Raw genomic sequence first — 142,270 nt, 5'->3', positions numbered from 1 at the left:
TGGACAAGCACCCCTGGGGTCCCTGCCCCTGCTTTGAGAAAGCCTGGGCTAGCCTGTGTACCAAAAACTAGTTTGTTGTATGACCTTACAAAAACCACTTATTTCTCTCTCTCTTAGTTGCTGAAACTTTACTACCTCAGTGGAGGTCATAGGCCACAGGGTCCAACTTGACAAGCTAGTATGGGATGGGTGTGAAAAGGAACCCAGCTCTGTTCGGGTGGGTCGGGGAGGCAAGGCTTGCTTCCGTCAGCTTCTGCGCCCCTTCACAGGGGCAGGAACTCAGCCTCACCTGCCCGCTGGCATTCAAGTGCTGGCCTTGCATCATCAGAGGCTGCTGTTTTGATTGGATTTGAAAACTACAGATTCCTGTAGGGTCGAGGACCCCAAAAGTGGATTTCCAGCCAGTTTCATGATGGCCATTTAAATACAGTTGTGTATGGGGGTGTGGAGATATAAGGAGTCACCCAGAAGCCCCGGGTGGGGACAATGGTGCTGCAAGCAATGTCCCTCCAGGATGACATTCGAAGGGGCCCTCCCTCTCAGGTGCTGACCCTGCACATGCACGATTCTGAGAGCGAGGGCTTCCTTCACGTTGCCCCCTGCCTGCCCTGTTTGTCACTTAGGACTGCAACTTATCCCATTAAAAAGACTCATTTCCCCAGACTCCTTTGCAGCTATAGTGATCATGTGGCCTGGTTCTAAGTAAGGAGAAATAAGCTACGGGATAGGGCTCCAGGAAGACTTCAAGGAAGAGTCAGCTGACACAAGCCTTTCTCCTTTGCTCTTCCCTCATTCTTCACGCCTGAAGCATGGGAGGGAAATCTGGAGATGCAGCAGCCAGCTTACAACCATGAGGCTGGTGGTCGCGTGTTATCGGAGTTAGAAAGGGCCTTGGTTTTGACAACTTCCTCAAGTGGTTGTGCGAGTCAGGGGCTACACTCCTCTGGACCTCTTGTTACAAGAGGAAAATAAAGCCCTGATTGGGTAACTGCATTTGGGCTTCTGTTATATGCAGGCAGTTGTCACGCCTAATAAACAAAAAGGCTCACGTGTCCTTAAAGGCGTGCCTTTGTGGTCAGCCCCAATAGTTCACAATGACCCACTGCAGTGTCCCCAAACTTGACCAGAATCACCATAAGAGCTTGTAAAAACACGCTGTTGAGCCCCACCCTGATTCAGCAGGACTGGCGGGGCCTGGGATTTGTATTTGCATGTCTAAGAGGTTCCCAGGTGAGGCTGATGCTGCCAGTGCAGGTGCAGCACTTTGAGAACCACCGCCCTGCAGAGCTGGGCTGCAACTACTGCTTCAGGGCCCTTGACGGTCTGGCCCTAACTGGTCCTCCGGCCCTGTCCCTGGCTCCCCACCTCCCGGTCCCCCAACCACCCTAGTCTCCAGCCGCACAAAACTGGAGAATTTCCCAAACACCCCCCAGGCTCACACCTCCGAGCCTTTGCCCAGGTTGGTCCTTCCTGTTACAATGCCTCTTCTTTTCGTTTTTCTGTAACCCAACTCTCACTCCTCTTTTAAAGCTCAGCCTTCCTCTCCATACCCTGTTCTCCAACTCCTCCTGAGAGTAAACATTCTTTCCACTGAGTCACCAGCACTTAGCTTTCAGCCGTGCCTGCCTTTCTTTCCGTCTGCCTGGAATCACAGGCAGTTGCTGGCTTGGCTGTCTCCCACCAGGACAGAGTTCCATGGAGGGCGGACCATGTAAGTGGATTCAGCTCTGTAACCAACCCCTCTTCAAACTGCCTTGATGCTACAGACGTAAAAGTTGCTTAGAAAATAATGAATTAGCCCTGGCTGGTGTAGCTCAGTGGATTGAGTGCAGGCTGCGAACCAAAGGGTCACGGGTTCGATTCCTTGTCAGGGTACATGCCAGGGTTGTGGGTCAGGTCCCCAGCGGTTGCCACATGAGGGGCAACCACACACTGATGTTTCTCTCCCTCTCTTTCTCTCTTCCTTTCCCTTTCTAAAAATAAGTAAATAAAGCCTTAAAAAAAGAAAATACTTCTGGAAAGAGCCTCTCCCCCAAAGCACAGTGTCTGCTGTATGCCAGCACCCAGGCTACTTGCACTGTCTCGCTGAGTCTCCCCAGGAGGTATCAGAGGATGCTGCATCATCTTCCTTCCACAGATAAGGAAACCGAGGCACAAGGAGCCACAGTAACATCGTGCAGCTAAGAAGCGTTGGAGGCAGGACTTGAACCAGAGCCCCTGCCTTTCCCCAGGCATTTGCCTGCCTGTCAAGCGCCACCGCCAGGCCTGTCAGGTCAGGGACGAAGAAATATTAGGGAGAAAGGCGACCCGTTCCTGAGTGACTAGCAGGGGAGCGAAATTGATCAGGGTCCTTAAGTGGCTGAGAAATAAACTGCCTATTAAAACCTGTCTTTAATAAGAAAAATAAAGTTAGGAAATGGGTGCAATTAGTAAGTCATAATAAACAAACAGGTAGAGGGTCACTTAGAAAAATTAAACGCTGGGGAGATACATAAATCAGGGGGCCCTGTGGCCTGCACACTGAAGGGTCTGGCCAGAATTAGCTAATGAACTTGAGGAACTCTTGACTTCTTTCAGCAAGTGAGAGTGAGCCACAAGAGATGGCGCAGGGAGGAAAATCCTGGGACTAGACTTGAAAAGCAAGAAGCAGTCCAACCCAGCAAATCCTTCCCCAGGGAGGCCATAAGTTCCGTCTGCAGGCAAGCCATAGAACAAATTTTATGATGAAAAATTTACGATAAATTTTACGAGCAAAAAATCCAGTAAGCAGCTGGAGGGCAATGGAGGCCTGAGCCATAAACTGAACTGGCAGGTTTACGCAGAAGTCATGCCGGGAAACCGTAACGCTTTTCTATTCCGACTAATTTTCGAGATTAGTGGGAAGAGGGTCCGCTGGAGATTTAGTGCTTTTTGATTTTTAGAAAAGCCTTTGATTCAGTGTCTCATGAAATCTGACTGGCAAAATTAATTTAAATTGGCATGGACAGGGGCCACCTCGGGGATCGGGCTCGGCAGCAAGGCTGTAAACCAAGGTGTGATGAACGAGAGTCACAAACTGGAGGGGCGGGGGGGCGGCCTGGGGCGCTGCTCTGAGGGTGGACTGAGCGGAAGCAGGGGCCTGACCACACCGACGCGCTCCGTGAAGGTGAGGCTAATGACTGATCCGTGAAATCCGCATGTATAACTCAGCCAGAGGGACACGAACAGGAGTGCAGCCTACCTGGGCGACATGGAAAGGACTGAATCATTCCCAGGAAACAGTGTGGGCCTTGCAGCAGGAACCTGAGAGCTGAAGAACCAAGGTTCAGCTGGCAGGAGAAACCGGAGTCCAGGTAGGTGGCTAGCAAGATCCCCAAAGGGTGGGAGCACACGGGTTGTCAAAGCCGGAAAGGGGTGCAAGCCACGGAAAACCCGCCTTAAGCAACAAAGAAACATCTCACAGACGGGCTTGGCAGAGGTAGGGTTAGCCTTGGGGACAGAATGATCAGTGGCCTGGCTTAGTGGCTCTGCCGTTGTTGGCCCTGCTGTCTCCCACATGGGAATGCTGTCCTCAGGCTGGCTTTTTTCAGGATTGCAAGATGGCTATGGCAGGGTGAATGGCTGCTGCAAAAACAGATATCTATGCCCTGAAACAGACCTTATTTGGAAAAAGTGTCTTTTCAGATGTAACTAAGTTAAGGATCTTGAAAAGAGATCGTCCTGGACTGGCTGGGGGGACCCTGAAGCCAATGACAAGTATCTTCATAAAAAGCAGAAGAAGAGAAAATACGGGTGTGGAGGGGAAGGCCACGTGAGGGCAGAAGCAGAGAGCGGAGTCGCGAAGCCTCTGGCCAAGCAGTGCCCAGAGCCGCCGGGAGCCGGAAGAAGCAGGGAAGGTTCTCCCCTAGGGCCTGCAGAGACTGCAGAGCCCTGCCGGCACCTCGAGTCTGGACTGTTGGCCTCCAAACTGTAATAGAATAAATACCTGTTCTTTGAAGCAGCCAGTGTGTGGTAATTTGTTACAGAAGTCTCAGGAAGCTAATGCAACGCCTATTAGGAAGCTGGGCGCTTTCTTGCTCTTAAGCAGATTAGCTGTGTGGGCTAAGCCTGAACCAGTCCTGGGCAAGGCAGCTGGGACCATATTGCATGGCTTCTACTCATGACCTGGTGGAACAGGTGACAGCTACTGGCTACCTGTGAGGGTGAAGTGGAGCAGAGATGACCAGCCTCCATGACGGACACACAACGTGAGTGAGGAAGGACCCCTTCCTCTGCACCACTGAGATCTGGGGTCTGTTTGTTACTGAGGCCTCCCTGACTAATACAGAGGGAAGGTCACTGACGTCTGTTGGAAGGACTGGCAGGCTTTGGACAGGAAGATGCAGTCCAGACGGGCAGAATGCATGAGCCAGGGACGCAGGGTCGGTGTGTTCGGGGAATGGCGGTGGCTGGGAAAACCAACCCCAGAAAGGAAGAGTGGCACCCAGCTGGTGGGGGGGGGGGGTGCGGGGGGGAGCAAAGGCTCCGCCGCACTGAGCTGGGGTGTGAGGAAGAGGGATACAGGGGACACGCCAAATTTAGGAAGCTGCTGCCAAAATCCAAGTAAGCGTGATGAGGACCTTACCCAAAGAATAATGGTGAAAACAATGATCATAGTAACAGCAATGGTAACTAACTGTGTTGCGACCATTCACCAAAGCATCCTGTGTGCTGGGCCTGGGCTGAGGGCTCTGTCTTCATAGCCTGGTGGAAAGGGGGCTAGGGATAAGACAGAGGGGTGAATGAAGATGCCACTCGGGTTAGCACCGAAAGGCCAGCCCCAAGCCCTGGTCTGGAGCACCTCCACTTTGCCTCCCTAGAGCTCCCCTTGCAAGCCCTGGCCTGTGGAAGAGATTTGCCTTGGACTCTGGTGAGTGTGTTCTCTCAGCCGGTGACCCAGTGGGGAGGAGGTGGGCCCAGGGAGCAGCATGCCCATGGTCACAGGGTCACAGTCCAGGGAGGTCAGCCCTCCTCTGTCCCGATCAGAGATGGACTGCTTAGAAGTGACGATGAAGATTACGCTTCCCTCTCAGGGGGGCTGATGAGTAGTCGTGGTTTTCGTGCTGAGGTACCTTGGAAGTGGCAGGCCTGGGGAGATGGCATGGGAGGCTCCTGGGTATCCTTCAAAGAACATTCTTTTCCTTGGGGAGAGAATGGGCAGTTCCTATGCGAGGCATAAAGTTATAAGCAAACCAAGGGCTTGATGGGTTCATGTTATTGAAAGGTCCATGGGTAGGTGAGGCTTTGGGCTGGATGAGGTAGGATCTGGGTGCTTTCAGGGTGTCAGGAATCCAGCTCTCCTGCCCTCTCTCAGCCCCCTGGGCTTCAGTCTCTCCCTATTTGGTGGCAAGGCTGACCTTGGTTGCTTCAGGCCTTCATGGTCTTTGCGGCCAAGGATCCTGGCGAAAAAGACTGCACCCCTTCCCCAGTGGTTTCAGCAAAAACCCCAGAGAGACCCTCACTAGCACAGCCTGGGTCAGGTGCCCAGCTCAGGGCCATTGGTGGGACCAGCTGCATCTAAAGCACAGGAACTAAGGATGGCGTTCGGGTGGTATCTTAGCTGGGTGGCCCCAAAGACAGACCCTGAGACAAAGGCTTGCATGCAAGTAGTTTATTTGGAAGGTGGTCCCAAAAAGCATCATTAGGGACAAAGGGAAGTGAGATGGGGAAGGGGAGAAACAATAGAAGGTACATTTACTAGCAGGTTATATTATGGGCAGCTGGGGCTCAGCTCCACGCAGGCCCCCTGGGCGACCGTGCAGAGGCAGCCTTGGAGTTGTTTCGCCACCAGTGCACAATTCACCTTTGGTTGAGGACTGCTTCTGGGGATGTGAACTCTCCTGCACCTCCCGCCTGCTCCAGGCATGGGGACGGGGCATGCTTCTGTGGCCAGAGAGAGCCCTCTGGCAGGTGCTCCCAGCAGCTACGCGCCAATGTGTCTGGAAGCTGTGATTGCTCAGGGAACATGGGAAGGCCATTGACACTGTGCTGTAGACTGTCCCCAAGGGAAAAGAAGGGGCTATTCCCAAAAGCAGGGGACAGGAACACAGGGCAAGCACAAATCATTGATGTCTTTTGCAGCTGAGCTCCTGACAGAATGCACCCTAGACACGACAGGGGAGCTGATTTTCGACCCCCCCCACCCGCCACCCCCAGGTTTGTGTGTGTCTCTGGACAGACCGTCTACAGATCCCATCGACTCTCAAACAGGGTCTGTTCTTAATTCCAGAAGTACGAAGAATCATTCGTCTAAGGATCACCCGTTAAAACTGAAGGTCTCATCCCTCCCGAAGGGTTCAGACTAACAAAGGATGATGACAGACCCAAGCAAGTGCACCACTAACGGTAGAGTTCGGCCCCACAAGAGCCGTTCTCAGGGAGAGGTTCTTGGGAAGAGGGACCTTCCCTTGCACTGATGCCCCACAGGGAGTCATCGCTGTCACTAAGTAGATATAAGATGATAGGACTATAGCTGATAATAGTCATTGCTAATCTTGTTTGATCTTTTATTAATCTGTGAGGCAGGAAGAATAAGCATCATCCCACTTTAGAGAAGAGGAAACAAAGGCTCAGGGGTCACATAGCGGATAAGACTCTAACGTGCTTATCTAACTCCGATCAGACGCCCCCATTGCTGCCCCACCTGGGACAAAAGGCACTGGTAGGAAAGCTCTTGCTTGTGTGACATCATCTCCCCAACGAGGAGCACATTCCTGGAACATTTCCCCACGGCTCTAAGCCCTCCCCCAAATCCAGACCCTCCCTGGGGGCTGCCGTCAGAACAGCAAGGGGCAGAGTGGAAGGACGACACAGACACCCCGGGGGCCTAGTGCAGGGGACTCAAAGAACACTGTAGAATAATCGTAGCAACTAGTCATGAGGGAGACAGGAGGACAAATGTCTCACAGAGTCTCCGAAGTGTCCAATTACTGATTTTGTAGTCACTTGATCAAACACTTCTGCCCTGTCCGTGCCCTCTCAGACACGCAGCAGGCAGAGCGCCCACCAGCCCCAGGAAACAGGGTCTGCCTGGGTAACAGCTGCACCTCTGGGCGTTCACGGAAGAAGACTGTGCCCCACCGGGAACCACCCCACAGAGACAGCCCCCTCGGTTCTCTGGCGCCGGCATTCAGCGTGCAGGTGCACCTCAGGGGAACAACCGGCCTCCAGCCGTCTCGTGTGCCTCTGGGTGTTGAGCAGGGACCCCAGTGCACGGGAATCCTGACCCGGTGCTTCCAACTTCTGTGATCTTGGGAAAGATTCTTCAGCTCCCTCATGCCTTTGTCTTCTCATCTGTAAGAGCAGACCATGATAGTGCCTCCTCTTGGATTGTTTTGAGGAGGAAATGAATGAATGTGTACAAAGTGCTTAAAACTGGCCATAGGAAGTATTCAGTAGATGCTGGCTATTTGGATTACTGACGAGTATGTGAAAGATGCCTCGTTCTACAAGGGAGCTGCTCGTTGCAGGAAGAGCGTCCCATGCGGGTTTCTTAAGACTTCTCGGTTGTTTTCATTCCTGCACCATCAACATTTGGTCAATGGACTGCAATGAAACATCATTCTATTGCTGTTTTCTGGCCCAGCTGCGGCTAAGAGATGCCAGGCTGTGGAGCAAGTGTCTTGCATAGAGAAGCTGTAGATCTGCTTAAATCTCGCTCATAGAAGGCAAGAGGGTGGGCCGCCTCCTTTAGCTCAGCTGGGCTCATTTGGCAGAAAACGGGGGCCAGCTGCTCCCTGACTGCCAAGAACTCAGTAAGAGGAAACTGCCTTGGGCTGCGGTCAGGACTCGGGTCAGCTCTCGGGTCAGGCCTGTTCTGAGGTCTCCTTCCCTGAGAGTCTAGAAGAGACTAGAAGAGACTAGAAGAGGAGTGAGGAGGCAGCCCCACTGTGCAGGGAGACAGCCGGAGATGTTTCCCAGATCACCACCCTTCCCAGCTCCGCCCCTCCTCCTGAACCTCGCTCAGCGGGTCTCCCTTCAGAAGAAGGACCTCGCTGTTCTATTTGATCTTCCACGGACGCCCATGAGCTAGGTACTACTTTATCTCTTTTCTAGAGTTGAAGAAACAAAAGCACAAAGAAGTTAAGTAACTTGCTCCAGGTCACACAGGTATTACATAGAAAAGTAAGGCCGCAAACCCCGGTGGGTGCATCCAACTCCAGAGTCCCCGCCCTGAACTGCCGCTAACCAGCAGCCAAAGAACAGCTGCAGCTCCCTTGCAGCCTTCAGGGGTGCAGTCCTGGGCAGTCAGGACTCGAGCAGCCTTATTGGGACCCCTGGCTCTCAGCTGTTCTGGCTCTGCCCTCGCATGGATTGCTAAGATGTACAATGCCCCATGGATGGTGGAGGCTCCAGGGGTGCTGAGTTTTGTTAATGAGAGAAGAGATCAAAGAGGCCACCCAAAACATTAGCGGTCAGTCGGGTGACCCAGAGACAGCCAGTGATGCCACAGAGGAGGGAATCAGATGCGGAAAGGGGAAGCCAGAGCAGGGAAAGCAAACTTCCCACAGCTTCTCGGTTTGCCAAGGACTGGCCCTGCCTGCCTGGCACCTTCCTTCCCAGGTGCCCCTCCCCGGCCGCCCCAGCCCCAGCCCCAGCCCCTGATCAGGATGCAGCATCACAATGGGCTGTTTTTAATCCTTGCTAGATCTCTTTTATTTTTTTCCCCCTTTGCTGGGCTTCCTGGGCTGTAATTTTTCCCTCTGTGTCATCCATCACAGACACAACGTCGCTTGTGCAAATTAAAATGCACCTCAGAATAATAAAAAAGGGGGCTTCTTTCCCCCCTCCCTTTCCTTCCCAGCAGCAACTCCTCAACACAAAACATTTGTCTCTGGGCAAGAGCAGGAGCGTTAACCCTGCGTGTGCCATTGTCAGCCCCCGGTAGTCCCAGCAGCCACAGGCAGCCAGGGAGTAGGGGGTGGGCAACTGGGGAGCCGCAGAGACGTGAGCCTGGCCAGACCTGTCGACTTGGCTTCGTGCTGACAGGTGCCAGACACTGTTCGGACGGGGGCCCTTCAGTCCTCTCTGCCCCCTGTTACCGCCCTCATTTCACAAATGCAGAACCTGAATCAGGGAGGTTAAGTGACTCGCCCAGTTAGTTGGTGCCTGAGCTGGTGTTAGAACACTGTCTGGCTTTAAAGTCCATGCTCTACCTTTGCTACTTAAACTGTGTGGTCCACGGACCAGTGGCATCATGGGCATTAGCTGGGAGCTTGTTGGAAATGCAGGATCTTGGGCTCTTTCTCAGACCTACTGAATCAGCATCTGCATTTTGCCCCAGCTGCCGTGGCTCCATGGGTTGGGTGTCGTCCTGCATACTGAAAGGTCAGCAGTTCAATGCGAGGTCTGGGCACAGGCCTGGGTTGTGCAGGTTTGGTCCTCAGTTGGCGCACGCATAGGAGGGAACCTATTGATGTTTCTCTCTCACAGTGATGATTCTTTCCCTCTCTTTCTCACTTCCTCCCCCATCCCCGAACCAATAAAAGAAAATTTTTAAAAAAAAATCTGCATTTTGACAAGATCGCCAGCTGATTTATGTGCACATCACATCAGTAGTTTAAGAGTCGCTGCCCTAAACCACCACACTATAGCCTCTCTCTTCTGCTCCCCACCTTGGTATCCCTGCCTTGACCTGCCAAAAAGGGACCTTTTCTGGGGATGGATCAGCAGCTGCAGTGGACTTAGCTCAAGTACCTCCTTTGCGAAGCCAGGACCCAGGAGCATCTGACCAGGCCTTACCTGGACCTATTTCCATCACAGCAGGTGCAACAAGTAAGATAAGTCTAATTGCACTCACTTACCCATGTGCCTGCTTCACCTCTGCAGGCTCCTCGAGGCTAGAGTTGTGCTGTATTTTGTTCTGCCCCAGCAGGGCCAGTGCAGTGCCTAGCATCTCACCAAAGGCCGACAATGAGACACAATGTGCCTATGTCTAGTGCTCCCAAACACACAGACAACCATATATGTACATAATTTCTTCTAATTATAAAAGTTACATAGTAGGTGCCTTGGCCAGTATGGCTCAGTGGACTGAGTGCCTGCCTGCGAACCAAAGGGTTGCTGGTTCGATTCCCAGTCAGGGCACATGCCTGGGCTGCAGGCCAGGTCCCCAGTAGGGGGCTTGCAAGAGGCAACCACACATTGATGTTTCTCTCTCTCTCTTTCTCCTTCTTTTTCTTTTGCTCTAAAAATAAATACATGAAATCATTTTTTAAAAAGTTACATAGTAGGACTTCTGCTTCTGGGAAGATGGAATTGACATACATTTCTCTGTTACTTCCACTAAGTATAACTAAAAACCCTGGTTATTATACCCGAAACATAAAAAGACTGAAGGGTGGAGAGAAGAAGGCGGGCCAGTCAGGGATGGTGAAGCCTGAAGAACGACATGATGACGAGTTCAGCCTGTTTCCTTTTTGTTCCCTGTGACCCCGACTTGAAGCTGAAGCAGGTGACCTAGAAACACCAATAAGCACAGACTGTAGAAAGCCTGTATGAATTTGGGGGCGGGGCGACACAAACATTTAATCTATAACAGCAACTATATACCATCCATAAGAAATTCACTTATATACTATGACAATGTCAGTAGTTTGAAAGTAAAAGGATGGAAAAATATGTCTTGCAAATAATAATCTGTAGAAAACAGAAGTGTCTATATTAATATGAAATAATTTCAGAGCAAAGACAATTGCCAGGCACAAAGAGGTCCATTATGTCATGATAAAAAGGTCCATCCACCAAGAAGACATGACAATCCTGAATGTGTAAGCACCAAACAACAAAGCTATGACACATAAAGGCAAAAGCTGATAAAACTGAAGGAAGAATAGGGGAATCCATAATTATGGCTGGAGACTTCAATACCCCTCTCTCAACAATTAGTACAGCTAAACAGAAAACCCACAAGGATGCAGAAGAACTCAACAACAGCATATACTAACAGAATCCAATCAGTATTTATAGAACATTCCACTCCACAAAGCAGAATACACATTCCTTTCAAGTGCTGATGGGACATGTGCCCAGACAGATCCTGTTCTGGGCCATAAAATAAATCCCAGCACATTGGAAAGAGCTGGAACCTTCCAGAGGGTGTTATCTGACAGAAGTGGAATCAAACTAGATCAATAACAGGAGCATCTCCAACTCGCTGGAAACAAAATAATAAATTTCTACATAATCCATGGATCGAAGCAGAAAGTCTTAAGGGAAACAAAAAAATAAATAAGACCGAATGAAAATGAATATACAGCACATTAAAATTTGTGGGTTTGTAGCTAAAGCCATGCCGAGAGGGAAATGTGCAGCATCAAATGCTTATACCAGAAAAGGGAAAAATCTTAAAACAATATTCTAAGCTTTTACCTCAGGATCTCTAAATAAATAAATAAATAGAAGTGAAAAGCAAAGAGAAGCAAGGAAATAAGAAAGATAAGAACAGAAATCAGTGAAATTAAAAACAGAAAAATTGAAGTCAATGGGAAAGAGAGTTGGTACTTTGAAAAATATCCATAAAATAGACAGCCCTCTAGCAAGACTTACAAAGTAAAACAGAGAAAAGGCAAATAAGCAATATCAGGAATGAAACAATGGATATTACTATAGATGCTAGAAATATCAAAAGAATCAAAAGAAAATACTGCAAACAATTCTACACACATAATTTGACAACTTCCATGAAATGAACCCATTCCTCAAAAAACACACCAATTACCACAACTCACCCAATAACAAATAGGTAATCTGAATAGCCTTGTATCTTTTGAGAAAATTAAATTTGTAACTTTAAAACTTCCACAATAGACATCTCCAGGCCCAAATAGTTTCACTGGAGAATTCTATCAATTGTTTACAGAAGAATTAGCACCAATTCTATAGTAATTCTATAGTATCAAACTGTGGAGTTGGCAAATGAATAGACACTTAAATCAATAGAACAGAATTAAAAAAAAAAACAGAAAAAGATCTCCCACAAATATGCCCAACCTTGATTCCCCATTTTTATGTAACCTAGCATTTTCCAGGCTCTGGGGACTGGGCCCTGGACAGGGCCTACCACAAATATATTCTGCCTACCACAAATATATCTAAAAAAATAAAATTTTGAAACAAGAGTGAGGAACATGAGTATAAAGGACAACAAAAAGGTGGAAGTAAAACAAATGGAACTTATAGAAATGGGAAACATAGTAAAGTCTCATGGAAGGATTAAACAGAAGATTAGGCACAAACAAAGAGAAAAATACTAATAAAAATAAATTGAAACATTTTCCAGAATTTAGTTCAAAGAGACAAAGACATGGGAAATATGAAAGAGACATTCAAGAGGCATGAAGGGTTAGAGCGAGAAGGTCTCACAAAAGGTCCAACTGCAGCCCCAGAAGGAGAGAAGGAGAATGGAAAGGAGCCAGTATTTGCAGAGGTCGTGCCTGAGGATTTCCAAGAGTTGTTGAAAGGTATCAATACTAATGTCCTGGATGTCCAACAAACACTAAGTATAATACATTAAAAGAAATTCGTTCCAAATACATCACAGTAAAATTATAAAACATTAAAGAAAAAACAGAGTTTTAAACAGCTCAAGTAAAAGACAGATCACTTAGAACAACAACAACAACAGAACCCTCCCCGAAAACAAAAGAGCAATTAGGCGATGGCTCACTAATCAATAGTAATGATGGAAACTAGATGACAGAGATAGTGTTATCTTCAATATGCCAACCTAAAATTTATACCCAGCAGAGTATCTTTTAGGGTCTAAAGATTAGTAATACATTTTCATATGAATAAAGACTGAGTTTACCTCACATTAATATTTTATTAACTGCCTACTATGTGCCAGGCACTCTGTAAGAACCACTACAGTCTGATGAAGTAAGCATGGTCATTCCTATGCTATATGTGGAAAACTGAGTTCCAAAGAGGCTAAGAGATTTGTCCAGGCCCTTCTGATCCCAGAGTCCATACACCAAGGAGATACGTCTTAGATTGACAGTGGACTTTCCAGGATTCTTCTATTTCAAAGCTGGATTCAGGGTGGATATTTTGAGTGCAGGAGGCTACCTGTTTGAAGAGAGGGAGCTCCAAAGTCCCAGATCTCCAGAGTTTATCATTTCCACTCAGCAAGTCTGTGCAAACAGGTGATCAGAGCTTGGGAGGAAGAACTTCCTACATGTGGTGATGTTCCATCGGATGCCTTGCGGGGAGGGTTCTGAGAAGTACAGTCAGTTGTCATTCTTCTCCTTTTCTCTCCTTTGCTTCGCCTCACCTTGCAGTCCAATATTCTCTAGCTGGGACAGTCCCTCCTGGATAGTTATAATATCATCTATCTTGCATGGTTGTCTTAAATGCTCCCCACTTTGTGTACATCCCATCAGAGTTGTTCTCTACTTCTCTGTCTTGTCCCCATTCCCATCAGCAACACTTGATACCATGTTCTGTAACTGGCATTGAGAATCCAGTGACAAAGTACCAGAGGGATGACCATGATGGTCATTACCCAGCCAGCATCTTTTAAGTTCCAAGTGGAAGGAATAAAATTAAAGAAAAAAAACCCATAAGAAAGCAAATGTGTAGCTTTTCTGTAACAGCGGAGAAAAAGAAGGCAGTGGGGGAGGGGAAGAGAAGTGGAAATCCCCATTATTCTTAATCATTACATGGTGCATTATAATAATATGATTATTGAGTGGCGTTCTAATTAGGCTTAATGAAGAGTAATGGGCGTGAGAGAGGCCTGGAACATATATAGTTTTATATAGTGTCTGTACCCTCTCCCCTTGCAAGGAAGCACAGGACCCCATTCAGGGCCCCAAAGCTTGGAGGCTAGCGTATGATGCAATGTGGGCTAGCTGGTGTCCAACCAAACTCCTGGCATATATGGTTGATAGTATTAGTGTCTGGGAGCCATGTTTATTCAGTGTGTGAAGAACGGATAACACTTGGCAGGTAAGGGATGGGGACAGGCAGAGGGACATTTTGTGAGCTGTGAGTGACGTGGACTTTTATTGTGGAAAGCAAGCTGGTAGGTGGCACGGGTGTGACATTATGAGTTGTGAGTCCCTCCCGCATGGGCATGTATACCTACCTATAAAGGGTATCTCAGGATACATAGGAGCTAGGAAAGGGACAAGGCCAGACTTAGGGGGTAAATTTCCTTTGAGTTTTAAGCATCCCTAAGTCATTAACTACATAGAACACTAAAAGGAAAACTACTCATCTCTCTCCTTGCTGTCTGAGGGAGGGCTCATCTGCCTTCATGGTGGTGAACTCACCATGGGCTTTACAGCTCTTGAGGCCACGTCTCTCTCGTGGTTGCTCAGCTGTGTTCCTGGTTACTGGCATGATGGCCCTCCTTCCTCCCTTCCTCTCTTCCTCTCCTTCTTTCTTCCTCTCTTTTTTTCTCTTTTGTTCTTCCTCTCTTTTTTCTTCACTTTCTTTCCTTCCTCCCTTCCTCTCTTCCTCTCTTTTTTCTTCTCTTTCATTCTTCCTTTCTTTTTTCTTCATTTTCCTTTCTTCCTTCCTTCCTTCTTTCCTTTTCTTCCTCCCTCCTCCCTCCTTTCCTCCCTCCCTCCTTGTTTCTGGGTGAGAGGGGTTGGGTGGACTGGGGTCAGCACGGGCAGTAAAGTGGACGAGAATGATGATGGAAGGATAGAATATTATTTCAATTAAGTCCTCCGAGCCCTATGGGATCTGTGGGTGGGTTAGTTGGGACAGTCTAGGTCATGCTGGTTAAAAAAGGTCAGAGATTTGCTGTAGCAAAGGCTTCTTCCCATTTATCCTTGGGACTGTACTCAGTGTTGTCATCACTCCAAGACCCTGACTGATGGAGAAGCCACCATCTGGATTATTGCAGGTTTTCAAAGCAAAGGGAAGGAGAGCTCTAGCAATTAAATCCTCCAGCTTAAACATAACACTTGGTAATTCCACACATAACTCATTGACCAGAATGATACCATGGCCCCCACCCAACCACAAGCAGGCCAGGGAATGCAATCCTACTGTGTGCCAAACAGGTATAAATACTTGGTTAATAGCACTAATGAGTTTAAATGGCTCCATGGTCCCAAGCTTACTTATCATGAACTTTCCCAGGCTCATGGCCATCAGCTACGCAATTGTCAAATATTTGCTGATGGCCTGTTCTCAGTGGATCCTTGGGCTGCGTTTTTGGGGTACAAAGATGAACATGCCATGGCCCCTGCCTTCAAAGACCTTAAGGACTTATGTGGCAGGCAGACAAGTAAATAAGCAATCAGGGCTCATCATTGTAAGTGATCTGATAAATAATCGCAGGTGCTGCGGGAACATATGACTCGGACCGAGAAGTCTGGGCTGTGGTAAAGGAGGTGCCACTTGTGGAGCCTAAGGATTAAGGAGGGAGGGAGAAGAAAGGGAAGGGCATTTCAAGTAGAGGGAATGGGATACACCAAGTCCCAGAAACAAGGTGCTTTCAGAGAAAAATAAAATATGCCCCAGTGTGTGTGGTGTGGAACACAATTGGTAAGAGATGATGTTGGAGAGATAGGCAGAGGCCCCGTCACAAAAGGCCTTGTCTGCCATTCTAAAGACTGTGAACTTGATTCTATGGGCAAAAACAGACCATCAGGGGCTTGGCTACATTTTCAAAACAACCTATTGGCTGTTAAGTGAAAAAAAAATCACTAAGATGGAGTCACGAGACTAAAGTCAAGGATAGCAGTGAGGAGAGATATCTGTGGCCTAACCCGGATAGTAGCAATGGGATGAATGACAGTAGGCAGAAGTGGATCGTTTCAAGCTAATACTTATGTCATTGGAATGATTGACCAGTTGGACAGGCTGAGCATGGTGTGGAAGAAGGGCTAGAATTTGTGTTATGCTTTGTTTTTGTGCAAGTCTGCTCTATGATGTCTGCTTTAATTGTTTTCTAGAAGAAGGCAGGGCACAAAACTATCTGTCAGTACTTCTATCCGATGGCCATGCACTAGACACAGAGGATTCAACGTGAGCGAAGCCCAGCCCGTGCATGGGAGAGCTCACAGTCTCAAGATAGGTTTTTCATCCAGGCTTGCTGGGGCTGAGGGCCAGCTGGAGGCAGGAGAGCGTGGGGCTCCAGACTCCTCTTACACAGTGCTCCCCAACTTCACTCATTCCTGCTCCATGTTCACAAAATCCACCAAATCCGCACCTCACTCCTAATATCTTTATTTAAACCAACTCACTTTAAGTCTTATGTACCTACTTTAGCTTCTTCCTAAGCAAAATATATAGAGACCATATATTTGGATATGTTAGTGATATTTCTCTAATACACATTAAAATAGAACAAAGGAAAATGAAATGTAAAAGATGTCCAAGTGCCACCAGAAAACATCTTGCAACCACACTTTGAGAAACACTGTCCTATAAGGAAGGACTAGGCAAGTCCAAAATTGTGTTTTTTTTTTTTCAGGTCTGCTCCCTAGGTGGCCGAGTGACCTGCCCTCATGATTTTTTATATTCAGATCCTTTTAGCAGATGTAGCCCCTGACCTCTGTTTTTGTTCATGTTCTTTTCTTTCCAGCTACGCAAGGGTTCAGACATTCAACGATACATTTCTTAAGGGTTTCTTGCAGGCAAGGCTCTCTTTAGAAGCCCGTGGAGGGCACTCGTGACTACTTCCTTGCTGATTTGTTAAATGCTGCTAGACAGTGTTGGGTCAAGGGTAGTTGCTGAGGTTATGTGAACTGCTAATTATGTGACCCCCTCCACCTGCTCAGGCTGGGAGGCATCATTCAGGACACAGATGTACCTGTGCCTGGGCACAGGATGGAGGAACTCAACTGGTGTAAAATGCAAAGGATCATTGATGTATATGGCATCTCGCAGGGGGATCTCCACCTGCTGGACATATACCTTTTTCTCTCAGAAAGCAGGCAGCAAAGCTCACTCTGTGTTACCTATTAAGTCTCCCCAGCTGGGCAGCAACTTCAGCAAGTCAATTTGTGTCACCTGTAGTCACTTTCTGATCCTAGATTCAGGATTCTAACAGGATCACCAAGGTCTCTGATGGCAAGCATCAGACCCTGGAAAAAAGGGTTTTATTAGAACAACAGTGGAGAGTTTGCAGAATGAAGGAGGAGATGGACAATCCAACGTCAGGAAGAGCAGGAATCTGGGCAGCTGTGTAGCCTGAACCACAGCAGGTGCCTTAGGGAACTACCATCATGTGACCTGTCCCAGAGTCTGAGTGGCCGAACTCAGACCCTGGCCCCGCCCCACGCTGGGGAGGGCAGTATAACTGAAGCCACACCAGTACCACACGGAAAGGGAACAGAGAAGGGGGTTACTGTTATCACAAAGAGAGAAAGGGATCGTAGGCTTGAGAGAACCCCGAGTTCACTGCTGAGCTGCACAAGGAATAACAGCATGAGTAAATGGGAAGGTAATGGAGTTCATTTACTCAACCCAACAACTTAGGGGTTAGGAAATCAAGACTCAGAGAGTTTAGTTAACTTGCTTGGGGTCACTGGCTCTTCTGTGGCAAAGCTGTGTCCCCAGTCCAGGCAGGTTCCCCAGCCCTCAAAGCCAGGCTTCTACGCTTCACAGCCATCCATGGACACAGGGACAAAATGAGCAACAGTTAAGTCTGCAGGATCTTCCCATCACCCCAGTGTTTCCATTGGCTTATTCTTAGAGCACATTTACTTCAATATTTTATGGAGCAGGATGAAGATCCACACAAGAGAGAGGGAAAAAACCCACAACATAAATGGAAGCCAACACTATCTGGCTGACCCCGGGCATGGAAGTGACCACAAGGTCAAAGGAGACCACTGCTGCCCCAGAAAGGGGGTGGTGAGAAGGGCGGTTGGCTCAGCTGACTTCCCTCCCTTTCACCAACCCCAGAACACCCGTCTCTCCCCAGTGTCAGGAGGTACCCCAAGGAAGATGGATTGGGCTGTTGACTCTGAGCAGAAGGGGTCTGAGAGCCCATGGCTCTTCAGAGAGCGAGGCACTGCCTGGTGCCCGGGCCTTCGCGTGTGCTGGCTGCACTGCTCTGACAGCATGAAGGATGTTTGGTTTTGTTCCCAGCGCTGTTATCATTCATCATCCTCTTGTAGAGGCTGGCACCCTCCTCCTGTTCCCCTTCCTTCTCACTCTCTCCCAACCCCCACCTCCGCCCCAGCCTCCACGTCCTGCCTGTCCCCACCCCTGCCACTGAGGGGAGCCCTCTCGTATTTACCCCAGGGGAGACTCTCCCATATTGGTTCCCAGGACCCCAAGGGACGCCCCAGTTGAATGAAGCATTTGCTCAAAAAGTCCTCAATGAGGTAATGTGCTTGGGGCTTTGGGTGTTAAAACATAAGACAAGTTCCTTGTATTCTAGCAAGGAAATAGCCGTGAAGTCTTAGATAGCCAGACACAGGCATGCTCAGAGGGTGAGGCAGAAGAACCACACATTCTGAGAGTCTGGGAAAGGCAGCACTGGCCGGGGAGCAGAGGGTGGGAGACCGAGGACAGGGCTAAACAGCAGGTGGTGAGGGTGACAATGAGAACAGCGAACATCTGGAGACAAAAAGTGGCTGAGAACACAGAGAAAGAGATGAAGTCATCGCTGGAAGAGAAGCCATCACCTCTGAGCTGGCTTGAAGGGGGAAGGGGAGGAGCCAATGAGATGGAAGGCTGAAGGTACGGGAGAGAGGAAATGGTTCCTGAAGCAAAGGCCCAAGGGGGGCTGGTGGGGCAGTCAGGACGGGGAACGGGGAACGTCTGGCAGGGGAGGGAAGTCAGAGCACGGCTAGTTGCAAGGACAGTGGAAAGGAAGGCACGACTGAGCAGCTATGTGGGGAGACTTGGTGAAAAAGGGAAGCTGGTTGGCTCCATCTTCTTAGAGAATCAGGAGGTAAGGTCACCTGCTACAGGCTGGAACTGGCTCAGGACCTTAAGAATACTGGACTGTGGACTCTCCACCAAGGGTGAAAGAAAGGCATACATTAAAATATAAAATTTCTGAGGAATAAAGAGCCGTCTAGCATTAAGGCCCCTGCTGAGAGTCGGCCTCACCCCAGGACCTTTGCACATGCTGGTTCCTCTATTTGCACAGTTAGCACTTTCTCATCTTTTAGACCGTGGCTTACATGCCACTTCTTCAGGGTGGCTCTCCCCAGCAATCCCAGCTGGAGTAGGTTCCCTCCCCATCTCATGAGTCCCCATCTCAGCTTCCTTACTCCTCACATTTGCAATTACTTTATTAGCTGCTTCTTTAAAAAAAAATCTGTCTAACCCAACCAGTGTGTAAGCCCCAGGGGACCAGGGACCACACCTGTCTTGCCAGACACATAGCAGGAGGTCGACAGACACCTGCTGAGTACAGGAACGAGTGCGGAAGAAGGTGCGTCTGTAGTGCAGTGAACAGCCAGGCTGAGCCGTCGTCCCCAGGGTCGAGGATCGCAGACTGGGGCTAAGACGGAGCTGGCAGTGCAAGAGGTTTCTGGGTGGTGGGCGGTAGGGAGTAACCTGGGAAAGATAAAGGGAAGGCAGCAAAACCTCCACGTGCGGCCCAGAGGCAGAGCTAGGATGAGGCGGGGTGGGTGAAACTGAGAGGAAGGCAGAGGCGGCTCCACCCCCAGTGCAGTGACAGGATGCTCCCCGAAAAATGCAGTGGACTGTCCAGGCCATCGGGTTGCCAGATTTGGCAAATGGAAATGAGGACACCCAGTTAGGTTTGAATTTCAGATAAACAAGGAATAACCCCAAGCAATATTGGGGACACACTTATACTAAACATTATTCCTCGTTTACCTGAAATTCAAATTTAACTGGGCATCTTGGATTTTATCTGGAAATCCTACCAGGACGTTAAGTTTTTGTCACTCAAGGTACACCGGCCCAGTCTGGGACACCGGGTGGAGGGCTACGGCTTGGTGATTGGCTGAAGTGTCTGATGGAAGGCTTGAGTTTAAGCATCCCAGCCCATCCCAACCAGGTATTCAACTCCCCCAGTTCCCCGGGGTGGCGTTGGGGCAAGGGGCATCCTGCCACTCCCCAGAAGGATTTAATTCACGGTCCCCAAGCCAAACAGCCGCAAGCCCTTGTTTATAGAGCTCCGTCCTTCAGTGGTCGGAGCCCGCACCCCACAGCCCCATCCATCTGAGAGCAGCTAGCCTGGGCAGGGTGGTGGTACAGGGGGCTGGGCTCATCCCTGCCGCTGGCACAGATGTGGACCCAACGCCCCAACCCCCAGGGCTGGGCTCCCTCCCCCACCTCCCCTTGTCAAGCCCCTCTGTGGGGTGGGGAGCTGTCACCACCCCTGCCCGGTCCCTTGGCCTGCCATCACCACACACACTCGATTAGGGGGATCCGAGTGACTTACAGGGGCTGCTCTTCCCCAGGGTCGGCATTTGCATAGGGTGATGGATGCTGAGATGTCATCTAAACACATCTGCACTTTGCATTTTAAACAAAGCAATTTCCAGAGGAAGCTGGGGGAGCTTTGTCTCCTTCCAGGGACATTTCCTCTGAGTTGAATTCTCTTTCTTTTTGGCACTTCCCACCACACCTGTCCCAGACCCCTCTCCTCTAGTGGCCTCCTGCTCACTCCCCACCCCACCCCACCTCCGTGGTAGTAACCCCAGTTTGCCCAGGGCCAGGCAGGGGTCACTCAGCCCCATCTTCTGTGCCTGACATGGGTGCCCCTCCCCACTCGCACCCGGCAGGAGACCTGTGACTAGGAGAGCAGCGTTAGCCAAAACCAGCCACCCATGAGACGTGGTTGGAGGGACCCAAAACACCTGCTTTGGACATCCTTGTCCCCTCCCCCTCCCAAGACACAAGCCCAGGATACCCCTTAGATCCTCCATGCTTTGTCTGGGGACATAGGATTTTCTTCTAACCTCTGACCTCTGATAACATACAGCGGAGAATTTCCTCTTAATGAGTCTAAGACTTCCCCGCCAGGGACCTCAGGAATATGATAAAAATGTCACCAGAACATCGACCCATAATGTTAGGATGATTTATTTTCTGCAAAGACAAGCAGGAAGGAATAAAGTAGGCAGTCCCTGGGATTTTGCTCCCACTAATGTGGCCCCCACTAAAGTAGCTGCTGGCTCCTGAGGGCCCGAAGTGTCGTCCCAGCTCAGGTCCCGACGAGGGGCATGACTTTGGTTCAAGTCGCTTAGCCGCCAAACTGCATCACAGCACGCCCTCCCGAGGCTCCTCTGCAACAGCACACGTCCACGACGGGACACCGCAGCGTTTGTTCACGCTCCCTTCTTCTCCCCCGTCCGGCCAGATGCACCACGAGCTGGCCCCTGGCCGGGCGGGAGCAGACATCTGAGGCTGGGGGTGGCTGCTGTGAGGCCATGTGGTTCTGTGCACTGGGAGGCGGGTGCGGAAAGGACTGGACTTTGTTGAGTGCCTACTATGTGTCTGGCCCTTTAGATGGCCAGTCTGGAACATGGCATGGGAGTTAAAAGACTGGAATCGGACGCCTACAGACGCGGACGCCAACCTGGGCTCTGTGACCTAAGGCAGTAGAGTTTCCATCGAACACTCAGTGTGCGGAATGAATGGGACAGCGTGTGAACTGTCTCAGAGGTGGCTGGCAGCCGCCTGTTATGACCTGTTAGCACCTTTTCAGGGTGTGCTCGGCTGCCTTGTGCCGGTGGGGAGGGAGGAGCCTGGCCCTGGGCTGCAGCGCCAGTGAGGGCAGAGCGGGGGTTTCTGAGCCCAGGCCAGTCTGAATCCACAGCTCATGCCGCTGCCTAGCAGCAGAGCCACGGGGGACAGAGAGCCTGACCCACTGTCTCCAGGTGGGAGAGACAGATCTGACCCTGTCCCTCCCCTGCTTGAAACTCTGCCAGGGCTTCCCACTTGTTCTGGGATAGAGAGCAATGTCCTCATCGAGGCCGACCAAGCCCTGTGCCATTGGACCCCTCTGGCTTCCAGCCTCCTCTTCCTCCCCTCTGCCGTCAACCAACCAATCAGCAGTCTTTTTCCAGTTTCTGGAGCAAGCCCGAGAACACCAGCCTCCCCGTCTCTCCTTCTCTCTGCTCCCCAAAAGCTCTCTCTCTCCCTGCACTGCCTGCCTTCCTCCACCCCTACAGGTCTCAGCCTCCACCTGCATCCACAGGACGGTTTTCTCCCACAGCCCGGTCCCACCTAAAGGCCAGGTTGGTTCCTTTGTTACACACCTCCATATGCTGCTGAAAGTCTCCTATTTAAGACACACTCATAAATCGCCAGTTTGATGTCTACTCCGCTCAGCTGGGAGTGCCCACTGTGCCCCCAAACCTAGCCCCATGCCGGGCAAAGAATGAGAGAGTAAGGAGTGGGCCAGAGTGACTGGGGTCGGGCAGGAAAGCGAGGGCTAAGGAGACAGAGCACACCCTGGATCGGAAAAGATTTGCCTTTCTGGGCGTTGGCTGAAATATGGCTTAAAACAAGGGCCGGCCTTTGAGGCTGGAGGTGAACCCCTGGAAGGGTACGTCCTGGCTCTGTGGAACTGTGGTCCTTTTGCACGATGAAGCCTCAGGCCAGGGGAGGGGCAGCTGTCTGGGGTTCCAGGTGGTGTCTGTGCTTTGGGGGCCAAGTGAATTTGTGACAGAGGCAACAGGAAATAAATACATGGGTGGCAAGGGCTCGTCCACCCACACCGCAGCCTTCGCTAGAGGAGAGACTTGGCCTACGGGATCAGCTGCTGACTCTTCAGCTTGTGCAGAAAAACGGAAAGAGGCTGAGAGGCTGAGCTGCGCTGGATAACCACGAGCTGGGTCCTGGCGAGGAGGTCCGAGAAGGGGTGCCCGTGGAGGCTGAGTTAGGGAGAGTTGGGGGCGTTGCGGGGATGCCCGAGAGAGGGGTTTCCAAGAGCCGAGGCCACGTGGGAGAGAGGGACGAAGAAAGAGGTTTCCGATGAAGCCTGGCTGTGCATTAATAATGCAACAGCCTGCTGGTGATATCGACAGTGCGCAGGGTGAGGGCTTGGGTCGCTTTTAGTCCTTTTGTGCTTTGCCGGACTGTTGTGTCTTTGGAAGTGAGTGTCTGGGCATCGAATGTGAAATTGGGGCTTTCTTGGGGACATGTATTTAATGAGGGGCCTTGTGAACAGGGGCAGGCTGGCCCCTCCTTTACGTTGGCCCCCGTCTTAGCCTTGTTCCCAGCTCGATCACGGGGGATTGTCCCGTCTGTCGGTGGGAGGAGGGGATGGGAAGCTCTGGTTGTCCCTTTTCTCCACAGGGGAGGTGGGGGAGACTCTGCAGTACCCAAGCGAGAGCCCCAGTGCCTTAGCTTTGCCTTGTGACAGCTGCCGAAGGGATCTTTGCACAGATGGACTGGGCATTTGGGCTGGCGAGGGAGGGATGTCTGAAATGAGACCGATTTCCTGGAAAAAGTAAGTAGGAAAAAAGGCCTCCACAGACCACTCCCCCTCCCCCCATTGCCTGTAAAAAAGAAGGCAGGCTTCCGACTGCCAGGCGCTGGAGCTGGAATGGCTAATGAAGTGCTTCAGGTCCTCATGCAATTGATGTCCGGTGTCCCTGACGGCCATGAAGAGAACAGAGGGCCTCACCATTCCTCTTCCACGTAGAAAAGGCAGGACAGGGTTTCTCAGATGGGGATTCTTCTTCTCGAGTCGCATGCCTGAGTTTTGCTGCTGAGCACGCTTCAATGCCCAGAGAACAGGGGCCGAACTGGCTCTCCCCATGGCCTCTCCTAGCATGGGCCCGAGACCAGGGGGCAGCCAGCCTGAGAGAGCATGTGCGAAGAAATTCTCCAACGGGCCTTTCCTTATTTATTGGATTCCAGATACACGGGACCAGGACTGGAGAATCCTCGGGTGGTGCATTTACATGGGGGTCTCTGGGAGACACAGACAGAGGAGGAAATCCGTACAGGTGGGTGATGCAATGAGGGGCTGCCATTTTTAAAAATATATACATTTAAGAAGCCATTCCAGCCACATTATCATTATTAGAAAATAAGACAATCTTTCCACATAGTGCTTTTCTTTGGTGCTGTTCCGTGGGCAGGGCCCCCTGTCTTCCTGCTCCAGGGGGGCCGCCACTCCCCCAGGCCGCCCCTGACTCCCTGGCACTTCTCCCATCTGCACAGGGGAGGGGAGGGGAGGGCGCCCCTGACACAGGGGTGCGTGCAGATTCCAGCTCCTCCGAGTCCTCCCCATGGCCTCCCACCCCGCACCCCACCCCGGCTGTGAGAGCCTCCTACGGGGCTCTGCCCCCGTGCCCTGGGAGGCAGCCGAGGTTTCCTGTGCACAAAACCTGGGCGCCTCTTTTCGAGGTTCCAGTGGGACAAAACCAGTCCGGAAGCTTTAGCAAGGGTGGGGACACGGGGGCCAAACAAAACCCAGCCACAACCACCTTCTCCACCGTTGGATTTGTACACTTTATTTCTTGGTTCGTTTCAATGGCCTGTGTCATGAGGATACAACTGCGAAGGGCTATTTCCGCTTTACAGGTTTTCCAGGGACAGCAGAATTGGGGTAAAACTTGAGTTCTGTCCTGTTTGTGTGTGTGCATGGGGGTATCCTAACCTCTCCTCACTTCCCCGTCTCCCCACTAAGCCAGGGCCCCCCTCCTCCCAGGGAGGCCCCAGAGCTGGAGGGGCCTCCAACCAAGGAGTTGGCCCCTACAGGGGCTCCCCGAACATCGGGGCTCCATCACCGTGGGCCCAGACCTCTCCCTCCGAGTGGCGTTCCTATTCCCGTTGTTACCAATGTACTTCCTGTTGCTCTAAGAGATTTTTTTAGAGTAAAAGCATCAGCAGCATCCACCTCATCGGCACCAAGGCCTCAGGCCCTCTGCTAGAAAGGGACTCTGCTGCCAGGTACATGAGGCGAAGCTGCACCACCTACGGAGCACCCGCCCGCTCCAGGCCGGTTGTTGCACCGGTAGCCAGAGAGGCTGTTCTTGGCAAAGATGGACTGCAAATGCCAGCGGACACGAGCCCCGCCATGTGGTCCTCATGCTTGAGCAGAAAGTGCCGCTGCACCGAGCAGGGCACCCAGGTATGAGATGCCCCCAACTGCCCCACGGCCCGGCAGCACGCAGCCCAGGGAGAGGCAGGCCCCCGTTCTCTCACTGAGAGTTCTCCAGTTCAGACCCCGGGCACGGCCACTCATGGTTAGGTTGCATTTGGGCTTTGCCCCAGTTCCTGGATGCTGAGGAGGTGCCCTCCCAGATGAAGGACAATGGGGACCCACACGGAGCTAGGGATAGAGCATTCTGGATCGGTTGTAATTCCAGTGCTGACTGTCAAGTGACTGTGGGCTTGGTTTCCCCAGAGCCAACGGGGAATGGAGGGGGGCACATGTCACTGGGACCCTTAATATTGCTATGTGGGGACGTCAGCCGGCCACTCTGCAGCTGCTGGGTCTTAGCCAGCCCTGCTGCCTGGAGAGCTGGTGTCTGTCCAGAGAGACGGGGAGGCGGAGCCAGCAACAGCCGCCAGCCTTGGAAAGCCCAGGAGGCTGTGGACGATGGCCCCTGGCCTCCTGGTGTCCTAGCGAGGGGTGGTGGGGATCCGCCTGCCTCTCCAGGTGACGGGAGGTTGGGTTAGAAAGGGTGTGCTTATGCCCCAGGTGAAAAGTGTCCCAGATGGGGTGGCCCTGACGCGTGCTTTAGAAGTTGGCTGCTGGGAAAGGTATCTTCCATTCTTGGGAGAGCCTCCAAGCCGCCCTCGGCCACCCGTGCACACCACGCGGGGAGGGGGCGTCCAGGCGTCCACTGCGCATGGAAGCAGGGTGGGTCAGAGAGGCCGGCGGCCCCCACTGAGCTCCCTGTCTTCAGGTGTCCCCCGTCTGCTTATCTACTCCTGGGCTTTTCCGCGCTCAGCAGAGATTGGTTTGGGCCTCCCCGCATTCTGCCCAGATCCTCCCAGCCTGGAATCTTAGTGTCCAGGTGCCCCAGATGGGGTCAGGGCCCTCCGCTTCTCCACTTCCCGCAGACTGCATGCTCTGGACCTGCCCCGAAGGCTGACAGAGGGCGGGGGAGGGCAAGGATAAAGGGGAACTCTGGGGAGCTCTTCTGTGGGCCGGCACTATTCCCGCTACAGCCTCTGGCCGTGGTGGCTGGCGGAAGAGCGAGCTCTGAAGGAGGGCCAGGAAGTAGCAGGGGGGCTCCTGGGGGTGAAGAGGAGGAGGAGGACAGGCAGATGGGGGGCACTGAGCGCTGGAGTGCCCATGAAAATGTGCCAGTTCTTGCAGCTACTCTCCCGATGGTGAGTCCCCCAGGAGCTGGGCGTGTGCGGAGCTGAGGCAAAGTGTGGAAGGAGGGGCCGGCTGGACTGTCGAAGGCACGGGGCCTCTTGAGGGACCGCGGGACCCACAGAGTAGGCAGGGCTTCTGGGAGGGAGCACCTGCCCTCTGAGAAGGAACGCCGCCAGGTGGTATCCAACCTGAGTGTGCCTGAGTTCTGGGCCCTAGCGCTGCCCACCAGGCCTGGGGTGGGGGTGGGTAGGTGGGGGTGGGACCAGGGACTGTTCAAGCTACCTCTTGGTGGTCCAGTGGGGAGAGGGGGCCCTTCCTCAGTGGTCTCCAGTGTCAGGGAAGTCAGCCCTGGGCCAGGCGTCAGCACTGCCCATGGAGAAGGAAAAACATACCCAAGAAAAAGCCAGTTTCAGATGAGCCCCACGCCCCGCCCCCCACCCCCATTCCCCTGTCTCACAGCACCCAGGACTCTGCACACAGCCTGGGGGCAAGAAGCCCCTTCTTCTGGGACTGCCCCAGGCCATGACACAGGGCTGGAAGGGCGAGGCTGGTGGCTGTGGAGGTCTCTGCATTGGGCCATCCATTTGTCTGTCCACAGGTGGGAGTCTGTCTGTGTCCTAGGCCGTCAGACCTTGGCCTCCAGCATCTCCAGGAAGAGTTTGTGCATGGGCACCTTGCCCTGCAGTTTGATGCTGTAGAAGTGCTGCACAGCCTTGGCGGCCGTCTGCCTCAGCAGGGGCAGCGTCAGCAGCAGCTGGCCCGTCCTCCGCGGCTCCGCGTGGCGCTGGCTGAGCTCATAGTCCTGCAGTGCCTCATGCAGCAGGTCCTGCAGCTTCTGGACCGCCTCCAGGTCTTCGATGTACATGGAATCTGTGGGCACAAGGGGGAGCATCAGGGGCCCTGGGCGGAGAGCAATGCCATGGGGCTGGGGGGCCGCCAGGGTCCTTGGCTCTGCTTTGGGGCTGTCCAAGTCCTCACTTCAGAGAGAGGGAAACCAAGGCTCAGAGAGCCTGGGCCACTAGTCTGAGGTCACAGAGGCCAATGACACAGCTGGGGGTTGGACCCAGGGAGTGAGAGGTCTCTATCTGCGGAGGATGTTTCTTGAGGAACCACCAAGAGACGGAAGTGGAAACCCTGAAGGGTTTGAACATGAGGAGTCCTGTAAGTGCCCTGCAGGACTGGGGGGGGGGGGGGGGGGGGGGGGGCGGCTCCGGGGCCAGACTGGTGGAAGCGGCATCCCACATCCCTCATTTGCTGTTAGGCAAGTTATTTAGCTTCCCTGAGCCCCAGGTTCCTCATTTGTGAAATGAGATAATAGCTGTACCTACCTCAAGAGTTTAAATGAATTAATACAGATCAAGGGCTTAAACCAGCACAAAGTAAAGGCCCAGCTAGTGGTATCACCACCACCACCATCACCATCAGCAGCATCAGCAGCATCACTACTATTGCTGCTGCTGCCAGGCACCAGCTCAGGCCTTCACTGCAAGCGCTAACCCTACAACATGCTGGCCAGAGAGTACAGACGCAGATCCAGAGTCAGGCTCTGGGTCTGGGTGCCCCGTGGTGGGGAACACGGGGGTACTGAGACAGCATGGCTGGACACATGGGGCACGGTGACGAAGGCAGCTGTTGGCAGGGACCCTTGTGATCTAAAATCCTGGGGAGGGCTTTGGACTCAGGCCACAAATTAGGGGTTCAAACGAAATTTACCAAAATCTCAGCAGGGCGGGAGGCGCTGACGGCTGGGTTACAGTTGGGTCTGAGCTGAAGCAAAGGGAATCTCCCGGACCCCATTCCCTGGCCTGGAGGAGGGTAACCAGCCCTCTCCTGACATTCCCTAAAGTGCCACCCTGGACTGCAGCGTCCAGCGCCTGCCAAAGGTGAGAGGGGAGGGCGCAGGTGAGTCACGTCAGCTTGAAGCTCTGAGTGGGTCTCCAAGGAAGGCTGGGCACGTTTCCTGAATCACTCAAAAGAGCAGAGCAGTCGGGTGGTTTAGATACCGGACTGCTAAGGGCAGCTGCACCGATGACCGCCCCCTGACCTCCTGGGTCGACTCTCAGCCTGTGCCTTCAGGAGCCCTGCCTCTCTCTCTTAGGAGGACAGCAGTGGGATGAGGTAGATGAGGTAGCTGGGGTCTCAGCTGCGGAGCACCTTTGGCCATGTGACTTGGGCTCTAGGTCTTCAAGATGGAGCAAATATGAGTGCAGGTGAGGGTTGGACGAAAGAGCACAGCACCAGGCAGTAAGTAGGCACCGAATGAGCGTTACCATGACCATTGCTGAGAGGACTCCCACTGGGGGCGGGAGCCCTTGCAGGGCTGGGATGTTGCTGCCCCCATACACAGGACCCCTCCCCGAGTTTCGGCTCCTGGTTGCCGAGGCAGCGAGGACTCCTTCTTTGCCAGTTGCAGGGGAGCCTGGCTCCATTCCTGCTCTTCCGACTGTTCCCAGAGTGTGAATCTAAGGTGTGGGGGTGCCTGTAAGGTGGGGGGCCTGGCTACCCAGACTCCCTGCCTCCTGCCAGCGTCCTTTCCCCAGCCCCCCACCCTCCTCCCCAAGGAGGCTGAAATTGGCAGCTGCTTTCGACCAAAAATGAAATAAAATAACATTGCAAGATTAATTTCTTTGCAATCCATCAGCGCGTCTGTATCGATGGCATTGATAAACTGTTAATTACAAAATCAATGGCTATGATTTTTTCCCCTGCTGTCAGGGAGCCTTGGAGAGGGACAAGGGGTGAAAGTCGGCCGCAGACTCCCCAGGGGGCAGGCTCTGGGGCCACGGCCTGTCGCTGACGGGCTTCACCCGTCTGCCCATTGTTAGCCCCCTGAACCGCACTCGGGTGAGCCTGTCCCATCCACTCGGCCTCAGCAGTGGTACTCACAGGGGCCGCTAGGGCAGCCACCAGGACCACGGCAATGATCCCCTGGCCCCTGACGCACTCTGTCTGCCTGGGTGACTCTCCCACCTTACCGCTGGGGACCGGTCACCACCCCGCCCCCGCCCTATCCTTCATGGTTCCCTATACCGACCCTGTGACAAGCCAATACCTTCACAGCCTGGGAGCCTCTAGGACCCCACACTGCTTTCCTAGCCTAACCCCCGAACAGGCCTGTCCTTTCCCCGCCTCTGCCCGCAGCCGGCCGCTCCACTGTGCAGCCCGGGCCTCGAGGACCATGAACTCCTTCTCCATCCGCCCTGAGCCGCCTGAACCTGCACACGAGAGGCAGGACGGCTTGGAAGAAGCCAGTGGGGCAAAAGTCCGGGCTCCTAGCACTTGTCTCACACAACCAAGCACGTTTTTTAGGCAAAGCTTGGTGATAGCAGAAGGTCCTGATGGGCTCGTGTCACCAAGCCACTGTCGGTCTCCAGGTGGCGTGTGCACCTATCTGTGAGCACGTGTGTGCATGTGTGAGTATCTGTGTGCATGCGTGCTTGTCTGTACGTGTCCGTACGTGCTGAGACCAAGGCAAGAGCAGCCGGCCTGGCTGAAGAGCCTTCTGAAAGGTGTTGAGGGTGGGATGGAGGTGGCAGTGGAGTGGCTTCCCTTCCGTCACTCTCTCCTCCCGGGGGGTGAGCGCAAGCTCAGGGTCTGGTGCGGAGAGGCCGGGAGAAGCCAGCATCGAGCACGGGCCCGCCAAGGCTGCCAGCCTCACAGTCTCACCTGGCCGCCCAGGGCCCTCTGCTTTCGCTGCACCCCCTGTCCTGTCGTGCCCCTCCAAACTCCCAGCCCCTCTGCCATGCCGCTTCAGGTGCTGCCATCTGATGAGGCGAGCGGAGGGGCCCGTGAGGGCGGTGCAGCTGCTCCGTGTGGCGTGTCATGATGGAGCGCTGCCGTCACACATTTGTCAAAACCTCTAGATGTGTACACCACACAGGGTAAAAGCCCTGATGGCAACTGTGGACTTTTGTTAATAATAACATATCAATATTGGCTCATTAATTGTAGCGAATTACCACACGAATGCAAGACGTTCATCACAGGTGAAGCCACACAGGGGTGGAGCAGTACATGGAGCTCTATGTGCCACTGGCTTATTGCATCCCCCTCAAACTGCACTTGAAGCCCCAACAGCACGAGCATTCTCCGACAAAACACGCATCACACTGCAGGCGTCTCAGGGTATAGATACAACACTGCAACATGTTAGTTATCATGTTGCCGTAGTTCATTACTAACTGCTTCTCTAGAAGCAGGGGCTGAGACAGGGGTTGGGCCCACAGGGTTTGCAAGGGCACGCTTTCGGGGGAACAGAAGAGAGGTGGATGGGGTGGGGCAAGGGGGGGCGCCTGCGAGGTAAGGATGCAGCCTTGCCTTCCAGCCAACCGCTCCCTGCAGGGAATCCTGCCCTTTGTTCCCCTGTGCGGGTCCCCCACGGGCTGAAGGTGCCAGGGGCTGGGGCAGATGACCCTTCAGGCCAGGCAGGTGGGGGGGGGGGGGTCTCTGGTGAAGGGGCCAACTGTGAGCTGTCAGCCGAAAAACTTAGCAGCTGGCCCAGGAAGGGGGTCTGATGGGCATCAGCAGCACCTCTGCGAGCTCTACAAAGCCCTCTGTTAGAGGGACCGACCGACCTGGTAAGCCGGGGTGTCCTGGGGTACGGGACTGTCAGGAAAGGTACAGCAGTGTCAAGCACACCAGCTGGCCACTCCATTTGTACGGCCTCCGTCTGGGAGCCAGCCCTCCCTCTTGCTCGTGCTGGTAACACTTTGTTTCCCCCCACACTACTAATAATGATAATAACGGATATTTATGGGACATTTTCCCTAGGCCAGGCACTGGCTCAGCGCCTTATCTTAGGTTGATCATTTGATACAAAAGTGCTCAGAGGAAGTACAGGGATGGCCCCATGTCACACACAAGGACAGAGCTACGGAAGACGGCCACACTGTCCACGGTCACCCTGCCACCATGGATCAGAGCTGGAATTTGAACTTGGGTCGATCTGACTCAGACTTGAACTGTTAGGTCAATGTGCCGTCTTGTAGCAGAACCCGTGTGCGCGGGCTGACACTGTCTTTGGGACAAGGACGATGCCTGTCTCTTCCTTCTGCATCCCCGCAGGGAACCCTGCACAAGGCAGCCGCCAAGTGCAGACACAGATTAGATCAGATTTAAGCTCATTCCCCTGTGCCAGCCCCTCCCCCAGAAGCCTCTGAGAGCTCAAGAAATGGAGGCCTCTTTTTAAATGCCAGTGTCTAAACAACTCAGTGGGGAAGGTTTTCTGTCTTGGGCCCACGCAATTTGGTTGTGAGATGCAAGGAATGGGCATAAACTCAGGGCGATTTTGGAATCACATAACCTTGGTTTCACTCCTAGCTCTGTACGGCCCTGGACAATTTGCTTCATCGTTCTAAGCCTCGGTTTCCACATCTGTAACATGGGTTTAAAATGATAAGAACTTTGCTCCTAGGGTAGCTGTGAGAACGAAATAACTTCACAGCTAAATTTATTCGACAGGTTGAGTACTTGTTATGGGCCAGGAATGTTGTCAGCACAATATAATTCTATACCAATAAACCCCTTCCGCAGTCTTGTGGGGCAGAGAACTACTTATTGTTCCCATTTAACTGATGAAGAAACTGAGGCACAGGGTGAAGCATCCCGCCCAAGAGAAAGCAGCAGGATCTGACTCTCAGGAACCCGGATCTGAAATCTGGGTCCTTAACCAGTGTGCTGGCCTGGAGCTCAAGGGCCTGGCAGGGCGCCCTGCAAGTCGGGGCTTAGGAAATGCTCAACTTGTGCTGGCCTTCATCACTGTCCTTCTAACCCCAGGCCCCCTCTTGCACAATCTCTGGTGACAAGGAGCCCCGGCATCTTCACACCATCCCTCTGACAGGCTGAGAAGATGTCTCAAAGCACCACCCCCCTGCCGACAGGTCCCACGCGCCCGTTACCTGAGTTGGCCAGGGCCAGGGCCTTGAGCGTCACAAACTCCTCCTTCTCCACCTTGAGCTTCTTGTACCTGCGCACCAGCTGCAGGATGGCCCTGTAGAGCTCCAGGAGCCCCGTGAGGCGGGAGTGCTCCTCATCCATGATGTAGTCCTCCGCGTACACCAGCTTGTCGTCGTAGGGCAGCGAGCGGTACACGATGCCCAGGATGAGGATCTCCATCCAGGCGCTCTGCAGCAGGCTCATCTGGTCCCCCAGCGAGAGGTTCGAGAAGCCTGTGGGAAGAGGGGGCGAGGAGGGCAGCCAGGGCCACGTGGTGGGCCAGGGCCCCCCGGGGACCAGGTGGAGGGTGGGATGAGGGTGGGGGGTGTCCAGGCCCCTCCGGACCCTGACCGTCACCCCCATATTTTTGGGACTCATCGTCCTTCCCTTGGAGAATGAGTCAGGTGTGGATTCCATGGAAGAGACTGACATAACGAAAGCTCAGTCGATGCTGACACTTGTTATTACCCTTATGACTGTTAGTGCTCTGGTGTTTTTCAAAGTTCTGCAGAGGCTGTTTGACTTGTTATGATCATTATCACTGTTCTGTGGCGTTTTTCAAAGGTCGGGAGAGGCTTTGTGATTAGTTAGATGCATTCGTAATTTAAGGAGTTACTGAGTTCATAGCAGAATTAGGAGGTGGCAGCCCAGGGTCCCCTCCAGCCTGGGGAGTTTCCAGGCTCCCCACCCTGCTCGAGCCAGGGCAGGCTTGGGTGTTGTGGACTGGTGCTCAATCCTCGGTGCAGAGTCTCAGCTGTGCGGAAACCCAGGGGCCCAGCCGGGAACAAGGACTCAGCTGTTCCTGGCCAGTGACCTCCTGTGGCCACAGCCTGGGGCTCCAAAATGCTCAGGAGACCCTAGGGTCAGGGGGCGCTTTGTCACCAGGCAGCCTGTCCTCCCTGGGGTCAGACCCCTGCTGCCCGGGCCATTACTCTCCATTTAACGATGACCCAGCAGTCCTGCATCCCATGAGCCTGGACTCCAGGAGTGAACGGAGGCTGGGTGCAGGGATGGCCCCAGGATTGTGACACTATCTTGTCCAGTGCGTTCTAAGGGTAGCCGGGCTTGCATCCTGACTGCCCTTGCACTAGCTGTGGGCCAACCTTGGGAAAGCTGCACAGCTTCTCCAAACCTCAGCTTCCTCGTCTGTGAAACCGCTGTAACCGGGACCATTGTTACAGTGGCGTCAGAGCGTCGCTTTGAGGTCTAAATGAGCCAGTGGCGATAGAACATGCAACCCAGTTATGGAGCTCTTACTGTGATTGTTAGGGACGAGATGAGAGCCTACATCTGCAAAATGAGGATGATCTATTAGAGCTGCACTCTGTGCAAAGTCAATTAACATCTTGATAAACAAGAAAAAGGGAGAGAGGGAGAAAGGAGGCAAGGAAAGAGAGAGGGAGGGAGGGAGGGAGGGAGAAAACCTCTTTCAAACAGCTGGTCACTAAACGCAGGTGGCGACTTCAGTGCTCAGTTCCAGCACTGACCGTGCCGGATGTGTAGAAAGAAGGAAAAGTGTTTGCAAAGCCATGTGCACCGTGTGTCATGGCAATGGGAATTCAGGGCCTTCCTGAAAGAAGGAAAAGCCGTTTTGCTTATGTAGGACTCATCGCTCATTGCCGACCTGGCCCCAACCCCTCCTGGGTGCAGCGGGCGGGGTGAGGACGCAGACGAGGGTGAGTGGAAGCACTGAGCGCTGATCCCCGCTCACAGCGGGAACTCAGCAAAGCTGGGCCAGACGGTGGTGGTGGTGGTGGTGGTTGCTGCCATTACTGATGTGGTTGGCATATCACTGGTATGGCTCTCTTCGCCCCTTTGGACTGGAGGCCTGGGGTGGTCCCGAGCTTCGGGACTGGCCCATTGTTCTGGGCTTCCATGGAGACAGACTCTCTCCCACCCTTGTCCGCTGTCCTCCATCTCTAACAACCGCCGTCCCTCCCTGTCTTCCAACCAGTAGTTGAGTGTCCGTCTGCAGGGGCCACCCCTGGGGCTGGAGCCCCCTTTTCTGGCAGGCTGTCCTTTCCCTGTCCGTCCAATCACTGCTGTTCCCGGGCCCAACCTGCACAGCCCGGGCCTTGGAGAGATACCTGGCCGCCAGCATCTGGTGGGGACGGACGAAAGAGCTGGATCGATGACACGGACAACAGGGGCGAGCCTGGACTGACGCACCTTCTGAGGGGACAGACCGTGGCACAGAGGGCCAGGTACACGCGTGCTGTCCAGACCCCAGAGTGGGAGACCGTGTGTGGCTGTCCGTGGTGGCGGGGAGAGCCGGGAGGTAATAAAAGATAGATAGAAATGGACATCCAATTTCCCTTATCGGGCTTTTGAGCACAAGAGGCCTTGGGCGACATTAATTAACAGATACCAATCAGCCAGCCCGTGTGTGTGTGTGTGTGTGTGTGTGTGTGTGTGTGTGTGTAGGGGAGTGTGGGACGGCACTGTGGGAGGGGGGCGGTCTGAGAGCAGATGGAGTGGGGGGGAAGATGACGGGGGTGGACGGGAGAAATTAGTAGACAGTTGAATTGGAGTGGCAGAGAGCGGGGGTGAGGTAAGATCCAGGCTTCTGCAAACGGAGGAGAAAAGGCACTGTGAGGCTAACCACGCAGGCGCGGTCCCTGGAAGAAGGTGAATAGCGTGCTTCGGCCCCTTCATTCATTCAACAACGATTTACTGAGCACCGACTAAGTGCCAGGCCCTGGGCAAGGCACAGGGGACAGGTGGTGAGCTCAAACCAGAACTGAGGCCTGCCTGCAGGGGCTCACAGGCAGGAGGGAAAGACACACCAGGTACCACGTGTCGCCGTGAAGTTACGACCTGAGAAAGGTGGAGGGCCCTGAAAAGACACGGGTGGGGGGATGTGGCCCAGAGGAGAGTCTGGGGCAGCTGCACAGAGGAGGGGACTTTGGGGCTGAGCTCTGAAGGGGGACGAGGCGCCTCTGACAGCCTGAGCCTGAGTGTCTCCTGCTCTGTGTGCCAAGCTCCCTGTCCTCCTCCCGCCCCCACTGCCGAGTCCCCGTCCTGGTGCAAAGGAGATGGCGCACACACAGGGCACACACAGGTCACAGAGGAGAGAAAGGACAATTGCCACCAGGCCTTGACTCCTAGGTGATGAGAAAATGTGTCAAAAGAACTTGGTTAGTCCCTCCTGATCCTTTAGATAAGACTGTGGACTCAGCTGCCTTTGGGTCAGAGACAGGCCTGCCCTCTGGGGGGAGGGGCAGGCTGGTGGGAGGAGGGAGACGGCTCCTCGGAGAGCTTTGCGCCACCACTGGGGGCTATACCCCTGAGGTCCCCGTCCAGGCCTCCCTGCCTGGCTGGTCTGAGCAGCGGATCCCGCCCCTGCCCTCTGTCTTCCTCCTAGAGCATCTTCCAGGGGAGCTGGAAATGGCTTTGGAAATCCAAACGTGCATTGCATCATGCTGGACAGCGCTCCCAGGCAGCTTCCACTGGTGCGAGGAAGGGGGAACCGTCTGACCTTTTCTAATGTTTGACACAGGAAACACTAGGAGGAAAAATGAGAACTAAAAACTGTTGCCTCTGGGAGGAGGAAGGGGGAGGGGGAGGGAGATGAGACTTCTATGTATATACATTTATGTCTATTTTCGGCTTTTGAACCTGACTGTGTTGAAGGTGTCCAAAGATAAAATTAAATCAGGCCCAAAATGAAAGTTATGCTCCCTTTAACCCAGCAATTCCACAGCTGAGAATTTCTCCTAGAAAGAAAAGTATGCTTAAATATGCAAAGATAAATGTGCAAAGGTGTGTGCTGGGTCCTTTGAAATGCCCCAAAGCAGGAAACAACCAAAATGTAACGAGAGTAATGCATGCCATTGTTATACAAATGCGATTGTTAGACAAATGGACAGCAAGGCACCGTGAAAGGGAGGCAGCTGGGAAGGATGGGGTGGAATGAGTGTGGACGCGGAAGGTGCTCGGGAGCACGGGGGAGGGGCGGGTCTGAAGCCCACAGAGGCCGGAGCCCACTGCCTGTTAGAGGCCCAGCTCAGCCCGCTGCTGGCTGCCCAGCTCTCAGTGCCTCAGTTTCTTCACCAGTAAATGAGGAGCAGGAACAGTACTGGCCTCACGGGGTCATTTGAATTAAATGAGCTGAGGTGTGGAACACTCAGAACACTGCTCCGCACGTGGTAAGTGCTACTGTTGTGTCTGGGGAGACTCCCAGAGGGGTGCACGAGGAGCACGAGAGGTTTGGAACTCATAACTTCTACCCCTCTGCCACATCCGCGGACTTTACCGGAAGCTCGCATTCCTTCTCTAATTAAAACCTAACAAAGGGGCTGAGCCGTTCCTCCCTGCCCTTCACAAAGCTCCCTTCACTCCTTTTTTGTGCTGGGATCTTCTCCTCCTCCATCAAGTAATTAGCAACTCTGGGACTCAGCGGGCTGCTGGGACAGGCTGAGTGTGGCCTGAGCCCCGGGAGCACAGCGCTGTCCCTGTCCCTGTGCTGGCTGAGCCCCCAAGGCACCAGCCCCTTCAGGTGCTGCGAAAGCTGGCTGCCCCCTGGGCCTCTCCCCCCAGGTCTCCCACCCTGAGCTCCGCTGCTCCCAGAAAGTTGCTTTATCTGCACTTACTGATCTAATACCATTCAGGCTCTTCCCCAGCTCCCCCTCCCCCAGTGACTTGACAGCAGAAGCTCCTAGAGTTAAAAAAAAAAAAAAAAAAAAAGAGCACATAATTTGTGGCAAGTGGAGTTCATAATCTGTTAATTTATTATCGTTTCTGTCGACCTGGAGGGCCATTAGCAGAGGTAATAAAGGGAGATGTAATTATAGGATCTGAGGCCACTCCAGACACAGCTGCTGTCACTCGGCAGCCCATAATTCATCGGCCGCTGGCATCCTTCTCTCCCCGGTGTGAGCCCGCCGGTGGCTACCTGGGCGCAGGGCCACTGAGGGCCCCTGCATGAGGAGGCCCCTGGGGGTCCTCTGCAGAGGCCATGTACCTGTCAGCTGGAGCAGGCAGGGGCGCTGGCCACTCCCCACGGGCCTGCAGGAGAAGGTGCCTCTGGCTGGGGCAGCCTCGAGATGGCTCGGGCTAAGGATGATGGGCTGATGACATCTGGAGGGGAGGCTGCAATTCATCAGGTGACACCCACTGTCTACAAAAGGCGGAGGGCTCCTGGTCTAAGCTCTCACTCTCCGGAAACAAGAGCAGAAACAAGAGGTGGACCATCTAAAGACGTGGGTTTGTTCTCCAGGCAGCCCAACACTTGGGAAATCAACAACTGGGCGAGCGGGACTTCCGACTGACAGAAGCAAAAGAGGGGCTATTGTTCTGAGCAAACCCCAGTCAGGCCCAGCTCCCCACGGGACTCACCCCCTGTGTTCAACACTGTGGGAAAAGGGAGCAGAGTGCGGGGAGTGGGTTTGTGCTGCAAGGGTCCTTCCTCTGGCTGAGCGGGCCGCCGGGTGCCTGCATGAGTACTCCAGTTTCTGTGCGTGTGTGAAAGCGTGTGTTCACAGCATCCACTGCCCTTCTGGGCTTCCCTCCATGGCCTCTGCCCTCCAACCCTGAAGGCCCAGCTCAGGTTCTGCTCCCCCCCCGGCAGCCAGCCCAGGGCATCGCTCCTGCCTCCACACTCTGTCCCAGGGCTCCTCTCGCTGTGTGCCAAGTGTCTGTCTCACGGATGAGAGACGGGAGGGACATGGGTGTAGGGCTGAAACAGTCATCACCTGTTGACTCGGGGGATGGATACACACAGGTGCATTATGCTCACTGACCTACCTTTGTTCAAAGTTTTCTATGACCAAGTTTTTTTTTTAAATTATCCATCTTATTCCCAAACAGGATTCTTGGGAGAAAAATCAATCTAATTCTTTGTATCAGCTGCAACTAGCAAGAGATCCTACATACAGTTAATGCTCAATAAATGCATGCACAGGCAACTGTGAAGCCCCCTCTGTGTGCCAGGGGCTCTGGGATACCGCGCCTGAGGTGTGGTTTCCTTTGCTGAAGGACAGAGGCCTGGGCTCCCTTCAAAGCTCTACTCTTGGGCAGTCGTAGGGAGCCCGACCTTCTGTCTGCCCAGGAGCCAGGACAGACGGGAAACAGCACAAGTCCCAGGGTGGGACCCAGGCGTGCATCCTTCCGACTCAACCTGCTCTCTTCCTTGTACTCTCCTCTTTCTAAGGGCTGGAGAGCGGCCTTCGGGTGAGTCTTCCATCCAGTCTAAGATGGGATTAAGTCGATTAGTTTAAATATATCAGGCCCTTGATGTGCCATCGTCCTTCATAGGAGGTTTACAGGCAGTGGCAGGAGACCCTATTAATTAATTTTACCTTAAACACTAGAAGGTCAGGCCCAAATAATTCGGCATGCACATTTATGTGAAATAGGCAAATTAGCGTTTGAGGCAGACGGGTGAGCTCCTATGTTTACTTTATTTTTTAATAGAGAAGAATTCTGCTTGGGACAAGGAGAGACGGTAATGCGAAAGGAGGCTTTTACCACTGTTGGCAACAGTGACAACAGTCACTCGGTCCCTGACTCAGGCGGGGCCTGGGCTAAGTGTACCAGGTGAGGGGGCTCTACTCTGAGTCCCATTTCACAAGAGAGGACACTGAAGCTCAGAGAAATGGGATGTCTCGTAATACCGGAAAGGACAGCTGGGCTCAGAACCCAGGGCTGCGCGAACCCAGGGTCTGTGTCTCCAGGAACCATTTTGCTCTGCCCTCTGAGTTGGAGCTGGGAAGTCAGACAGGAGAGGGATGGGTGGCAGGGGAGACGGTGCCTCCTGGGTCTACTCTGTCCCCTTGGAGGTATGGCAGGGGTGGGGTGGCAGAAGGGGAAAGCAGTGACCTGGGGAGACCACCAGGAGCCACTCCTGAGCCATTGCTTGGACACGGTATCTGCTAACCCTGAAGAAGAACATGTGATGAGGGGCGGGGGTGCAGGGGAGCTGTGCCTAATTTGGCCCTGGGTTAGTGGAGCAATCCAGGCTGAGGTGTCTTAAGCAGTGGCCTGACCCCACATCTGTGCTGAACCAGCACAGGACAGATTCGGAAACTACTGAGTGTGTAATCCCAAGAGGCTGAGCTCCTTAGTAAGGGCTCTGCAGCCCAGATCCCCGGGAGCCCAGCCCTGTGTCGACACGCCTTGGGGCCACTAGGGGTTCCCCAGTGTGGGAATTTTAGGCACCCCACCAGCTGAGCCACACCGCCACCACCTCTGAGACAAGCAGGCTCTCTCTACAAGCCTGTCGGTGGGAAGGCTCCTCCCCGTGAGCTGTGCACACGTCCTACATACGGGCTTTCTCCTCATCGTGGGTCTTAGCATTTAAGTCTAGGACACTCTCGGCACGTAACCATGGATGCTGTGCTTATCGTTCGGAGCTCGTGACAAACACACACACAAACCAAAAGATGATCTGCAGACAAGAAGATAGAGTGCCCCATGCCACACAGCTAGTAAGAATCCAAGTCCACGGTCAATCATTGCCAGAGGACTACAGGATGTCTCCACCACGCTACAAGCCAAGTTCATTAGAACCTTACAGGAATAAACGGCACAGACTTTAGAAAGGTCCCCAACATGTATGTAATATAAAATATGTGGGTATCGGTGTCTACAAAAACAAAATAAAATATCGGCTCCCACCATTTATCCAGAACAACAAAAGCTAAAAGAGAGTTGGAGGCCGCACACAATGCAGAAAAGTCCTATCACCTGAAACATGTTCACTACACACACTTTGCATGCCAGAAACAATCGTAACATCACAGAATCCACGTAAGGAGACAGGCCTCCCCTAGAGATCGGGCACATGGCAACAGTGAGCGTGCAACCAATGTCAGACGTGCCTACTGCTCACGTGTGTGCCCGCATCTCATCCTCCTGGCGCAGCCCGCCAGAAGTGGGCAGACCTGCCCAGGGTTACACAGCTAGCAAGTTGCAGGCCCAGAACACAGCTAGCAAGTTGCAAGTGCTGAATCCCAATCTGATTCCCAAGCCATGTTCTTGACCGTTCCACTCCACCTGCCTCTAACAGGGAGCTAGAGGAGAAGGCCCCACCTCCTGTGTCGCTTTCCAGTGTATTTCCATTAAGGTCGACATGAAAAACTCTACTGCTTGGTCTTCAGGGATTCAAAGAACATGCTGTTTGAATATCACCTATTGCAGGTGCAGCTGTGACCCCTTAGAATGACAACCAGTTCTGGAGGCCCCAGCAGTTGAGGAACATCACCGGACCTTCCAAACACCTGCTCACCTCCAACCCCACAGGGAGAGAAAAGGAAACCACAGGGAAACGGGTTTGCCAAGATTTTGTGGGATTCCTGAGCCCCAGGCTCCCCTGCATCAGAGCGGCAGCTGGCTGTGGGGACAGCGGCTAGGAGTCCCTGGCTACGCTTTCTCCCTGGCCCTGTGCGACTCACCTGGGATGTGCTTGGCCCAGCCGATGATGACCACAAGCTCTCTGTCCGCCAGGTCACAGAGAGTGGCCAGGGACTTGATGTCGCCCTCAGGCATGCCGGCGGGAGGCATGGCATACAGCTTGTCTGGCTCAGCCACCAGCAGGTAGGAGACAATCTTGGTCACTGCGAAGGCCAAAGTGGGAAAGTAAATGCCGGGAAAGAGGGAGGGGCCGGGGCAGAGCCTGGGGTGGGTCAGGAAGCGGAGTTGGGTACGGAGGAACCCAGGAAGGTCAAACCTAGCTGTCATCTCCCCTCCCTGGTGAATTCTCCCAAGAGGAACCTGCTTTGAGTGGGTGGCTAGAGGGCATGTTCCAGGTGCTGGGGCCCAGGCCCTCTTAGGACCGTGCTTCATTTGGAACCACACACTGCAGTGTCCCACATGGAAAGGTATCATTCTGAAGTACCCGACCGCAACACCAGGCACTGATGCCACCTCCCCAGGATCCACATTGTCCCGTAACCCAGCACTGGGAAGATGGCATTTCCCCAAGGGGTGCCAGCCGTTCTGGTACAAGTGCTGGTGACAGGGGCCAGGACTGCCCTGGCACTCACATGGCTTTTTAGCAGGTGGGGAAATCTGTAAGCTCAGGTAGGGGCTGTTCTCCGAGTCCAGCCGTCGCTTGTATTTCTGGCGGCCTCCACGCACTCGGTCAAGGCGCACACCTGTTGGGGAGGAAAGGGAGGAGGTCTCAAGAGTTGTTCAACATCGTCAGGGATATTAGCAATGACTTTGGGACTTCAGCACCAGCCGAGTCCTTCCAGGCCACACCCGGATGGCCTTTTACAGCTGCCCCATGGCCAGCCTCAGGCCAGGTGGTTGGACATTCCTAAAACAACTGTCTACAATAATGGCCCATCTCAGTGGCCCCGGGCCTGGTCCTGCCTCTCTGGATTCAGCATCCCCCTGAAATCCATCCTGAGCAACCTTCAGCTCCTGAGTCCTTCTGTCTCTCAAAGGGAAGGGGCAACAAAAACACTCAAAAGCACTCCTCCTCATGCTGGGGAAAGGAGGCACGTTATTTCCGATCTGCTGTGACTCCACCGGGGAGAGCTGCGTCAGCAGGCCAAGAGAGCGAAGGAACACCTGCTACTGGCAGGTGCCCAGAAGACTTAAAACAAGGATTTCCAAACCTTTCACCTGAGAAGCACCTGGGTGGGCGCTCATTACAAATGTCAGTTCCCGGGTCCTACCCTCTGAGACTCTAGGACAGAGATCTAGAGTCAGCCAGGCACACGACGTCCCTGGAGGATGGGGACACAGGGGGCCCCGGCTGTATCTGGAAAACCAGTGCCTGGAGGTATCTCAGCAGCAGGTGCAAAAGCACTGTGGCCGCTCCACAGCAACACCCATTTCCAGGAGTGAGGCCCAGTCCTTGAGATCTGTATTGTTCCTGGGTCCTTGCCACCTTCAAGCAACTGGCCCCAACCCCAGCTCCTGCTCTCTATACAGGTGTGTTGTACCATCTGACACCCCCGCCAGCAAGCAGAATGGACAGGACCTGGGCTGCTGGACTCCTCACCCGAGGGCATGCAAGCTCATGCTGGCCACTGACCTGTGTGGCCTGACCGGAAGAGATGGCCAGAACCCATCAGATCAGCTCCACAGTGGAAACTAACACAGAAGACAGAATGGCTCTCCTTCCCCTGCCATGGAGTGGGCCTTGACTGAAACGCAGGACGAGTCAGGAGCCAGTGTCCTGACAGGAACACAGCTCAGTGGCCTCCTCAGCCTCTGCCCTGACCAGCTAACTTCAACCTCCAGTCCTTTCCCAAAGGCCACATTTCCTGTTTCCCAGTCAGTGGATGATCTCAGGGCCCCCGTCTTCCCCCAGCACCTCCTCCTGCTGCTTTAGCTTCTTCCCCACTCCTGGCAGGCAGGACTGGCAAGGCCCATCAGCCCCGGCCTCCCTTGGAGAGGGGGAAGAGGGAGGCAGGAATAGCGTAGCAGGAGGAGGAATTAGACCCCGTTCCTGCCAGGGGTGATTGTCTGGCTGCTTCTCAGGGTGTACACCTCCTCAATTCAAGTCCAGGATAGGAAGAGAAGTGTCCTGGGGCTGGAGTACAACTGAAAGTAAAACTGCTGTTTAGGGAATGGGCGGGATGGCTCTTCAAATGCTAATGACCCTAAAGGAACTTCCAGGGGGAGGTGCCCATCCCCGGGCTTCCAGGCAAGGGCTCCGCCCACAGCCTCCTCCCGGAGGGGAAGGAGGACGCTCTGAGTAGCAGACTGCTCAGGGGATTTGTCTATTTGGGGAGCTAGTCACTGCTCAGCATTTTCGTCTGCAGCCTCCTTTCCCACCCTGCTTCCTAAGTAAAGGGAACTCTCCTGTTGTGGGTCATCCCACTGGAGGGCCTGGCCCACACCGTACTATGGATACCACAGTGTGCAGGTCCTCCTTCTCTCCACCCCCTGGAGATGGAAGCATGGACTGGTGACACGGGCAGAGCCAAGTGGCTTTGAGTCAGGATCAAATGGCACAAAGACAGAGGGAGGGTGAAGATGGGTGAGGGCAGCAGTGGCGGCCTCGGGAGCAGGGGCGTGGGCAGCCCTGGGTCAGACTCTCCTGGTTCCTGTAGGTCCTGTGCCTGGGCAGTCCAGGCCTCCCCCAGTCCTCCTCTGGCTTCTGAGGGTGGTCCCTGGCCTCCTGATAGGCTTCCAGTGAACTCCCCTCTTGCTTCAAGGGTCAGAGCCGGTTGCAAGTGACCACCTCTGTAGTGGGTTCTCCAAGAGCAGACCCTGAGACAAGGGTGCAAGGCAGGCAGCTGATTTGGGCGGGGGGAGGGGGAGCCTCTCAGGAAGACAGGCTGTGATGTGTGCTCCTGAACAGGCTACTGCTGTCGGGCAACTGAGGACCCTAGGACACAGTGCAGAACAGGCCTCAGCTACACAGATGAAGGCCTTGGGGCATCTGGCCACCTCTGCCCCAGTCACTGGCACTTCCTAGGTCCTCGCTGAGCTGGCTCTGGTGGCCAGAGAAGCCCCGGGCAGAGGTGCAGTCACAGGGTGGCAGGGCGGCAGGAGAGCACGCCTTGAGGGCCTGAGTAGATGGGGGTGGGGCCCCGAGGGCTGCCTTCCTTCTCCAAGCATGGTCCAGGGCCAGCAGCATCAGCAGCACCTAGGAGCTTGCTAGAAACGCAAAAATCTCAGGCCTGGCCCCCGAGGAATCAGAGTCAGCACTTTAACAAGGTGATGCACAGGCACGCAAGAGTTTGAGAAGTGCTGCCCTCCAGCACCCTAGCAGATGCGGCTGTCAATCAACTCCCATCACTCCCTGGAAGGACCTTGAAGGGGACCGCTGAATCCTACCTGGCACAAAACCTAAACACACGAGCTGGTACACCTTCAGCTCACACTTGCCCCCTCACCCCTCCCAGCCCTTCAGAGAGGCCAGAAGGAGCAAGCGCACGAAGGCAGGCAGGTAGCATGAGTCCTCCCTTGAAGGTTTCTGGGGAAAAGTTCTGTTTGGCAGAGTGTTCCAGCCCCCATCCTGCGACATGGCCCCAGAGCAGCTCTCACCTCCCCTGCGCCCAAGGGAAGCCAGGCCTCCACCCCGCTCTGCTTCCTCTTGGAGAGCTAGTGAGACCAAGAGTGCAAATGCCAAGCTCCACTCACGAAGGACATGAGGATCCCATTTCTGGAGCACCTACTACGTGCTCGGGCCTGCCATGGAGTCCAGGAGGGGGCCCTTCCCCACTGCACCGACTCTCTCTCCTAGAAGGGCTGACTCACGAGCTCTCCCCCCGCACCCAGCCTGCCCGGCCCAGGCAGCTGTCTGCAAGAGTGGAAACTTCTCAACAAGGAGTGAAAAGAGGCACGTATCCCTTAGCCAGACAAGGCGATGGGCAGTTGCCACATCTTGTTGCTGCCTCCATCTGGAATGTTCCCTGTCCTGATACAAGACCTTGCCCTTAGTGGGTGTTCAAGAAAGTCTTGACGGATTCAGCAATGGGTGTGCCTCCTTCCTCCCCTGACACTGGCCGGGTTCCTCTTCCAGGGCCCGGATAACGCACTGGGCTTCCCCTACCAACGAGGCGCCCTTACACCCAGGGACTCGGTTCTACTCCAGCGTCTGCCATGGCACCCGACATGCAGTGGATGCTCAAGAAATTGTACCTGTTCCTATCGTCTCATCACCACCATCATCATCATCATCATCATCATCATCATCATCACTTTTCTTCCCCAGCACTGGGTACATCTCTCCAGAAAATCACATTAATAATGATAGTGGGGACAGCCTAATTTACAAAGGACTTTCTCTCTGTATTCCCTATTTAATCCACAGCATGTAAAGCAGGTGCTGTCATCCCTATTTTAGCTCTATTATCCCTACTTTTTTCAGAGAGATTTAGTGATTTGCCCAAGGAAAGAGCCAGCATCCACGCGCGCTGCCGTCCGGGTCTGACCTCCCAGGGCACAGCAAGCGTAAACTCTGCTCTGAATGTCCTCCCCCAGATCTTTACGGTGCAGTGGTCGATGGCTCCAGTCAATAAATGGATCAATTACCAGAATATTTTGTTTAAAAAAACAAACCGCGGGCTTTGATTGTGTGCAAACTGACACCTGGTGTGAGATGTACTTGCTCCCCTCGCTTCCTGTCTGCTTCTCCCTCCGCAGGAGCTGGAACCGCCCATTGAAGGGTGGGGTGGGGGGGGATCCAGTGATCAAGGGCCCTGAATGTGTGCTTCCCAACCCGGGGACCCCCATTCTCCTGTGCTGAGGTTGGGGCAGATGGGCCCCCACCTAAGGGACGTGACCACATCCCTCCTGCCCACACTGTCCCCAAAGGCAATTCACAGCCCAAGTGTCCAAAGGCCCAGTTCAAGTACTGTCTCTGCTGAGAAGTCATTCCAGACTGCGGCTGGCAGAGCCGGCCACGCCCTCCCTGGGCTCCTTTTGCTCATTGTGCCAGTACAGGAACTACAGTCAAAACAGCAGCTCTTCACAGCACCCTGAATGCATCTCCCTGGCAGACATTGGGAACCTCCTGGGCGAGGGCTTTCATTCATTTTGCAGCCCAAGCGAGCGTCCGAGAATGATGGGCCAGCTGGAGTGAAGCCCCACGGACTCAGGAAACAGAGGGACCTCAGGGTCTGGTCTTTTCTCTGGTTTCCATGTGTCCCTCCAGCCTCCAGACACTTCCTCCCTCAAGGCAGCCTGTTTCTCGTGAAATTCCCCCCTCAGATCAAGCTAAACTCTGTCCCCAGATCACTTTTTACCCTTCACCGCACCCACGAAGACTATATCCTTCCACGAGACAACCCTGTATGGACTTGAACCTTCTTGGGCACCCTCCTTGCACGGCCAAGCACCCTTACTTTCTACATTTGTAGAGTGTTTTCAAGCCAGTCACCTCCCGGCCTTCCAAGCCTTTGCCTTTACTGATGTGATCTGCTCAGAACCGAGAAGGGTCAGCCCCTCAAGGGCAGAGACAGTGGACAGGGGTCTGAGTTCCTCTGCTCTCTACCCAAACAGACATTGCTCAACCAGGTTTATCCTTATTGTCAATGTGTTTTTATACTTTCTTGAGTATGCTGCTCATAATTTTAGTGCATAAGCCCCTCCCCACCTGGTTTCTTATCACGAGAGCAAGATGTTGGACCGTGAATCTTCTAGAAGTGGAGCACCGAATTCTAACAGTCAGGTCTGGCAGACCTTAGCTGTCGCTCCAGTTTTTATTCCAAACCCCCTCTTCCATGCTAACAGAACCAGGATTTTGTAGTGGAGACAAGGTATCCCAGCAAGTCCCAGCAATCCTGCTCCCCGCTTTCCCAGTTTCCCTGATAACTGGAGCTGGTCATATGACCTGCTTCTGGCCAACAGGATGTAAGGGGAAGTCCATGGTGAGGGTTTCTGGGGATGGCTTTGCTTCTCTGATGAGAGACAAATACAGTGATGTGGCTATTTTTGTCTTTCTCCTACTCTGACCTGGAAGGTAAAGCCGAGAGCTATGGCAACCACCTTGCAACGATGAGGCAGCCTTGTGAGGACAGTGAAGAACACCTGAAGAGCAAGCCTGAGCCTCTAATGCTGTGTCTGAGAAGCCTGTGCAATGCCAGCAATCTCCCGTCTCTGAACTCCTTGTGAGGGGGGAATCTATCTCATTCATCGGTGCTTAAGCCACCAGCACTGTAGTGCTCTATAATTCTCAGCAGAGGGCCATTTCCACCGATACAATGGGCGATTCTTTTGAAGTTAGGATGTTTATGTCTTACAAATACCAAATTGAAAGAAAAGGGGAACTTGAACTTGAAATGACTTGCCTTATTGTTTGTATTCTTATATTAGCCAAATACCTAAAAAGTAGGCTCATGGAGCATGTCAAAGTACTAATTAATTTACAATTACTGCCTGGGATTATTGGATTGTATCATCTCATCGATAGATACTTTCTGAATTTAAACAAGCATTAATAATACCCATCTCTAAAGTGTACCAGATCTCCAAATGCTGTAATAAACAAAGCCTTTGTTATAACCACAGTTCCTCATGGTTTAATCTCCTCGCATGTGCAGGCCAGAACTGAAGCATCCGTAAGGGTTCCGTGAACACGAAAAAGAATGATAACCACTGGACCCGTGCCCCTTTGCAGACCGGGTCCTTTACTGGAGCCCAAGGCTGGATAAGGAGTTGTCCCCCTCTGGGCAACAGGATAGCCCCCTAAGTCTTGTAGACATGGTATAGGCACACACTCACTTCTACTGACCAGTGGCTGCCGGGTGCCGGCCTCTGCTCTGAGTGCTGTATTGGCATCATTTCACTTAGGGACCGCAACAACCCTGTGAGGGAGCTTCCATTATCATCCCACTTTACATCTGGGGAAGGGGGGCTAAGAGAGGCTGAGGAACACACCAGGGCCGCACAGGTAGGGGTGCAGTCTGGCTCCGGAGCCCAGGCTCTCAACCACCCCGGCAGTCTGCACCTCTCAACGCGCCGAGAGTCTTCACGTTGGAAGACAAGCAGCAGAGAGATCCGGGCCAGGACCGCAACACACACCTCCCGGGGCACCATTCACTAGAATTCGGTCTAAGTACGGCCCCCCGAGATGCCCCTGACGACACGTGGAAGCCAGCGTGGCCTCAGCTGAGAGCCGCCTCCTCCCTGCTGGTGGCTGACCCTGCCCAGAGGCCACTTGCCAACCGCACGTGTATAATCCGCAGAGGACCCTGCTGCGGCATGCACGCAGGTAGAGCCAGTGACCACTCCCTGTGAGCAGCGGTCCGTGCTGGGGGGTGGGCCGTGCCTCCTTCGCTCTGCCAGTTCCACACTCTACTCTTACCTGCCCTGTTCTGTCACCTGGGGTCCCTCGTCCTCCAGCTGCCAACGAGGCATGCTTCCTTGAGGCACCACAGAAGGTGAGGGAGGAGGGAACTTGGGGTATTTACTCCCAACTCTCACCATTTCCCTCCCTTCCCCTTGGGCCACAGTGTGGCCAAGACTTTGACCTCTAAATGCAGCCACAGTTCTCACACCTGTTTCTGCCCAGCCCTGACCAAGAGAGCAGGGGGGTGGGATGAGCTTGATCACCCTCACAAAGAACAGGGGGAAAGACAAGGCGAACAGAGGGAGCGTCACGTCCACACTGAGGTGCTCCGTCATCACACCTGGATGCGAGCGTGCCCAGCGGCCCGACTGTGGCTTCCTATGCTCACCCGGTAGCTGTGCTTATTTCGGGAGCAGCCACTGTGTGGAGGCCCAGAGGCGTCTGCACCTCTAAGGCAGAAGAACCAAGCACTAGGCTCGGGGTCTACCCCTTACTAGGTGTTCACTTCTCTGTGCCTCAGTTTCTGTGCCCGTAAAATGGGGATCATAATAGCACTTACCCTATAGGATTGTTGCGAGGATTAAATGAGTTAATACATGTAAAGCACTTAAAAGAGTATGGATGGCACATCCATACCATTTCCTTCAGTGCTAAGGAAATGTTAGTGAATGTTATTAACATTAAAAATACTTCGCCCTTGAAACTGTTCTGTAGCCTGATCGGTAGTCAAGTCAACAGTCTGCTGTGATACTGTCCTAGCGTTTTACAAGATGTTACCATTGGGAGAAGCTGGGGAAAGGGCACATGAAACCTCTCTGTGTGTGTTCTTATGACTTCATGTGAACCTACAATAAAAAGGTTAATTAAAATTGTTTAAGCACTAAGCTGTTATATAGGCTCAGTGGTTCCCCAAAAAGCTAAACTGAATTATCATAGGACCTAGGAATTCCCCTTCTAGGTGTCTACCCCCAAGAATTGAAATCAGGAGCTCAGACGGATACTTCGCTGCAGCATTGTTCACACAACGTCCAAAGGTGAGGCGGCTCACATACCTACTGACAGATGAACAGATAAAAAAAAAAATGCAGTGCTATACATGCGATGGAATATTATTCACTGGCTAAAAGGAATCCAGTTCTGATACATGGATGGACTTCGGAAACGTTATACTAAGTGAAATAAGCCAGACACAAAATAAGAGACGTTGTAGGATTTCCCTTATAAGGACTATCCAGAACGGGCAGAGAGCAGACGGGCGGCGGCCAGTGGTTGGAGGAGCAGGAGGACGGGGAGTCACTGTTTAATGAGCAGGGTTTCTGCTCGGGACGGTGAAAACGTTTGGGAAGCAGATGGTGCTGAGAGCTGCAAAACGTCACGGATGTACTTACTGCCACCAAACTGCGCACTTACAATCGGTTTTGCAATGGGAATTGTGTCCTATACGTTTTGCCACAATTAAAAAACATTAAAATATACTATACCTAAACCCACTGATCTGTTCACTTTAAATGGGTGAATTTTGTCTCAATAAAGCTGTTAAGACATTTTAAAAAATATTCTCCCTTGCCCGGGTTGGTGTAATTAAACACTGTAAGTGTGTGAAACAGACCAAAGTGGTTGGTACGTAGGAGGCAACTGATAGTCATGTCTTTCCTTCCGCCTGCTTCCTGAGGGTGATGGGGTCTGGCTTGAAAGGCCAGTTTTTTTCCTGGGAGGAGAGAGAGTGCAGCCTCCCTGGTTATAGCCGCCACGGGTCAGACTTGTTCAATGAAACCCGCGGGAAACGGAGGGTCAGAGAGGGTGCGCCCGGAGAGGTCGCACGGAGCTCCCCCACAGGCACTCTGCTGAGCTGCCCACCGGGCAGAGGGGCTGCCTCTGTCCAACCTGAGGGCAGGGCTCTGCCCTCGCTTCAGTCCTAAGGCCCCCAGGCCCTCCACCAGCGTCCCCACCGGGCTGCTGTCCCCATGTCCCATCCCACATAGAGCGCCGGAGAAAGTTGCAGGCCCCCTGTGGGGCAGAAACTCCTTGGGAGGAGGGGGCGGGGCTCCCTGCACCTCTCCGCACAGCGTGCCGCATCAGCTGACCCCTCCAACCCAGGGCGGGAGCATCAGAGCGCAACCGGAGTAGGTGGCTGCCAAGCACGTCCTGGGTCAGATGTCCGCTTGCTGACTTGATAAGGTCGGGCTTCTGACTTTTTTCTTAATGGAAGTAAAAGAATTCCGATTCTCCCCCACCCCCACCCCCACCATCTTCTCGGTGTCCCTTCCTAAGCTGGAGAAGAGCCCAGTCTTTGGGAGGTAAAAATAGCCGAGTGTGCAGGGGAGGCAGCAACAGGGGGCAGTTTAAATTTCTTTTCATTTTACCCAGGCGCTAAAAATAACTGGCGGGAGCTCTGAAGTGCATGGCCTCGCCGCTGGCCCAGAGCCCGGTCTAGGCGCTGCCCCTGTCACGGCTCTCCTCCCTCAGGAAAGTTTTCGACAAGACCTCGGAGCCCTTGTCCTCATCCCGCCACCTCTACCGAGCTGCCATCCATGTCGAAGGGCAGGGTCTCTCTCCTGACATTGCCAAGTTTTCGTGGTCAAGGCCCTTTCCTTCCCCTTCCCCTTCCCCCGAGATCCCACTCCCCTCCCTCCAAGTCAACGTCCTTGGCATTTTAATGATGAAGCAGGTTCCCGAGAATGCATTGCTTCCCAGTTTACAAAGTGATTCTGTATCTCCTTTTATCTGCACAGCAGTGTTCACAGGGACGCAGACCACGTGATTACTATTTTCCCTTGTGGAAATCGAGGCTCAGCAAGGTCAGGTGATCACCCCAGGTCACACAGCCAGGAAATGTCAGAGGGGGGAATCTGAACCTTGATCTCCCAGTCCCACCTCCCTTGCCCTGAACTTGAGAGCACCGTCCTGTAGGATCATAGAATGCCCTGGAAAGCCTTTGAGCGAAACGGGCCTGGAGGATTTCCCCTGTGTCAGCAGCTCTGGGGTGATGTCCAGGAACGGATAACTTTTCAAAGCTCCTCTAATGGTTCTGATTATCTATTGGGTTTGGGCAGCATCGTGCCAAACCTTTTTTCTTTTTTAAAAAAATTTTATCTGACCCATGTTCTTCCCAGGGGTCTTGGCAGTAGACTTTTTGCCTCTATCTTCTACCAAACAACAGATGACCTATCTCCAGGCAGAGGACAAAACCACCCAGGTGTGGTGTGGGTGCCTTGGGCCCCCAAGGGCGCAGAGGCCGGGGGTCAGGTGGGCAGGCTGATGGGCACCCCTGTGTATGTGAGACAACCCTCAGCCACCTGTCCTGCAAGGCTTTCTGCGTGACAGGTGAGCTCACCTGGTAGCCCTGGGCAGGACAGTTATTTGGGGCTGCCTTTTACCCCAGCGCCCTATCATCATGGTGAACAGGGCCTCATGCCGGACTCCGGAAAGCCGAGAGGTGGAGAAGCACACGTGCCCCCTGCTGCTCCGGGCTCATGCCAGCTGCTCCAGGCTGGGAGAAATGTCACCGAGGGGCAGGCCCCTGGCCTCCTGCCTGTTAGCCAAGTGTCCATCTTGTGCTGCTCTCTCCTGGGGATGCTCCTCACTCAGGGAACCTTACCCCAGGGACACTTTGGCAAGCCTGTGCTACGGCTGCATTCCCAGGGCCAGGAAGTCCCCAAAACGACACACCCTCCTCGTCCCGAGAGAAAATTATCTCAGCCCAGCCCCTCCTTTGTTTCCCTTCCTCTTTTTCCCCTTTTGAGGAAGGACTGTGTGCTCTGCTACTGGCCAAGTCATCTACATTGAGTAGAAAAAGACTTCTTAGAAGGACCTTTGCATAACCCAGGAGACTAGATTCCACCCAGCTTTGGTATTTACTAACTGTGTGGCCCTGGGCAAATTGCTTAAACTCAGATGCACCAGATCAGACCGGGCAAATAGCTGTGGGCACTGCCACCGCCCTCTGTTTTCCAGTCTGTGGCAGACATACCTAATCAATCACGACACTCTTGCCTACTGATCCCGGACACTGCCTAAGGGGCTTTTCAATCATGCGCTCTAGGCAGCCACTCTCTACCCTAGAGCTGACAGTCCAACTCATGGCACTTTGCCATCCTGGAGTCTGGAACATTCCTCAGGTTCTTTCCACCTCTAATGGTCTGAACTTGCAACAATAGGTCTCAATCTGGCTCCAGGAAACTCTTAGGTGGGCTTCAGGGGTTCTGTGACGCTTTCAAGTTGTCAGCAAAATTTTATGTGTCAGTACTTGCGTATGTTTTATGATAGAGTTTCACTGGATTTTCAGTAGACTGTGAGTTCCTAAATCAAGAGCAATTGTGTAAGAGGCTGTCAGAGTGATCAAGTACACAAACAAACAAGAGACTAAATAAGATCATTTCAGACTGGGAGAAATTCAGAGAAAGTACACAACGAGATACAATGCAAAGTCATGAAGTGGGAAGGAAGGCCTTTGTGAGACGACATGTGAGCTGAGTCTGGAGCAGGAGGAGTCAGCCACGGGAGAACATTCCACGCAGAGGAGGCAGCCTGAAGAGCCTAAGATGTGTCATCCTTGAGAATCAGAAGGAAGCTGGCGCGGCTTCAGCAGGGCCTGTAGGAGCGAGGAGCAGGAAAGGGACCGTGCGAGACGATACGGAAGAGGCAGGGAGGGGCTAGACCATGCAGGGTCTTGAAGACCGGGGTAAAGTAGTTTTTATTCTGGGTGCAGTAGGATGTCCCTGGGTAATGGAAAGCAAAGCAGCAGAGTCATATTAGTGTTTTCAAAGACCACCCTGGTGCTGGGGGAGTCAGATTAACAGGACCAACAGTAAAACCAGAAGTCTGGTTTGGAAACTGTTGCTTCCCAGGACCAGGGTCATGGCCACAGAGAGGAAGATAAGTAGGCAGATCTGAAACAGATTTTGGACATCGATTCAGGAGGAGTCCAGGATGGCTTCTAAGCTTTTCTTGTGCAATGGTCATAAAGGTGTGCCATTCCAGAAATGGGGAAGTCAGAGAGCGGTGGGGGGAGGGGTAGGAAAAACCTAGAGTTCTTCTCTAGACGTGTTGAATCCATGATGCCTTGTAAGGGACCCAAGTGGAGATGCAATTAAGATTCTGGAGTCTTAAGAGCAGGGAAGGAGTTGGGATTGGAGGTCTACGATGGAGGGTCATCTGGTATCTAGTCTTGGATTTAGGAGAGATCACCCGCAGGGTGGAGGAGAAGAGTGCTGGTTCCTCACCCGGAACAACACCAAACAGGTCTGCAGGAAAGAGCAGGAGTTTGCAAAGAGGACTGAAAAGCACGGTCAGAGAGGTAAGGCCAGCAGGGTGCCAGCGAGGCAAAGAGAAAAGGGGCACAAGGAGAGCTGGCCAACTGGATGGACTACCGCCCAGAGGCTGAGTCAGTGGAAGCCAGAGAAGCCCCAGGTTGGCAAACGGGGGCTGTGGAGGGCAGGCTCAGGGTGCGGTCAGAGGTCAACACTCAGCTCCAGCGGGATCAAAGACCCAAGCGGATAAGGCAGATAAAGGGAACGTCTTTAGAGTAGCAGGTTAGAAAAAGATTTTTTTTAGTGACATAAAAGTCCAAGCCATAAAGAAAAAGATGGATAAATTCAATTCATTAAAATTACTAACTTCTGTTATCAAAGGGCTTCATAAAGAGAAGGAAGTGACAAATGAGATTTTTACAAGACCAACCACTGGAAAATGACTAACAAAATGACCAGAATATATCAAGATTTCTATAACCAATGATCAAAAAAGCCCTGGAAAAGTAGGGAAAGACTCAGAAAAGCGCCTCACAGAAAAGGAATCCCAAGTGGCTAATAAATATGTAAAACAGGCTTTTCTCATAGTTGAGAAAATACATATCAAAGCAGTGGGAAGACACCACTTGCACACACCAGCAAGAATTTAAAAGTGGTGAGGATATGGAGCAAGCAGAACATTTGAACACAGGTGGTAAATCAGTACAACCAAATCAAAATCAGTTTACCGTCATCTCTTAAAGCTGAAGGTGAACGTCTCCGGCACTTTACAGCCAGGCCTGCAATCTTGAAATACGTGCAACAGGAAACATGCACAGAACTATCCGTAATTAGCAAAAACCCAGAAGCCCAGACGTCCACCAGCAGTAGAAAGGCTAAATAGACTCTACCAAACTTGTACAATGATCCTGAGCAGCAGGAGTTTGCGGACGACAGACTGCGAGCCAGACCCAGCCCTCTGCCTGTTTTAACAGAGCCATCCCTGTCCATTCATTCACATGTTGCATGCGGCTGCTTTCACGCCATCAGAGCTGAGGAGTTCGGACGGAGACTCTTTGGCCCGAAAAGCCTAAAATATTTACTATTTGGTTAACTTCATAATCCAGAAATAAAAATAAATGAATAATAGCACCATGCAACAAGGATCACTTATCTCAGAAATATTGACTAAAATATCAAGATGCAGGAGAACATGTATAGTATATTTCATTTAAAACTAAAAAGTAATCACTAGAGGTACCAACATGCGCTAACACCATAAAGAAACCCAAGGGAAAATAATACAAAATGAGGGTAATAGTTACCTCTGAGGGTAATGAAAATGAGGAAGAACAGAAAGGGAACCTCAAAAATAAGGATAATTTTTTTTCTTAGCCTGAATGGAAGGTATGAGTACTCCTCATACTCTACATATATTTTGGGCAAATAACAATGCTTTTCCTCTAAAATATGTTATTCCCTCTTTTATGTCAAGAATTTTTACTGGGCACATGGTATTCTAGCTAATGACAATTCCCAGAATTCCTTGCAGCACCGTATGGCCATGTGACCAGTTTCCACCAATGGATTGTGAATGAAAGGGTTATGCACCACTTCTGGGTCTTGCCCTTCAAATGATCTGGAATAAGCTTTGCTTCCTCTGAGTCTGGAGAGCTAGGTCCACAAATGGAAGCCACCTGCTAAGTATGGTCAAGCTGCCAACCCATCCTGGAACACCTTTAACTGTCCTGGTGAGAGAGACGAGAGAGAACTAAACTTCTATCCTGCTTCAGCTTCTGGGGGTTTCGTTTTGTTTAGTTTTGTTGTTGTTGTTGTTGGGAGGGAAGGGAAGGAGTCTCTTTTAAATAGAAGCTTAGCCTTACTCTGATATAATATGTGGTATGATAAATAGTTTTCTGGATTTACTTAATGTTTACTTTGTAAGGAACTCTTTTTTTTAAATGGATGGGGGTGAGGAACCAGATACAGTCAGTGCTATCAACCCTTTTGGGGGAAGTTTCGTTGAGAAAGGGAGCAGAGTGAGGTAGCAGTAGCTGGATGGAGATAAAGAGTCAAAATATAGTTGTGCATTTTAACTTTGTTTTTATCATGGGAGGGCAGAAGGAGGTTAGTGTGCTGATGAAAATGAGCCAGCAGTGAGGAAGAGTCTGATGATGCCAGAAGCAGGGACGATGCTATAGGAGTGAGGTCCTCGGTACAGAAGAGTGACCTGGGGCACAGGAGGGCGGGCGGATAGGGGCAGAGCTGTCTCTAACGGGAGTGGATGCAGAGAACAAGCGGGTGGGTTTATGGATTTAATAGCAGGAGAGGAAGAAATTCTGTACTTGACTGCTTCTATTTTTTCAAGACACTGTCAAACAAGGTCATCATTCAAGGAGTGGGGAGAAAGGCTATGGGAAATTCAGGAGTGCCTTCTGGACCACAGAGGAAGCCCAGTTTTATAAGGCGATGAAGAGTATCGATGTCAAATCAATGTCCAGATCCCACTTTGTGGTACAGCGCTAGAGGCTTTCCCTGTAAAGTGGGAGCGAGGTGAAAACAGCCACTATGATTATTCCCGTTTTACAGAGGAGGCCTAAAAAAGCCTAATCAATGCCCCCCCACCCTCCTGCCACCCCCAGGGAGCTGAGAAGTGGTGATGCCAGGTTTTGCTGGATCTGTGTGCCCACCAAACCTGCTAGCCACGCTCTGGAACTCCAGAAGCCCTTGAATGAGCAGCAATAAGGACTCAGCACAGGTGAGATCACCTCCGACACTTCTTTCCATCAACACTTTCCCAGCCAGAGGTCACTAGGTCACCTCGCCTGAGCGGCCCAGAGGCTTCAGGACACATGGGATGATGACCTTGTGAGCCATCAGACGTGTGTGTGTGTGCGTGCATGCGCCTGCGTCTGTGTGAGCACGCAGGACGGAAAGTGGTACAAACATGCATCAGAATTCCCCGGGCTCTAGTTCAAAGCCATTCTCTGAAGTGCAGGGAGTTGGTTTGTTTCAGAACACTAACGTATTTTGGAGAAGATAAAGAAATTTTAAAGGTAAGCCATCTCTCATCCTCTTTCTTCATGCAAAGGGTCAGAAAAGTGGTATTTCTGGCATGTGTTAGAGGCAGAACTCTATAAATACAAAGCCATTAAATCCCATGCAGTGGGAACCTGATCGGAGCCTCCTTTTAATTTCCTGACATGAGCTGGCCACTAACCCAATTACCCAGAATCCCCGGAGGAGCCCTCTGCCTTCCCAATGAGCACAAAGAGAGGGAGAGTGTATTGCACGGATGTCAGCCTAGCTTTCACTGAAATCAAATATCTTTTAGAAAACACTTGGGGAAAGACAGGCAGGGGCCGAGGGGAGGAGGGAATGGAGTGGGACTGAGAGGCTGGTGGCTGCAGGGAGGTGAAGTGAGGTGAGGAGAAGTTTGCAGGGACAAGCTATCCAGGGAGAGTTGCTGCAAACCCAGAGCTGGACTAGGGTCTTGGGGGCAAAGGGGCTGTGAAACGCGGCACATGTTTTTCCAGGTTCTGCTGGCTTAGAACTTGTCAGCCCACGCCCTAGCCAGGCTGGGAAGCCCGCCAAATGGGGAGGGCTTCTCCACTGGCTTCCTAGGGGAACCCTCATCCTGGACTTAGACCCCAGACAGGGGCCAGCCCAAGACAGATGCCACCTCCAAGTTCCCCACCAGCAAATCCGTGCAGTAGGCTGAAAAGTTGAGCTAACAGGACCGTCTTAGAGTCAAATACTCTTACAACCCACCCAGAGAGCTGACATCTTTAAAGCAATTGCATGGTGGATTTCACCAAAGGGCTGTCCCTTGTGGTCCCCACCTGGACCTGCTGATGGAGAGCCCCTTTCGACACCTGTGCTCTACAGGCGAAGAAACGGCGACCCGGGAGCATAGGAATCCACAGCAGGAATCCCCCAGAGCCAGGGGGAGGACGTAGGCACAACTCCTCACCGGTGCAGGTTCTGTATTCAATTCTTCATAAAGACAATAATCACTCCCCCCAGCCCCCAAATACAGATTTTCATATACAGGCTTGCTTAAAGCAAGACGGACCCCTGATTGATTTCCCACCCTCATTGATTCCAGAGCCCTCAGCAGCTTCCAGGTGTAGGCTGAGCTGACGGAAGCCACACCTGACCTCTCCCCAACAGTTGCTAGACCCCCCAATCACGCAGCGGCCTCTCTGGTTACTCTGCTTGAGAAACATAAAGCTGTAAAAGGCCTCTGGAGCTGCCGCACAGAAGAGGGGAAACAGTGTTCAGATTTGCTGGGGACATGGGGAGGAACGGGAGGCTGGCATCCACATTCTCTTTCCCAGCTCCCCCCAAGACCCAGAACCCCACCCCATACCCTCGCTCCCAGGCCTGAGGCCCACTGTGGAACCTTAAGGGGGGGGCAGCCCTGGGGAAGCCTGCAGTTCGCCGCTCACAGGCAGGTCAGAGCCAGAGCGAAGCCGGGGGGAGGCAGGGAGCCGCGCTGCTCCCAGGAGCCTGAGCTCCTGCACGTGAAGGGGGGCCACCCAAACAAAAGCAGGAGCCAGGGCAGCTGCCAAGAGCCCCTGCCTGGCAGGGACACAGGCTCCTCAACGAGGCACATGCCTCCTAAGGGGGCCGGTCCCCACGGAGCTCCAGGCCCAGCTCTGTGCTGCAGGATGAAGACTGAGTGCAGGCATTCTGCTTTGTCCACAGCGGGAGCCTTTGTGGCACCGTCCCCGCTGGGTTTAGGACTGCCAGCACCGGGGATGGTGTGTGTGGGGGGGAGCGTGCTGGTGGCCGCCCCGTCCTCCTCCAGGTAGAGCCCCCCCACCCCACCAGGCTGTACCCTGCAGGATTCTCTGCCTGCTCCTGCCAAGAGCCCAGGGTGCCCCGAGCTGCCACCCTAATTAGAAGCCACCCTGTACCCTGTTCTGTGCCCGGCGTACGTCCTGGACCAACCACAGGGCTCTTACAGCAGGGCGGTCAAGGTTGGCGCCCACCACGCACGCTGCCCCACCTACCCACTGGGCAGGGGGCCTGGGGTCTGAAGCCTCCCCTCTTCCTGACCTACCCCTGTGGGGCAGACACAGGGGAGCTCCAGGCTGTGGCCCCGCAACCCCCAAACCAGCTGTGTGACTGAGGGTGGGAGAGTCCTCTCTCCCCAGCCCTACGCAACTCAACTTGGTCACCCCTAAAATTCAGGGGTACACTGAGAGCGATGCAGCGTCCTTCTGCTCTAAGTCCCTCAGATGCCGTAAAGCAAGCAAAGAGGCCACCGGACAGTGGGTCCCCGGCCTGACCCTGTGCCCTCTCAGCCAGCTCCCCAGAACAAGGCGGCAGCTCCCAGCCTCACAGACTTAAGAGCAAGGAGCCTCTTTGAGGCTCGGATGCCCTGAGGTTGGTTCCCAACAGCACACAGAGGGGGAGTCGGCAGACCAGCACTGAAGCACGCTTCTGAGGGCCTCGTGCCTCAGTGTCCTCATCTGTGAACCCCAGGATGCTCTGGAGGAGCAGAAAACACCTGGTGTTGGAGGCAGGGGGCGCTGTTCAGACACTCTCTTGGGTCACACCCTACGCAGGGGATTTGTGTCGAGTCCAAATGAACCAACACAGTCTTTCAGGTTTAATACAGCCTATTTTTAATCTAGAAAAGAGGGCTGTTTCCCCACTTGATCCCCCAATGGAGTTAAAAGGGGTTGACTTTTCCATCTCAAAGAGGTTAAAAGAAGCGAGTCATGAGAAACGCCTTTAGAAGGCCGTGTGCTGTGTAGACACAGGGGTAATTCAGGAACTGTTTCCAGAGCTTCTGTTTTACGGGTGTAGACACTGGGCTGAGCTGAGGTGAAGAGGGGGACCCACAATGGGAAACAAGGACAGGACCCCCGATTTCCAGAGCACGAGAAGGTCCAAGTCACCCACTGACAAAGCACCTTAAATGTGGGTCCTCTTCCCCAGCTGGTGCCGGAGAGGAGAATGGGAGGGTGCCCCTGGGGCTCTTAAAGGCTGGGCTGGGCTTCTGGAATCCCTTCACTAGTAAGGAGCTGCGTTCCAGTCCTGCCCTGCCTCTCCTCTCCCAGCCCCTCCCTCTTCCCATCACCCCTCCACCAGCCCACACTTCCCTTCCTGCCTCCTCCCGCTTCTGGAAGGATCCTGCAGCCCAGGATCATAAAAGCTGATCTGTAACAATTTCTGCTCACTGCCCCGGAAAGCTAGGGAAGGGAAGAAACACCCAGCACACACACAACACCCATCCCCAAAAGTGGTGCTCGGAAGAGTCGTCAGCCTGAGCGGACCCACAGGGACGGTGAGGACGAGGAGACTTAGCTAGAACAGTGCCATCCACATCCTGAGAGGCACATGGCATTTTAAATTTCCTAGTGGCCACGGTAAAGAAGGTAAAAAGAATAATGTGGTATGTTCTGTTTAACCCCATACCTCCAAAATGTTACCATCTCAACATGCAGTCATTATTCAAAACCTGTTCCTACATGATTTCACACTCCTGTTATAATCCTAGCAAGCCTTTGCAGTCACACGTGTATTTCACATGCAGAACCCGAGGCTCACGCTGCCACGAGGGACAGCGCAGCTCTAGAGGACAGAGAGAGGCCAAGGGAAGAGAAAGGAAAGGGAAGTGAGAGGATGGTGAGACGGGGACCTGGAAGGGGCAAAACATCCTCAAGGTGATAGCGGTGTGCCGCCCGCCCGCCGGGAAGCAGGTGGAGTTCACCACCTGTCACTCTGGACCTTAATGTCTCCGATCTTGGCGCCCCCGAGCTCCATGGCTCCTGAGAGGTGAGAGCCTCTCAAGCCTGCCCCCCTCTCCCAGGGTGCAGGAAGCTTGCCCCAAAAGGAGGACCTTCTGCTGAGCACCATGCCAGTTTCCCAGGGCCCACGTGGGGTCCCTAATGGAGAATTTCCAACTTCTGCCTCCTGATACCCCATGTCTCCTGCAGGAGTAGAGAGCTAAGCAGGAGCTGGAGGCTGCAACCTGCTTGCAGGGCATGTGAGAGAGGATGGGCAGGCACTCCCGGGGGCGGCGGCTTCGCCTGGCATGCCCAGGAGGACTCCCAGAGTCCGGGCCCCCACGGAATCGCGTGCACGTGCCCTGGCCTGGGGAAGCCCGCAGCATGTGTGCGGGCACCTCCCCAGGGGTCTGAGACGCCCAGTGGGAAAGGCCTCACCGGAACTCCCTCCATGGAGCCTCCAGGGCGTCCGGGGCGTCTTACCTTCCTTCAGCATCCCCACTTTGAGGCATTTCATGAAGCGGCAGGCCTGGCAGGACTTGCGCCTCCGTTTCGTGATCTCGCACTCGTTGGTGGCCGGGCAGCTATACTCGATGTTCCCTGCAACCAGACACAGACAGGGTTGCCAGGTGCCAGCTGGGCCCCCACCCCTACCCCTGCTGGCCAAAGGCCTGCGCTGCCCCCACGCTGAGGTTCCCGCAGGGCAGCAGCTCTCAAAAGAGGCACTTGTCAAAATGTTTCCAACACTCTCAAATGTAAAGACCCCGGTTCCCGAGGTCTGGGTGGGTCGGGCAGCCAGAGCTTTGAAGGACAATCAGCCACTGGACTCGGACATCAAAACTCATGGGGGCATTGTCCCCAGGCTTCACTGTGTCTCAGTCTCCCCATGTGCCACATGGGGAGACCATTTTCTATGGGATTTTCTGAGAACACGCAGGAGCCAGGTTCCACCACTGCCGACGTGCTTCACAGCATTGGAGCCACTGAGTCCCCATGACAAAGCGCCTGACTGTGTGCTGAGTACTTGCAATGGTGCGGTGAGTGCTCTCGTCCCCATGTTGTACTGGTGGGGAAACTGAGGCTCGAAGAGGCTAATGTGCCCAGGATGCCTTAGATCTCGATCTCGATCTCTCTCCCTCTCTCTCTCTCTCAAGTCCAGATGGCCCGAAACTTTTCCCACCCCATCTCCTGCAGAGAGCAGGGCTGGAGGTCAACCTCTGTGCTGGAGGCTGGGAGGGGACAGGAGGGAAGGGATGACGATTCTGTGTGCTCCTCTCCTCTGTCACCTACCCCTAACCATGTCTTAGCTTAGGTCACTCGGGCTTGCGTGGCTTCTTGAGAAATAATTGCAACACTCACATAAGCGTGGTAAAATTTAAAAGATCAATGGAAAAGAAGAAAAGCCATACATACACTGATTTATCCCGGTCTACCCTGGCTTAGAAGCTCTTGGAGGCTGGCCCCTGCCCATGCCCCAGCTTGGCCCTGTCTCCACCTCAGCATCCCTGTTGCTCCAAACAAGTGTCAGTGCCCGGAACTCAGCCATCTGGGCTCCCAGGCCTCTGCCCCCACTGCTCGGAACAAGCACCATTCCGCTCCCTGCACCTCTTTGCCTGGTCTGCGTGCCTCTCCAGGCCCCACGTAGGCAGGCGCTCCTTCCCCACACCATCACCTGTGTGCAACTGTCTCCTCCTGGACCAGCTCCTCTCCGCAGTTCAAGCGCCTGGCACACGGCAGGTGCTCAGCGCGCCCTGGGAGCTAACACTAACCAGTCCTTACTACAAAGCAGCCACAGTTCTGCTTCCCGTACATGGAAACTTTCATTTTCCCAACAACCCTGGAAGCAAATGTCTTTCTCTCCATCTTACAGATGAGCAAGGTGAGTCGAGTCCAGGATGAGGCAGAGCAAGGACTTGAACCCAAGCTGTTTGGTTCGGTGTCTGCTCTGAGCCATTGCAGGGAGCTCCCTGGGCCCGCCCACTGCGGCCCTGGGCAACTCTGCCACCTCGGGATGCCACACGCACACCGCTAACTTCTCACGTTCTCTGGTCACAGAGGCACAGCCAGGCTGTCATGCCTCGAAGGAGGGTGGGTCCAGGTTTCTCAGGGCCGCTGTTCCAGCGGAGGGTCAGTCAGTGTCTGCCAATCTGACACCAGTGTCCTCTCAGGAGGAGAGGACAGAGCATTCACAAGAACTCAAGCCATAGTCTCGACCCTGTGTGTGTGTGTGTGGAGGAGAGAGAGAGAGAAAAAGAGGGAGATAGAGAGATACCATATTTCTAATTTTATTTATTTATTTATTTTTGTTCCTTTCAATTTGTTTTATGGCCCCCGCGGCTGACTGCCAGCAAAGCCAGGCTGGTAGCCTTGTAATTTCTGTAAGAGCCTCCTCGATAAAGCGATGAGATTAATTCATCAGAATTCCTGAGGTCCCTTGGGGGCAGTCTAGGAGAACTCAGGAGTGGGGAGAGGCATCTGTCTCTCTCTCTCTCTCTCTCACTCACACACACACACACACACACACACACACACCATCACCACCACCCCCAAGCTCAGGAGTGGCAGGTTAGGGGGCGGGCTCTCCTAGGATGGGCACGTGGTCAATGGTCAGCATAAGTTCAGGGTTCTACCCTGGCAGTGTGCCCAGGACAGACACATGCAGACTCCACCTCAGGCAAGTCACCTGACCTCCCTGGGCCCCAGTTTCCGCATCTGTTAAGTAGGCACAGTATGCTCCCGTGCCACAGAATCATGTGGATTCAGTGACAGCACGTAAAGGGCTTAGTGCCGTGGGTGCACTGGCAAACACGCAGCCCAGGTTACTATGCTTATTTTTACACCTCGGCAGCGCTGCCAGGGCACAACGAGCCAGAAAATTCCTGGGAAGTCTTTTGTAGGTGTCAGACCTGGAGCTAGCCACCCAGGTGGACCCTTAAGGACATTAAGATGGGCCTTCCAGAACTCTCTCAGAGTGGATGCCGTGCATGCCATGGGAGGGAGGCAGGAACATCCAGAACCTGACCTGGACTTCTGTGTGACCTTGAGGCAGAGGGCAAATCCCTACCCTCAACTCTCTTTGACCCCGTGCCCCGGGAGAAGGGCGCCTCCACCAGCTCACTGTCCTGGAACAGCAGCAAGGAATGGCGGTCCTCTCTCGGGGCTCAGGGAGGGGGCTCAGGGAGGGGGCTGCGGGCTGACGACAGAGCCTGCGTGGGCTGGGCGGGTGGTCCCTCAGCTCCACTCCCTGCTTCATCTCACCCCTGGAGGACGGAGACTGTGCCTTCCTTCTCTGCTGGCCCGCTGCCCTCAGCTCTCCTCCCTCCCCTCCAGCTTCCCCACTCGCCGAATGAGCTCATTCCTGCCCCTGGCTCCAGCAGTCATGGAGTTGGCAAGGGTGGGCAGCCAGACTCACTGCCTGCGCTTCACACCCTTATATCTACCTACCGCTGCTTCCTCACGCTTCCTCAAACTGAACCCGTCCTCACCAAGCCTGGACTGCTTACTGTGTTCCTTACCTCGCAAAGGGGCCACTGGCCACCGCACCACCTAGGCCAGACACTGAGGCAGCGCCCTGAACACTTCTAAGGTCCTTTTTATCCCACATCCTTGATATTTCCTCCCTCCCCCCCTTCTGCCTCAGCTAGTTCCCACTCTCAGCATCTCTTGCCTCGCCTCTAACGTGCTAGACTCCTCTGCCCCACCCCGGCTTCCACCCCACCTCGGGGGTTCATTAATAACTTCCCTGTGCAGAATCCCTCCATGGACCTCCAGTTCATCATGGCACACTGAACACACACGTCTGTGGACCGTCCCAGAAGCCCACTGAAGGGCAGTACAGGGGTGAGAACTCTCACAGAAGAAGGGAGGGAGTAGAAACCAAAGTCGCTAACAAGGTGGCTCCAGACGAGAAGTAAGCCCTTGGTCCTGCAGAACTTCAGAGAGCCTCAGGTGTTGAAGACTCAAGACTCAGCAGAAGATGTGGTGAGGAGTGGGGCGGGAAGCGAGAGTTTGCTGGAAGTCTGTACGTAAGGAGTGCTTATCTGCCAGTCCATGTGGCCAGCACGTGTCTCCCCACGACCTGCGCAGGAGAAGCCAGCCTTGTCCCTGGAGAATAGATGCAAGTGAAGCCTGGACTCAGGGACCCCAGGGGAGGGCAGAAGGGGGGTTGAAGCTGAAGAGAGGAAGACTGAATATTGCATACTAAACAGAGAGACCGCCCAGCCCACCCCCAAGCCCACTCCCAGAATTCTAGCAGCCAGAGGCACACTCCACCCGCCCCCAACCTGAAGATCAGAGTTGGTAGGATTCTCCTCTGGGAGAATGAACAGCCCAGCTGGGAAAGATAGCCAAGGGGCTGTGCCTTGTATGGTTTTTACCCCTGTTGCCATTTCAGACCGTCAGGATTACCAGTGTGTCTATGGAAAGCCTTAATGTGAAAGCCCACCCAGAACAAATGGGGGAGAAGCGTGCGGAGGAGACAGGGCAGACCGGGAAGCGGAAACACACCTCCAGGAACAGCGATCAGCACGCTGTGGGCCTGAGAAGATGAGACACTGTGTTCATGAGACAGAACAGCGAGCAAAATAAAGTATAAAAGTGGGGCTCATAGGAATTAAAAGTATGAAAGCCACGAAAAAGTCAGAAGAATTGTCTAAGGAGCTACTTTCTCTAGAACAGACCAAAAACCAAAGAGATGGACAATAGGCTGGAAAAGGCGTAAGAATCAGAAGATGGATCCGGGAAGCCCCATACCCAACCGTCAGGAGTTTCCGAAAGAGAAAATGCTGGAGAGGAAGTTACCACAAAGGGAGAAGGGAAGGCAGGGAGGGAGGAGAGATGAAAATTTCTAAAGAATATGAGTGTCCGGACCAAAGGGCCTGCTGAGAGCCCAAAGGAATGAATGAAAAAAGACCTGGACAAAATTGTAGAGGTGGAGAACCAATTAGCTGCCAGCTCGGGGAGGGGGAGGGGGCGGTGGTGCGGCTGTTAAAGAGCAGTGCCCGGAGGCCCAGGTTATGGGCCTGCTGTGGGTCTTCACTGTGCTGGTTGGTGGTCATGGGAATCTCAGTGGTGCAACTGCGTAGACACACACACACACACACACACACACACAAGCGTGCACGGCTGGTGAACTCTGAGTAAGCGGGTGGATTCTATCAACGCCAGTGTCCTGGCTGGGACAGCGCGCTGTCCGTACATGAGATGGGGCGGGGGGGAAGGTGTGGAATCTGCGTATGTGGGGTCTCCCTGTACTATTTCTTCCCACCACCTGGGGACCTACAATCACACCAAAACAAAACCATGAAATTAATAATAAATAACAAAAAGGCCTAAAACACACAACAGAGATTTTTTATCATAAACTTTCACTCATGAGGACAAAAAAGAAGACCCTAAGAACTTGCAGAGGGAGCGAAAAAGAAGTCGAGTGCCCGGGGCCAGGAGTGAGGTTGGCCACCGCATCGCAGGCCACAAGGGAACAGCCCCCCGAGAACACACACACACATACACGCACACACAATGTGCACGCACGCACTGCTCTTCATTGCTACGTGGCACGCTCCCCCTGATTTCGTTCATCTATCGCTATTGTCTGCTTCATTCTCAGCAGTTTCTCCGCACCTAGAACCATGTCTGGAAAGGCATGAGGCCTCCACATACATTTTCCAATTGAGTGAATCAAAAATTTTTTTAATCCTCACCCAATATGTTTTTCTAAATTTTTAGAGAGGAAGGGAGGGAGGGAGGGGAAGGGGGGAAGAGGGGGAGGGGGAGGGAGAGAGAGACAGAGAGAGAGAGAGACATCGATGTGAGAGAGAAACATCAATTCGTTGCCTCCCATATATGCCCTAACTGGGGATCGAACCTGCAACCTACATATGTGTCCTGACCGGGAATCGAACCGGCAACCTTTTGGGGGTACAGACAACACTCCAACCAACTGAGCCACCTGGCCAGGGCTGAATTAAATCTCTTGACAGAAGCACTAGAAGCTAGGAGACAAAGCAGCTTCATCCCTCACTCTACCGGAAAACTCCTCCTGGCAAACCTTCTACATCCTTGGAGCCTGGGTCTCACATGTCTCCTTGGTGATGCTGTCTTCCCTTCTGTCCCAGGTGGGCTCACATGCTCTTTCAGGTTTGCCCTACAGGCCTCATCCATCACTCATCCCCCGACCTCCCCCCACACACTTAACACAACTAGCTTCGTGTTTCATAATCACGGTTCCACCTACTGCCCTCCCTCCTGAACTGTGCGCTTGCTGGAGACAGAGGTCGTTAGGCCTTTCCTTTCTGTATTTTGAGTACAGTGCCTGAAACTTGTTGATTAAAGCAAATGAATTGAAAGCAAGAATCCCCACCCTCAGAATCCTAGAGTTCAAAAGTAACCTCTCAGTTGTCAATGCAATGACTTCCCCTGGGTCCTCCCTGTCCGGGTCCTTCCTGAAGCCACAGACACTGCTTGCACATCTTACAGCCCGCTCCTCGGAGAGGCTGCCCCTCCCTTCTCTCTTCGGGGACTTGCAACACCTCTGACCACCTCCGGATCCCCCCACCGAATCCCAGACACTTGCGAGGCCGAGGCTGCAGCATTATTTTATGTCCCACCAAGACTGAAAGGGGAGACGCTGCCAATCCAACTGGGACCCTGCTTCCTTGCTGCTAGCATTTTCATTTCTTTCTTATTAGAAGGATTCCTTGACATTTACTGAGACACAGACTTGATCACTAGCGTCCTTGTGCACACGTGAAAGAGAAAACTGGGGGGACACTTCCCGGAGTGTGATTCTCCGGAATCACTTTTGACCAGGGTCATTGTTTGCGTGTTTTGTCGCAGAATCTTTCTCTCTGCTGACCAGGGGGTGCTGGGTGCTTCTTAAGCGGGTCCTTTGTGCCTGAGGGTTTCCTCCCAGGTCACTAGCCCCTTTCTGCAAGCTTTAACCTGCTGGTGAGGGCAGTGAGAGTCACACACAGCTGTCACCTAGCAGTCAGTGACTGGCACCCAGTCCGACTCAGGGATGGGACATGCAGAAGGTGTGCCTCTTGAAACTGATGTGTTCTGGCACTTCGTGGTCTCCTTCAGGGCTCTTTCTCCCCACTCCCTCCCTTCCCCTCTGCTCCGGAAACCGTTTCCCCGGGAACGAGCGCTCCAGGAGCGCGTGTTAAATCAGGGCACTGGGCCCGCCCCACAGCCTCTCAGACACAGCAGGTCTGGGGTGGGGCCAGGAATCTGCATTTCTCCCAAGGTCCCAAGTGAAGCGTGTGCTTTGGGCCTGGGGACCACGCTCTGAGCTCCACGACCCTAAGAGATCTCATTAGACCCCAACCCCACTCAGATTCTGCTCTTGGCCCCCAAGCCCTGATTTCCAAGTCTCTGGGGTAAGTCCTAGGAACTGCTCAAACTCAACATGTATCAAACTTTACCCGTTAATCCAACCCCTTCCTCACTGCCTGTCCCCCCACCAGGAAAATCCTTCTTTCTGCGTGTCTTTTCCCTAACAGCCTCACTATCTCCAAAATCAGTGACCTACAATAAGAGTCAGGCTCATGTCCAGCCATTATTCTTTCCACCCTGACTCCCCCTTTCAAAAGTTTCTCAAGCCCAGCCTATCCTTTGGCCTCTCTGCCGCTGTCCTGGTTTGAAGGCCTCTAGCTAGATAGATCTCATCCCTGGACTGTTAAAACCCCCTCCCAGCGGGTCTGCCTGCCCCTGGACTCCGCCAAATCCAGATCATCTTCCCTGTCACTCCCGGGATCATCAAGCTCAAAGGCCATGTGGCTCCCTCCCTGCTCAGAAACCTCCAATGGCTTCCTGCTGTCGCGCATTAAACAACAAAAACAATTACTATGCATTTCATGGTTCTCACATGCCAGGCAATAAGCTAGACCCGTTACAAGTACATCTCATTTCATTTCTGCCATAACATTCCGGGAGCAGGAACTCTTTATTAACCCCATTAGTCCCATTCTCAACAAGGACATTAGGGCCCAGAGGAACTAAGGAACTTGCCCAGGTTGGCACAACTGATGGAGAAGCTGGGAGTCTGGGCCGCGCAAAGCGGCCCTCACGCAGGACAACCGCTCCACCCCCGTCCCTCCCACAGGCTGGAAGCCTCCGACATCCAGCCCATCATCTACCACGGAGCCCCCGCTCTCCTCAGCAGAACGCGTTCCTCTCCTCCAGACCCTGCTCTCACCGTTCCTCTCACCATGCTGTGCTTCCTGCCTCCCATGTTCACCCTTCACTCCTGCTGACACGCCCGTCCTCCGGGGAGCCCTGCCTGCCCTGCCTGCCCTGCCTGGCCGCCGTGTCCCACCTGGCTTACTTGCCAGCTGTGCCTCTGAAGAGGGAAACCGTGACTTGTGCCCCCTCTCATTCCTTCAGTGCCCTCCAGACGGCGACCCGTTTGTGGGCTTGTTGACTCTTGTGTAGAGGAGGAAACTGAGGCCAGAGGACCCACATCCCTGCCCAAGGTCAACCGCCTGGCCTGTGGTATCCCACTTCTGACTTTCACCCACTGCTGGCTTTGTCTCTGCACCCCTGTTGTCTCGTGTCCCTGGGGATCCTCCAGCCTTGTTCTCCAGGACAAAAGGCCTGGAGGTGGTCCAAGACAGAATAACCCATCAATCATGCCCCTGCCCCTCTCCACAGGGAGTTTCCTTCCGAGCTGCACCTGGGCCCCAGGTGAAAGGAGGAAGCACCGTGCCAGGGCCTCTTGCTCACTTGCTGTTCCTCATCTTAAGTCACAGACCCAGGAGCCGCTCAAGGGGCCTCCTAGTGGCCTGCCAAGTTGGCCACACGCCCTGGGAACTTAAGGGGGGTCCAGGGTGGCATTACCCTCTGCATAGCCCCTGGGCCATGCATCCTGTGTTCGTTTATCCAGTACTAGCCTTTGTTCCACCTAGAAGCCAATCCAAGTGCGGCACTCGCCATGGCCCTGAGACTTCCCCAACCCCTCCCACCCATCTCCCCCCACTCTGCCCTCACTCGCACACTGGCCTTCCTCCGGGTCCCGAAACACAGTGCTCTTTCCTCTGCCCAAAGTGCTGGTCCCAGGGGGCTTTCACGCACTTCCCCTTACCTTGCAAGCCGCCTTCTTAGCACGGCCTGCCCTCACCTTCCGCCTGTGTGCTGTCCCCTCTGCCAATCACCTTTCGTCTCCGGTTCTTTCCCTCACAACACTAGCCTCAATCTGTCATTGTGCTGCTTCATTTGTTACCATATTTCCTGTCTGCCTTCCTCGCTAGAAGACAAGGCCAGCAAGGGAGGGCCATTGTTCCAGTTCAGCCCCCGGGACAGAGGCTGGGACTGAACCGATGCTTCATAAGCTCACATGTAAGGCAGGCGCTTTCCCCAGACGTTGTCATTCAGAAAAAGAAGTTGCTGCATATTTGAGTCTTTGAGAAGCCTCATATCAGAGGTGCCGTGTCAATCACTTCACATTGAACAGCTGCTGTTTGAGAAGACCGCAATCGATGCGAGTCACCGGAGTGAATCGACAAAGGGGGTCAAGAAATTTCTCAGAAATCCAGCTACCCCTGAGAGCAGAACCTCACCATGACGGGCGTTCGGTGTCAGAAGCAGTCTAGACCGGACACACCGCGGAAACCTTAACTTCGAGCTGGCGCAGATGACGAGAGCTGTCCTGATGGCCTAGAATCTGCACTTAAGGCCCAAAGTAGAATTTTTAGGGATAGAAGCCCAGACGTGCTCCTAAAATCTCAAGTATCAGAAGTGGAAGCGAAGGGAGTGTGCTGTAAAGTCCTGTGTAAAGGACTCTAAAAGCAGCCCCGGGGCAACCACAGGCGCTGCTGTTATCAAAGATTTCCGGGAGAAGCTCGATAAGCCTTGCTTTGCAAAATGCGAGTAGAAAAAGACTTTCAAAAAATGCATTGTTTTACACAACATGACTCAAAATGCAATCTAACAAAAATTAACATGGTGTCGCAAGTAGACATTGGACTATTTTATCTAGGTCCCTAAAAGTTTATATGTACAAACCTTTGGTTTGGCTTCTTCACTGGGGATCACTTTGGGGATCGCCTTCCATTCAGACACCTAGAGAATTCCCTACATGCAAGGTACTGCGGGCGCATGTGGGGCTCGGTGAAAAACCAAGGTGTGTGCAATGCTGTTCCCTAAGCGCTTACGGTCTTCCTGGAGAATTGGACAAGTAATTGCAACAACCGCGCAGTGTGGCCAGTCTTGCTGGTGTGCTGCGAGATTTACAGGAGCACCCAGTGGGGGCACTACACAGGGCAAATGAGAAGAGGAAGCCCAAGAAGGCTTCCTGGAGGAAATGGCAGCTAACTTACTATCTAATGGACAAAAGTAGGGAGTGGAGGTTGGGATGGGAAGTCTAGAGACGGAAAGCATGGGACGAGTTCTGGGAACGAGAAAACAGAGCAGTCTGGCCGACCTTCAGCCTGCAAGAGACAGGGCACAAGATGAGGCCACAACGTCATCATGGGGCGACCGCAAAGCACACTGTCAACCACGTGCGGGAGCTTTGATTCTACCCACAAGGAGACAGAAGAGTGACACGTTCATCCGTTCGTTCAGAAAGGTCTCTCTGGCAGTACCGAAGGCGACAGACTGGGAGGGGTGAGCCTGGCAGCGGAGACCAGGGCAGTGGAGAGAAACCGTTGGGTTGGAAAGGAGGGGGCACGAAGGGCAGGAAGCCAAGTTAGAGAACAGACCCATTTCTGGCTTAAATGCTGGAGGAGTGACTGGGGCCGAAGTGGGAGAGCAAGGAGAAACATCTGACGGTTAGCACTCGTTGCCTTTGGGGCGCTCCTGGGACACCGGCGTGGAGCTGGAGCTCAAGGAGAAGTGGAGGGCGAGAGCCGTGGAACTGGGACTGTCGTCCAGATTCCAGGGGCAGCTGGAGCCGTGGGTGGGAGGAAAGTTTAAGCACATAAGGAGATATTTAGAAGGTGAGTTAAGAACTGAGAGGAGGAAGAAAAGGGTTGTGAAGCTGAAGTGGGAGGGGAGATTTCTTTTCTTAACTGGAGATAAGCATTTGAATGCCGAACAAGAGAAGGAGGAAGTAGGGAGTGAGAAGAAGATCAGAAGGAGGAGACAGTGGGTAGGAGGGTCCCGGGGAAGCAGGGAGGAGACAGATTCAAAGCCTGGCAGCGCTGGGCCTGGGGGAGGGGACACCTTCCAGCAGAGACTGGGTGGCTCCAAGTAACTACGCAATCAATGAGTGCCAGCTGCTCCGGGTGTGGGAGTGTGTCGTTTGGGTGGCAACAAGTTGAGGGAGTCCCCATCCAAAGCTTCTAGTTTCTCAGTGGAACAGGAGGCAGGATCAATGCTGAGAACAAGAGAGGGCCACACCAAGGAGTAGGGCTTGGAAAAGGCCCCAGGGCAGCTTCCGCAAAGTTCTCCTCATTGCTTGGGTACTCGCTACACAGCTTTCTGTTCCTCTGGGGGTCAGTGTCACGGTCCAGAACCTGGCACTCCACCCTAGGATCCAGAAGCCACACTGGAAGGGACTCCATGTCCTAGGGGCAGGCTCACACTGCTCTAACGGAGGCAGCTGATGTAGAGGCCCAGAGAGGTCCGCACACTCAAGGACAGGGAGACACTGACCGGTCTAACCCAGTTCACTGCAAGCAGAAGACCTACCTACGGGAGAACTAGATCAAATCTGGCTGTCCCAGGCCGACTCCCTTTCCTGGAAGTGGTGCCTTAGCCAAGGCCCTCCCTGTGTTCTATGCCCCCGGGGCAGATCTATGCTTTTGATGGGCGCATCTTTGCCTTTAGATAAGCTAGTAAATTCAATCAGGTGGAGGATTAGCTCCTTTGGAGACTTGGGAGCTCAGGAAGGTGACTTTTTACCTAATTCTGAGCTCATCTACCCTGGGGGACTGTCACCACAACCCCCAGCAATGACAAGGAGCTCCTCTCCACAGCAAAGAATCTGGCAAAAGTTGTAACGAACACGTAACAGACAGGGGCGCCGCGTCTACCTGTTTGATGCTGTAGTGCAAGGGCGTGCCCATGTTTTCTGTAAGGGCCAGACAGTAAACGTGTTAGGCTTTGTGGTCAGGAGGTCTACGTCGTAGCTACTCGGTGCTGCTGTTGGATCATCCAAGCAGCCATCGACTACACGAAAACCAGTGGGTGTGGCTGGTCCCAACAAACTTGATTTACAAAAGCAGGTGGCCAGCCTGCGGGCTCTCCTTCCCCCACCTCTCCTACCCCCTCCAGCCAGCCCTAGCACAGCCCAGCACACAGCCAGTGCTCAGTAAGTACCTGTAGAGAAGGAATGACTGAGGCCTCTCCCCCTAAATCTGTCGTGACCTCCTTGGTCTGCAAAGCTGCTTTTTCCCTATCAGTGCAGCCACTGAGTTGAGCAGACTAACGTGACCCAAGGAGGGAGGCAAGTGTGAGCGAGCCTGATTCTCAGAGCTCTCCATTCACAAATTGAATGGATCATTCCATGATGAAAGGCCCTCAGGGAGAGTTGGTGAACTTTTGAAAATATCCTTCCTAATTGGGTAGGTGCTAAGGAAGCTGCTCAAGGCTACGCCTGCAGACTGAGGCGCCCTAGGCTTCGGGAGGGCAGGCCCCACTCCTCTCTAGCGCCCCCTGCAGCCCCTCACTCAGAGCGGCAGCTCCACAACTGCTCACTCGGTGTGTAGCTTGGCTCTGCCACCGTCCCATGGATCACAGTCCATTTCCCCCCTCTTCTATACTTTACTGATTTTGTCCAATTTTTCTACAGTGATTGCATTCAGAAACAACAGAATTGGAATCTTTGTTAGAACAAAACCAAAGAGTTAATAAAATAAGCCGAGTTTACTTTTCCCTGTTCTAGATAGAAACCTCCTGCTGGGTAGAAACTCGAAACTCTCCTCGTGAGAAAGAAGAGAGACCAGTTCAGTTCTGACGGCGCTAAAACGCTGCTGTTTGTCGTTTGACTTCCAGGAAGAGATCATTATCCTATTCGTGGTAGCAAATAATTAAGACTGTTTACAAAGCCTCCTCCTGATTTGCTGAGGACGTTCTCAGCACCGGGCCTCTGCTGAGAGCGTAAGTGGGGGGTTTCTGCGTCTGCACCTGCCTCTGCCTTCCGCACACGTGACCCAGAACGCTCCGGCTCACTTAAGAACATGTTCGGGAGCAGGAAAAGTAATGGTGTCCTAAAAAACAGTTTTTCAAAACTGCCTTCGGAGTCAATCCTACCAAGATCACTTCCCAGTTTGTGAAGAAAAAACATGCGGTTTCAGTAACTTCCATTGGTCTAAACATCTCATGTCTATTTGTCAAATATCTGATGATATGGATTAGAAATCGGACTGGAGGTTTTCCACCCCGGCTGAGGCAGGAGCCAAAACCACCATGCAATGCTTTTCAAGTCTAGAGACGCCGGGGCCTCTCCCCAGACTTGGGGTTCGCGACCAGCAGGGACCAGGCTCATTTGCTCATGGTGCTGGAGGCTGGCTCGGTGGCTGATGCGCAAGTGCTCAACTCCTATTTGCTGAAAGAAATCATTACTATGGCTCCATCTGGGAATGTTCAGGGAACCAGTGTCTGGGGTTTTCAGAAAACTTACTTTCTACTGCTTTGCTCTTTCGATCTGCTTGAATTTTTGCCATGTTTATTTTTTTTTTAAAGAGTTCCTTTTTTAAACAAAATACTATTCCCTGGCTGGCGTAGCTCAGTGGATTGAGCATGGGCTGCGAACCAAAATGTCGAAGGTTCGATTCCCAGTCAGGGTACATGCCTGGGTTGCAGGCCATGACCCCTAGCAACTGCACATTGATGTTTCTCTCTCTCTACCTCCCTCCCTTCCCTCTCTAAAAATAAGTAAATAAAATCTTAAAAAAACAAACCAAACAAACAAAATACTATCTATAACTACAATAGCTAAGATAATTTAAATCCTGTTAAGTCAAAATAATTATAGTTTTATTTAAATATATGCAATTAGAAAAGCCTGCTCTGTCAGATAACACAAATTGTATCTCCATTGTCTTAGTGATGTCTTAAGGGATACTATAAAAGTGGAAGTAATTATTACAAACACTTGTTCTGTACTCACTAGGTGCCAGTGCCTCTTCTAAGTGCTCGATACATATTACCCCAACCCTGTTCTACCGCTCCCTGTGGGGCAGGGCCGTGTCCTCTCCCTGAGGGTGAGCAAGGGACTGCGGCCCACGGCATCCGGCCGTAAGGTAGCGAGGGGAGCCGTCTGACCCAGGAGCTGGAGGGCCAGCCACTGCACCATACCATCTCAACCGATACGCAGAATCGGAAACACGACCGATCTTGACGCCCATGACAGGTTTAACAAATAAACAGTCATCTGAAGAGATCTCAACAAATCAATATTTGTTGAATGAATACCCTGAGAACCATCCCGGGGACGCTCGGCCTGCCTCTTCCAAAAGGGAAGCGGGGGAAGGACTGCCTGGGGACAGGCAGGCCAGCCCTGGAGGAGGCATCCAGGCCCGGGGCAGGGCAGGTGCCCCTGGTTTTCCCCAGGCTGGTTGGCAGCGCCCGCCCCAGTGGCACTGCCCATCTCAGCGATCTGCGGGAGCTGGGCCCTCTGTCTCCTCTGTCACAAGCACCTGGAGCAGCGCTCGGCAGATGCCTGGCTGAACGGGGGCTGCCCGTGTTCTACCCACGCCTGCTGCTGCAGGAGGGAGCTCAGCTCCGCAGCCTGGCCGTCTCTCTGGGCTGGGCCTGTGCCTTGAACTTCATAACAGCCCATCAACATCCCCAGTTGAACTAGGGGTTGATTTCCAGAGGGGACCCATCAGGGCGCTGGCAGGCCTTCATCAGAATGATTGGCTCCATTACCCATGAAAGACGCAGCCACCCCCTAGCCACTGGGACACGACTCAGCTGACACGCAGACGCATCGGCAAAACCCTAGAACACAGGCCACACTGGGCCCTGGATGGGGTGAGTGGTCTGGGGAACGTCTCCTTGCTCAGCCAGCCTGAGCCCCCGTGAAAAAGTCATGTTTCACTTGTGTAATAAGGGGGGTGGGGGAGAGAGAGGCCCTTTATATTTCGAGAGATTTGCAATTGCAAGGCAAAAAATGCTATCCCCCCCCAATCGGCTTTCTGAGGGGCACACATTTGACTGTGTCCCCCATCCCAGTGAGGGGCGCAGCCGTGATGAGGCAATCTGTGAGACAGAAAAGGGGGCCCTCAAGTCTCTGCTCCCAGCACCCAGGCCTGACCTGGCAGCTCGGGGGATCACGCGGTTGCCTGTTCGGCCGCAGGCCCGGGCGCCCCCTCCCACACCTATGCAGGGCTGTCACGCACCTTGGATGGTCCTCTTGAAGAAGGCCTTGCAGGCCTCGCAGGAGGCCACGCCGTAGTGGTAGCCAGAGGCAATGTCCCCACACACGAGGCACAGGCGCTTGGGGATGGCGTTCAGCATATACTCGCACTTGATGGCCGAGTCCTCCATGATGCCGCTGGCACAGTCCTCGTAGCTCTTACGACACGGGGTGCCTCCCAGCCCGGCGCCTGCAAACATGGGCGGCGAGTCCAGACCGTTGGCGTGGGCGCCCAGGGCCAGGCCAAAGGCCCCGCTGGTGTCCGACGAGCTGCTGGGGCTGTGGTGGCTGAGGGCGTCGATGCCCGAGCACGGGCTGGACGGCTCCGTCTTGATGAAGGAGCCGCAGCTGGAGGTCAGGTGCCGGTCGTCTGCGGACATCCTGTTCAGCAGCCTGGAGACACAGAGTGAGGGGAAGTCAGGTCTGAGGAGGCCGAGGTGTGGCACCATCCCCAGGAATTAGCCCCGGGCTCTGGGCACCCTTGGGTGGGGCGGTGGGAGGGGCTCTCTGCTAAGGAGATACAATTCAGCAGAGAAGATCCATTGGGCACCGCCTCCAGCAAGTTTCTGAGCATTACACCCTTCTCCTCCCAGCACCCTCTAAGTCTTCAAAGAAAATCTGTCTGATCACTATACGTCAGACTAGGCATCTAGCCCTTTGCAAATTACCGACCTGAGGGTGACCAAAAGTGTTGGTAAACAATGTGGCCAAAATATCTGGCCAAGCTTTTTGCACCAGAATACAATCCATGGTAGCTACACTTGAAGAAGCCTGGGCATGCTAGGCCCTGGACCACTTACCCTCCGGACAGTGATCCGGTAAACCAATTTTGCCCCGTTCCTCTGGGCCATGGAGCTTGGAGCTTCCCCCTCCCTGCACCACCATCACTGAGACTGGAGCCAGAGGTGCTGGAGGAGTCGGCCAGGGCCAGAAGCAGGGCTTGTAGCTAAGGTCCCAGATAAACTGGCTGCCCTCTGGGCTTTGCCGCTGGCCCAGGGCACTTCTGGAGGGTGGAGGGTGGCCGCAGGCCCCCTCGCCCACCTCCCTGCCAGGCCTCTGAGCGGGCCGCCTTCCGCCCAGCTCTTCCCCGCAGAGACAGCAGGAGGGAGGCTTCCAGCCCCGACTCCTCGCTTCCTCAGCTGTTTCTCTTAACCTTAAATTTCAACCTTCCCGGCGGATCGCCTCACCGGAGCTTCATCAACATCCACGTGACAGGGTCCCTGAGAAGCATCACGTGCTTTCCTGTAAGGAAAGTCCCCCCTCTCAGAACCCCGGTGGGTAGGTGGGCAGCAGGGTGTGGCCCTCCCAGTCCCGGCTCCCTGGGTGACGGGAAGGACCCCTCTGGAATGGGCTGGAGGAGCTCACAGCAGGGAGATGAGGAACACCATTAGGGAAGCCCAGCTGCTGCCCAGCCCCAGCCCTCTGGGGCCAGCAGGCAGAGGCCTGGAGTCAGGAGGCGGGTCCAGGCCCATTAGTCCCTGGCCTGGCCTGGCCGTGTGGAGGTGAAGGGGAGGCCGAGGCTTGCGTCTGGGGAGCAAGTGAAAGGAAAGAGGGAAGGCCCTAGAGATGGAAAAGAGCTGGAGAGGTCCGAGGTGCGGCCCATGAGTGGCAAGAGGGCTCCAGACTGAGGAGGAGGGTCTCAGTGCTGGGGGCTCCCCTGGCGAAGCAGCCACAGTCCTGCTCGTGTCCCTCGCAGGGAGCCCCTGTGTTCTGAGCGGCCTCCTGAGGGAAGGGGCGGCCTCCTCACCCCTGCAAAGCCTGCCGCCACCACACAACCTTGGTCACACACCCAAGTCACCAAATGCAACCTCGTGATGGGGGGAGCCTTCATTGTCCCTGGTCCACTACTGAGTTCACAGTTAATGTGCCCCCAAGGGGCCTTCCCATTCATCTGCACTTGAAGATGACTGGAGATAGGGAATTGTTGCCCGGAAACAGTTCTCAACTGGATGCTGCAGATTCTGAGATAAAAGATTAGGGTAGGGCTCCTACTCTTAACAAGTTTATTGTTTACTGGAACAAGGTGTTTGGAGATAGAGGCTCCCAGGTTCCTTGTGTTCTGAATTGAGCATTCTGAGTCCTCGAGTCCTGGGAGACACCTCTCCCACAAGCCCCAGGTTTTGCTCACACTGGCCCAGTGGAGGGTCTCCCCTGAGTCCTTTTACATGACTCACTGGTGATCTGTCATCTCCCTGGGCTCCCCACAGCCACCCGCTTCCCCTCCACCCACCAAGTGGGTCCTGATTTGTCCTCAGGAAACACCATCAGCCTGGCAGGGTATGTAACCCAGGCGAAAATCTGCCAGAGCAAACACAAGTGCACCTTTGGGTCCCTCCCCACAACACCCTTGCGTGGGGCGGGCAGGCAGGGAGGGCCAACCCGGTGCTCTTTCCTGTGTAGCCCCCTCCTGCCCACTGCTGCAGGCTCTGCAGTTCGCAGGGACTTCCCAGGCCAGCTGTGACAAACCCCGCTGGGTGAGACAGCTCCCAGCGCTGCCCTCCGTCCTCGCCCCTCCCCCCGAGCTCCGGAGATCCTCCGGGAGATACACTTGACATCAACAGTAATTAGAGCAGCTACTACTTAGTGAGCATGAATTATGTGCCGCGGCTTCAGTCCCTGGGATGTACGAGAAGCGTGTGTCCTGAGGGGAGAAGGGGGAGAGAGGCCTGCAGCCATTCCCCGTGGACAGCAGGCCACAAGTGTCCCTGCTGTCTTCGCCCAGCTTCATGGCTCAGACTGCCCCAAAGGATACCAGGGTGGGTGGTCCCCTAAGATTCTCATTTCCCCTTCTGCCCCTCTCCTTCTGGGTTCGGAAGGGCACAGAGCTTCCTGCAGTGGGCTGGGCAGCCAACGCATGCCCACTCCACTCCAGGCCCCGCCCCCAGGCCCAGGTCAGCGACCCTGGGGCTGAGAAGGAAGCAAGGGCCAGTTGGATGCCTGAGTCCCAGCTCAGGGAGGGGTCAATTCTAATTATTTCATTCTGGCAGCTTTCTCTCATCTGTGATCATTATTTTGGCCCCACTAGAATGTCTTTTCCAGAAACGGTCAACCTGTATTTCGGGCACCTACTACGTGCTAAGTGCTGTGCAGACCAGGGGAACGTGCCAGGCACAGCCCGAGATCTCAGAAGCCCTCAAGGAAGGCCAGACACTAACGAACACAAGCGTGCGGAGCTCTGGAAAGGGGCAGGTGGGTACAACACTGACTGACAGGGCCCCCCGGCGGGCCCCACTGGTCTGGCTCCATTCATGCAGATGGGATGACTGAAACCTTCTCCAGATGTCGCCAAATGTTCCGGGGCTGGAGGGCACAAGATCACCCCCAGCTGAAAACCCCTGGCTTGGATGCACGAGGGAAGAGGGCGGACAAGGTCTGCAGGAACTGAGGGCTGGGCAAGCGAACGGTGCGATTTCAAGACAGGGGCGTGAGGTCAGAAAGGGTGGAAGTGGGAGAAGCCCAGGCCTAGCGTGGTGGTGGTTTCTGGGGTGGAGGCTAAGGCACGGTAGGAACGGCAGGAAGAAGAGGCGAGAAAATGGGAAGGATGGGAGAGTGGGGGGCAGGGGAAGAGTGGCGGGGGGAGCCTTGGTGGCAGGTCCAGGAGGGGGTGGCTGCGGGTGCGGGGCTGAGAGGGTTCAAGAGGGGAGTACAGCTTCGGGATCGGAGTCAGGGGAGCCAGCTGACGCTGTGCTCGGGGGAGGAGGGAGCCGTGTTGAGCCCCCCTTCTGTGGTTGGTCAGGGTGCAGGTCCCAGCTGGGTCGATGACTGTTGACTCTACTTGGAGGGGCCAGATGCTGCATCTAGGCAGCCTTTGAAAGAGCAGGGGTGAGCGGTCGGTGCCCCTCAAGGCATCGTTTTTCTGGTGATCTGTCCAGAACAGGAATACAGCCAGAGCTGCCTTGGCCTCAACTGGCCATCGTATGATTAAACAAGGCCCCCTCCACCCTCACCCAGTGCTGCCCTGGCACTCCCAGGGACCAGGGGTGGGGCCCTGTACCCCAGAGCAGCCTGAGCTCCAGGGGCGCCTGAGCTGATTCGGGGGCTCTCTGCCTCTGCTGGACAGCACAATGGGCTGAAGATTTTCCTAACACGGAGACCAACAGAATCTTGGGAGTTCTGAGTGAAACCCAGCAGTTGAGAAGTTCTTCCACGGACCTGCAGAGGTTATCACCACGAAACAATCCTACAGTTTTAAGCTGTCACCCCAGGCATCTGTGGCCCTCATGACACAAACTCCTGGAGAGAGGAAGGATGGCCCGGACGGGTTAGCCAGCGCCTGGCTTGCTCTCCTCTGCAGGGCAGCGCCCACCCCACCCCACGCAGAGATCTGGGCCGCCTGCGGAGGGGCTGCCCTCAGAGCCCTCCTCTGGCTCTGTGCCGGGACCACCCCTCTCCGGGCAGAAACAAGCAGCCGAGCCCGTTGCTGGTTACAAGCCTGCACTCTGGCACCAGATGCGCCAGTCCCATCGTGCGGCAGCTGTTCCTGGGGGGTCAGCAGGTCACCCTCTCTGGGCCTCAGGGTCCTCATCTGTAAAACGGGCTCGTTCTGGGCGAGCACGAGATAACTAACACAGCGAGCCCTCAGGGGACGCCTGCTGCTGCTGTGGCCTCCCAGGAAACCCCTTCTAGAAAACCCAGCCGCAGGGGGCCTGCGGTTAAACCCGGCAACGCTCTTTCCCCAACACGTCCCCAGATCTAGAAGAGCTCGTTCCACACTGAACTTGCCGTGTATTAGGAGGGAACGCGGCTGGCTAGGCAAAGTAAGAGGAGACATAAGCCTGAAAGGGGCATCATTCTACAGAAGAAAAATGGCTTCTGAACACTTGAGAGACTCTTAACGCAAATTTCTATAATGGGTCTGCTAAGCGGGGCCACCTGAACTGTCAAGGCAGCCGGCCCTCTGGCCGTGCAGCCAGGCTGGGTTAGGGGTCAGCCTCTCAGGCACCTGGAAGGAACGCAGCTGAACTTCCTTCAAAAATGTAATTCAGTTTGCATCTCTCTGATGGCTAGTGATGCTGAGCATTTCTTCATGTGTCTGTGCGCCCTCTGGATGTCCTCCTTGGACAGTGTCTGTTCAGGTCCTTTGCCCATTCTTCAATTGGATAGCTTGTCTTCCTGGTGTGGAGTTGTGTGAGTTCTTTATATACTTCAGAGATCAAACCTGTCTGAGGTATCATTGGCAAATGTGTTTTCCCACATGGTTGGTTCCCTTTCCATCTTGTTGATGGTTTCTTTAGCCGTGCAGACGCCCTTTAGTCTGATAAGATCCCATTTGTTTATTCTTTCCTTTATAAGCCCTGCCCTAGGGCATGTATCAGTGAAAACATTGCTGCATGGGATATCTGAAAAAAACTGGGGTACATTTACACAATGGAATACTATGCAGCAGAAAGAAAGAGGTAACTCCTGCTCTTTGCAACAGCATGGGTGGAACTGGAGAGCATTATGCTAAGTGAAATAAGCCAGGTGGTGAAAGACAAATACCATAGGATCTCACCTATAAGTGGAACCTAATCAACAAAACAAATAAATGAGCAAACTAGAACCGGAGACACAGAAATAAAGAACAAACTGACAGTGACCAGAGTGGGGGCGGCTAACGGGGAAAGAAGCGGGAGGGTCAAGCAGAGGAACGTGAGTAGAAGACTCCTGGGCACAGACAATGCGGGGGACTGACTGTGGGAGTGGGGGTGACGGGGTTGGGGTGAGCAAGGGGGAAAAGTGGGACAACTGAAACTGGACAACAATAAATACAAAATATATGATTCAAGAATGCAGAATGAGCCTTTAATGGGGGTTAGGAAGGGGAGGACCACGTGGCTAAATGTGAGTTCATTGTCAAGGCCCAAGATTCCTGTTGGGACATGAATGCATGGGCTCTTATTATAGGGAAGGGAGGGAAGGAAGGAAGGGAGGAAGGGGGGAAAAAGGGAGGGAGGAAGGGAGGGAGGGAGGAGGGAAGGGAGGGAGGGGGAAGGGAGGGAGGGAGGAAGGGAGGGAGGAAGGGATGGAGGAGGGAGGAAGGGAAGGGAGGGAGGGGGAAGGGAGGGAGGGAAGAAGGAGGGGGGAAGGGAGGGAGGAGGGGAGGAAGGAAGGAAGGGAAGGGAGGGAGGGAGGAGGGGAGGAAGGGAAGGGAGTGAGGGGGAAGGGAGGGAGGGAGGGAGGAAGGGAGGGAGAAAGGAAGGGTGAGGAGGCCAATGAGGAGTATTATGAACCAAGGATTATAGTTAATTAAATTCTGTGCATCTGAGATCCATTACTTATATATATAATTATATATAATATTATATATATATTTTTTTCTTAAACCCAGATGTTTCTTTAATTCAAACTGACCTTCCCTGAGTAGCCTGAATCACATATTTTAATGAATGGGGCTTTATCACTATTGTGTGATTGAAATCTTAGAGTGTATGTGTATCTTTCAGTAATAGACCCATTTTTCTGGATGGACACACCAGCACAGCAGGAGTCAGTGAATTATAAGTTCCCAGAGATCCTCCTGCCTACCCTGTGACTTTCAGGTGAGGAACTAAAGCCCCAAGAAGCTGTGCCTTGCTCAAAGTTACTAACTGGAGAGCCAGGCTGGTTGGGGGCTGGTTGGGGGCTGGCTGGGGCTTTAGAGACCCAGCGAGTCCGTGGCCTGCCCTGGAGAAGGAGCCGACTCGGGCAGCGGCCCGCCTGCCAGCCTCCATCACTGCAGGGCTACCACCACACTGTTCCTGCGGTGTTCTGTGTTACCTGGTCTCCTCAGTGACACTTGCCTAGCACTCTCTTCCTTTTTCCCCTCGGGAGCCCCTCTGGGACCCGGGACTGCAAAATGACCCAATAGCAAACTGGCTTCAGTGAGAACCTGCCTCCTGCTGTGCGCTGGAGCTCAGGCAAAAATCTGTAATTAAGCATCTTGTCGTTGGAAGGATTAGTCAAAACCAGGCTGATCCCGGACAACTGATGGAAATCTCGTTCCACACAAATTACGGAATGGAAAATAATGATGGGTAATTAGTGCCTTCAATTGGGGCTTTTTACCCTTGACTTTCCAGGCTGCATCCATCACGATGAGAAGAGAGCGGCTCTGCCAAAGGAGGAGGCGACAACTCACCGTGGAGGACGGCAGGGAGGGCCCGCAGAGGACGGCTCGACCGGCTTAGATGGCGGCTGCTGCCAATTAGGCCCCCCAGCCCCCACCAGGGAGGCCAGTTCCACCTTGGTCCTCTCCGTTGAGTGTCCTTAGGGAGGAGCCCAAAGTACCTGGAGACTCTCACTCTGGCCCAGTTGGCTGACTCTGGCCTCTGACCGCCACACAGGGTGTGTTCGGAGGAAGGACAGCTTCACACATTCAGAATACACCCCAGACACACCTCTAGCAGCCTTCCTTTCAAGAGCTATTGGAGAACTGGTGTCTTTGAACTTAATTCTTCTCCCAAGTACTGATGGGGTATAAGCATCCCACCGTCTGTCGTTGACCGGATCTGGCAGTTTCCAGATGACATGTGATCCAGCTGCTGGGCCTTGGAGCCTTGGGGCTGCAGCTGGACTGCCTGGGTTTGAATTGCAGTTTTGTCCCTTACAAGTCAGTTAACCCTTCTGTGCCTCAGTTTCCTCATCTGTAAAATGGGAGTGATCGCTATCACCTCACAGGGTCCTCTTGAGGACTACCGACTTAATACAGAAAAGAGCTTGGAACAGTGCCTGGTATACAGTCAGTACTCAATAAATAAATGTTAGCAGTTGGCACTCCTTTTTGGCAATGAGGAGATGACTTCCATTCACAGCCTTTAAAAAGTCCAATCCCATCGCAAGCACGACTGTCTTATTCCCTCTCTCTTTCTATCATTCGTCCATCTGAGCATCTACCTCGCCACACATTTAATCACGCATTTGCACGCCTCCCTGCATGCCGGAACTTCCACCAAGACAGTCCCTTTTCAGGCAAAGGGGTCTCCTCATTCAGGCACTACTTAGAAACAACTATTAGAACTACTAACTAGCCTCTCTTCCAAAAGGGGACATCCCACTCCAGCATTCATTCTCTCTCTATTGCTCTCTCTGTCACACACACACACGAGTTCCTGCAAGAATTGCGAAGTTCTTACAGATCTCCACACCACTGGCCCAGCGGGCTGACCCGGGGGTGTGCACCGGACCCAACAATGAGTCTCTCCCATGAGACCTGTGGTGTCATGTCTGCCTCTCTAGAGACAGAAGCAGTAAGATGGACAGCTCAAGTGTGAACAAGGTCATGCCTCACCCCCATGTGCAGCGAGGGAGAAGACTACGGAAGCTGGCAGCGGAGAAGGGTGCTGGCCAGGGGCAGATTCCCGGGAGCAAGGCTTCGTTGTGGTTGGTGAGTGTTCGCAAGCCCAGGGCACCTCTGCTTGGGTGAGTGAGAAGACCATGGTCCCTTGACTCCACAGCCTACACACAGCGGGTTCTGACACGTGACCGAACGAACAACTCACACACCATCTCATTCATTCACCCCTCCCTCTCTCATTCATGTCATGACCAATTCTTGAGTATCTGTGGGGGTGGGGCAGACACTTTTCCCGCCCTGTGGATGGTTACTGCCCTCAAGGAATGGCGAGTCCCTGTTTCACTGACTCTAAGCTACACCATTTTTTTTTCATGTTTTAACATCTTGGCAATCAGAATGCATCCTGAATTGATAGCATGCCATAGTTTAATTTAATTAGTGGTTCCAAAAATAATGGTGTCTTTAACAATAGATGATGTCATAGATTCAATGAAATATGGTAACGATAGCTGAGACTGTTAGGAGTTCACCCAAAGCAATTTCATTTTCTTCTAGACATCAGAAATAGTACATTTCCCAGTTTCCCTTTCGGTTAGCTGTGGCCACCAACTCGTGCTGGCCAATGGAACGTGGACAAAGTGATGTAAGCCACTCCCCCTTTCTGGCCCATAAAAATCTCCCCTGACGCTCTTGCCCCCTCTCCCCCCTCCCCCTCTGTCTCTTTCCACCCTACAGGCCACACAGGATCTGGGCAAAGGCTCCAGAGGACGCAGGTGGAGGATCCAGCAGGGGGCTCTGAAGCCCTGGGGGGTGGCAGAGCCACAAACTGGAAGGAGCCCACACCCCTGGAGAACATCTTGCAAGGCTGCCTGCTGAACATGCTCACCGGAATGTTGAGTGGGCAGAAGGTGAATGCCTGCTGGGTCAAGTCACTGACACCCAGTGGCTAGTAATGATAGCTAGTGGTGCCCACCAAAGGGTATTGGTTCAGTTAATGATGGGCGCTGCGAAGGAAGGACAAGGAAGGGGACCAGGTGGCAGGTGGAGCATTCAAATGCGGTGGCCAGAGAAGGCCTCTCTGAGGAGGAGACATGTAAGCAGAGGCCTGAAGGCACAGAGGGAGGCAGGCAGTCAGGGCGAGGGCTGGGTTGGAGGACAGCAGAGACCGGGCGGGGCGGGCAGCGTCCTCCTCCTGCCCGGGGCACTCGGACCAGGCCAGGACCCAGAGGGCCTCCGGTCTGTCCTTGTCGCCAAGTGGCCGCCTGCCTTTGTTGAAGACCCCAGTGACAGGGAGATCACTAGTTCAGGAAGAAGTTGTTCCCATCTTCAGACCACTCACATTGTTTAAACACAAAACAAGACCAAACAAACAAAAAAACCTCTTGTCAAGAGCCAAATATTTCTTCCCTCTGGAGCTGCCAGTGCAGTTTATACAACTCTCTCCCTCGGGGCCTACGCAGCAATGCTAAGCCCACTAGATTGCTGGAGGGGGCCACCTCTCCTCACCAGGGCCGACACTCGCCCTCTTTCGAGAACAGCCGTCTGCTCTGTCCATCGCTCCTGCAGAAGAGCGTAAGAACTGAGCGCAGCCCTTCAGGTGGGTTCTGACACCTCCCTCATCCCAGGCACTATACTTCTGTTGATGCCACCCGAGACGGAATCAGCAATTTGGTGGGCCTTACCACCACCTCCCTGTGTGTGTTCCCACTGGCCAGTGTGCAGGACAGAACCAATGAGGGGGACAGCCCTTCCATCCGCCACCTGGTCATGGCTGTGGTCCTGTCTGTGTGGCCTTATGCACAGCAGAGACGGCACGGGAAGCCTGAGGCATCCATTCCTCTTCCCGAATCAGGTGTTTGGTCTCTGGGCAGATGACAAGGAGACCTCTGAACTGGGGCAGACAGGTGAGGGCCTGGCGCTGTAGCCACCTGGGAACCTGCTTCTGACCTCAGCGACGTGAATGACAGTGTGATGATAAAGGCCTCACTGTGTGCTGGGCATGGAACTACATGCACTCAGTCACTGATTCCTTGCACCTGTTGAAGTGGGTACTTCAACATTTTCCCCATTTTACAGATTAGGAAACTGAGGCCCAGAGGGTCTAAACATCTTGACAGGGGTCACAGAGCCAGAAAGCGCAGGAGTGAGTTACAAAGCAAAGGCGGACTTAGTCACAACACTCCTCTGCTCAAAATAGCCAGGGCTTCCCATCAGAAAGCAGGTGTCCTGACTGCAGCTGGGGAGGCCTTGGGGGCCCGGCCCCCGCCTCTGCAGTGCTGTCCTCTGCCCGCTGTCCCCCTGGTACTCTGTGCCAGCCCCACGGCCCCAGGGCTGTTTCTTGGCGGTAGCTCCCACCTTGAGGCCCTTGTCCCTGAGACGAGGGCAGGGCTGCATCTGCTCTGTTTTCTGCTGCTGTCCGTGGTCCGGAGCACTTCCAGGCCCCAGTAGGTGCCCAGTGAACGTTTGAACAAATGAATGAGGAGGCCTTAGAGTTGTTGGGTGGGATAAGAGTCCCCAGGCCCAACATCCACTCAGGATGTGACAGTCACGGCCTGAGCCATAGGACAGGACCAGTGTCAGAGCAAGGGGGCCAGCCAGTGCCGAAGGAGCAGAGCCCAGAAGCCTGAATCCCACAGTCCCCCCCTGAAGGACCTAAGGGTCAGCCTCGCCACCAGCTCCCACTGAATCCTGCTCATGCTGGCGTGAGACGTTATGGAAGATGTGTGAATCCGAAATGATGTGATGTGCTTGGAAGCGATTGATAGAGGCTGGAGTCTGAGACCCACACATCAAGAAATCTGGTTTTGAAATGTTACAAAAGACACTTTAATGGACAGGGGCGTCCAACCTGTGGCTTGTGGGCTGCACACGGCCCAGGATGGCTATGAGTGCGGCCCAACACAAAATCATAAATTTACTTAAAATCCTTTTTTTTTTTGCTCATCAGTCTTCACTAGTGTCTGTGTATGTAAGGTGTGGCCCAAGACAGCTCTTCTTCCAGTGTGGCCCAGCGACTCCAAAAGGTTGGACACCCCTGCTCAACACAAGACTCAATGTCATTCATGAAAACCCGTGGAGAGTGGGGTTGGCAAGACAGAGCCAGAACCTGACTCCATGTAAGTGAAAGGGTCCGCCGCTGTTCCCCGCTCTCTGGAGAGGGGTCAGGAGAGGGTCCAGGCACAAGGGGTCTGGGCCCCAATCCCGTGGACTCGAACCCTGTCTTTGTCACTTACTCCTTGGGCAACCGGTTGCTTAACCTCTCCACGCCTCAGTGTCTTCACCTGCGGAATGTGTAACGTAAAGTTCCCAAACCTCACAGAGTTTGTCAAGGATTAAATGACACCATGAATGGGAAGCGCCCCCAGCAGCACCTGCACATCATAAGTGCTTGATAGACACGAGCTGGCAACTATGATTCCTGAGCTCTCGGAAGCGCAGGTCCTTCCAGCCACAGCAAGGAGGGCCTGGTAGTTTGGGTCTCGGTCTGTTGTCTCCTCTAGGAACTGGGTCTAAGAAGAAAATGTGGAAAGGGGGAGCAGAGGAGGGGGGCAGTCCCAGGTGCCTGGCCCTGCCCTGGGCTGTTGGGGCTGATGGGGCACTGGATTCACTGGGCTTGTCCTTGGAAAAGCTGTCACTTATCAAGCTGACTTCTCCAGATGGAGCATTTTGACTATTGATCTGATAAATAAACAGCCTGCTGGCTCGATCAAAATGTTATTTTGCATTTCAATTACTGTTCACTAATGCAACCTTCATCTCACCGAAGGGATGCTGCTGGCAGTGACACCAGCTCTGCCACTGGCTTGAGAGGTAGAGTCACCCCCTACCAGTGCCAAGTAGAATTGGGGGTCCCTTCCCTGGGAAGTCAGAGCGGGGCTGGGTGGTGGGAGGACGGCTGCTCCTGAGGAGGGGAGGAAGGAGCATGGGTGAAAACTGGGAGGCAGGGGCTGCTGCCGCGCCCTTGCGGCTGCAGGTGTGCCGGACTGGGCACACACCTGACCCGGCCGGGGGCCCCTGGGCCCGAGTCAGGCCTCAGCAGCCCCACTGCTTTGTCGCATGGCATTGGTGGCCTTGCTGCCCTTCCCTGCATCTCAGAGGCTGCATGGGTGAACTGGACCCAAGAGCCACCACCCCACTGCGCTGGCTTGTTGTAAGGAGAATACAGACATGGAAGCCCTTTGGAGGAAAAAAGACATTAATGCCACTGTATTATTTAATGGAATAATAATGTGAAATTTCCTTTCTTGTTAAGCACTTAACTGTGTGCAAAGTGCTTTACATATACAGGCTTTGTTAACCCTCATGATAACTCTGGATTTTTAGTCCTATGTTACAGATGGGAAAATCCACTGAGGCATAAGGATGTTGAGTGTCGGGGGTCGCACAGTGTCTCGGGTGTGTTAAAGGGCAAAGTGTTGAACTCTAATCCATTCTGACACCCACGTCTTGGGGTTCAGTCCCTCGGGGCTCCCCCAGCCCCACCCACAGGAAGATCAAGGACTAACTCTGGAGAAGCGTGATAATTCCTAAAGGTTGCTTCTCCCTTTTGTGGACAGATTGGCTTTTAAAGGTGGCAGAAGAGAAATGGCCTCTGTCCACCTCCTGGTGGCTCTGGGCTCAAAGGAGGGGCAGGGGCTGCCAACAACCAGAAAGAGAATGGCAGGTGCCATGAACCCAATGTGTCCACCCAAAGGTCATGTGTTGCAACCTGTCCCTGGCCCAGGTGATAGTGTTAGGAGGCGGGGCCTTCTGGGAGTGATTAGGTCACAAGGGTAGAGCCCTTGTGAATGGCATCAGTGCCCTGGTTAAAAAGGGTCCAGAGAGCCCCCTCGCCACCTTGCACCATGCGAGGACAGAGTGAGAAGACCGCTGTCTATGAACCGGGAGTTGGGTCCTCATCAGACACGGAACCTGCTGGGGCCATGATCTTGGACTTCCCAGACCCCAGAACTGGGAGAAATAAATCTGTGTTGTTTATAAGCCATGTGGATTATGGGATTGTGTTGTAGTCATCCAAATGGACAAAGACAGCAGCAGGCCTGAACAGAAGCCATCCTCTGGAGCACACACCTGTGGCCCAGGCCCAGCCACCAGGGCCAAAAGGATGGAAGGGCAGGGTAAACACAACCTGCTCGTGAGACAGGAGGCTGTCCAGAGACCCAATACACCTCGATGTCGGGGGCAGGCAGGTGAGATGTCACTCGGAACCAGAGGAACTGCCAGGGCTGTGTTATCGGCGCACAGAGCTATGGGGGTGCAGGTGGCCTGTGAGCCCTGCATGGAGAGAGTTCAAAGTGGATGGAGTGGGGACTCCCAATGGCAAGGGAATGGCAGCCACAGGTCCCAGGGGCCCACACTTCCAGACTCTGCGTCTTGGTGGGACTGAAGGTAAATTTTGGCTCTTTGCTTTGTCCGCATAACACACTCACCTAACGTTTTTCTCTCTTTCTCTCTTGCTCTCTCACACACACACCCTTCCAGCTCCCATTTGAAGGGCAGAATTGCAATCTTATAGTTTACATTTCCAGTTTTTAAAGAAATAACAAACAGTACAAGGTCTTCTGAGGTCTTATTACACCCGATCGAAAGAGCCCAGAGACTAACTGATTTGGCTTCTGCCCCAGTGCTGGGGCTGTGTGTCCTTGAGACAGGTACTTGCCCTGTCTGGCCCCAGTCCCTCTACTGCCCTCTCTGGGAAATGGAGACAGCCCTTAGACCTCCGCCAGAGAGGTCTACGGGAGGTGACACAGGACCCTCGGGAGGCAAACGGGACCGTCAGTCCCGAGGTTAACCTGGGAAGCTGGACACCCGTCACAAGCTTTTAGTTCATATTGGTTTCACAGGTAACTCAAGGGTTAAAAATGAAATCACCTTAAGAAAAAAAAATCCACATTACAAAATGAAACGCTCCCTGTAATACAATGACCTGAGATCAATACGACGTGTAAAGACTAGGAATCCATAACTCCCTAGTCTCCCACCCTGATGCGTCTGCCCAGTGAAACACCGGTCCTCCTGCCCCCCCATGGGGGACCCCCCACTCCAGCCCAGCATCAGAGGAGCAGGGCTTCTCCACCCACACCCACCCCAGAGCTGCCCACCCCATCCACCGGCCAGCTTGGGCCAGGCTACACGGCAAGGAGCAGTCACCCAAATCTGGGCTCTCCCAGTCCAGGTTCAAGTCTTGGCTTCTGCCCCTTCCTTCCTCCATGACCTTCAGCAGGTTCTTGACCTTCTCTGGGCTTCAGTTTCTCCGTCTCTAAAACAGTGATAACCCATCTTGCTACCTCATGGAGTTACCGTGAGGATCCGATTAGGACACTACTTTTCAAAAGCTTGGCAAACTGTCTGTCTCCCACAATGCCGTCACACCCTCCACATCCACACGCTGGCATGTCACAGCCCTGACTCCTGGAGAGGACGCGAACAAGGTTTCCAGGTGACCAGTCCCACCGGGTGGTGTCCCCTCACAAAGGAAACCCAAAGTGAACCCAGGTGGCCGAGTGCTTACACATCTGTCCAGGTAACCAGGGTGAAAAGTCCCACTGCCATGGTGAAGGTGGAGAAGCTGAGGATGGAAGGGGTCCTTGATCAATGTCCTTTTGTGGGTTGGGGACAGAACCAAGATTTGAACCCAGACCCCTCCGATGCCTGAGTTCTGAGCCTGACCTCCACATTTCACAGCCTCTGAAGCTCACAGTTCCAAATGGAAATAGTTTAAATATGCAAAAGCAAACTACCTGGCCAGCTGCCTCCAAAATTTCAAGGTCATGAAATGAGGAAAGGCTGAAAAACCGTCACAGACCAAAGGAGATTAAAGGGACAGGACCACAAAATGCTCTGTGGGGTTGTGGATCCTGGAAGAGAAAAAGGCCTCAGTGGAAAAATAAATGAAGTCGGAGTAGAATGTGGGGCTTAGTTCATAGTAACGCACCGATACCCGTGTCTCCGTTGTGACCACATACGACAGCCGTGTAAGAAGTTCGAGAGAGGGAAACCAGGCACTGGTATGTGAGACCACACTATCTTTGCAATTTTTCTGTAAATGCAAGACGATTCTAATAAAAAGGTTGGTTTTTTTTTTCTAACTAGAAAAATTTTAGAAGCTCCAACGTTGCTCCTCAAAGAGAAGGTGAAGAGCCATGTGACTCCTGTGTTGTCCTCAGGAGGCATCTTCTTCCTGACCACCAGCTCCCCCTGCAGGCCAGAGGCCTCCGGTCCACCTAGCTCCACCTTGGCCCTGCTCCTTTGCACAAGCTGGGCGTCGCTGGGAATGCCCTCTCCCCTCTCCACCAGCAGTTGTGCTGTGGCCTTAGTGGTCTGGAGCCATACAGACAACCAGACAATGTGAACCAGTTATCTCAAGCCTATCAGGTTAGCCTGAGGTAGTTCATCAGAAGCAGATGGCCACATGCTGGAAATGTGACCTGTAGTATTCATTTCAAACACACACCTGTCCCCACACCCACAAGCACACATGAATAGTGCTGAAAACAACCTTAATGTTGGTTTATAATGCCATATCCACTGGGTTGGATTGTGCAATTGTTGAAACACTGGGAATTGGAAGAAAGTGGAAAAACATATTGGAAATAAAATCCAGTCCCTTTCATGGGCTGCTAAGACCTTTGCAACCAGCCCTGGCTACCTTTCCAACTTCACCTTTGACCCTTCTCCCCATGTCCAGGCACACTGGCCCCCTTGCTCTGACCCAAATACACCAAGGGTATTACTACCCCAGGGCCTTTGCACTGGCTATGTACATACACAGTATAAAAAGAGTATGCATGGAAGATAATGTGCAAAAACGAAAAGAGAAGTGATACTTGGGAAATTAACTGAACTTTTAAAAAACATTTCTCAAGTGAGTTAATAGTGTAACATGACATGATATGGTATAAAGAAGACATGCTTGGATATCGTTCAGACTTCATTTCTACATCTCTCTCTCCTGCTCACTTAAGCAAGCCACTTAGTTTCTCCAAGCTGCAAAGTGTTTCATCTCTAAAATTGATATCATATTCCCTTAGTCAGAGGGCTGCAAGAGGATTAACGAAAGAATGAGAAGAAAGTACTTAGCACAGTACTTGGCACGTAGGGGTGGCCTTCACAAAGGTCTCTGCCCCCACCACAGTCTGCAGTTTTGGACCAAACCAAAATGTCACTCCCTCTACAACTTTCTGGAGTTAGGAATGCCTGCTGAACTTAGAACACACATAACTTATACACACTAGACTTTGCTGTTGTCAGCCTTCCCCTACTAGCTCCTGGAAGGCAGGGTCCTCGTCTTACTGACATCTGGATCCCACAAAACCTGGTTAAGTGATGGGTACAGAGAGAGCTCTCAGTAGTGCTGAATGAATGAATGATTCGCAAAACAGGGGACTTCCGGTCAAGATGGCAGCATAGGTAAACACGGCTCACCTCCTCACACAACCACATCAAAATTACAACTAAACTATAGAACAACTATCACTCAGAACCATCAGAAATTGAGTTGAATGGAAGTCTGACAACTGTGGAGTTAAAGAAACCACATCCATCCAGACTGGTAGGAGGGGAGGAGACATGGACAGGCTGGTCCCACATACATGTGTGGTGGATAAAAATTTGGGAGGGATATCTCAGGAGCAAGGCATCCCAGCCCCACACCAGCCCCCCCCCCCCAGCTCAGGATTCCAGTGACAGGATGATAAGCCTCCATAACTTCTGGCTGCAAAAACCAGAGGGGACTGAGTCAGTAGAATAAACCTCTGGAGTCCCAAGCAGTTCCTCTTCAAGAACCCACACACAGACTTACCCAGACTCACTCCTTCTGAGCTCCAGCACTGGGGTAGCAGCTTGAAAGACACCAGTGGCATATGGAAAGGAACTGAGGTGTCTGGCATTGAGGCAAGAGCTGGGGGACAGCTTTCTCCCAGACAGAAAGGTGGGCAGAGGCCATTGTCCCTTTTCTGAACCTCCCCCTACAACAGAGCCACAGAGCTGGCAGTCAGGTGCCATATTTGAGTCTCCATCAACCTGGCTAAGACTGTTTGCTCCACCCTGGAGATCCCCTGAGACTCTGTCCCACCCAGCTTATGGGCCCACCCAAGCTGATAACAGAGACTTTTCCATGTGAATGGCTGATCTTGGTTCATGCTTCAGAACTTCCTAAATCCTCTCAAACAAACATAGCCCCCCTCAATGTGGCCCCAGGCATGGCACTAGGAGCAGCCAGCCTAGATTCAGAATTTGGCTTTGCCTGGGAGTTGCCAAGCCCAACACAAGTAATAGCCATCTCAGATGGCTTTATAGCCCAGGCAGGGTGGCCCTGGGTAAAACACAGGTCAGGGTTGACCTTGGCCTTCACCATATGGGAAACTCCAAAGCCTATGGACTCAGTGGATAACTACAGACCCCATTGGAGGACCACAACCCTGCCCTTCAACAGCTGCTACTCCACGGAAGGCAGAGGTTGGTGGTCAGTGATCACAGCCAGTCCTAGCAGCTGATTGGCCTGGGTAAGTCCCTCCCATTGACCTTACAACAACAATGAAGGCTCAACTACAAGAGGAGGGAGTACTCGGGCCACACCAAGGGTACACTTCAAGTACTCAGCTTGGGTGACAGTGAAGGCTGTGCCACTGGACTGTATAGGACACCTACTACATTAGGCCATACTACTAAGACAGAGAGTCATAGCAGCTCTACCTAATACATAGAAACAACGCAGGGAGGCTGCCAAAATGAGGAGACAAAGAAATATGGCCCAAATGAAAAAGCAGATCAACACTCCTAAACTAAACAAAACAGAGATAAGCAATCTATCAGATGCAGAGTTCAAAACACTGGTTATAAGGATGCTCAAGGGATTTAAGGATGCTCAGTGAGGACCTCAGCAACATAAAAAAGATGTAGTCAGAAATGAAGAATTCACTAATTGAAATAAAGAATAATTTGTAGGAAAACAGCAGTAGAGTGGATGAAGCTGAGAATCAAGTCAATGATTTAGAACATAAAGAAGAAAAAATCATGCTATTGAAAAACAAGAGGAAACAAATCCAAAAAATAAGGAGAGTGTAAGCAGCCTATGAGACAACCTCATGCTTTTCAACATTCACATCATAGGGCACCAGAAGGGAAAAAAAGAACAAGATGTTGAAAATCTATATGAAAAATAATGAAAGAAAAGTTCCCTAATTTGGTGAAGGAAAAGACATGTAAGTCCAGGAAGCACAGAGAGTCCCAAACCAGATGGATGCAAAGAGGCCGACTCCAAGACACATCATAATTAAAGTGCTAAAGGTTAAAGATAAAGAGAGAATCTTAAAAGCAGCAAGAGAAAAGGAGAGAGTTACCTACAAAGGAGTTCCCATAAGACTGTCAGCTGATTTCTCAAAAGAAACTTTGCAGGCTAGAAGGGATTGGCAATATTCAAAGTAATGAAAAGCAGGGACCTACAGTCAAGTTTGCTTTACCCAGCAGAGATATCATTTAGAATTGAAGGGCAGATAAAGAGCTTCCCAGACAAGAAAAAACTAAAAGAGTTCATCATTACCAAAGCATATTCTATGAAATGTTAGAGGGACTTATTTAATAAAAAGAACAATGAAACTATGAACAATACAATGGCAATAAATACATACCTATGGAAAATTGAATGTGTAAAACAAACAAAGCAAACAAGCAGAACAGAGACAGAATCGTGGATATGGAGGTTTTGATGGTTGCCAGATGGGTGGGGCGTGTGGGGAAAAGAGTGAAGAGGAGAGGGGACTAAGAAGTACAAATGGGTAGTCACAGAACAGCCATGGGCATGTACAGTACAGCACAGGCAATGGAGTAGCCGAAGAACATATATATGCATGACCCATGAGGGTGTGGGGATGGCCTCAGGAAGTGGGTTGTGTTGGGTGAAGGGGGGCCAAGGGGGAAAATTGGGACAACTGTAATACCATAATCACTAAAATAGAATTTAAAAAAAAAACTAGGGGATAGCAGGGGTGCTTAGATGTAGAGTTTCCATAGAATTTTAGGGCTGGAGAGATTGGAAGACTCATTTAGTTCAACCTTCTTTTTACAGATGAAGACCTCAGGCTCAGGGAGGATAGGGAGCTGGTCCCAGCTTCCTGAGGCAGCCAGGGCCAGGCACTGGGCTCCCAGCCCTCCCACCACACCACTGCACCCTGGGACAGGAGCCCCGGCCCCTGCGGTGAGCCCCAGGTGTCTCCGGGGGAGGGCACAGGCAGGGGGAGGAGTGGGCTACAGAGTATATCCTTCCAATCAGCAGTTGTGCGAATCAATTGACTCAATTAAATCTAGAATGCTTAAAAACAAGTAATAAACAAAACAGCAGCAGAAAGTAATGACTAATAATCAAGTAAAATTGGATTATTTCTGTGCTGACTGGTTGGGGAGGGGAGGGAAGTGAGAAAGTTCGCTGGAGAGAGGGAGGAGAGAGAAACAGCCAGCTCAGCAAGCTGGGGACCCTGAGGGCCTGGGAGGGGACGCCAGGGGGCTTGGGGATCCAGGGCCCCCCCCAAAAAATCTATGACCAAACACGGGACTACGTCCAGGCACTGTTCTAAGTGCAACACACAGATTAACTCATTTCGTCTTCACAGCAACCCTAAGAGACCAGAGAACTACTAAGATCCCATTTTACAGGTGGGGAAACCAAGGGGCAAAGACATTTGGTCCCGCAGCTGGGGTACAGCCAAGATTTACTTGGACGCCTGGGGTCTGGCGCTAAGGTTCTGCGCTTAAGGACACGCCATGTGCTTCCTGAGAGGTGGGGTGCCCTATGTGCCGGGGCAGGAAGCACAGTCATCTCACATAAAAAGCAGATCCTCTCATTTCACTGCATTCACCACACATTCACTGAGTTCAACACAACGGGACCTTGCCCCTCCGCTCGGCAGCTCATGGCAGATACAAACAAGTGATTGTCACAACAACGTAGCCGAAGTGTGATGACGGAGTCACAGACACGTATTCACAGGAACTTCTGAAGGAGTGAGAGGGGTACCTAACCCTCCTTAGAAGAAAGTCAGGGAAGACTTCCTGGAAGAGGAGTGTGGGCTGCCTTTTTAAAAACTTTTTTTATTTATTGATTTGAGAGAGAGAGAAGCTTTGATTCGTTGAGCCACTTAGCTACGCATTCATTGGCTGATCTTGTATGAGCTTGACTGGGGGTGGAACCCGCGATCTTGGCCTTCGCGGACACACTCTAATCAACTGAGCTACCCAGCCAGGGGCTGGGCTGTCTTGAAGGACAACTAAGAACAAGCCAGGGGCTTAGGCCAATACAGGGAGTGGGTGCGGAATGGTTTTCCAGGAAGCCAGGACCTGAAGGTTTAAATCTCGGAGATACACACCCAGGGAAGTGCCAAGGTATTCTGGGACTAGAGGTGCGTGGCAGGGGGCGGGGCCAGGAAGACATCAAGTGAGGACAGGGCAGATGGTCCAGATGGGGAGGTGAGCCAGGACCAGTTGGAAAATCCTTGGGCACTACAGCGAGGGGTTTGGAACTGGAACCCCGAGGCCCCGGCTCCAGCGATCCTGGAGCACGCGGGAGGCTGGCTGGTCGGTCACACCGCCCCACCTGATGCGCAAAGGCCTTGCAGTTGGAGCCCATGCCGCCTTTGATCTGCAGGGCAGCTACACCCTGCGTTCTGGGTTCGAGCTGTCGGAAACGCAGGGGCTGGACAGGGTAGCCACTTTTCACTGTCATCCACAAGGAACCTGAGGCCCCAAGGGGTAAAATGCCCTTGACGTAGCAGTCTGTTTCCCAGTCCTGTCCACCTCCCTTTTTCCCATCCTCCCTTTCTTTACAGTACAAATGCATTAGCAAAGCTAGCTATTTAAAGGAACCCCGCAGCTAATCCTTGCGCAAACGGAAAATCTTTAAGCAAAGTTAGTAATCCCCCTGTAATCCAGCTGTTACATAATCCTGGTTTTCCTGCGGTACTGGGGCTGAGGTCTTCTGGTCCCAACACAACCTTCCTTGTGGGGAGAGGATGGGGTCGGGATAAAGAACTGTGGGAATGTGCAGCTTGTTCGGGGACAGGCGCAGGGACAGGCTTGGGGACAGGCTGCGGTTCGGGGCAGGAGGGCTGGAAGGATGGAGGTCCCCAGACCCGCAGCCCGGTGCCTGCAGCCCTGTGTGCCGGCCCCCAGCAGTGGGCACAGAGGGGTGCAGAGCACTCAGTGATGGGGAGAGGCGGGTGGGAAGAAGAAAGGGGGTAGGCCCTTCCGGACTCCCCAAGACTTAAACTACCTCAGCCAGGTTGTCCCACATCTTCAAACACCAAGCAACAAAGGGGGAGGTAGCCCAGCTCACAAGGGGAAAGTGAGGCAGTGGAGAGCCTTATTAGGTCACGTCTATCCCTTTACCCGACTGGCACCCCTCAGACCCCCAAACAGCTTGGACTGCAAGGGATCCCCCTGTTCTAAAATGGCAGGGTCTGCGGCCTATATTGGCCTCTGTGGCCCGCCCAGGCACCTGGCACAGTGCTGAGCAAACAGCAGGTGCCCAATATATGTGTTGAGTGGGAATTAAGACTGGCTCACTTTACAGAAATTAAACTCAGCACGTAGATAAAAGAGAACCAAGACCTGAGGTAAAGCTGGTAAAGGGAAAGGAACAAGAATGAGAAATCACATATATTGAGTATCTCTTGTATGCCTGGCATTGCACTAATTCTATTTCATTATGTAAATACAATTATATTTGTAAAAATATTAGTCATTTAAAAGTACCACAATGATTTAAGGATAGTATTATTCTTATATTCTGGTTGACCTAACTTACACAGAATGGATGAATAATGAACTACTAGTTTATTAGCTAGTAACACCAATAATTGCTAGTATTAACTGAAACCTTACCCTGTGCCAGTTGCCATGACATCACCTCATTCAGACCTCCCAGGGGCCTCATGAGGGTGGCGCTGTTATTCTCTGTAGTGAAGCTGGGCACTGACCCCGGGTTCTGATGCCACCCTTACTTTGCAGCGTGCATAGCCCCCGGCACCCCGCTCCCCAACCAGTGCCTGGTCAGGAAGAGGGCAGAAGGAGCCGCCGGCAAGGTTCTGCTAAAGCAGTCGAGGACTCCACTCACGAGAGCTGTTGAACTGAAGGAGGCTCTACACAAAACTGCCCTCGGAAGCTCCCGTTGTGTTTTGAGGATGCTTCGGCATAAGCAGACAAAATGATAGCACGTCAAGGGACCCAAGAAAGGAGCTGGGGACGTCAGAACCCAAGTGCCTCGTGCTCAGCTTTGAGCGGTCCCCTCTCTTCGGGTAGGGCACATGAGTCTGGGGGAAGACCCCAGGATATAGGCCAGACCGTGGACAGTCTGGGGCCCGGCCCTGCCACACACCAGCTGGCTCAGCCGATCTAAACTGCAGCGTCTCCCTCTGTGAAAAGGGACGCCCAGGCTGTCCTCGCGGGTTTCTGTGCATGAATGTGAATTGAAAACCTGTACAAAGACACGAGAGTCACAGAAATCTTGTACAGTGGTGACTCTGGGGAGTCTGTCCAGGGGGCCAGGGGTTAGGGGAGAAGGAAAGACTAACATACGGCCCTTGCCTACATTCTGGTACTGCTTGATTTTTCATTATACATGGGAGTATCACTCATTTTAAGACTGAAGCATGAAAAAGTATACATACGGGCACTCGTAAATGACAGGCTGTACAACAGCAAGTCCCCTTAAAAGCCCGCTTCATTCTCCTGGATGGGGCAAACCATCAGCCTTCCCACTGCCTCCCCGCCCCATCCCCCCAAAACTCACTCCCTAAAGGAGCCCCCTCAGCTTGTTTGGCTAATGTATTCGCAAACCAAATTAGGGGCCCTGGCTCCCAGGGAGGTCCCCACGCCAGTGGGCAGACGCAGGGAATGAGATAGCATCTAGTGCTCAAATGCGATTAGGTCCCACCTCCACCCCCCACGCCACATGCAAAGCCCCCTTCCTAATCAATTTTACAAAGGGCCCTCTGCAGAGATACACTAATGGTATTGAGCTGAGATCTTTAAACCGAGTCCGCAAGAAGCCTGCAGAGATAAAGCGTACATGCTGTATTAAGCAGGAAGCCTGTCGCCAGTGTCCTTCTCCCCCGAGGGGAGTGGGGTGCAGGGGGAGTGTCCACCACAGACAAATGGCACCCCTACTCCAAGAACACCAGCGTCCACTTCTCCTTCCTCTTTCAAACTGAACCCCCACCAGCTTCTTCCCCTTGAGGCTCCTTGTCGGTTAACCTTCCTGCATTACAGGCCCAATAAGTGAGCCCATGACTGGTATGCTGTTCTTTCTCCTCTGACCCTCGGTCCCCTAGACAGACTCCTCAAAGTAACCAAGTTTTTGGTGAACTGTGTAATCTTTGCACAGGTTTTCCATGTGCATTCATGCACAGCTTTTCTCATCCCTCCAAGAAAGCTGCAAGGGAAGCCTGGGAGTCCCATTTTACAGACGGAGAGATTGAGGCCCAGATGGGTCAAGTGCCAGCCGGGGAGTGGCTGGACACCTGGCTCTGCCCCTGCTCCCTGCATGGCCTGGAGCATGAGCTGCCCTCTCTGGGCCTCGGGCCACACACCTGTAAGACGGGAGTGACAGCCACAGGACCCATCTCAAGGGGTTGAAGAGGTGGTGTGTGAGCTGTGTTCAGAGCCTTGCCAGATTAGAACTATGTGCTAGTAAACACACCGCCACTCACACCAAATTTTGTGTCATTCTGCAAATATTCGATGACCTCCCACTTTTCTCTCTGGTTCCCCTCTTCCTTCATGAAGAAGCCTTCCCTGGCTACTCTCACCGTGTCCTGATGCTCCCCTGGCACCTGCTCGTTCACAGAGACTGACGGAGTGTGGTGCCTGCGGAGTGCCAGGCGCTGGGCACCAGGGGAGCTCGCCGCGCTCTATGCTCCTTGTGCCTTAGGGCATCATTTATCAGTTAAGTCCCTTGAGGACAGGGGCTGTCTTATTCATTGTTGTGCCCTCCTAGAAGGTGCAAAATCCATTTCTGGGGATTGAACGAAGGAATGAACCAATGAGTGGGACCAGATGACTCACTGCCAGCCAGCCTGGTGACTCAGGGTCCCGAGTCTGCTCTGAGATGTGAGCCCGATACGCTGTCCTCGCAGGTGGCCAGTGTGTGTGTATGTGACCTGCACGCTGAGGGCTGCTTGGTGTCTGCCTGAGGGCTGGGGCACCAGGGCCCGTCGTCCGGCACCAACAGGCACTGACCCCGGGGCCGCCCCAGGGGAATTCCCAGGCAGCTCGGTTTAAGCAGATCCAGCTGTGAGGCTCTGTCCCACTTCAGGAAAGTAGCAAACTGGAGGCCTCCAGCCATGCTGGCCTCACTGGCTTCAGGTGCCCCGCCTCCAACGCCAGCACCTCTGTGTCCTGTTCCAAGGTCTTCAGGCAGCAGCATGCTAGCCCTGCCCTCCTGAGGGCACCCAGACCCACTGCTGCCCCTATCAACGCTCAGCAACTGGGGCTTCAGGCTGAGTGTGAACCAGGCTGCGTGGTTCTGCAGGACCTGACATGTGTGCTGGGCAGCCTGTGTGGCCCGAAGCTCCAAATAAAAAGAAATGAGTAAGCCGGAAGTCCTGCACCTAAGGGTGCCCAAACCAGAGTCAAGGTGGTGGCTCTGTGCCATGCTGGCTCCAGGGCCCTCAAACACGGAGAGGGGTGGCCCCAGTCCCCACCCTTTCACCAGCTTTGGAACCATGGGCTCCTGGGTCACACCGCATTCCAGCTTGAGACAGCCCGTGGGCTCCAGGTTTATGTCCTGTCTGCAACAAGAAGTGAAAGTTACTCGTTCTCGGCGAGGGCCTCTCCCAGGGCAGTCTGGGGACCAGCCGCATCAGTACCACCCGGGGGGTTTGTGACTTCAGACACCCGGGCTGTATCCCAGACCTGCCGAGTCAGACTCTCTGGGCTTCAGCCTGTACTAGGACATCTCTCCTAGTGACTGTTCCCCCAATGGAAGTTTGAGAACCACTGTCCCGTGAGCCGTGCAGCAAACATCTGGAAAGCCCTTTGCAAGCAGAAAATGTGTCTGACTCCCGGGCCACTGGCACATCTGAGGCAGGCATCTCCTCACCAGATTCTCCCAATAGCCACTGGAGGCGGGCGGGGCAAAGATCCCTTCATCCACTCGTTCACGGAGCCAACGTTATTTACAGGTGCCAACACCGTCCGAGGTGCTGGAGACCGCGTGGTGAGCAACGCAATCCCAGCCCTCAGGCGGTGGGCGGTCCAGCCAGACCACGTGCCCATCAACAAACTAGCAGGTCTCAGGACACTCCCCACCTCTTTATCCTGCTTTGTTTGTTTTCACAGCTTTCATGGCTCCTTTAAAAAAAACAAGATTTCATTTACTTATTTTAGAGAGAAGAGAAGGGAGGGAGAAATAGGGAGAGAAACATCGGTGTGAGAGAGATACACCGATCAGTTGCCTCTCCTATGAGCCCTGAACCCTGACGGGGGACCGAACCACAACCCAGGCATGTGCCCTGGCCAGGAATTGAACTGGAGACTCTTTGCTTTGTGGGACGACACCTGACCAACTGAGCCACACTTGCCAGGGTTGGCTTCTTAATGTTACATCTTATGTTAGAACAGACTGGGGAACCATTTTCATTAAGATGGTATTTGAGTCTTGAATGAAGGTTGGCGGGGCGGGGGACTAAGTGGGTATCTGGAGAGTTAGGGGAGATGCGCTCCAGGCAACAGAACAGGGTTCAGAAGCCCTTTTACTGATTAAGTTAAGGACATCATCATGAAGAGTGGCTGGGACTCCTACCCCTGGCCCTGCCCGCCACACCAGCCGGCTCTCCGAGACCCTGGCCGTCACCAGCCGACACCTCCTTCTTCTCCCCTCTCCCTCCTGCGCCCTCCCTACCTGGTCACTACCCTGGCTGGAACTGGGGTGCCTTGTCCATGAAGCTCTATGTACACAGAGCCTCTGGCCTGTGACTTTTCCCAAAAACCTTCATGTGTTGGACATACACAAAATATTAATCTACAAACATAAAAAAGCAATGTCAACATGTTAATGTTCACTTAAATGTCCATGAAGGGTAACACATCAACTTGCTTTATTTATGGTGTATTCATAAACATTTTATCACATCTGAAAATAGCTGGTAGGTTAGATTTTGTTAGTAAGAATTTCTAAGTTGACTTGATGATTTCCAAGAAATCACAGCCTATTTTAAATTCAATGAGCTATTGACATCCAAAACATTCCAGGTAGTTTGTGCACAGAAGTTGCACCAAGGAGGCACGGAATGTGTGTGCCACGACGTGGACATGTGCTGTCCCTGTGCAAGGCGGTGAGAACAGAAATGGGGGCAGCAGCTCCAAGCCCGGCTCAGCACCCGGGGCCCCAGAATCAGGGCCCCTGGAGCTCGGGACAGTGTGGGGAGCCTGCCCAGCAAGGTAATCAGGGATGCAGGGCACAGCCGCTCCGTCCCCCTCCACCACCCCTGGAGCAGGGCCAGCCCCTGAGGAGGCCAGTTCCTGGTCACAGGGGAAGGGCCCGGCCCCCTGAAGAGCCGCTCCCCCAGGCGGCAGGCAGCAGGCGGCAGGCAGCAGGCAGCAGGCAGCAGGCAGCACAGTGGAATAAGATGCCCTCCCGAGGGCGGGGCAGGGCTTGAGTGCAGAAGGGGGAGGGGAGGGCTCCCTGCTGAAGCCCCACCGTGACAGTGACATGGAGGGAAGAGAAGGGGCCGCCAAGAGAAGCCGTAGCAGAGGAGCCTCCGAAGGGCGGCTGGCGGACCTGACCACGGCAGGCGCCAGAAGATCCTAGGCTTTGTCCATTTCCCTCTCTGATTTGTTCATGGACATTCGCCGATGTCCGCCCCCAGGTTCACCAGGAGCAACTGCCCGGCCCTCCCTCTGCCCTCTTCTGATCGCACCCTGAACTCCGAGCCCGAGGAGGTGCTCCCAGACTCCCTCACCAGGAGGCCTCCGGGCACTGGGCCCTCTTCAGAAAACCTTCCTGTGACCAGCATTCAGAAATGTTCATCTGATCACCACACCTCATTTATCATCTCTGGGTTAGTGACTAACTTGGCCAACAAACCAGCTCATATGTTTTGGCTTCAGGTGACTTTGTCTCTTAGGGAAAAAAAGTCAAAATCGTCCTTAAGGATATTCAAGAGGCTGGGCGCAGCCAGAGATGACTCTGAGCACAGTGCTGAGAGGAGGGTGGAGGGGACACTGAGAGAGTAGGAGGGGAGGGGGGAAGGGGGACAGGAGGGGGAGGGGGAAGGGGGAGGGGAGACCAGGGGAAGAGCGGGAAGGGAAGAAGGAAAAAGCATAGGAGAAGGAGGGGGAGAGGGAAGGGGGAGGAGGGGAGGGAGAAGGGAGGGAGAAAGAGAAGGAAGGAGAAAGGGAGAAGAGGGGGAAGGGGAGAAGAGGGAGAAGGTGAAGGAGGGCTGGACAGCTGACTGCAGCTTCCTGAGGACGCTGTGGGCGGGGAGCAGTGCATAGGAAGGCGTGAGACGTGGGGCACTTACTACACAACGCCCTAGCAGTCTGTCCCTTCATTCCTTTACTCGCAATATTTACTGGGTGGTGTTCCGGACACTGTCTGACAATGAACATAAGGTCCCTGACCTCAGTCAGTTTTTACTCTAGTTGGAGAGACAGATGGTTAACAAGAATATCATTTTATTCATATCATCATATATCATATCATATTAGATACAACTACAATATGATAGAGTATAAATAGTGTCCAAGCACTATGTGAGGCAGGCACACGTTTCAGGTGATATGTGTGCTCACATACACACGTGCAGACACACCGCCCTCAGGCACCTCTGTGGCTGGGGCTGGGCCCCTGATGAGCAGCAGCTGCTGAAGACAGACACAGCCACCCATGTGCTCTTCCTCTGTGGAACACCCCCGTGCAACACGGCGTGCAGCAGCCTTGCTCACTGAGCAGACAGGCAGACGCATGCCGGACACTGGAGAGCACCCACGCCTGTCTGGGTCACACCACTACTGGCCGGAAGTCCTGCTCCCGGTGAGCAGAGTCCTGCTGCCCGTCACCACCTCTGTCCCTCTGGCGCTCCCAGGGCTCACCTGCCTGGGCACCAGGCCATTCCTGCACTGAGAGACACACAGAGCTGGGCAGGGTCTCCCTGCCACCAGCAAGGGGATGACGGCCCGGGACATCCTAAGCCGATGTCCTTTTGCCTTTCCCTCCAGAATGTGAGCATATTTCGTAAACACGCTGAGTCTCTCTTCCCTAACTGGCATTGTGCTTCCTCCCATTCCCTAATCTCTCCAGTTTTCTCTTCCACCATCAAAAGGCATCTTGTCATTTAAGGGCTTTCAGATAAACTGTTCGATTTCCAACTACACGCTGGGTGAGGCCTCTGCTTCCTTTGCTCCTAAAGGCTCCCCAGTCGCACAGCGGGAATCAGGGTGGCAGGCCCAGGTCCAGATCCTTCCTCCCCACGTGCTGGAAGGTCCTGGAAACACTGTGGGCCTGTGTCTGGATCTGTAAAACGAGACACCAGTTCCTAACTCGGATCAAACACGCTCAGGTACAGAAAGTGCTGGGCAGCAAGCAAGCACCACTCGAGTAAGCCCCGTGTATGCAGCCTAAGGAGCAGCTCTCAGCAAGTCCTCTCTCAGCCCTTTCCCTGTGGGACGCCGTTTGCCCATGACAGTGCGAGGAGGCTTCAGGGTGCAACTGGTGCCAGTCGGGGACAGGCCACCTCCTCCCAGCTGGCCGCCACAGCAGAGAGCAGGCAGGGGAGGCCCGAGGAGCCGAAATCCAGTATCTTCGGGGACGGCGGTCACGGCAGAGGACGTTCTGGGGACCAGCGAGGTCTCATTTGCCGTCTCCAGGGCAGTGTGAACCCAGTTGCATGGGGTATCTTGCCTCTTCCCCACACCCTTTCTGCCAAAAAAAGTGCCCTTGTCCAAAACCAGGGCAAACACTTGGGTGAACCAGTCAGACGGATTGCGATGCTGTGAAACTCGAACCTTCAGCGCACTAACATGCTGGCGGGTCTGACACAGAGCGACGGTACACAGAATCTCCCAGACTCCTTTGACCATGGCGATGGTCAGTTTCATGTGTCAACTCGACTGGGCCGCCGAGGGCCCAGATATTTGGTCAGACACCGTGCTGGCTGTGGCTGAGGTTCACGTTTAAATGGGAAGCCGGAATAAAGCAGATTGCCCTCCCTAAAGTGGGTGGGCTCCATCCCATCGGTTTAAGGCCCGCATAGCACACACCGATTGCCCCTTTCCCAGGTCACAGGGGATTGGTCCTGCCTGACTGCTTTCAAATTGGGACATCAGCCTTTTCCTGCCCTTGGACTCACACTGAAACTTCAGCTCTTCGTAGGTCTCAAGCCCGCGGGCCTTTGGACTGGATCTATACTACCCTACTGGCCCTCCCGGGCCCCAGGCCTTTGGACTGGCTAACTCATCCTGTCGATTTTAGGACTTGACTATGGCCACAACTGCATGAGCTAATTCTTTAAAATCTCTTTATATATATAAATGTGTGTGTGTGTGTGTGTGTGTGTGTGTGTGTGTTCATACATACAGACACACACACTTTTTTGTTCTGTTTCTCTGGAGAACCCTGCCTAATGCAGCCACAGAAACCTTTCTTCCCTCCAAGAGCATCTTGCAGTAATTAAATCCCATAAAGTCTTCAAGGCACGCTGCAGTTGAGGGTCAGACTCTAAGAGGCCCATAGGCCTCTGCTCTGGGGCTACCCTCAGCCTACAGTGGGGTGCTCTCTGAAGTAATGTATCACTACGGTCCCCATTCATCATGATCTCTTTAATCTGCAGTCTTCCAGGCTGAAAAGACTGGGATTAAGCAGGCAGGCTCTTTCATGAATGACAATTCCCAGTCTGTTTCCGATTTCTCCCTTTGTTCCCTTCTTTGACATGAGTTCGGTGCTTTCTCCCCGCTCCATCCTCCCACGTGAATGCCTAGGGCTGTGCTAGCCTCAGCAGTGGCCTGGCCCTGACCTTCATTCATGACAAAGGGGCACAGGAGCCTTTCTTCTCAGACACACAGCTCCCTGCAGGAGGGCCAGGCAGTAGAGCTGGCAGGATCCAGGAAGAGGGAGGACGGTGGCTCTCTCTGAGATGCTCGGTCAAAGCAGAGAAGTCTCCCGTCCCTGTGACTTGGGACCAGTGGCCCTTGGAGGGGCACAAAGAACAGGGCTTTGTGGAGGAGGAGACAGAACCCCAGCAGCTCTCTACAGAGCCTGTGGTCCAGCCTGAGGAGACCTGGGTCCTGGTCCTGGGTTCTGAGTTCTGGACCAGTGCTCCCCATTCCAACCCACAGGCTAAACCCCACTCCTCTACCCCCAATTTGAAGACCAATACAAAGTTGACTATTCTGTCAAATGAAAGCATTAAGGAATAAAGGAATCTAGTATAATCATCATTTCATAAAAGCAAAGCCATTTTCATAGCCCAAATGAGGAAGACCACAATCTCAGAATAAAGGACAACCTTCCACTTGACGTGAGTGCTTCTGGAAGGCGCACAGCACGGCTCGGACCCTCCCATTTTTCTCTAATCTCTATCAGGCTTCAGACTGGCATTTGAGGTCCCTCTGCCACCGTCCAGAGTTCTCTGCCCCCATGCTCTACTTTTCTCCCCCAATTATTCTTGGCTTTCAATCTTTGTATTCAGAGCTTATTCTAGCCCTGACCAACGTGGCTCAGCTGGCAGGGCGTCATCCCACAAGGCAAGAGATCACTGGTTCGATTCCCACTCAGCACCTGGGTTGCAGGTTTGGTCTCTGGTTGGGGCACGGTGAGAAAGGCAACCAATTGGTGTTTCTCTCCCTTCCTCCCTCCTTCCTTTTCCCTCTCTCTAAAAAGAAATAAATAAAACCTAAAAAAATAAAGAAGCTTATTCCATGTATCTACCTTTTCCAGAATAGTTTCTCCAGAAGTTTTCTCAGGTGCAAAATGCCAGAGGAGGACAGTACAAGACAAGGGGAATCAGTGCCCACGTCTAGGGCTCCTACTACCAGGCTAATTCTCAAGAGAAGATGTACTGGGGATGGGGTGGGAGGGGTTTCCTTCCCTCCTTTTGCCTCCAGCCAGACCCTGGACCACTCCAGCTCGCTGGACCCTCCTGGCCAAAGTGGTGTGGGTTCTGCTGGGGAGTTTGCAGATTTGGCTGGTAGGATGAGAGTGTTATAGGCACCTTGCCAGGCCATTCCTCATTCTGCATGGAGCAGGGGCTGGGCCTGACCCTCGGCTGCCACAGCTCCCCACATTCCCCCTGGATACCCGCAGAGTCCCCACCGAATTTGCTCCACGACGTGGTGGCAGCTGGTCAGGAGCAGCAGGGTGTGACTGTGAAGTCAGGAGACCAACTGTGACCAACTGATATTTATACACCCTGGTGAGTGCTGTCCCCTTCAGCATGGTCACCTTGGGCATCTCCTCCCAGTTCCCGGCCACGTTGTCTTCGGTCAAAGCATTTTCGGAGTTCCTCTTGGGAACTGCCTTTCCAGCCAGAGCACCTGGGAAACACAGTCACACCCTCACTTTTCTTTGTAATCAAAAATCGCTTTGCTCAGCTCGTCACCCAGCAAACTCCCTCCACTTGCCTCCAAACGACCTTGGCTGCATTAAAAATTAAATGAAAGAAAGAAGATTAGCCACCAGCGAGCATGTGCGGAGAAGAGGATGCAGCCTCTGACGGCCTCCCCAGGAGGAGTGAGGGACGGAGCAGCTGCCAGAGCCCACTGCCCAGGGAGCCAGACCTCAGCATGGTCGGAGGCCGGACCCTCACGAGCACGGAGTGAGCTGGGTGCTCACTCGTTCCCCTTACGCAGCTGAGACACGGAGACTCAGATGCTACATGACTTGTCTAAGGTCCCAGATCTACCACAGGGGCTGCCCTAGGGCCTCAGACCCCACCCCTGAGAGCCTCCTGTGGGACTGGTGAGAGTACTCTGTCTGTTCAGATAGACAGGTATGTGCGCTGATTGTGAAAGACACCCAGCCAGCCACCACGTGACCCAGTCCCCCTCCCCCCACCCCCAGCACACACGGCCACACGACCATTTCCTCCCACATGGTCCGGGTCCGCGGTTTGGACCCATCTGTACGTGAAACAGGCAGCCTGGAGCCAGGGGACTCGGAGGGGCCTGGGGGTAACTTCGGTCCCCAACCTCTGACTTCAGCAAGACACTCTGGGGCTTCAGGAGTCCGTCTGGAAAATGAGGGCTAAAACAACCCCTAACCTTCCTGTGCAACGGTGCCCTGCCTGTTCCCCAGACAACCCCTCAACCAGCAGCAGGGGCCGGACTGTATCAAGCACAGCGTGGCGGTGGTGACAGGGCGTTTAGCAGTTGAGTAGACCCTGACTTGAATCAGATTCCACGGCCCACCGGCCAAATGACCGCGCAGCCTCTCAGGGCCTCGGCTCCAACATTTGCACCACGAGGTGCGGGAGGGCTCCTGCCTCAGGGGGCTGTTGTCGAGCACTCGATGAGCCTGTGCCTCCGGTGCTGAGAGGCTCACGCCCCACAGACGGCTCCCACCCATGAATGCCTCCTTATTGCCTAGGGTGGCGCCGGCCCCTCCCCCCCCCACCCGCTGGATCTGCCCAGGCAGGAAGCAGCCCAGCAGAGACCACCCAGGTTCCTCACTGCCTCTGAACCCTGCCCGCAGGAAGAGTGAGAAAAGGGGAACCTAACGATTTCCAACACAGAGGAACGAACACAGCGGGAATCACTCGGCGTCCACAGGGGTGCCCAGCAGCGTGGACTCTGGAGGAGGACCTGGGTGTAAACCCCAGCTTTGCCTTTTACTAGCTCTGTGACTTTGGGGAGGCTCCACAGCCTCTCTGAGCCCCCACGTTCTGCCCTTTAAAATGACGGAAAAGCACGTGTGCACTTTGCAGTACGACTGAGCTTCACAACTAAACATAGGTAAAAGTGTCGCTGTGCCGGACACAGTAAACACATTATATGCGTTAGCTATGAGGACTGTGGAACCGACTTTCCAACAGTGCAGGCTGGCTCGGGGGGCGCTGCCCCCCATTGGAAAGACAAGTAAGATAATGTAAAAAAAAAAAAGCGAGATGTCCAGCGAGGCCCCGCACAGGCTCACCGAGCGCTCCCCACTGATGTGCAGTGAAGACATTTATTCTAAAGGGGGAAAGTGCCCCACGGAGTGCTCAACATCCAGCCAAACAGGGCCCTTATCGCTTACATGCCTGTAGTGATGGGGCACTCAGTGCTCAGTGGGTGGTCCACCTCTGAGTACCAGACATCCAGGTTAATCAAAGACCCCTACACCAATTGACCTTACACCAAGTAATTCCATTTTGGAATTACTCTAGCGCCAGCAGCCTCGCCTTCTTAAAGAGAAACACTGATCTGAGAGCACAGCCGAGATTCCTGGGCCAAGGTCGAACAGTGCACATTTGCTGGCAGCCCAGACCGGTGCCTGGCACGCCGGCTATCTTGCGTGGGAAGAGTCAGACTGCAGGGAAGGAAAGGCAGAGCTGGCCGTGCCAGGAAGCTCTGCTGCCTGGCCGGGCCCTACAGGAACGGCCCATCCAGTGCAGGGAATACGGTCTTGCCCTCTGCGTGGCCCTGGTCACCCTCTGCAAGCCCCTCCCAAGGCGTCTCTAGGACAGGAGGCCCCAGGTCCAACAGGCAGCCTCTGGAGGCACGAGTCTACCTGTGACCTTGAATCCGAAGGCCCTGCCAAAGGAATAACAATGAGAAATGTCACCAGACACTGCTCCCTTTGACGTGTTCCGGCCTGGGGAATGGGTGTCAGAACACACACAGAAAAGCCAGATGGTATTTTCCAGGGTCACAGTCCACCATGGAGAGAAGCCCGGGGCCCCTTTTCATGTCCTTTCCCGAGTCAGTCTCTGCCAGGGCAGCCGGGTGGGAGCTCAGGAGGCTGGGAGACACAAGATTAATGGCTTCCCAGGCAGGGGGGACCCTCCAGTGACTCCCGGGGCCTGGCTCCGAGAGGCGTGAAGTGTAGAAAGGAGCTGGAGAGGCCAGCCCTTGCCAACCTGGGCAGAGCCTGGCTGGGCTGCCTCGTCAGCCCTCAGGGTGGCCACTGGGAGCCCCCTGCGGGCTAGGCCCCCTCCTGGGTCTGTGTCTGTCGGGGTGACCAGCAGAGGTGCCCTGAGGTTGGGGAGAAGTGCATGGCATGGGACGGGGCAGAGCAGGCAGCAGGAGCCAGGGTGAGGACGGGACCCTGTTTCCAGAAGTTGTTCTGGCCAGACGCCGCCTTCTGGGTTTGTAGAAGGACCCATTTCTATTCTGATGCTTTTCTTAGGAGGGCCTATCAGTCTGCTTGAGTGCTCTGACTTCCTTAACTTCTCAATGAAAATCATTTGATCATACGATCAAAAAGGGTAAAGTCAAAAGTAACAATCTCGCCCAACCCCAGGTTTCTCGGGTAGATTCCCCAGAGGCGACTCAAATGCCCCTTCCAGAAGTTTCCAAAGTTTATGCCTAGCAGTTAAAACTTAAACACCATCAGTGTAATCTTCCTTTATGCAGAGTGGGGCAGAAGTGGGTTTATAGTCAGGAGTATGTGAAACACAGTCTATGCTTGTATTACTGTTTATTCATTGTTGTATTACTTGCCATACGAACAACTGGAAATCCACTATGGTCCGCCCTGGACGACTGTTCATCCACCCACTGTTCCCCACTTAACTCGATATTGCTTATATTTTGGTATCAGTCCCGATGGACCTATGAGGGTCTCTTCTTAATGCCACAATATTTCTTGATCCCCTGTATCATAATGTTGGTGCCTTTACTCTTCACTAGTTGGAAAGAACATAAGGAACTCACAATCCAGAAACTCTGGAAAACGCATTCTCACATGGCCCCAGCCGCGGCCACCGAGAATGCGGGGGCACGGCCGACTCTGTGAAGTCCCAACGATGCCCCCTTGGGGGCGTTTTACAAGTATGATTTTACGGCATCTTCCTGTAACCCTGGAAGGATTACAGGAATGATTATTATTTCAGTTTTCCGGACGAGGCCAGTGTGACACGGGGAGGCTAGGTGACTTGCCTAAGGCCACGCAGCAAGGCTGGGGGGCAGAGTGGCCAGGTGTGTTCAGACCTGTCCGGCATCCAAGGCTCCACCCTTTCCTTCCTCAGGGAGCCCTTCTCCAGCCTCGCCAGCGGGGCCAGCCGTGCCTGTGGGCGTGGGAGCTCTGCCAGACCCTGACACTGACCTCGGCTCCAGGATGGCCGATTGGGGGCTGATCTTGGACATGGGCTGCTGTCAGCAGGTGCTGCCTGGAAGCACCCACAGGGCTGGCAGCAGGGCGTTGCATTCCCACCCTCACACCGGCGGTGGGGGTGAGACACCAGGAAGCCAGAGTGAGCCAGGCAGAGGGCATGGTGTTCACTGTCACGCAGCTGGAGTCTCTCGTCGCCACTTCCCCATGCCCACGGGAAGAGGAGCTCCTGACTGTGCCTCCCCTCTGATCACCAACTACAGAGAGCAGCGTACAGAGATGGCCTGGGGAGGCAAGCCTGAGGGGGTCAAAGGCCTGCACCAAGGGACAGTGACAGAGGAACCATCGGAAGAGAAGGTTGCTACCTTGCCAGGAGGATCAGCTCATCCTGCATCCTACCAGCTTCCGTCTATTGGAACTCTTTCAATCCTTCGATGTATTATTATTTTTTGAACGGAAATTGTTTGTATCAGTCTGTCCAGCCCTCCTCTGGTTCTGTCTGGCTCCCGCAGTCTGTCCCGTGGCCTGGCCTGGCATGGGGCCGCTGTGACAGGGGCACGTGGAGTCTTTCATCTGCACGTCTCAGCCCTGGGGCTCACGGTTCAAGTCCTCAGGCCCACGAGACCGTGGGGGTGCTTACTGAAGCTGAGGGCAAACGGAGTGTCTGTTCAGAAAGACAGCTGCCCAAGTTCAGAGGCAGGGCCTGGGCCTAGCTCTGCAGGTGAGCTCCAGGACTGCAGACAAGGCCCCACCTGTTCAGGGCCTCCGTTTCCCCATCTGTACATTGGCCGATGAGCCTCTTGGGAGTTCCCCAGCCCCTACACCCTGCCTTCTCCCTCTGGGAAGTCATGCAGGACCCTCAGGGGTCCCCAGGGGTGTGTCTTTAGAACAGAAGGCCCAGAGAGGAGGCCAAAGGTGTGAGTAGCTGAAAAAAGCACTTTGCACAGAGCCTGGCTCATAGTAGGCATTCAGCAGATGTTAGCAATGATTATTGTTGTCACTAGCAATAGAAGAGAAAAATACAGGGACACTGGCCTAGGATGACAGAGGCAGAAATACAGGGCTAGTATGGTGGAGAGAAAGCCAAGAGCAGCCAAATCAGAGAGAAACTAATTTAGCCTGCAGTGGTTAAATCAGCCTGTCATGGGTACCACCTCTGGCCTCACCTGGGCGGACGGTATAAACCGGAATCTGAAGTGTTGCCCCAAGAAGACGGCAGCCATGGAGACCCTTGCCTATGCCCTCCTGGGCACCCCAGGCCCCCCTGCCGCTGTGGAGAGGTCTCTGATTCAGACCCTGCAGGTGTCTGCTGTGTGTGGGCACCTGCTGCTGGTCCAGCCCCTGCGTGGAAACACTACAGGCTTCCCTACCTGCAGCCCATACCTGGCCACACCCTCGACATGGGCTGTGACCTGTGGACCCACCTCCAGGCCTGCCCTCTGCTCTCCCTGTGGGCGAGGCTTGGCTGTGGGGCAGGGCAGCGGTGGGGGGGGGGGGGGGGGGCGGGTGTCCCTTTTTATTAGACTGCTCTGAGCCCATGTAACTTTTTGTCTTTGCAATAAGGATATTTTAAGCCATAAAATGTAAAAATTTTTAGATAACTGCATTTGCAGACCTCACGAAATGACCCATCGCTAGACCACGTGTAACTATTTTTATTACTATTACCACAGGGAAGCACCAGGGGATCAAGGCTCAGAAGGTTTCGAGGGGTGGGGGGGACCAGTAAGGCTGATGGCCACACTCACACCTGGGGGCGTGTAATGGAGCCATGACAGGGACACTTCCCAGAGCGATGAGAGCCTTTCTGTTGAGGGGTGCCCGTCCCTAAAGGAGGGCAGGTCAGATCCCTTACTGTTGCCCCAAGTCAAGAAACCTACAGGGTCTCCCCCTGGGGCTGCTTGGCTTGTCTGGCATGGAGCTGGGCGGGGAGGGGGGTGTGGAGGGGCTGGTGGGCAAAGAGGTCAGGGAACACGAGCAACAAAACCTCAAACACTAAGGCAGGTGGGCTAGGTACTGGCCACAGCGCCTCCTACGTGCCCCTGCATCCCTGCACCCACACCCCGCCTGGCACCTGGGGTCTGGGAACCCAGGGTCCCAGCATGTCTCTGCTCCATGGGCATCCTGAATCAGCAGCAGCAGCAGCAAGAGCAGGGCCTGGGTGCCCTTCCCACTCTGGGCCTGCTAAGAACTGCAGCAAGTGCTCTGAGTGCAGAATTATGGAGCTCTCCATTCCGGCTGCAGGGATGGCACTGAGAACCAGGAGAACCAGGATGGCTCAGAGAACCAGGGCGCTGTTAGGGGGCTGCTCCCAGGGCAGGAGTCAGGGCCTGGGACTCCTCAGCCTCCTTCTAGGCCTGAAACCCCTTGGATTCTCACCTTGCTGCCATGTATGCCTTGGGGTGGGTTAGAAACTCTACATTGAGACCTCCCACACCCTCTCGACCAGGCCTGTTGGCCAGGGAACAACCTGTGCAGGCGGCCCACAGGCAGTTCAGCCAATGCACACATTTTCTCAAAATGTGTCCGAGCTTTCACCCCATGTCCACTGAAGGCTCCTGCACGCCTAGCCCTGGGCTGCCGAGTCACAAATGAATCAGACCCAGGCCCTGGAGGGGCTCACGGTAAAGGAAGGACTCTTCCAGAGAGGTGGGAGGGGCGGTTTAATTCTCAAGGCTGCCCCCTCCTGGCACGGCCACTTTCAAGGGCATTTCTCGACAGACCAGGGATTCAAAGAATGAAATGAGCTCTCACCACTGAGATTCACTTTCTGGCGTGTACAGCTGGTAGACCCAGCCATTACCTGGGGTCTGTGGGCCTGCAGTTCGCTCACCACTGGAAGTGGGGCGGGCTGGCCAGCGGCTGGGGGTAACAACCAAGCTGGGCCTCCTGATGCTACAGGTCTGAGCCCGAAGCTGTTTCCAGTGACCTGCGCAAACTCCCTGCCAGTGCAAAGCCCTCCCCCAGGGGCCTAGTGCACTCTGGCCATCCCCGGGCCCCCCGCTGCCCTGGGCGCTGCAGACCAGATGCTCTCTCTCTCTCTCAACACCCCCTTCCACTGGCAGCCGCAGCAACTGCAGCCGGGCCAGGGCAATCCCAGCACAGGCTGTCTGCTGCATGTGCACTAACTTGGGAAAGGTCTGGAATATTCCCTCATCTCCCAAAGCCAGAGGGCCCCTTGCCTTTGGGCACATGGTTGCACCCCCACCCCCAAGCATTTTCAGGGAGAGGAGCTACCCCCTCACGTGATCTTAGGGACCCACCACAGACACCTGCAGAGCCTCCCTTCAGCCTGAAGCTTGGATATTCTTAGCATTTGCTTTGACCTCTATTGTGTGGGTCTCACCTGTTCAGCCAGATTGGCTGCTGTGGTCCCAATTCCTGACAGGGCCTGGGGGCCACCCTCTACTGGCCGAGGGGTTGAGCGCACCCCTCCACCTCTCCCCTTGAAAAACCAGTGTTTTGTTTCCTGTTTTTAGCTCCGACAGTTAAACCCCACAGGTGAGAGTGCAGCAGGGAAAAGTGATAACTGTCCACGCTAGGCATGAAACTCACACTCCACCCTGGGAAGGTTCTCCATCCCAATAGACTTTGGGTAGGGCCATGCCTGGGGCCCTGAGGAAGAAGTACTCAAAGGAGCCCAAGTTTACTGAGCACTTACTGTGTCCCAGCCTCTGCTTTAAGTGCTTGGTGGTGATCCACGTTTAATCTTTAAAACAACCAGGGAATCACTGACAAGGAGAGAATCTGAGGCACGGAGAGATTAAGTCATGTATCCAGGGTCACAGAGCTGGGATGTCATGCAGCCAGGCAGTGCGGCGGTGGTACAGGTTTGATGACGGGCTGGACGAGGGGACTGACTGGAAGCATTTGCCCATCTCCATGGCGTAAATATTTGTATCGTGGCTGGTTTCCAGCTGCCGGTGTGACATCACTGACATCGCACCCCTGTGAAGAGGTGGCCCCCAACACACCGCCATATACAGGGCATGGAACAAATAACGCCCCCGTTTATTTACAAACTCTTTTATTACAAAATCATGAGCATGTAATTCTGTAACATAACAATATCATACTCAAGCACACCACATGACATTTTAGGTGAAATGTTCGCACTGAAACTATAAACTATTACACCCATGTTATTACCCTACCAACCACTCACGCAGGCCTTATAACTTCTGACAGACGCATTCCCTGTAGAATCCCCACCTACAGACACATTAGATGCAAATTTGCTTCATGAATGTAGAGCTAAGGGTAGTAAAGTATTAGGAAGTAATGCGTATCGAGTCCTTCTTACCACTGTTTTTAATGCAATGTACTTAATTGTAAGTGTGTAGAATTTCATTTTTGACAATGTTTGTATTTAACCATTGGCTCGCAAAATTCCTGAAAATTTAACAGCCAGCTCTCCTGAGCCAGTCTGAGCTGCTTCCAGCACTCCACCGGGGCCAGGATTCAAACTCCGTCCGTCCGGAGCTGCAGGTTTCCTCCCACCTCTCCACATTCTGCCCCTGAGAAGGACGTGGACGCCCACCTAGCCAGCCAGCTTTGCCCCTGCCGACCAACAAGGCAACAGACTCTGCAGAACCAGGTCCCTCCTGGCCACTTTGTCCATGGCTTTGACCTCCCTCTGTGCCCTTGGAGTTTCCCCTCACCCACTTCCCATCTCCCTGGCTTAACTCCACCATTACGCATTAGGCACCTACTCTGTGCCAGGGACTATTCTGAGCACTGGGGACACAGAGACGAGTTTATACTCTAGAAACTCATAGTCCACTGAGAAAAGAGAAACACATGTTCAAGTCCAACAGATTTGCAACGAGTCAGGGGCATGGGCCAGATTGAAGCCGCAAGGAGAGAGAGAGATCTATTCGCCTTGGGAGGAGCCAGGGATGGCTTCACCCAGAGGGGCATATGTAAGTAGGGTTTTAAAGGATGAATAGAAGCTTGCCAAGCAGACTGGGGTTTGGGGGGTATGCAACAGTACAAAAGGAAAGGAATAGATCTGAGGTGTATATTTGGATAAAAGTTGCCTGGACTGCGGAGGGGATTGGACAATGAAGAGAGGGAAGGAAGAATAAGATGCGCCCCATGTCCTGGCTGGGTTCCGTGTTGGGGGAGGGAGAGACACGGAAGACACGGGGAGAAGCAGATTTGGAGTGTGGTGCTGCAATTCCATTTTGCATGGGCTCATGTGAGGTACCCGAGTTGGTCACAGAGCTGGGCATGGGGACTCAGACTCAGGGGTCGTTGAGAGCAGGTGCCGTGGCGAGAGAAACAGGTGGTGGCACGAGATGGGGGGAAGTGCAGGCTGAGAAGAGAGAGGGATTCCGCTTCGAAATACGTTGATGGCAGACTCACAGGGAGACACGAGGTGCGGCAGCCCATCCAGGTGCCTCTGGAGGGCAACGTCAGGAAAACCAAAAGCTCTTTTCTCCACCTTCCGCTGTGCCAGTGACACAGGCTAAAGGGCAATTCTTCTACCTGCCATTCCAGAAACGAGACATGCGGCCCAATTTCCCTTCCATCTGCACCCTAAACTTCACCTATGTGTCCAGTCCACACAGCTGAGAAGGGGTGTTCCACAAGCCGGAGTTAGAAAACCAACATTCCAGACGCCATGAGTGACACCGAACCTGGTGGTTAGGAGAGCAGGCTGGCCACCCTACTGGCCCTGAGCAAATCCCAGCTGTGTGACCTGGGGTGAGTGACTTCCTGTCTCTGCACCTCAGTTTCTTTACCTGTCAAATGGGCATGGCAATAGGAGCTACTTCACAGAATTGTCGTGAGGAAGAAAGAAGTTGACACGTGACACGCGCTTAGAGCAAAGCCTGGCACGTAGTAAGTGCTCAATAAATGTCAACGATTGCTACTTTTACCGTTATTACAACTGCCCCCTCTGACACTGTACCTTATTTTTAGCTTTCTGTTCTCCCCCAAAACTTCCCTTCCGGCAAACCCTACAATGATCCCCAGGGAGTCAGGTGTCTTGGAGGAGAGACTCTAAACACAAGCACCGGGCTCTGAAAACGTCACCAGCTGCATTGCTTCCACATGTGCAGAGGCTGGCGGGTTCCCTCAGAGGGAATGGGGCCTGAGTGCTTTCCTGGAGGTCAGGCAGGCCATGGAGTCATGATCCCGTGGTCAGAGTTTGTGTGTGTGCACCCGTGTGCATGTATGTGTGCTAAAGAGCACTCATGGGGCACGGCTCTGAAAGGCAGCTCCCAAACCAGAGTTGCTTTGTGGAGCAGGAGTCGTGCGCTCACTCCTCCAGGATCCTGCATTTCTGCAGGCTCACCCACTGGGATCCTCCGCACTCCTTCCCGTCATGCTAAGGCTCCATAGTGGCCCATGAGGTGCAGTGCCATAGAGGGCCTGTAGGGGGCTCTAGAGCTCTTCCATTCCCCATACTCTGGGCTGTGAAGGTACAACGCTTAAAACAATGGTGTGTTTACCCTGGCTGGAAAGAGAAGCTGGGGTTCGCTGGTCCCCTATTAGTGAGCCCCGGTGCACCCACGCTCCCAACTGGCTGTCTCAGGTTTAGCCCCTTGTCCTCCCTACTCCACCATCTAACCCTGATTGGGGCAGTTTCCCTGCAGCAACCTAAGGGATGCTTCCAAAGGGTCGGCCTCCTGTCCTTGGGTGGGAAGGCAGGGAGAGGCCACTTCCTTGGCTTCCGAAGTGCAGCAAGGGTAGCTTCCAACTGCTGGGGCCTCGGCTCCTAGCAGTCCAGTCCCCAGCCTGCTTGCAGGGAAGCATCATGCGGAGACAGTTTCCTGGAAAGGCTGGGCTTACCCTGTTCCTCCCTTAGGCAAAATTCAATAGCTCTGGGTCCTGTGTGAGGAGACCTCATTTGGCAGGTTTACTTACCTAATTGCAACTCTATCGATATGTCTGGATGAGAGAAATCACTTGACCCACTAACTTCTGAGGATATGGTCAACCAAACAACTTCATATCAGCAAAAAGTTAAAGACAGTCATTTGAAAAAAACAACTCAAAAAGACGAAACACATCATCATTCTTTCAGGCTTCATCAAAAACAGGAAAAAAAAATAAAGTAAATGTGTTTCTTAATCAGAGCAATTTAAGAAAAACACCCATGGGCAGGGTTGCCAGGGTTAGCAAATACTGCATGGGACATACTCATGCTAAAAAAAGTATTTATCTAAAATTCAAGTTTAACTGGGTGCTGTGAATTCTATGAGGCAACTCTGCCCACAAGACTGAGGACACAGGGATTCATTCAGAGGATATTTCCTATTCATCACCCCCGCCCCAAATCATAATTCCCTCTCTAATCCCCTGTGTTACATATGGAAAGCCAAGCTACATTGATCGCATTAAACAAAGTAATCAGTTCAAGCACCCCAATCTTAACTGCTGAGGACTCTCCTTGTGAGGTTATGTCAAAGGAATAAAAAGTGACTTCCAAAAGACAGCAGCAAAAAATTAGTAAGGATGTGAAACACTTACTGTACCCCCACTACGTCCTGCCACTTGTGAATTAACTCAGCTCGCTCTCCACAACAACCCCGGGAGGTAGACACTGTTAGTGGAAACTAAAAATAGTATCTACAGGTCTAATTTCTGTAGTTCTTGCAAAGGCACGTAAATTTCTGGTCAATTACTTCCCAGGGAAAGAAAGGGGAGGGAAACCAAGAAGGACCGCATCCCATCGACAAACCTGCTCATTCATAATGCAGCGCCGGGTCTGTTGCTATTTGGTTATGGGCCACTTACACGGGAAACAGTCTTCGTTTCAATAAATCATCACTGGCTTGGGCTATGGGATTGTGGGAGAGAAGTGACTGGGAAACCCGGAACCATCTTCAGTAAGTCGGCCTCACAGCTGACGGAGACGTGCCCCCCCCCCCCCATAATAAACAGCTCACTTGCTGTGAAGAAAGGCACGATCAAGCCATCCCAACACTCGGTGACAATGACGTGCAGGTTCCAAATGTTCTCTGTGAGAAAAAAACACCCTTTCTCCTAATCCTTCTTAAACTCAACAAGACTGATTGGTTTTTATTATTCATGAATTAATTTTTTACTCGGCATCCAACAAGGGGATTGAAGCTTCAGCGTCTCTCACCGGTTGAGGGAAAAAGCAGATCTGACCCGAGCACCGCGGCCAGGCTCTCGCTGGGGTCCTCGGAGGCAGGCTGTTTTGTTTGTTAACTCAGTTAATAATCAATTAATAACCCAAAGCTTTGGGCTGTTTTGTTTTGTTTTTTTTTCTAGAAAAAAATTGAATAACAGCATAAGTAAAAAAATTAAAGTAGAAAAAATAAAGACCCCTGAGGGACCCCAGGATATTAAGTGGCTTCTATATTATAGTAGGCTGGTATATTAGGATGCCTCCTATTTCCCAGACACTTATAAAAAAAAAAGGGGGGGGGGCGATGAGGAAGAGGAGGAAATAACAAAGGCAGCACCGATTTCAAAATAATGTGCAGATGAGCAGATCCGAGTCTGGGAGTCAGCGTGAAGGATCACAGGACCCAGAGGGGCAGCTCCCTGGTTCCCTCCCTCTAAGCGCTGCCTCCAGAGGGCAGGTTGAGGTGCTCAGGAGGAGCAAACGGCCTCAGAGAAGCTAAAGGGCCAAAAAGGCAATCAAGGGTGGCGAGGTGACTTTGCCTCTCTCCTCACACCGTCTTTTCCCAGCTATTCACATGCGCCAAGCTATAACCCCCTCCCCCTCGTCCTCCGTGTGCCTTTGGTCTGCAAACCGTGCCTGAGACTGCAGCCGGAGGAACCAAGGAATTTGGGGGGGATCGAGGGGCAGAGCATGGTACGGGGCCTCGGAAGCTCGCAGTGGTGGGTTCAGACCTGACACAGCATCCTTTACAAGACACATTCCTCTCTTCACAGTTCAAAGGCAACACACCCAGCGTTTCTCAGGGGCACGGGGGGCACGCAGCCAACACCGCACTCTCCTCTACCCGTCTGTTCCTGTGTCGGAGACCAGGTAGTTCCAGCTCCTGGAGGAATTCAAACACGCGTGTTTATGTTTGCAGAAAACATTTCTGTTCCGGGGGGAAAGACACGGCAATCCTTCTCCAGTTACTATGAGAAACGGGTTACGAGAATTGCTTTGCACTTTTGGGGAGGAAAAAGCTGCAAGCTGTTATTACCGTTATCATAATTATTACAACCTTCGCACGATTGCTATTATTTCTGTAAAACCGGTGTTCTTTCTGCCAAAACTTGTTAGCTCAATTGCTTAGGTAGACAATGTCAACACGCCCAAGAGACAAACGACAGAGTGAGGCTGAAAGGAAAAGGATGCACGCTGCACTCTGCATGGGTGCTGGAGGGAATGCTTTCTGCTCATCCACTGGGAAGGGGAAACAGAAGGGCACACCAGCTTGCTCACTCCGCGGCTGCCCAGGCCCCAGACAGGAGCGCCAAGTGCCAGGAAGTGAGGCGAGAGGAGAGATTTAAAAACAGGGTGTGAATGAAGTTTCATGCTTCCCGATGGCCTCACCCACCCCTCCAGTCCCTGTCACTTTCCTCCTCGGGTAGCAGACGCAGCAAGGCCGGAGTCTGCCTGTGAGCAGGGGTCCGTTCCTTCCCGTTCCCAGCACACACGTGAGCAGACCGTTGGCAGTGCATCAGGGTCCCGGACGGCTAAATCGGACCGGCGCTGAAACCCGGGTGTGCAGCTTTGGGACTTCACCCGGCTGAGCGTGCTCAGCCCCTCAACACGGCTCGAACACACTCATACATGCACATACATGCTCACGCACATACAGGTAGGCACATACAGACCCACACGCTCTATGCTCTGTCCTCGGCAACCCATACAATCCAAGAGGGACAAGGACAAGGGCAAACCAGAGCAACTTGAAATGAAGACAGAGAAAAAAAAAACCAAATAAAGACAAAGGAAAGCGTTAACTCCTGAGACGGGAGAGAAGTCTCCTCGAACACATCACCCTCTCGCCCCCTCCCTTCCCACGGCGTTTCCCTACGAGTGCGTTTCGTTTGCCCTTCGGAAACCGAGAGCACACGGAAAGGGCAGGGATGCTCGAAAACCGTTTTCCAGGTATCTTTTAAAAATGTATATGCCAGGTAAAAAAATACTAAAACTATAAATCTAAGTACATGTCAAAATTGTTTTAATTAACAACAAGAGGAAGACAACAAGCTAACTTATAAATTCAAGTTAATTCAAGCAGTTAAAGAAAAACAGCCAAATTTAAATAACGCTCAGTATTCGGGGGGTTTGAAACTCCTAGTTTCCCAGAGAAAAAAGCTTGACTCTCGCACTTTGCATTCCTACGGTTTTACATGCAGTGTTTCGCAAACACCGACGGTCTGGCATGGCGTGAGGCTGGCTGTGGCTGTAATTGGCAGGAGAGGACCCTGATACAGTTTTAAATGAAAATTGATCACATTTGAAGCCAGAAGATAAAAACAAAACCTTGTCGGAGTTTGTTTAACTGCCTTTTGACCTCTGGGTGAAATGACATTGAGAAATAAAATAACATTATCCAGAAAACCATCCCCAGAAAAGGCTCAGTCCTGGAGATGCTGAATGACAATATTGAATAGAATATTTTAAAGTCCTGAGGCGGGGAGGGGGGAGAGGGAAAGAGAGAACTTCTTTGGGACTAAAATGTGTATAGGTTAAAGCAATGAACAAAAATGACTCCTCTAACCCCTGTGAAAACTTTCATGTGGGGTTTATTTTAACCCCAGCTCATACAAATTTGAATTTAAGACATCCGGCCAATAGATTTTTTTCCTACTCCGTCCGATTCCATACTGAAAGCCCCACGGGCAGACTAACCAGTATGCTTTTCCTCGATTTAAGAAAACATTCGACCCTTCTGGCTGCAGACTGCCAATGGCTTCCTCCAGGGAGAGAAGGGGAAGCCGGGACCAGAACTGCCCGCAGGCACCTTAGAGCGCGGCCACCTGTCACTCCAGAGAGGGGCAGGACGGCCCTCTCACTTTCTCGGGCCCTGCCCAGTCCTGCACAGGCCAGAACACTGGAGAAGCTCCTGAGAAAGGCTGAACTCCTGGGGCTGCGGGGACAGCCTGTCCCCGGCCCCTCTGTGTTCCTTTCACACCATGGGACCCCCCAACCCCGCACTGGAATGTGGCCACAGCCTGACCTCAGCCCAGGCCCGGGTACCGCAGACAGCAGGGGCTGTGTTTAAAGAGCAGGGCCCCTTGCCCCCTCTCTCTCCCATTCTAAAGGGGAGTATCGCCGTCACACACTGTCGCACTTGAACTCTCACTCTCGCACTCGTGTGCACACAGACCCTCCAGGTGGGGACTCTCCTAGGAACGGGAGCAGCTTTGGGTGTGGCGGGGTTCAGAGGTGTCCTCCACAACAGCAACAAGACAGGGCTCGCCACTCCCTCAAGCCACTGCCTATAAATAAAGGTGCTTTAAGATCCTTACTATTTTAATCCTGATCAGTGCAGAAAGATGCTGCAGATAGGCAGATACCAGTACACTCGTAGGCAGGGGAAAAAATAAAGACCCAGCGGCCCCATGGTTCCCCACTTGTCTGGTTTTTCGGTGTCTTTTGTTGGGGGCGCTCTGCTCCCAGGGACAAATTGAGCCTGTGCTCCCCTGTGGCTGGCCTCCCCACGAGTCCCTTCCTGGGGTAGGGGCCGCTGTGGCCCTCCAGCTCTGCGGAACCCAGGGGCCAGGGGGCGGTCACGTCCCCCTGCCCGCTGAGCCTCGGGAGCACTTGCTAGAAGTCATGTCCCCTTTACAGCCTGCCTTCTTCCAAGCAGGGCGCCAGCACGTGCTCAAGGTCCTCCTGTCACATCCTTGCGGTGTGCCGGGGAAGCGAGGGAGGAAATGCCCCTCAACAGTCTGCCACTCAGGGTCACACTGCTACAAGAGGCAGGGGTCACTTGTCCAGTGGCCTAGGGAAGAAATGACTCCCCAGCTGCTCACCCCTCCCAGACTCTGCCCTGACATCCCCTCTGAGGAAGAAGTCTGGTCCCATCACTCTGTACCCAGGACACTCTGCCATTATCCATGAAAGGTCAGTGGCCTTACCAGAGGCAGGGGGCAGGCTGGCCCGGCGAGAGTCAATCTGCCCGGCCAGCCATCACAGGGTCACCGTGATGCGCAGAGAAGTTGAGCGTCCCAGGCCCCCAGAGCTGGTCTGTTAATTACATTTGCAATTACAAACACCATCGCCTCCCTGCACTGGGCCCTGGCCACACCGGCCACGCCAGGGGACACCGGGCCAGAAGAAGCCCATGGGCCCCAGCTCTGAGGGGTGACCTTGTGTATGAGGATGGGTCCTGGAGGTCTGAGGCTGCTGGGACGGGAAAAGGGGGGCCCCAGATATGAGGGGCTGTCAGGGGCCACCAGCACTCAAGGTCTTCGATTTATCCCTCGAGATCAGCAAATGGCCTCAAGGGCAAGCAGGCAGGATGAGGATGCAGACGTGTCTGCTTCCAGCCCACCCCCAAGCCTGGCCCCTCCCCAGCTTGCTGGCTGGTCTGTGGACCCCTGACTTGAAGCCCCCTGCTGAGCCCATAGCCCCCCTAAGAACTGAGCGCCTGTGGAGGACGACAAAGGTCGAACACTAAGCCGTGCTGGGGTCCCCGGGGAATATTTGGTCAAGACAGAAGCACCCAGCAGAGCTGTGGGAAGTTCTGGCTAATGCCGGGCAGACCTCCTGGTCAAGCTGGATCAGCAGTCGGAGGTCCTCACTTTCAGAAGAATGGCAGGAGCCCCGTGACAGCCGGCCGGTAGGTCTGAGAAGGCATCCGCCTGGGGTGTTCAGGGTGTGGCTTGGATTTCACTTGGAAGGGACAGATTGTGGTCTCAATACCTGCCATCCCTTCCCCTTGAATTAGAACCACAAGCCATTTTAATCATGTGGAGGCGGCCACTAAAGCATCTGGGAAGACGAGTCCCAGAGACGGGCACAGCAGAACAGCGTCAGAGCAGCCTGCTCCTTGTCCCTTTGTCCTCCGAGTTCCACCTTGGGAGTCCTGCTCATTCACAGAGGGCTCCACCGCCCGCCCCCGGGGGCACACCTCTCCCCTGGGGCTCTCTCCCTCTCCCGCCTCGCCCCCTGTGGGCTCCGACACGTGCGCAGATCTTTCCAGTTCCAAGCGCTCAAAAGAAACACGGCATTTTGCAGAGGACCGAGGAAGCGCACAAACTTTTTCAATGAGTTTAGATTCTATTTAAAAACCCTTTGGCAACGTGTCCAGTTATTGAGAACGTGAATAGAGCATGCAGGACACAGTTACAAGGCCCCCCCAACCCCCCGAGCCAGGGCCGGGGGCACTCTGAGAAGGCAGAGTTGTGACATGAAATCTCTATCACAGCCACTTCCCTTGCAGCCCTTCTCTTCCCCCGGGAAGTCCCCTCTGTCCCTCCCGTCTCAGGCTGAACCTAGTACTTATTGGCGGGCCGGGTTGTTTCCTTACATACACATATTTTTAAGAAACGTCTTTTCATATGCCCCGGTTATTGGTAAAATAAAGGACTGTTTCTAAAGGAAAGGGAATGGGGGAAACAATAAGCTCTGGGAGGAAATTTCCAGCTGGTGTCAGGATCTCACTGAGCTGGAAAGGGCCTTACCCGGGACCGGGGCGTGGGACGGGGCCTCCCCACCCATCCACCCACTGTTTCCTCCCAGTTCATCGCCCTTGGGTCCGGCCCAGCACGTCCGGCCTCCCGTCACCCACCCTCCCCCACGGCAGCCCGCACCTCCAGAAGGGTGGCAGGCTCGGAGGTTTACTTCCTAGAGCCCCTCCCTTGGAAAACCAAGACGAGTGTCCTCACTCTGATTTATTTTTAAATGTACCATTAAAAATTAATTTCCCCCTTTGTTTTTCTCTGGGTCACTGATTCTGAATTACCATGTGGCATTTTTCCTACGTGCGAAGCCACATATTTTACCTTTGGGACAATTTGTTCTTTGTTTCTTTAATAGCAAAAAGTGGTCACTGGCAGCCCCCACTCCCACCCCCCACCCCCAGTTTTTGTGCCGAGGGGGTCTCCAGCCAGGCAGGTCCGGGAGACATTTGTACACAGGCAAACGCAGGCCAGCGGCGCACTCGCTCCCACTGCAGCTGATTATATATGTACATAAAATATTGATTAGAAATGGTAATGGAGTCACCTACAGGATTGGCTACAGGAAAATGAAAATGAAGGATAGACAGGTATGAATGTGTGTGTGCGTGTGTGTGTGTGTGTGAGAGAGAGAGAGAGAGAGAGGGAGAGAGAGAATTTCTCACCTGGGACAGTGAGAATAACACTGAAGCATTAAAAAATGCCCCCTCTGCCCTGGCTGGTGTGGCTCAATGGACTGAGTACCAGCCTGTGAACTGAAGAGTTGCTGGTTCGATTCCCAGTCAGGGCACTGCCTGAGTTGCGGGCCGGGTTCCCGGGTGCGGGGCATGAAAGAGGCAACCACACATTGGTTACCTGTCCATCTCCCTCCCTTCTCTTCTGTCTAAAAAATAAATAAATAAAATCTTTTTTAAAAAATGCCCTCTGCACATTGGCAGGTGAGGAGGGCTGACCTGTGGTCCCACACCCCTGGGTTTTCTCAATTCCAAGCATGCCGATTAAGCCACTGCATGTACAGAGCACACAAACCCACTCATGTATATGTTCCCCGAGAAACACCAGCACTGGAATGAATGGGTTTATCCTACTGTCCTTCCAACAAACCAAAAAACGCTGCCCCGTTTTGTTACTTTGCTACCAATGGCGCTAAAGCTACTTGTCACGAAGCACCGGGGTTGAGGTCGAAAAGCGGCCTCCCCGCCACACCAGCCCCTGGTCCCCGCAGCAAGCTCGACCTTGGAGGCCATGTGCCCCTGAACCACGGCAGGTGTAACGCGTCACCAGGAGGCACCCATCTGCACACCGGGCCAGCTCCCCAATGCACGGGACATTGCACAGGGACGCTTAGCTCCTCGGTGGACACAGCAGGTGTTATCTATGGGTTTGCCTGTGCCCCATGGAGTGAGAAGCTAATTCTTTGCAAAGAAACCAGGAAGGGTAGGGAATCGCCCCCACAGCCGGACTGACTTCATAAATGATTTCAAATCCTTCCCAGACACACAGGACTCGGCTCCCTCCTCCCCCTGTGCGGCTGGCTCCCCTGACATTCCCTCTTGGCCCGTACTTCTCCTCAGACTCAAGCCAGGGTTGCCCTCCACTACATGAATGACCCAGCTGCTTAACCCTCCATCTCTCCTTGCTTTCTGGTCAACATAACCAAAGGCTGTATTTCCCCCATTTGAATTTTCACATGTATTATCTATGACTCGAGCCAGGGACACATACATAGATACTTTGAGCTCAGCTGAAGAAGTCACCCCTGGCGAGAAGGACACTAAATAATCTAAATGTCCACTCTTTGTCCCACTTGGTAGTTTTATGCGAGAAAATGCCCCACCAGCCTCAAACGCTGTTCACAACCTCACTTGCCCACCCCGAGGTTTCTTTCCGGCCGCTGCTAGCAAGCGCTTGAAGTGCGAGCATCTCGCGGCACTGCCCCACCCCCACCCCCACCCCGCCAGCAGTACAGGCTGGGATCGGTGTAACCTTTAACCAGAATGAAAAGCCACTTTCAAGCTGATGGGAATTTGAATCCATTATAATGAAAGATTCCCCTGATCTCCCAACCCACTCACCACCTTCCGACGCTCCCGTCCACATTCTGGCAGGACCGGGAGGACCCTGGCCCAGGGAACTCCTAAAACTAGAACCGAAAAGGTCAGCGCGGAGGCTGGGACGGTCGGGTCATCCACACGAGAGGCGGCCGTGAAGTTTGCCTCCTCTCCTGCGCACGGTCCGCCGGGGTGGAGGGAGTCTGCGCAACAAGGGGTGCGGGTAAATACACTTCCTGGACCCCCACATTCATTATCCAGAGTATTTATTTTAGGGATGTCCTGGGTCCTGGGGGGAGGGGTATGAAAATGAAAGGATGGTAGGAGGAGCAGTGACTTTGGTAGTTTCGTTAGCTTCAAAAAAAAAAAAGAGGAAGAGCACGAAGTTGCACAGGTCCGAGAAAACCTAGAGTTTTCATTTTATTATTTTTTAAGCATTCCGAGGGACCGCTCTGCGTGCTCCCACACCCAGACGCTGGGACACCAGCCCCGACGCAGCGGGATGCGGAGCGCCGGAGGGAGACCCGGGCAGGTAGCGGAGCGGACGGGCTTCGACGCGGAGGGCCCTGGGAGGGAAACGGCGGGTGTCCAGAGCCCGACCCCTGCGAGCCCAGGTTTGGGTGCTCCGGGCAGCCCTCGCCGTTGGGGGGGGGGGGGTCAGTTCTTTACTTTCCCAATCTGCGCACGCGGCGTGCTGCCCAAGCCCAGTGACCCCCAGTTCTTGGGAGTCCAGTTCCGCAGCCCTGGCTGCCACTTACACCCACGCGGCTGGGACCACCCCAGGTTCCCTCTAGGTGAGCGCAGCGCAGCCCGGGGCACGGAAATCTCGCCTGTCCGTTCCGCGGGGCGCAGCTTCTGCCAAAACCCGGAACCAACTTTGCCTGCGCCGCAGCGCGGGGCCGGTGCCCCGACTTCTGGGGGGGATGCGGGCTCCCCTCTCCGGGCATGCGAGGCACAGTGCGCCCGGGCCGTGCGGCCAGCACTCCTGCGCGCGCCTCGGCTCCCGGACCTCGCGGTGTGCGCGCCCTCGGGTCGCCTCGCCAGGACTGCCTGCAGTTTCCAAACCGGCGCAACATCTACGATTTCGCTTCCTTGCCGATCATTTTTGATCTCCAGGGTGGGAATAGATATTAAAGGTAAAGGGCCCGTGGGGAAGCTTTCTCAGACAGGACAGGACATCCCTGCGACTTTCCCGCACCTGTTCTGGGCTTGCTCCTCCCCATTCCACAGAAACTCATATTTTCTCTGCGTGAGAGAAAGAAAGAGTGACTGAGAAAGCGCTGCTCTAGAAGTCAGAGTTTGTAAAGGGGGGTGCGGGAAAAGTTAGACGCAGGTTGCCCCCAACAAGGAGCCTCAGGAAGCGTGTGGCTTTCCCCCACCGACAACTGCCCAAGTGCCCCCTTGGTCCTGGCCACTTCAAGAATGCCTAGAAGACCTGCGTGCGACACCCAGGGCAGAGCCGGCCCGAGAGGCAGAAGGACAGGCAGAGAGACCCACGGAAAAGCAGAGCACCTACTGGTTGTGGTAGCCGAGGGGGTCCGGGATGCAGAGTTCTGACACGTCCATCAGGCCTGTTTTAGCATTCCCAGTTGGTAGAGAAAGACCGCGGGGAAATCACGCGGAAGAGCGAGTGAAGGGCACAGGCGAGGTGCGCGTCCGGGCTGGGGCACAGTGAGCGGGAGAAGGCAGAGTGGGAGCAAGCGCCGCGGCGGGACGAGAAGGAGGCAGAGAGCCGTGCGCGCACAGCCCGGTGCTCCCACTTCTGCACGCTCTCCTGGCGGGCAGAGGGGCCGGGGAGCCGCGGAGGAGGCTCGGGCACCAGAGACTTGGAGCCCACTAACCCTACTGTAGCTTTAAGGCTGGGAGACTGATGTATGGTTTGGCTCCTATTGGCTATCTCTCAGGGGCTGGACTTAAAGTGACAGAATCAAGCAGGGGGAGGGGGAGGGGGGATGAGCCTGACAGACTTCAATGGAATCAGGCGCGCTGGCTGGCGAGGTCCCCACCTCCTGAGGAGCAGGAGGACTGGGCTTAAGAGTCGCAAGACCTGCCCTCTCACCATTATAGAAAGACAATTTTTGTCCAGCTGGCTTGTGGCACTGCGGAGGGGAGAGGGAGGTTGGAAGATCTGCTGCTTGTATACCTGCCACCCTCCATCCTCTCTTCTCAGCTGGCTGGCCTAGCAAACTCACCTCTCAGCCCTTTGGAATGGGTCTGTTGGCTAGGTTAACAATGAGCCCCATGTCCCCACTCTCACACCAAGAAGAGGCCAGCGTCAGAGACATCCGCAGCCCCCTACCTGTGTGGGGTGCAGAAGTGCAAAGGGCCCGGCCGAAGGTGAGGCGCAGGGAGAGAGAGCAGCAGAGTAACGCTTCCCGGCCCAGCTCCCCTCACCTGGGCCAGCTGGTTCTGAACCACTTTCCTGTGCAGGGCGTGCATCTATAAAGTGCTGTCTGGATGCATACAACGATGCTCTCTTCATTGGCAACTTTCAGAGAGGTACCCAGCACACAGACACGGGCCAATAAATTCCCGTCCGCTTAGAAAAATATAATCGCGGTTAAAACAACCAACCTGTCACATGCACATGGAGGCACACAAGTAGGCACTTCAACGTACACACCTGAATCCCCAGCTACGAACACACCTGCATCCCTGCCTGCTGCTCCCTCCGTGAACCGGATTGTTATGGGCTGCCGTGGCACCAGTGCAAGCTCTAAGTCATGCCCCAATTCTTCTTCTGGGGCTTGTCATCTTTTGAGATGTGCCAGCCACAGGGATAGTAATCAGTTTGATGATTCAAATGAGTGTGGGGAGGGAGGCAGGTATAGAATTATTTAAAAGGGGAAAAAAAAGCCCTCAGGAGAGACCACCACCTTAGTCTCCTATATTCTACAGAAGACAATGAGCAGTAGAGGGGGAAGACATAATTTTTTCATCAAAATAACGTCTAAATGGAGAGCAACTCCAGGCAGTGTTCAAGCACTTCAGGAATAAAAGCAGGAGGGTTGTGAGAAGCCCCCAGGAGGGGCCGGCCTCTGGGGGGTGGGGCGGCGCTGGGGACTGGGCAGCAAGACGGCAGATGATACTTGACTTGGATAAATGGAAGCGCGTGCGGGCTGGGACACGGCTGAGATTTTTCATAAGTGCTGAAGTGCAGGGACGCGGGATTCTCCGCGCGCGGGGCCCAGGCAGGTATCTCAGAGAGATGGATGAAGACGTCTGCTCTGTCAGCAGAACCCCAGCAGCGCCGGGTTTGGAGTTTTTTTTTAACCACCTAAGTGCTTGGTCCCCTTAGAGACGGAGAGGGCGCAGAGACACTCTCCTGGAGCTTCTGTGCTACCACCATGTCTTGCCAAGACCTCAGGACCCGTTTCGCTGCATCCTTTCTGACCCCGGAAATCCCTTCTCCACGAGCACAGCAGCCAGGGACCACTTTGTAAAACACACACACACACACACAATGTGCCCTTGTTGCAGTTCAGAAAGAGGCCGTAGTCCTTCCGGTGCCCTATGGGGAAGGTCCCACGTGACAGGTCCACGTATATCCCTCCGCACTCCTCCTTGTCGCACACCATGCTCCCCTCGGTCCTCGAGTCTGCCACCTAGAATGTCCCCCCTTCCAGACCACATCAGAACCTTCTGCCGTTCACTTTGCTTCAAGTAATTTATCAGTTTGTAGTGACATATGTGTATATCGGTATGAGCGATACTCCCCCCTCATGACACGCACGCGCACACACACACACACTCTCTCACTAGGCGGGAAGCTCTATGAAGGCTGGGACCATGTCTGTTTTTTGTTCATCGGAGAACCTCCAGTGCTTAGCGGGGCCTGGCACACAGCAGCTGCTTGGTAAAGATTTTGCTGAGTGAATTGGTAAACTGTAGCCATTTGGGGTGGGGTGCCAGAGCCTGCTGCCCCAGAGGGGCTAAGGCCCTGGCAGGTGGCGTGGGATCAGCTGACTCCTTGCTTGGCGTGGGCGCACCACTTTTAACGGGAGACAGCACACTCGGTGGAGCATGAAAAGAAAGCGTCACGGCCTGGAGCCGGAGCCGTGGAGGCACAGCCACTGGGGACAAACGGGGAACTGGGAGGTCTGTGTCCGCGGGGAGGCCGGCGGATGCCTGCACATGGTCACTGTCTGCACCGCCTCGCTTCGGGGCTTTAACTGATCCTCCCTGAGGGCCAGAACGAGGCCGGAGACCCAGTCCTGCCCAGGCTGCCCTCCTCCGCTGTGCCCGTCCAGCCTCCTCAGCCCTGGGGCAGAGTTCTTTCTCCTTTACCTCCCTGGAAAGCTTGAGCTTGCAGACCCTGCTACAGGGGAGCCGAGGGCCCACCGGCCCAGACGCCCCAGGCATCAGGTCCCCCAGCCGTCCCAAGCAAACATGGCTGGGTCACCCAGAGCCCACGGGAGAGCCTTTTTCCCACTCTGTCCACAGCCAGTTCATGTGGGACAGGATTACTTCCCAAAGCCAAGGTCAGCTTCCACGCTGCTAGCCGGAGAGGCGGCAGTGTGGGAGAGTCAGGGGACGCCTGGATCTAGGCCTGACTACTCCGTGTGACCTTGCCAAAGTCATCACCTCCAGGAAACCGAGGTGGTACAAGGGGTGGAGTGGGACGGGCAGGACTCTCACGTTCCTTCAAACCTGAACTTCATTCAACTAATCATCACTTCCCATCTTTGCTGCTCACCTACAGCAGGGGCTATCTGTAATCCACTCCAACCAAATACTCTAAGCCACCCCCTTCACTGTCCCATGGCACCTCCAACACTGGCACCCCCCGCTGGGCAAGCCAGCCAAAAGGAAATGGAACAGCAGTTATTAGCACAACCATTGCACGGACTACAAAAAGAGCCGCTCACATTGTTTTCATGACAAACTCCCTTAAATAGATATTTATTGCATTCACAGAACCCTACAGGCAAGAGGGCTCAGGGATCATTTAGAACCATGGTAAGACTTTACAATTAAGGAAGTCTGTGAGTTTCTTTGTGTGGTGAAGTGACCTACCCAAGGTCACACGGCGAGTAACTAGCAAAGCATGCTGTCTGTGGAGTCTGTCTTATGCAACCCCCACATCTTTGTACATACTTCTCCTCAATTTCCTCCCTCTTCCCTCCCCCAAATTCAAGCCCTTTCCTAAGGAATGCGAAGCCAAGCCACTGGCAACACGCACATGTCACCTGGGAGAGGGTGGGGACCCAGGCTGCTGCCCACTCTGGTCCCCAAAACTGTGCTTCTCTAGGTACAAAGGCTTTCATCATACAGTGGACTGTGGGACTCGGGTCCACACTAAACACCCCTCCTTCCCTTTCTAAGTCTCTAGAATGGGCTGCCCCAGTGCCCGTGCCAGGATCTGGAGGGCCAGCCGAGTGGCCTTGCGATGATCCAAGCAGCTGACCCCAGCACAGCGCCCCTCGCCACAGGCCTGGTGAGAACCCCCACCATTCAGGGTCCAGGCTTGGGGTGCGTCTCCCCTCTCTTGAGACAGCCTCCCCTGACACCTGCCGTGTCCGCACACACAAGGCAGCAGCACACAGGGTCTCCTGGGGTCCTGACTCCCCTCCCTGTGATGAGACACTCACAGCCCCACAGCGGTGGTTTTTTCTCATCTTTCAAGCCAGGCAACTTAGTGAGAGCTGGTGGACTCAACAGGGGCTCCAATAGGGCGAAGGACTAGACGGCTTCACCATGAAAAGGTGAGACTCCCCCCAGGAATGGTTGAAGAGCCGGCTACAGGCTCCGTAAGTCCAGTGAACGTGGGACACTACTTGCTCTGTCACACCAGCCCTGTCCCTCACCCTCACCCACACACACTCCCTGAGCCCGAGTTCCCAGGCGGATGATGCCTTGGGAAACACCCAGGTGGGGGAGCTGCTTCTTACCACCAGCCCAGGAAGAGCAGGAGGACTCCGTGGAACTGTCTGGATCGCACGCCAGGCTTGTTTCCCCTCCACCCCGGGGTTAGCACTGGCGGAGGAGCGTGGAAAGTGCATCCACCACACTTGGTCCAAGAGGACCAAGGAGGGCCTGGCCTCGACGGCAAGCCTAACCTCTGCGTCCTTGGGAACCGTGCAGATCGGGCCAGGGCTCCATGGTCTCCAGGCTCGGGCAGGTGTCCCTGGCCACACGCATCTGCGGTGCCGCTCGCTCTCTTCTCACCTACCTGAGCTGAGGGTGTGGAGTTATATCCCCGAGTGGTGGTCAGCAGACTGGCAGCCCATTGGCTGGCACGTGTCCCAAGGATCATAATTAACTGATAACACTGATACAATGCGAGTTTGTACTCCCATAATAGTCTCCTGCTGACAGATAAATGCTGCGGAAACACGATGGCTTTTCCTGAAGCCGTAATGGGCCATTACTGGGGCAGGAAGGGCCACGTGCTGTTAGCACGGCCACGTGACACCACAATGCAGTGTGAAGGGGACAGCATCTTGAGTGGGTCAATGCTCGGGTTCCCTCCCACCATCCCCATCATCCCTCCCCTTGTCTGGAATCCCTACCAGGGGTCTTGGAACAAATTCCAGATATTTCAAAGATCTATTGTGATCTTTTTTTTCTGAGCCTCAAGATCCTATTCTCACCAGCATGGCTGAATAGGACATGACGGTTCTGTTTGCCGAAAAGACCAGGGTTCTGCAGGCACAGTGCAAGGCGGCCACTGTGCAACCGGGCAGGCAGCGGGTGGTGCCTGTGGGACATGTCTCTCCATAGAAACAAGACCTTTCTCCCTCCTCATCCCCAGGAGAACAGGAACACATGATGACAGCAACAGCCTTGTCTCCAGCCAACTTTCTGGGCCGCAGGGAGAGGGAGCAGGAGGAGAAGTGTAAAGAGAGGAAGAGGGAGGAGGAGGAAGTGGGAGGGGGGGAGGGGAAAAGAGCTCTGTGCCCTGATAGTACCTGGTACCTAATAAAGATTTTCAGCGAGACTGGATTATGGGTTTTTCCTTATAACAAAGAAATTTGACCTTATTTCATCCTGCGTCACATGTTAATTTATCATCCAATTTCTTGTGACTTTTGCATCCGGTTAAGCATAAAACATAGTTGGTTCCAAGTAGCTATGCAGTTTATCTCTCGGGTCTCGTCGTTGGTAAAAGGAAAGCTTCTCTTTGATGATAAAACTACCATAAGCATCTCACAGTCGACACTGGCCACGGGAAGAATGCACGGGTTGCTTTGCAAGCTCACGCCTGATGCCTCCACGAACATTTCTGTTCTCCAGGACAATTATCTTAGAGAAAGCACAAAATACATGAAATATCCGGAAAATTAATCCTAAGGTAACACACGTGTAAAGTGTTATTAAATGGGAATGAAGAAGCAGGTTGGTGGAGCCCGTCTCCCTGGCATTCACAACATAAGATTCAAGATGGGGAGCAATTGGACGTATTTGCGGTTCCTAACAGCTCGATTAGAGTAGAACTTATTTCATTACCTTTCAGAATAAAATGCTTCTTTCCCTCTAATAAAATGTTTCACAAACAGGAAAAAAAATAGCAAAGCTTTGGGAAAAAATCAAGTGTTTTGTAAACTGTAACATGCTGCTCCTTTATAAATCTCAGTTCTGATGACCACTTTCGACTGTGTTCTCACCGCTGGCTGAGTGCTACCTTTTTACAAACGTGTAGTGTTGGGTTGGCCAAAAAGTTCGTGTGGTTTTTTCCATAAAATAAAAACCGCATTTTTCATTTTCACCAATAACTTTATTGATTTGGATATTTTGCGTATGTAGGCTAATGTTGATTGTTTTCAATTAATGTCTCAATTTGATTGCTAATAACTTCAACTGGTCCACCTGACCATGGAGCACCGTCCAGAGAGAAATTTCTAGCACAGAACTTCGTAAATCACTTTTGACATGTTCAATCAGTCACAGTACCTTCTCCGCACACTGCACAAAAAAATTTTTTTTTTGCATTTCAGTTGTGGTTTTACCTTTCTTGAAATAATAAAGCACAATATGCCAAATATGTTGCATACCTTCTTCCATCTTCAGTATTAAAATGGCTACACAAAAATTCACCAATTTGGTAAGTTTTTTCTTAATGCACACTGATATGACAGCCGTCACCATACGGTCTAACAAAATTGTTCCGAATGAAGTCAAAGACAGCTAAGTGCTACTAGAGCCACCTCACAGAAAAAACACAAATGAACTGTTTGGCCAGCCCGGTGCAACGCAACGAGTGCAGCCCACGGCGGCTCGCTGCCCTCCGCTCCGACCCCCGCGGCTGCGGATGGTCACCGCCAATTCCAGATGGAGCCTTGGGCTCTGCAGCAGGGCCATTGCAAACATCTTTAGTCCTCATAAACAGCTGGGAACGTGAAGCTTTAGGAGGATTCCCAACTCAGAAGGGGTTGCCTTTCCTCGAAGGACAAGACAAGGCAGGAAGGAAAACTGCAGAACCAAAGCGAGTTTAGAAAAATGGGTAAGAGGCCGTCGACGATACAAGATTTAATGTGGATAAACACCGGTAATACGCGTGTCAGCAATGACCCTCGAAGGAGCTGGCGGGAGTGGAGTCGGCGGGAGAGCAGCGGAGCAGAGAGACATCTGGGGTCAGAGCGGAGAGCACACTGAGCGCGGGCCTCCGGCTCGTGGCATGATAAACACTGCTTTGGGGTAATTCTGCAAAACCCAGCCGAGCAAGGAGCAGCCATAATTCCTCTTTACTCTCCCTTACAGAAGGTGCAGATGGAATTTTACGCTCGGCCCCGAGGAACTCGATTTGAAAGCGAAGTGGAGGGATGAAGAGGAGAGGTCTCGAAGAGAGGTGGAGAAGGCATTGCAGGCCTCCTGAGATGGTCCAAGCTGCCTGACCCCCTAGGACAGAGGGACAGATGTGGGACAAGGTGGGGTGGGTTGTGCCTGTACACCGATGGGACTTGGGTCCCAGCCTGTGTCACACACACACATTGTAAGTGTCATCTCAGGTTCCTCTGACTGCCTCTTTGTTCTGTCTCTTGGTCAGCACCCCACCACGGCCCGGTCTCACCTCCACATTCAGGGCATGAGGCCTGGCTTCTGAGGGGCCTGATGGCCAGCCCAGGAGTGCAGGAGGGTAGCTCCCCGAATTCCTCCCCTTTCTGCCCTCAGTGCATTGTTTCACGGTGATGCATTTGTTACAACCCTTCCGGAAAGAACATGCACGCCAGAGCCACCTGTAAGTCTCCTCAGGGCTGGACAGGAATGGTGGCCGGCACCCTGACACATCGCTCCGGGTTGCTCGGCACCTGTCCTCAGCTCAGTCCCTTAGTATCACCCTCAGCCCCCTGGTCTCCCACCTCCCAAGTGAGGTGTCAGCATTTTTAACGCCTGCCTCAGGCTCTGTTTTCTAAGGGACCAGGGCTGATATATAGACCGAATCAGCAAAGAGATGAGGGCCACTGACTTGCTCTCAGTTTTAACTGTGTCATTACTTACTCCCCGCTCCCTTGGTTAGGGGAGCGGGGCTTGATGAGGGCAATGACTGGCAGACCACTGGGGTAGCGCCCACGTGAGTTACAGACTGGCTGTTTTACGAAGGCCCACAGGACCCTGCCCCACCCGCCCACTCTCCCAACCCACTCGGACACTCTGGTCCTGGTTCAAGTGCCAAGGTCAAGGGTGTCACCGGAAGCCAGCTGACAGCACCACCTGGCCCAGTATCCCTTCACCACTAGCCTTTTTTCCTTCGTCCGCCACACCCAGGAGGCCGAAGGCATGGAGCTGACTCTTGAACAACAAGGGTTTACACTATGCAGGGCCATTTCTATGTGGATTTTTTTTCAATAAATATTGTACATATATTTTCTCTTTTTTATGACTTTCTTAATAGCATTTTCTTTTCTCTAGCTTCCATTATTGCAAGAGTACATATACATATACAGTACATAATACATATGGCATGCAAAATACATGCTAATCTACTCTTTATGTTATCGGTAAGGCTTCCTCTTAACAGTAGGCTATTAATAGTTAAGTTTGGGGGAGTCAAAAGATACCTGTGGGTTTCTGACTGTGGGAGGGGTTGGCGCAGGGTCAAGGGTGTTGGGCACGGCTCCCCTGTGCTGTGTGCTCTCCCTCTCCCCGGTCGTTTCCCCACATGCCCGCCCACCCAACCACGGGCTTCCAGCACCAGGAGAATCCAGCAGCTTCGGGAGCAGAAGTCTGTGTGCTCACACGGCAGACACTCCAGCAGCAAGTAGTTTCGCCCTTCTGGTCTGCTGTCTTTTGAATATATCAGCCGTCACCTTCAGTTTGTCCCTTCCTCCCCATCCCTGCCCCACGGCTGAAGGATGGTTCTCTGGGCCTGGGCATCGCTGCCGCCCCCCGCAGTGCACACATCCAGGAAGGGCGTGTATGCAGGTGCGAATATATGTCGGGGGACGCTTTTCCTTACGATTCCCACTGGCCGTTCGGTTGTTGGTTTGGATTTGACTTCAGTCCAGAGGAGAACCTTCCCCGGGATGGGGTGTCTGCCCCCCCCCGCCCCAACCCCAGCAGGCCTATCCTCACATCTTCTTGGCCAGCATGCAGTCACACACTCAACCCAAACCAATCCCCGCCAGAGGAGAAATGGATCGCCACGGCTGGTCTAAAATGCGTTTGGTCCCCGGAGTGGGGGAGAGGTTTGCTGTTCCTGAGAACACCGACGTTCCACGGCAAACACGTCCACACCTGTTAGAGGAGGCGGTGGGAACGGCTGCCGGGTTGGCCACCAGCAGCGTCTGCCACACCCAGTGAAGGGCCACGGAGGGGGCGACGGCGAGAGGACACCACAGACGCGAGCAGTATGAGGGACGTCGTCTGCACAGACAAAAGCCAACAACAAAACTCTGGCCGCTTTGTGTGGTCCCCTTGCTCCTGCAGGTCGAAACAATGGCAGCGATCAGCCGTCCTCCCTAAGAAAACCTCTGGCTGCTCCAAGTTCTGCACAACTGTTGCAGCTGCCGTCGAGTTTTAATAATGCATGTAAGCTTCAAATTAGCATGTTCTTATTACCTAGATTTGAATACAAATGGCATTCCATGGGGGAGTTATGAAGTCAGCCACACACTCGCCAACTTAGCTACACGGTGTTCTAGGAGTAACTCCACGATGGGGCGGAAACCTTCGAGCTCGCTAATGGTGCAGTGCGTGTCTCTGCCCCCGGGCACGATGTACCCGTGGGTGCAAGTGGGGGCCCCAAAGCGATGACTGCACAGCGATTCTGTAGAGAGAGAAAGAACTTGAGGTTCTTCCGTTGTGTTCTTCCATGTGACCACGTGGAGGCTTTATTTGCATTTAACTTTTAAAACAGGGAAACAGCAGACTGTGAGATGTGATGTTTGTAACTTCAAATATTGGTTCCTACACGGCAAGTTCTATTGAATTGGAGTAATACTTAGCATACAAATGTATTCTTCATTTTGAATTATGGTTTGTTTCTAAGTTAATCGACACATCAGGAACATAATTTGAATAATTAAAAAATATATTGATTGATTTGAGAGAGAAAGAGAGAGAGAGAGAAGCATCAACTTGCTGTTCCACTTATTTGTGCGCTCACTGGTTGATTCTTGTATGTGCCCTGCCCAGGGACCAAACTAGCAACCTTGGTGTATTGGGATGATGCTCTAACCAAATGAGCTACAAGTCCAATTTTAATAGCATTTTAATTTTAGTAATAATCTAAACATGATCATTATTAATTATATGATTATTACTAAGTGTGATTTTGTTGTGCAGAGGAGGGCGGGGTCCAGCTGGCCAAATCTTCAAGTCTTGCTCACCCTCCCTCCAGTTTTCTTGTTCTCTTCCCGCCCTGAGCTGGGCCGGTGGTCCTCAGAGACAGCAAGGCGGCTGTCCACATTGCCCTCGGATGTTTCTAAGGGAACTCATCCCCGGATAGATCAGTAGCGGCCACTCTGAGCCCCAAAGTGTCCAGAAATCCCCTCAGCATCTTCATCATGTCCTCATCTTCTTTTAATTGAATAGTTCTACCCTTTATTAAGTGCCATCCGTAAAGACACAAACTATTTTTTATTCATGATGTGGTTGGTTCTGTGTTTTCTTTTTCTTATCCTTTCGCATTGTTCATCGGAGAACGCTAACTCTAATAGGACTGACTCTTCAGACCCAGTGACGAGGGTTGGAAAGGCGGGTGGGGATGCACCCCTCACTGAGCACCCACCCACTCTGTGCCGGGCGCCCACACTGTTCCGCCGGGGAGCCCCTCACAGGGAAGTCAAGCCTACTTCCCATGTGAGGTGGCTATCGTCACTCTCATTCCATCCATTGAGGAGAAAATTAAAGCAGTGAGGGTAAGTGGCCCAAGGCCAGAAGACAATCTGGAACTTGACTCCAATCCTAGCTTGCCCCGAACCCCTGCCCAGTCCGCCATGTCACCTTCACGCAGTCCACACCAGCACTAACGAAGAGGCTTTCGTGGGCTCATCGGGGAACCTTACTTACCATGACGGACAACTGGCAATATCTGTGCTTAGATACAAGCAACCAATTTATTCAATATGCGAGGGACTTTAAGAACATAGCCTCTGTAAGGGTCAGAGGCTATGACCCTTACTGTAAGTCAGTAAGGGTCAGACCTATCCCCACGGTGCAGGTATTTAGCAAGACAGGTTCATTCCTAACAGGGGGGTTCTTTAAAGTTAGAGCGAGGCATGCTCTCGGCGCTGAAGGGGGAAGACGAGGAAAGGAGTGCAACACTGGGGAGAAATGAACTGATTTTATGGAATGATGCCAAAGGGTGCCTTTTAGCTTTCTGTGGCTTGGCGAAGGTGAAGGGCAACCGGAAGAAGGAGGACAAGGCGATGAAAGGGAAGATGTCCTACTGCCAGGCGAAATTCCCCCATCAGGGCCCATTTGCTTGGTTGGAGCAGGTTCAAATGGGCAGCAATTCTGAGCCCAGCAGGATGTGCTTGAGTGGTTTCTGCAAACATGCCCGAGAAATTCAGAGGTCCCCTCTGGAGGTAGGAAAATTCCCGAATAAAATGATGAGGGCTCGTTATTCCACAGTCTTCCCCCTTTCGGTTTGTAAGGCCACCACAAGACCGAATAAGTGGTTTCGTTTTCCTCTTTCTTCCAGCATCAACCCATTGCCACTTCCCTTGGTTCCTTGGATGCTAACTTACCCACCCGTTCCACTAAGGAGATTCACTTCCTGCCCCAGTGTCAAAGGACGGGCTGAGTGAGGATGGGTCTTTACAGAGACGCGGTTCCTTAACTCTCCAATCACAGCCAACCAGCTGGTCTACGGGAGGGGGACTCTCCCATGAGGTGTGAGTTGTTTTGTTTTGTTTTATTTTGTTTTTTTGCCTATGGGATTGCAAAGCATTATTTTAAAGCAACGGTTTTCCTTTTTTTTTTTTTTTTTTTAAAGAATAGTCTTCCTTCAGGTAGAACTGTCCAAAGAACTCTGTCATGTAAAGCAGCAAAAAAGTGGCCTTTCTGGTTTAGACAAGTGGGTCCCACTCTGGGTCCCTCACTCCCACCCCGGGGCGGGGGGCAGCCACAGTCCACCTCTACAGAACCCTAGGTCCCCTGGGAGCACACTTTGAAAACAAAATGGCATCTCAGAAAGCAGTGTTCTCTAAATAACATCGAACCAATCAACCGATAAATAAAACAAGAAGCATTGCCACCACAAACCAGAGCCCGGAACAACACCCTCTGTGGAGGCCCCAGGGCCACGTCAGAGAAGGCCAAGGGTAAGGGGCAGCAGCCTGCCCAAACACCCTTATTGTCTGTATCGGTGTCCTCTGCTGTTGAGAATTAGGCCAGCCCATTCAGGCAGCTTGTCTCGCAGCATCCCTGGGAGCAAGGAACAGACTCGTTGCCATGGGCAGGGCATCTCTGTGGTTCTCAACCAGCACTGGGAGGTACAGGTGGATTTCGAGTCAGGTTTGGAGTCAGTTACCAGAAATATTGGTAATATGGGTAACGTGCTAAAACTGGCAAGCACAGTGCTTTCTCACTTAGTAGTTAATGATGTCACTTCCGTTTACTTGGATGGGATGTGCTCTCTGGAGTGGGAATGTGAGGGGTGCATGGAGAGGCACCTGACGCTTTGTGAATTACAAACAGCGCCCTGTGGGACGGCGGGAGTGTCCCCAGGTGATGGCTTTCTGCACTGGCAGAGTGAAAAGGGCACAGGCTTTGGAGTCTGGCAGACTTCGGTTCAAACCCTTGCTCTGCCCCTCGTTAGCTATGGCTCGGGGGCAGTGTGCAACCTCCCCGGCCATGCGCTCTCAATCTTTAAAATGTTTCGTTGCAGGGTAGTGTATCTAAAGCACTTTGCACAATGCCCGGCACACAGTAGGTGATCAACAGACACTAGTTTCGCTCCACCCTTCCCTAAACGGAGGCCCTGGCCCCAGCTCCAGCCTGCCTCTCACAGTGCTCTTCCCCGTAACAGACCCATCATCCATACTGCACTCGGCCCCTGGAGCAGAGAATGCCCGAGACAGTCGCCAGTGGCTGACTTTATTCACTGTGACAGTGCAATTCACATGTTCCCCTCTCTGTCCCAACTCATTTCCAGAGCCCTGGGGATCTGGAGCAGCATCTTCTCAGCTGTAATTGGGGCGCGGTTCCTCAAAGCCCCGCCCCACCCCTGCCCTTCTCACCACAAGCCCCCCAACCACATAGCCCAAGTGTTGACCGCCTGGCCCATCATAGTGAGCTGTAGACTCTCATTCAATATCAGGGTCAAGGCCAGTCAGGTCCATCCATTAGAGATGCCCTTGAGTTTGCTTTGAGTCTTCGCTGTGATTCAAACATGAAATCTCATGCCAACCTAACACCTCACTGGGATCTGAGTCCTTCAACGGGGATTGAAAAAATTGCCATTCTTGCAGCCCCTGAGGCTTATTCCATCCTTGGGGATCCTTCTTTCTTCTACACACCTGTTAATAACACCAGGTGTTGCCCAGACAACCCTCAGAAGTGTTTATATTACTCCCGTCCCTTACTCTTGAAGGAAGAGTCATCAGTATGTAAAAACCCACGTGCTGGCCATTTCTTCTCCAAAGGACCTTGCGGAGGTAACGGAGAGACAGGGTTATTTAACTTCCCGCAGCTGAACTCACCTCCACTCACTGCTGAGGCGGAGCAGGATCGGACTGTTCCGAGGACTCCCTCACACCCCACCCAGAGTCCTGTCTCAAGGGACCTCTCCATGCAGCCACCGTGGAGGGGCCCGGGCAGAGAGGCATGTGGGCCCCTGATGCCACCTGTCTGGGCACGGGGCAGGCAAGTCACCTGGGACGGGCTGAGAGTAATGAAAACCCAGGCGTGGCTTCTCAGATGTGCCCTTCACGATTCCACGACCAACAGTGGGAGGGGGTGCCCATGGCAAACAAAGCCCAGGTTCCCTTGCTTTCTGGATCTTTCCCCACACATAATTTCCTCCCCCTCCCTTCTCCTGGCTACCATCCCCAAGTCCACCTCCACACCATCCCCTCCCACGAAACCCAGCCTTCCCCTGGCATGTCCACACAGACAGCCCTGGCGTCCCTTCCCTTGGCCACTTGTGCAGGGGGCCCCAGGAGTGGGTGACTGTGTGCCCATCGCCTCTGCCTGGCGCAGCTGCAGGCTCTGGACCAGGGCTTCCCTCCTGGCTCCAGCCCGTGTAAGACACAGGGCTTCGGGGGGGGGGGCTGCTTACTCTCTGGGTGGAGGGGATAATGACCATTGTGACCTCGGAGGGTGGCCCTGAACCGTGGCCAGGGTATAAGGCTCTGAGCATAGTGCCTGCCCCAGAGTAAGTGCTAAATAAATACTTGTTGTTGCTTCACCCCTACAATGGTACTCACTTGTGTTTAAAGACACAATACCAAGAGTTTTAATTTGCATATTCCCCATCCCTGAATGATTTTGTCTCTAGGTCCCTCTCACACCTGGCGGCCCCTGTACCCACTTTGACTAGAGTTTGGCGAAGGCATCCAGATGGCCAGTCAAAATCAGTTCATTCCGCTAGGAGCAAAGTGCCAGGCAAGCAGAGGCGCTCACATATTCTTGAATGTTACAACAGAATTATC

General features: G+C 53.4%; 1 protein-coding gene across 2 annotated transcripts; it reads right to left on the bottom strand.

The window, feature by feature from the left end:
* Positions 1-23,760: 23,760 nt before the first annotated feature.
* On the bottom strand, positions 23,761-128,096 carry ESRRB (estrogen related receptor beta). Of its 2 annotated transcripts, XR_004900135.1 has the most exons (8): positions 127,750-127,799; positions 75,096-75,505; positions 60,292-60,408; positions 41,125-41,235; positions 40,534-40,695; positions 32,104-32,373; positions 24,298-27,076; positions 23,761-24,260 (listed from the first exon to the last, which is right to left on the bottom strand). XR_004900135.1 is itself a non-coding variant. In XM_028507188.2 (7 exons), exons 1-7 carry the CDS (start codon positions 127,797-127,799, stop codon positions 26,832-26,834), a joined length of 1,365 nt encoding a protein of 454 aa, XP_028362989.2. In that variant the 5' UTR covers positions 127,800-128,096; the 3' UTR covers positions 23,761-26,831. The 2 variants fall into 2 exon arrangements, 1 of the variants encoding a protein (XP_028362989.2); XM_028507188.2 differs by having other exon boundaries at positions 23,761-27,076; positions 127,750-128,096.
* Between the last annotated feature and the right edge of the window lie 14,174 nt (positions 128,097-142,270).

Source organism: Phyllostomus discolor, chromosome 1, assembly GCF_004126475.2.
Source record: "Phyllostomus discolor isolate MPI-MPIP mPhyDis1 chromosome 1, mPhyDis1.pri.v3, whole genome shotgun sequence".
NCBI classification, from domain to species: Eukaryota; Metazoa; Chordata; class Mammalia; order Chiroptera; family Phyllostomidae; genus Phyllostomus; species Phyllostomus discolor.
This window is presented reverse-complemented; position numbering and strand designations above follow the sequence as displayed.

Bases quoted from the DNA above. Each gene is read 5' to 3' on its own strand.
- ESRRB (XM_028507188.2), bottom strand. From the start codon at position 127,799: ATGGACGTGTCAGAACTCTGCATCCCGGACCCCCTCGGCTACCACAAC. The intron at 41,236-60,291 runs GTAAGACGCCCC...CCTCCCCAACAG, and splicing joins AGTGGGGATGCTGAAGGAAG to GTGTGCGCCTTGACCGAGTG. The intron at 32,374-40,533 runs GTGAGTCGCACA...CTCTTCCCACAG, and splicing joins CTGGGCCAAGCACATCCCAG to GCTTCTCGAACCTCTCGCTG.